We start from the raw sequence: 119,155 nt of genomic DNA, 5'->3' as shown, positions 1-119,155 counted from the left end.
TAAAGAAGGAAAAGCAGTAAAAAAAATCAGCTGATGGTGAAAACACATTAAGCTGACCCTGGAGCGGACAGCAGACACCGGTTTGATTCTCTCATCTGAAGCCGGTCCGGGGGTCCGGGGGGTCCGGTACTCCGCTCACCTCATCCGCTCTTTGTCAGCTGGTTCACACACGGAGACCCGGGCGGGTTTGTGGGTTTTTCTCTGAATGAAGCCGCTGAAACAGAAAGAGACTCGTTTGTGTTAGAGCGTTAATGAGCCGAGAGTGTTTTCATATAGGTTTTTCTGTGGATCATCGCTGTTGGGACCTATTTCCAGCTGGATTTAATCACCTTTTGTTTGGAGGAAGAGGAGGCTGATGCTGCGGTTCACAGTGAAGTCACACTGACGGAGAGTCACCGGATCAGGTCTCTAATTAACGTGTGTATCAGCCGGTTAACGCTGGATTATCTTCACTGAGCTGCGGGATTGTGGAAACGGCTCTAATGGGATTGTTTCACCTTAAATTATTACTAAGGTTTTATTCTTTTATTATAATTGACTCTGGGGATCGGTTGTAGGGTTCCGCCTGGTTTCTTCCTCGCTCTTTTGTGTGGATCTGATCCGTCAGTCCCGGACTCTGTTAGTCTGTTCCGGGTAGTCCCGGTTTGTCCCGTTCTCAGGTGAACCATGCCGGAGTGCGTTTCAGTGTCCGAGTTCTTGCAGGAGGTTCAGGAGGACTGGAGCTCCCCCACCACCTCCTCCTTCACCTCCAAGATGATCAGCTGCAGGAACACCGTCTACCTGCTGGAGGAGGTCAGTGCTTACACAGGGGAGGTGGAGGGTGGTGGTGGTAGTAGTTGTTGTTGTAGTGGACTAGTGATGTACAGTGATTCATCTGGGAGGTTTCATGAATGAGATGTACCTGCCTGTCTCTTATTCTTTACAAACAGGGCCGGAGTCAATGGCTCGGGGGCCCAGGGGCAAATATGAGCTGCTGGGCCCCCTCCAAGCCCCCCTGCTCTTTCCCCTATCTTTAGCTTTCCTTAATTAGAAACCAGATGCCAGATTTTATTTCCAAACTCATCCAAGAAATTATATTTATATGATTATAATATGGAACAACAAATAGGTGTTTAACTTTTTCTTTTTTTTACCACAACAAAACCAGATATTTTAATGAAGTATCTGCAAAGATGTGCAAATATAAAGTATCTGTAAAATGCTCACTGACAACAGTTGACAGTTTAGCTTTATTCACCCTCACCAAAACCCCTTTTGGTATGTTTCACCCCACATGTACTTTTCCTGCTGAAGTTTCCATGTTTTTTAAGAAGTACTCAAAGATAATCTTCCCTTTTGTCCATTTTCTAAAATACACCAGCTTGTAGAAATAAATGAATCTATGCGTTATCTAATTTTTATTAGGAATCGTTATTTGTAGCAGACAGTAACATTGTTTTTTGTACATTTTTCTTGTGGCTGTAAGGAGAGGAGGAGATGAGGATCCTGCCTTTTGTTTTTGCAAAGCACATGATGACTCTTTTCCATATTGCACAAAGTCTGTCAGGACATTATTTTCCTGTCCCTTAGGTATCTTTTAATGCCCTATATTTCATACATCAGCAGAGATAGAAGTCAGTTCCTAAGTTCAGAGAGTTAATGAAATCCTTTCCCCACAGGCTTTAAACTCGGATATATTCTGTGTGACTGACTTTTTTTTTTTCCCATTAAGAACTGACTTTCTTCTGAGACACTTGATGGCACATTTTTGCCTCAGGGGTCTTGTCTCGGGATAATTCTGCCTTACTTGAGTCCACGTTCTCATCTACCATTTACATTTTTGAATCCATTATGGAGAAAGTTGTTAAATAATTTCCTGTCCCTCTACAAATTAATGAATCTTCAATTGCTTTGATCAGTTTTTGTGGCTGTGTGTGCTTGGGTTGGGGGCCCCCTTACAACCAGCTGGCAGAGAAACCCCCCCAACACGCTCACACAATGTTGGTCAGTGGAGTCATTGACCCGAGAGCCTTCAGATCCTTGAGTGTCCTGAAAAATAGACTCACAATTCCCCCTGTCTCCTTCCCATGTTTTGCCCTCGAAGGAGTTGGCATACGTTACTAAGGCAACAGATTAATCCTCATTAGTATTCACTGTTATTGTTATTTTATGCTAATGAGGGAGGAGCCAGAGAGGAGACGATAATTAACGAGGATTTGTGTTAATCTGCAACCTGATGAGGATTCGTTCTGATCCCACTGCCGCCGCTTAGTGTGACGGGACCGTGTGTAAATACAAATCAATTATGTATCTCACAGGAGGTCTGAACTACAAAGAAAGTTCAACATACACAGGATATATACACTGGCTTCACTGACCAGAACAAAAGCCATCACTCTAAGCTGTCACACAACACTGGCTAGCAACTTGAGAAAACCCAGAGTTTCCTGATCTAATCATGAGCTTGATCACATAAAAGGGGCGGGGCTTTCAGTCTAGGACCAATCACAGAGTCAACTGGCAGTAGAGTGGCATGTTTTACAAATAGACAAGAAGTTAAACATGTTATGTCGACTAAAACAACACAATTACAAGCCAAATGCAGGAAGGACAACTGGCAAAATATAAGAACATATATTCGGTTAAATGAATGTGTCCCTTAGTTGTATTTTATGGTGTTTCTGACAGTTTGGAACTTAACTTACAGCTGCAGGCCAAAAGATGTCAAATAGACCAGGGAAAAGACTCAACATAATAACATAATTCAGAGTTATAAGAAGGCTCGCTTTCATATCTGGCCTTTAAAGATTAAATCAGTCCCTGTTGTAGGATGATATCTGTAAAAAGCACAATGGATATCTCTCATATAAAAAAAGACAAAGTGTATTGCTGCTCTCTGAAAACTCCTGACCTCCTCCCCTCCCACGATCAGCTCACAGAGCTCCAGGATCAATAGAATTGATTGGTCAGTGGGCGGTACTTTTATGCAGGTTCATCCCTGGCCTTGATTATAGCTGGTTAGGTATGCAGCATGAGTTAGCATTGTTATGCACCCCAGTGAGAAGTGAACCAACTTTGGAGTCCTGGAAACCCAAAATAGACCTGAAAGTCACCCCCTAAATCATAGATGGAAAGACAGATAGACAGATAGATAGATAGATAGACAGATAGATAGACAGATAGACAGATAGATAGATAGATAGATAGATAGACAGACAGACGGATAGATAGATAGATAGACAGATAGATAGACAGATAGATAGATAGATAGATAGATAGAAGGCACTTTATTGTCATTGCACAAAAGAATCCAACAAAACTTTGTTTGGCAGCAATGCTGTGCAGCAGCATTACAGAAACAGGTCAAGAATATATATTTATATCTATAGCTATATGCATATAAAAATAGAGTTCTGCTAGATTGAGATAAATATATAAATTACTTGTAGACAGTATCAACAGCATTAGCTTAAATGAAGCAGTCTTTGGCGCCTGCTAGCGCAGATGCTAGGTCTGCAATGTTTTCATGCAGCCAGGTCTCAGTTATGATCATCACACAGCTGTCCAAGCGGCGGTTAATCCGCAGTTCAATCTCGTCGATCTTGTTGGTGAGTGAGCGGGCGTTGGCGAGAAAGACACTCGGTGGTGCAGTTTCATGCAGGACCTCTTTCAGCCTAGCCTGGATTCCGGCTAGCTTGCCCGGCTTCTCCACATCGACGCCTGTATTTCCTCCCTCCCGTCCCGGTCGTCGTTCTTTCTGTGCACTGGACAGGGCAGGTTTTCTCCACTGGGAAGGAGCCTTTAGGAGCACAACCAGTGGGATGGTTTCTAAGATTCAATAGTTCAGTTCGGGTGTAAGTCTGTTACTTTTAGTCAGAAAGCTGCCTACAGTTAGAGAGCGCCAGGCTGCTGCGTCAGAGCACCGAGTCGCCACCATGAATCCTGCTTCGTCATACAGGCCTCCGATCAAGACTTCAGCAAAACAAGTTTCACATAAAAATGTTCAAATTCTTACAAAACATGAAAACAACACAGGAAATGGTAAAGGAATAGAGGCCTACAGGCCAAACCAGTTATATCTTTAAGTCGAGGATTATGTAAAACAGCAACGTGTTTTCTTTAGGCCTGTTTATAAAAGACCTTTACAGACGGAAGTGCATTTAAGGTAATGGTGCTCTGCAGCTCATTCAATGCTGAGGGTGCATAAAAGGAGAGAGCAGTTTTACAAACTCTGAGTGCACCCTGGGGACAGTTTAAAAACCGGGTATGTAGATCTAGAGCTGTACTGATACGATAAATAGAATAAAAGAATGAAGACACATGTAGCAAAGAGTTAATGAGCTGTCTTGGCAATGACATGTTTTCCTCCTCTGGTATTGAGCACCAACCTGAAGGGTTATATATAGTGCCATGGTGAATGTCTGATATACATATATGAATATGATAATTTTGTTATAATCTATTTGAGGAATTGGTTATTCTGTCATTGCACAAAGCTAATGTACTCCTCAAGTCTATTTATATGGCATCTTCTTGTATAAGAAATGCCTCTTAAAGTGCTTCACAATAAGAAATATACATTCACTGAGTGATTCACGTGATTATAGACTGAATGAAAATGAAAACAAAAGATAGAAGGCCTTTTCACCTGCCCCACATTCCCTACATTTCCTTCAGCCAGCAGTCATTAGGCTTAGTGCGGCCGCCTGTGCCTAGTTCGACACAGTGTGGAGCCCTCAATTAGTGGAGTGTTTCTGGTTTCAACAAAACAGAGTAAATAAAACAGGGTTTTTATAATCCTGTCCATGTAGCTGTTTTGTGTTTTACTGTTGTTTCAGTGGGAATTCTGCTGTCTGGTTTTCCTTACCCCCTGCAGTGGTTTGATTTAATTTTCACAAACAAGGCCACGCCATTATACGGTATAAAAGTAGTTTATTTGGAATATGCTAGGGGGTCGAAGTAAGGTGGTATGAAGAGGGGGTCCAATGGGGTCGAGTTGGCTGGAGCTGTCAGGAACCTTAGGGTCGAGACTCTGGGGGCACATCTCAACGTGCTGTCTGATTCGGCATCCCCCTGTGGCTCTTGTGTTGAGATAGCAGAGAGGAGAGGAATGGGGTTCGGGAGGGAGGGTTCTGAGAACTGAGACAAACAGGAGAGAATACTGTATGTGTTCGCACAGGTAATTGCATTCGGGAGGCACAGGTATGAGAGCTAACAAGACACAGGTGATGACATTAGTAAGCGAGACGTGGTTCTGTTCCTGAACCGACATTATATGAACTTCATTTGGACGGGGCCAGGAGAGGTAAAGGCGACTGAGACATTGACTGAGGGCAAAACTGTTGTTTGTAGCAGTTTGCTATGAGGCTTGTTTGAAAGTTTACCCTGGAAACTTCTTGTTTTTTCCTCTTTCTTACATATACCGCCGGGGTCAGCCCTTCACATGGGTCTGTATGTGACTGACTGACGGTACTTTCAGAGCCGTAGAGAGAGACAGTTGTGTCATCGCAATGGCGGATCATGGAGTATATTGGACCTCCACTGACGCGACTCTCTGTCTATACGGCTCTGGATACTTTGTTCGGGGAGTAGGCGAGGCTGCTCCTCCGCTGCTCCTCCGCTGTCCTCACTTACATCCGCAGCGCGCACCGGCTTTCAAACACGTTGTCATCGGCCTCATACCGACAGTCCTTGTTCGACATACTAGATTTAGACTTCGTCTTGTTGGTTAATAAAACCACCAGTTCTTTGTGCATATATTTCTGCCTCCTGAGCCTCTTCAGGAAGCATCTTTTTACTCACCACCAGTGACAGAAAGCCACTGAATTCCCTTTTTTTTAATGTAGGGTTACAATTAGTAATGCTACAACGCCATAATACAATTCAGATTGAAACCCATTTGATGATTATAATTAAAACCAAGATATAAAGATGAAAATTACAACCTGCTTGTTAAAAAGTAGAATAAAATTTAACTTAAACTTAATTATAATAAAGTTATATATTTTAGCATTGCAGCTGTGCAAAGCAAAGTTAAAAAATAATATATGATGCATATGAATATAAATGAGCACAAACGATTATTATCTGTCTTTGGTAAATCTCGTGAATTAAAGGCCTCACACTGATCAGAATAAATCTGCATCATTTATTTGTAACATTTCCAACAGTATAACTTTTCACAGAGGATGTTTAACTTGTAGCAGTGGTGAAAAAACTAATGAGGGTCTGGGGATTATAGATGCTGCCTCACTGTCACACAGTCATGACTAACTGGGACACGTGAATAAAACAGAGTCATGCTATTGTTGTTAACACCTGTGCTTTTCCTGCTGTGACAAGTCAAACTGTCTGCTGTTGAAAAGGGCTGTTAAACCCTAAAATAATAAAGACAAAGAACCTGGTATACGTGCATGAAAATCTGTGAGGACAGACAGATTTATATCTTATGATGAATTCGTATTAATCAACAAAGATCTGGACCGAGCCTCGATTTAAAACGGCAACAGAACCGACTTCAGCGGCTTCGTTTGGAGATCCAGGCTGATAGCACTCGCACAGGACTACAGCTGTCTGTTGTCTGAGAACAAAGCTCGTCCTCTGCCTGTGTGTTGAGTCAGCAGGTGAATTAGTGCACGCATACACACATAAGCACCCACACGAATACCCACACACATTCAGAATATTCACACTGGGTTCTGTTGTAATTGTGTGTGTGTGTGTTCAGGTTCTGGACAGTGACCGGTTGGTGCTGCAGAAGATGAAGAAAGCTGCGAAATCCAAATACGCAGCAGGACAAGGTAAACATACAAATCCTAGACTGTTTATAAGAAGTGGATGCAGCCATGATGACATCACCCATTGGTTTGTGGACGACTGATTTGAAGCCTCAAGCTTGGTATTTTGGCCGGCGCCATCTTGGGTTTTTTGGGGGTCCATAAGCATTGCTCCATCTCTATCCAGATTGACAGGTCAACTTTGTAGGGACTTGTCAATCACAGGTAGCCATGCCCTAAAGCATACCTGGTTTTATCGTCTATTTTACTCTAAATGGAACAATGAATGACAGAATTAACATCATGCTGTATTGAAGAAGACTTCAAACCAGAGATAGAGACCATAAACTCATAAGGAAAATGTTTAATGAGGTAATAAATCAAGTTAGAAGAGGGTATTTTTGGAGTCACCCCCTGCTGGTCATTACAAAGAATGCAGGTTTAAGGCAGGATTGGCTTCACTTCAGAAATCAAGAGGCTATGTCAACCTCTTATATACAGCCTATGATAAAACCCAATAACACACATTCACTTCCTGTTCTAACACGATTTCTCTCCGTCAGACCACGTGTCTCACCTGGAGCAGTACATCAATTCGATGGAGAAGCTGTCGGTCAACTGTCACTCAAACGGAGAGACGGAGGTCGGCTCGGCTTTCTGTCGACTGGCGGACTTTTCCAAAGAGCTCCTCTCTCCCATGAAGAACCTGGTGAGTCATCAGGGATAGAGAGGTCAGAGGTCAGAACACCTATGGTAACATGAATTGCCTGCACTTAGTCTGAAGTTGGTTTGCAGCAATTTAAAGCCTATGATGAGTGCTTCACTGGAATTGTCCCATTATGTAAGTAGATTAACTTAACCATTCAAAACTCCATTGAGAAAACGTAAAATTCCTGATTGGCTCCTCAAACTTCATTTGGGAAACCTTCGATTTTTTACGATTCAGTACAGTATCCGGGTATTTTTGGCATACTGCACATTTAGCTTTTGTTTGTATACTACATACTACATTTTGGCCAAATCAGTACGTACTGCTAGCACAGTACGGCATTTCGAACACAGCATTATTTAAATGGAAATCTTTTTATACCTTTACCCAGTCCATAACAAGACAGAAATGTTTGATTCCACGCTCCGTTGGAAACCTCCCCTAACACAGTGCAGTATTACCCATGATGCCTTTCAACAATGAGTTTGTGTGTTTGTGTGTGCAGTTAAAGAGCATGCTCCACAACATCAACTTCTTCCTGGACTCTCTGGTTAAAGGAGACCTGCGGGAGGTGAAGGGGGTGAGGACTTTTCCTTTTTCTTGTTTCATATCACCTGAATGTAAACAATCAAATACTTATCATCCTATTGGCTCCTTGTGGCCTGATGGGGGCGCTGTCTATCACCTGACTGTTGACATGATGCAGCGTCTGTCAATTTGTCTTTGTAGGATCTGAAGAAGCCGTTTGACCGAGCATGGAGGGACTACGAGAGCAGATTGTGAGTCATGATCAAACTGTCACAATGCAGCCTCGTTATTTTATATTATCATGCTTTTGGAACTGTTATATGTTTATGCATGTAAGTATCGTTGTACTGTGTGTGTATGTGTGTGTGCAGTAAGCAGGTGGAGAAGGAGAAGAGGGAGTTGGCTCGTCAGTACGGGATGGTGAGGAGCGAGGTGAGCGGGGGAGAGATCGCCGAGGAGCTGGAGAAAGAGAGACGCTCCTTCCAACTGAGCATGTGCGAGGTCAGTGACTCGCTGCCTTTTTAACCTGTGACCTCGGCTCCTCCCACTCCTTCACCTTTACCTCACCGTTTCGTTATCTCGTCCTCGTTTGTCTTTTTCGTCCTCTCGCTTTTCGTCTTCGTTCTTTTTTCATCTTCCTGGTGCTCCCACATCTTCCGCCTGTTTCCTCCCTCTGCTGCTCCTCGGCTCCTCTGATACAAATCCATCACCTACGACATGTGCAAACCTCTGTCTCTCTCTCTCTCTCTCTCTCTCTCTCTCTCTCTCGCTCGCTCTCTCAGTATCTGATTAAGGTAAATGAGATAAAAACAAAGAGAGGAGTCGACCTGCTGCAGAACCTCATCAAACACTATCACAGCCACAACAAGTAAGAACACACACACATGAACAATCCTACATGCAGTAACCAGACATTGTGTATTTACTGTATTACTGTGTGTGTGTGTGTGTGTGTGTGTGTGTGTGTGTGTAGTTTCCTGCAGGAGTGTGTGTCCACCACTCAGAGGCTGAAGCAGTACATGGAGGAGCTGAATGGAGTCCTGACGACGGTACGACAACAAGTCGCATCAAGACACTTTAACATCATGGGTTTAAAGAACTCTGCAGCCTCTAGGGGGCGCTAGCAGACTGCGGTAGCTCTCTCCCTGTGTGTGGATAGTTTTCGTAGCTTTATTTTTAGAAGAAGTGACCCAATTGACCAAATTATCTGCAGTATTTGTCAGAGCATCTGGCCTGAACTCAAAACCTGCATAAGCATGAATTTACATGGAGATACAAATGACTCATTTTTGTGGTTGTGATGATAAAAGATGATGTCGGAGAGAGAAGCTCAATCTGTTGGTGTAATTACCACAATAGGAGATTAAATGCATACAGCACGTACAGCATAAATATACAAATACAGTTATGAATTTAAATAAAATATCAGAAACTTTTCTGTGCATGCAAATGACTCATTTCTCTTAAATTCTGTTGAAAACTTCCACCTGGAACGTGAGGCATATTAAGATGCTAACTAAATAGCATGATTGTTACGCAGGTCTGTGCGGTGGCCGACAAAGGCAAACACGCCACAACAGGCCAGAAGGTTTTTTAGGAGACTTCAGGTTTGCGTTGGGCTGACCAAAATTAAAAGCCAATTTATAATATGCAGTTTTATCACACAATAAAATTGACCATTCTGAATAATTAGTTCTTTTACTTTGAGCCTTAAGTTAAAGTTTAATACCTTCAAAATGTAATGTTTAATGTATGACCTAACAACAACATCAGTCCTCAATCAATCGTGTGTCAGCTTATAACACATCCAACTATATCTAAATAAGAGTACACTGCTTTTCAAAATAACCGTATCTAAGATTTAAAAAATAAATCCCCTGACTGTGTTTAAATAATGATTGAGGATCACTAAAGCCTGATAACAGCATGTAAGTCTGGATTATTTGAGCCACATTTGAAGAGGAGGACTGAGGTGAGCTGTCGTGTGTCTGCAGGTGAAGCAGCGTCAGGAGGAGGAGAAGAGGCAGCTGGTGTCTCTCAGAGATCAGCTGAGGCCGGTCGTCCACACAGAGCAGGTCAGAGACACAGACAGACACACTAACATCATAATACTGTTTAACAGGTTATTAATGTGCGTGTGTGTGTGTGTGTAGGACACGTTACCTAAGCAGGTGTACAGTATGCATCAGCTGCTGGGAGACAAACAGTATGGGACAGAAAGAACCGGATTCCTCTACAAGAAGAGTGATGGGTAAAAAACAAAACATACACATACACACACACACACACACACACACTGAAACACAATACAGTAATAACAATCTGATTAAACTGTTTGTGTTTCAGGTTGAGGAAAATGTGGCAGAAGAGGAAATGTTCAGTGCACAACTGTTACCTGACCATCGCACACGCTACTGTGAGCTCATATGGACATGTATTACTCATGTTGTGGGAACATTGTGGGGATGTTTAGTTCTTAAAGATGGACGACACGTCGCCATGCACTCTCATAGTACAAGATTGAAGCCAAAATACCCCCATGACGGCCGCTGGTGACATCAATTGGAGTCAGAGTTGTGCAGTAGAGATCGGTGAAAGAAAGATCCGGCACGTCGGCGCGTTGGTCTGAAGCAGATACTCACACCTATGGAAAGTTCAATGACTGTAGTGTTAGTGTTAGTTACCTCTCCTCTCGCTGTTCCTCCTCTACTCTGCTACTTAGGAACAGAACGCTGCAGGAGTCCGATTTGTCCACAGAGCTGTCAATCATGAGGCCACACCCCCTTTTTATAGCATCAAATAACTCATTAAAACCAAACTCGTCAGAAAAATGGACATAAATCAGCATGATAAGAACTAACTATAATGACAGAAACCATGTTTGAGAAAAATTTATTTAATGTGTATTTCGATTTTATAGTTGACTCTGTTAACATGGAGGAGGCGGGCTTTATGACCTATACTGCAGCCAGTCAGCAGGGGGCGACAGAGAGGGTTTGGCTTCACTTTTAGGGAGCTGTCATGTCGTCCATCTTTTTACACAGTCTGTGGTTCACACACCGACATTGTGAGGACTTAAATATGTTTGCACACACAATGTGGGGAAAGGTAATAATTATGTGATTGATATTTGTTTGTTTAATACTAATCTTCTTCTCTCTCTCTCTGTCAGCCTAATAAACCTCCTACAAGACTTAACCTCCTCACCTGTCAGGTTAAACCCAGTGTGGAGGACAAAAAATGCTTTGACCTCATCTCTCGTAAGACACACACACACACACACACACACACACACACACACACAATACACAATACCTGAAACTGGGACCATATCTGTAATATTCAGTGACATACAGATACAGTTCAGTTATCTGAAATATTGATCTGAATGCAGTATATAAATTATGTTTTGTATAAAGAATATAATCCCGAATAACATGGACATTGTATAAATATAATATTATCTAATGATATTAGTTTTTGGTATAAATATATATAATGTTATATGTATGGAATTATATTGGACTTTTGTAGTGGTTTACATCGTTGCTGAAAAACATTTTTGAGTGTTTATAATGTACAAACTTGCAGTCTATAGTAAACCATTGCAGTTAATAAATCATTAACAATAACAATTGTTAATTTACTCATACATAATACCTACCCAAAGCTGCGTTAAAATATAAGCGTCAGAATACTTGCTCTTTGCTTTGCTGGCAATATCTAGCTAAATGAGAAGGGGGGAAGTGCAGTTATTAAAAGTTAACCCACACCTTACAGCCAATCAGAAGCCAGGATTTCAAATGGTCATGGTATAAATGCACACAACAGAAAGATATTAATTTCTCCTCCAGATAATCGGACCTACCACTTCCTGGCTGAGGATGAAGCTGAGTGTGTGGCGTGAGTAAAACAAAACTGACAAGCTGCTGATGAAGTCTGATGCTGGTTTCATCCTGTAATTATGTTGATAATTAGAAAAATGATAAAGTATTAAAATGTGTATTTGTGTGTGCAGCTGGATCTCGGTGCTCAGTAACAGTAAGCAGGAGGCCCTGAATGTGGCTCTGGACGGGGGGATGAGAGAGGGAGGAGGCGGGGAGAGCAGCGTGGAGGATCTGACCCGGGCCATCACTGATGACATCAGACGGATGCCAGGAAACAACAACTGCTGTGATTGTGGGGCCCCAGGTAATCTCTGTCGATCAAACAATCATTCCACCTCATCATTATATTCTTTATTAGCAGTCTGGCTTCTGTATTTCTTACTCTTCTACATATTCTGGTTTGTAAGACAAATATATCTGTAGACTTTATTTTTCTGTCGCTACTTTAGATGCTTCTGTCAGTGACCCATTATCTCGCTCTCTCTCTGTAGATCCTGGATGGCTCTCGACCAACCTGGGCATCCTGACCTGTATTGAATGTTCAGGCATCCACAGAGAGATGGGGGTCCACGTCTCCAGGATCCAGTCTCTTAGTCTGGACAGCTTGGGGACCTCAGACCTGTTGGTAGGTCTGGCCTACTAGCTAAAAAAGCTAATCCAGCTATGCTTTAGTTTTAGCACTCATGGTTAAACTAAAAGGGTTTTATATTCATCCAAGTGAAATTGAATGGGACCCTTGGTTCATGTGGATTAAAGCAGACTGACTGCACTGTTGATTGGTGTTAGTTTACCTTGTTGGATAACAAGATACAACATGTGAATCAGACAGCTTTGGAGGTGTTTTAAAGGTGGATTTATCTCTGATGGAGCTGTGTCAGTTCTGAGTCCTCTCTCAGAATTATGAGATGAATTTCAGACCTTTAATGTTCTTCTTCAAAAGGCTTAAATATTATTCTGATTTTATGTCTTCTCTGTCGCCCAGTTGGCCAGGAATGTCGGTAACTCTGGTTTTAATGAAATACTTGAGGCGAACCTGCTGAGTCCATCCCTAAAACCCTCCCAACACAGCCACATGTAAGATAACATATTCACTAACATGTAATTCTAGTTAGAATATGTTTGATTTTGATTAATTTGTGCCTATATATTTTTGGTGTTTGTGCGTGTTCAGGGGGGAACGTAAAGACTTCATCCTGTCAAAGTATCAGGACGTTCATTTTGTGAGGCGCAGCCACAACTCCTCTGCAGCGCTGCGTCTCGGCCTGCAGGAGGCGACGAAGAACTGCGACATCTACAGTCTGATCCAGCTGTTCGCTCAGAGGACGGAGCTGAGCCAGCCGCTGCACGCACACATACAGGTACACACTGTCAGGCACGCACACATACAAGTACATACAGGTGTACACACATACAAGTACACACAGGTGTACGCATATAGGTAAACAGAGACATGCATATGTATACACTTATACAGGTATTCAAATGAAGGTATACACATACAGGTATATACAAGTACACATATAGGTACACATACATAATGGTATACACACATACATAGTAATACACAGGAATACACACAGGTACATGTGGAAACTGTACCTACATGTACAGGTACACTCACATAGGCTACAGGTATACACATACAGAGGTATAGACATGCAGGTATATACACGGGTACACAGCTATATACTGTACAAATACATAGAGAAACACAGGTACACATAAAAACGGTACACACACACATACACAAATATACATTTAAGCATACTTACACAGGTATACACATGTATAGACCGAAGTACACACACTACAGGTATACACACAAGTATACACACACAATTATATAGCCTAAAGTTAAACATAGGTACACATACATACATATAGGTATACACACATAGGTACATATAGATATATGTATGTATAGACAGGTGCACACACATACAGGTAATATCACATTGATACACAAAGGTATACACACAGGTATACACATGTAGTTTTACACACAGATAAACCCTAATACATGTATGCAGGTATACACATACAGGTATATTCAGGTCAAAATATAGTTACACATACACATAGGTACACACATAGATATAGGTATACATGTGCAGTCATACCATGGTAAACACACACACATTAACTTACACAAACAGGTATACACACATGCTAACATAGGCACACAGGTACACACACACACACACACAGACAGGCATACACATACAGGAACACACATAGAAAGGTACACATGTCAGTAAAAAACACAGGTAAACTCAGCAGTATGTTTCCATGCCAACAGGAGAAAGGTGAGACTGCGCTCCATCTAGCCGTCCTATTGGCTGACAGGACTTCACTCCACATCCTGGACTTCCTGGCTCAGAACTGGTCAGTTTGCTCTGATGACAATTCAACTCAGTGTGTGTCAATGTGTTCACCTGTGCGTTTACCTGTGTTTTTGTTGTCTGTTTTTAGCTCTAACGTGGACGTGCAGACGTCATCAGGAAACACAGCGCTGCACTACAGCTGTCTGCACAACAAGAGTGACTGTGTGAGGCTGCTGCTGAGAGCCCGGGCCAACTCACACATCAGTAATAAAAATGCATTCTCACACACACACATACGTTTGTTTAATGTACCCCAACCCTCTAACCTTTAGAGCTTTAACCAGGAAGTCTCAACCCTCAAATCCACTAAATGTCTTGTTAAAAATAACTAATAGTGAAGCAACAAAGTGACATATTTTTTAAATTGGGGACATTTTTTGGAAGCGAAAACATTTTACAAACCGGGACATTTCCCAAAAGTGGGACACATTTTTTTAAGTGAGGACATTTTGGGAAATTTGGGGACATTTTGGGAGATTTTGGACATTACTGGAAGTTGGGGACAGTTTTCGACACCAAGGACATTTTGGGATAGCATGGACATTATTGAAAATTGGGAATATTTTTGGAAATTTGGGGACATTTTGCAAAAGTGGGATACACTTTTTTAAAGTGAGGACATGTTTGGAAAGTGGGGACATTTTTAGATAGCATTTTTAAAAGAGGACATGGGGGACAATGCATGTTTGAAATTAAATAAAATTTTTGACATTGACATGAAAAATGTTTTAATCATTTCTTACATTGGGAACATTTTTTACTTCAAGTTACTTTAAAGAAAAGGCTTCACTCTAAAAAATGTAGAAATACACTGACTTTTACTGTTGATGCACATCCTTTAATTATTAATATTTAATCTGTTTGTGTATGAACAGAGAATGAGTTAGGAGAGACGCCTCTGGACATGAGCCGCAGGTTGAAGCACGGACACTGTGAGGCACTGGTGAGGTCTTCACTCTGATCGTACATATTGATTATTAATGTCAGCGTTACATTTAATGTAACTGTGTGTGTGTGTTTGTGCAGCTGCAGCAGGCCCAGTCCGACCTGTTTGACCATCACGTCCATGTGGAGTACGAGTGGAGGCTTCGTCACGACGATCTCTACGACAGTGACGATGACTTTGAAGACAAGGTAACCATAGCAACAGACTTTAAAGTCAAATCTAAGACTGCTTGGAACATCTCTGCTATAAAATAAAGTATAATGGGTTTTTTTCTTACATTAAATTAACATATTAAAGCACAACTCTTTGACTGTTAAACATATTTACACATTTACTTTAGTCCCAAACCATTTATTACAAAGATGCCCTTCCTCTCAATATTACTTCTAGCTAACCGTTGTGACTCTCTCCCTCCTCCTCTTCTCTTACAGAACGGTCCAGTGAAGAAAGAGCGCTCCTCCTCTTCCTCGTCCACCTTCACCTCCTCTTTCTCCTTCACCTCCCGTCCCTTCACCTTCAGTCAGTCCAACTCTATAAACCCGTCTTCTTCCGCAGCAGCCGGCGGCGGTCTGCTCAGCGTGGGGAGGAGGCTCGCCATGGCGATGGATCTTCACGCTCGTCCCTCTGGCACCGTCTCCAGCCCGCCTCCTCCTCCCCCGTCCTCTCCTGCTCCTCCGCTGCCCCCGAGGGTCAAAGGTGAACTCACATTTTGTCACTGTGTGTTTTTATTATTATATTTGCTGCCTTCATCTGCTCTCTGACAGGAAAGTCAACAAACATTTCTCCCTCTCTTTGTTGTTCCACATTTTTTTGTTAGTGTTGAGCAAGGCAACAACCATTGGCTCGTCATGCCAGCTGTTACACCACGAATAGAAGCTCGTATTCAAATAAAGGCAGAGATAATTGAGAGCAAACAACAAATAAATATAAGTAGGTAAAGACCAGGTAAAAAATACACCAGAAGAAGGTGGATTTATTTAGTAAATTCAGTAAAAAGTATTAGTATATAGTATAATAAACGTATTTACTTAATTTAATTGACTTTCTTGTTCTTTTATTTCTGTATGTGAAGAAAAAATGTCAAAAGATTTTTGATTTTTAATGGACAAGATCTCAATGCGCAGTCAGGGGGGGAGGAGGGTTTCCAGTTAGGTGATGATGTGGTTCTGTTGGCTTCATTAAATTGGGACCTCCAGCAGGCATTGGGGCGGTTTGCAGCTGAGTGTGAAGCAGTTGTGATGAGAGTCAGCACCTCCAAGCCTGAGGCCATGGTTCTCTGTCAGGAAGCGGTGGATTGCTTCCTATGGGTGGGGAGTGAGTCTCAAGCCTCAAGTGAAGTAGTTTAAGTATCTCAGGGTCTTGTTCACGAGTGAGGCTAAAATGGATCGTGAGATTGACAGATGGATCAGTGCAGCTTCAGCAGTAATGCGAGTGTTGTACCAGACCGTCGTGGTGAAGAGGGAGCTGAGCCTGAAGGCAAAGCTTTCGATTTACTTTTTGATCTACGTTCAGACCTGGAAAGACCCGCTTATAGATGCCAATTGTCTCTTTTCCCATTGCCAGTGGAGTATCCTCCTGTTGGACTCTTTTCTGCTGCGTCACCGTCTGCGACACAAACGCGTCTGAAACAGGGTTAGTAAACAGTGAAGATGTTACGGTGGTTAGGTCTTTATTGTATCTATTACTCATTCAGTCTGTTTGTAAAACTCGGAGCCGACGAATTTGGAACGATGTTCGAGTGCTGCTCGGACAGGGACGGGTGGAATTTGTAGCTGAGATGACGAGGAGTCGCAGAAGTTACAGACGGAGCATAGCATCGTGCTGGAAAGGGGGCGGAGATTAGCGTGTTGACACAGGTTTGTGTTCCCATCAATGCCGATCGGAGCCGAGGCGATAATTACCCGGGTCTACTGCAGGGTCATTTGACCCAGGTCTGAAAGCCTTTCCCAGTAAGGCTACAACCCAGTAAAGTCATGAGCTCTGGATAGCGAAATAATGAGGTTGCGGATACAAACGGCTGAAATGAGTTTAATCCGCAGGGTGGCTGTGCTCTCAGCCTAAGAGATAGAGTAAAGACCTCAGACATCTGGAGGGAGCTCAGAGTAGAGCTGCTGCTCCTTCGCATCGAAAGGAGCCGGTTGAGGTGGTTCAGACACCCTGTGGAGGTTTTCTGACACGTCCAACTGGGAGGAGACCCCGGGGCAGACCCAGAGCCCACTGGAGGGATTATAAATCCCACCTGGCCTGGGAACGCATTGGGATCCCCCAGGAGGTGCTGGAAAACGTTGCTGGGGAGAGGGATGTCTGGGTCACCTTGCAACTCTGGATAAGCCAAAGAAAAAGGATGGAAGAAAAAATGTATTATGTCCTTTTATTCACCTGAACACATCAAGGTGAAACATCTGCAGGATTTTTAAGTCGTAGGAAAGCATCCCACTGACGTTAAAGAATGTCTACCCAGCTCAACAAAAAGGTTATGACCCCGCCTGATTTGAATTAAAACAGGGGCAGACGAGAAAACAGGGAGGGTTCTAACAGAACATGATCAAAATGAGAAATAAATACCAGGTTCTGACAACCAAAGTCAATTTTCCATCTGTGATTTCTGTCGTCCTCCAGCTCCCAATGTACCTCCTCCTCCTCCTCCTGCTGGCGGGGAGGGTGTTGGCGAAGAAGAGGAGGAAGAAGGGGAGGTTTTCTTCTGTATGACAGGAAACAGAAAGCCGACTCCGCCTCCCATCGCTGTACGACACAAGAGGACCTGCTCCGAGTCCAGCAAGCACGGTAACATCCGAGAGACACACTACAATTAATCTGTCAAAGAGATGCTGTGTAATTAACTCTGTGTGTGTGTGTGTGTGTGTGTAGATTACGGGTTGCCAACCAGTCCAAGGATCTACAGCGGTCCAGACTCCTCCTTTAGGAAGTGTGTGTGAGTAGAAACACAACCAAGGCTTTTACTCTCTTTCCACACGGTTCCTTTGCCTGTGTCAGAGCAGTGATCCAAATCAGGGTACTTGTGCCTCACGAGGTTCTTTTTTGGGATGCTGGACGAGCTCATTAAATATGAAATAGATCATATAATTAGATTAAAATGTATATCCTTACAGAGCACACTGTAACATCTGAATTGTTACCTTTGAATGTTTGTAGAAAGAAGTTAGTAAGAGGACAGAGGCCTAAACGGTTTCAGCTCTTCTTCAGCTGCACTGTGGGACTGTACTGACCTCTGCTGGACTGACACTGAACTACAGCTCAGAGTGTGCTGAGAAAACACCTCCTATAACAAACCTGTCTCCTTCTCTCTCTCTTCCTGTCTATCTATCTGCTCTTCTGTCTCTCTCTCTCTCCAGTCCAGCGTCTCCTCTCAGCTCGCTGACTGAACGCCCAGAGAGAGGTACTTCCTGTCCCGAATCATTAAACTTCTTCCTCTCAAAAGTTCGTCTGTTTTATCATTCAGGAGTCTGATGAATCTTTCATGTGGGATAAATCGTGGCTCTCTGTGTCAGCTCAGGAGCTGTAACCAGCAGAGGACGAATAAAGGATAATGTTTGTAATGTAATTCTTTTAAGGGTTTAGTTTACTTTTTCTTGATATAATTATATTATTATTATATATAATTATATCTTGTTTGCTGTCTTTTTAAAAAAGATTTATTACAGAGTTAGTAGATTAACTGATCAGTTGAGATAAACGTGTTGTTTCTTCTGGTCTCACATTATAGTAAACAAAAACAAGTAAAAACCGCCAGATATTTTAAACTAATTTAGCAAAAGTTTTATTTCATGTTGTTTATTATGCATACTTTTCATTTCTACAGTATTATTAATGTTTTAAGACAAAAAATAAAGAAATCATCTTCTGGTTTCTCCACCACATTCCTCAAAATAAAATGAACTATTTATGTTAATATTTTACGTTTCTTTGTCTCTGAGGTTTTCGGAGAGCAGACAGCGACAATTGCTCCTCCCACTTCCTGCACCCTGCCAGTAAAGCCCCGCCCAACCGGTCTCCTACCAATCACCGCTCTCAGAGCTTTGACAATGACATCAGAGGCCCCGCCCCCCAGCCGCTTCCTCGCAGATCATTGGTGAGATCTTTAATAACCTTTAACTGAGCACATTGATTCAGAAACTTAAACCTTTTCTATTAATCACATGATTTTAACATCAGTAGAAAAACTGTCAGTATTATTTGTTTCTGTTTGTCAGCCTCGGGGTTCAACGAGTCGTCGGGTTGAGGCGCTGTACGACTGTCAGGCGGATCACCACGATGAGCTGAGCTTCTGTGAGGGACAGGTGCTGGTGGTCCTGGGACAAGAGGACAGTGATTGGTGGGTAAGTATCATCCTGCACTCTGATTGGTGCTCCCAATGGTAGGCTTTGTGCTATCTCTGCACCTGTTTGTTTATTTTCACCTGACTTTGAATGTTAATTTAAAAAAGTATAAAAACTTATTTTGCTATCAAAACCTGTGATGAAAAAAATTCTGCCTTTTTTCATGACAATTCTATCTTTAAAAATAAAAAAAACTTGGATGAAATATGTTATGATTACGGCCAACGAAGAAAGACGGACAAATCCTTACCTGTTAAAATAATAACGTCAATATGTGTGTGTGTGTGTGTGTGTGTTTGTGTGTGTGTGTGTGTGTGTTCAGCATGGTTATATTGAGGATGAACCAGACCAGAGAGGTTTGTTCCCGTCCTCCTTCGTCCAGCTGCTATTAGACTGACATGAACCTGGACCAGACCAGGACTGGTACAGAACCTGGACATTTTCAGAACCAGAACCAAACCGGATCAGAACTGAGCAGCCACATCCGAATGCATTGATCTCTCATGGACAAGGTTGGATGTTTAGGTCCAACTCAGCCTCCCAGGACGGGACAGATCCGGTCCTTACCAGCTCCAGATTCCTGTGAGGTCACGTGATCGGTCCTGCCTCACTTCCTGTTGTCAGCCATGTTGTCGTAGAGATGACCTTCAGCGAAGAATCCTGACCAGACTCTCTCTTTGCCTCGGGTCATGTAGCGGTGGAGACGTCCGCGCACAAACTGATGAGCTGTGATTCAAGGCTGATGTCGACGATACTCTTAATTATTTATTTATTTATTTAAAATATTTTTATGAAAAGCACAGATAACTGCAGGACACTTCAAAATAAAACAATCCACTGGACTCTTATTTTGAAGTTCAACTGAACAACTTTTTCCAATGTTTTGATTGTAACTGACCCTGTGGAGACGCCACCACACACACTACTGTGCCATTTCAGGCTCCGCCTCCCTCTTGGGGCGGGGCTTACCGGGTCCAACGTGGGACCAGAGCACAAAGGATTGTCTGAGCCTGAAATGGGACCTTTCAAAGCCTCAATGAAGTACAGCAGCTTGTACTGCCACTATCACGAAATGAAATCAGATTTTCTTGTTAAAATGAGAATTTTCTTATTTTAAAAGGATCTTTTATAACATTTTAACAAGATTCTGTTGTAATGACGTTTTTTTTGTCCTCACTACACATCAAAAAATTCTGCTGTGACAAGAAACCTTTGTCTTCCTCATCTTGTTCTATTACAAAACCTGTTATTACAAAATGCTAGAGGCTACTAGTGTCTCGTTAAAGACAGAAATGTTTGCACTCATTACTTTGATGTCTTAACGAAGGACGTGTAATGATTAAACAAGACTGATACTGTGACAGCAATGGTGATAAATAGGTTTCTTATTTTAAGAGAATACGTTGACAAAGGTGTCGGAGAGGACTAATATTCTGAGTAAAAACTCAAAAAATCTGAGATGAAAGTCATAAATTTGGCAGAAAAAATGGCAAATTTGTGAGAATATAACTTGAAAATTTCTGAGATTATAAAGTCATACATTTGCAAGAAACAAAAACTAGTAAAATCATGTTCATAGGAACCTTTTTGCCGCGACCCCCGCCCAAACAGTAGATTGGGGTTCACAGCCCCCTCCCTCTCGATTCACCTCTTTCTCTGCAGCACTCTGCCTTGTTTGCACTGCTTACACAGGCGTGCATGGCACGGCGCTCGGCACATATTGAGCCTTTTTTCTCTACACACAAGAAGCAGACTTCACAGAGGAGAAAGAATGAACGACCCTCTGCTGCGAAAACACACGTTTCTATGCTGCCTGTTTGCCCCAAGGGTTACCATCACACGACAGTTACCCTACACACTCATGACAGCTAGTAAAAGGAAACAAAGCATTACAGACAAAAAATATACAAAACTACTTTAAATCCGTGGTTTTCCATCATTTTGTTCTGTGTATGGAAGCTTTCACAACAACCACCCAGAGGTTGTGACAGACTGCTATATTACGTGTGTCACGCGCTGAGGTGGGTGTCCAGAGAGAATTTGCTAGTTTTATTCTTGCAAATTTACCATTTTTTTCTGGCATATGCAACACTTTAATCTCAGAGATGTCAGTTTTTTTTTCTGGCGAATTTACAACTTTAAAGTTAAAATCTTGAAGATCTCAATTTCGTTCTATTTGGCGGCACCTTATGGCGCTAATCGGTAACTGTGGGAGTACACTTCCGAGATAACCAGACGTCCATGGTTAGCTCCGGTTGTAACTCTTGATTTTCCTGGCTGACGGTCGCTTTCCTTTTTAGACTGTTTGCTTCATCTGAGCGTTGAATTTGTTTCTTTTTCTTTGGCTTTTCACTTATTGTTGAAGTTGTATCTGTAGTCATCCATCTTTTCTTTGTTTGTTCAGCCATAGTAGATTACTGTTTACTCGCAACACTTGAAGAGACCGGAAAAGCAGCCGCTTAGCTCCGCCTACCCTCTCTGACAGACCAACCACTGCTTGGTGATAGAAAACGCGTCACTAAGTGGGCAACGCTGGGCAGTCTGTAACACTGCAAATGCACAGACATTTATTAACATGAACCAGTCTTGGACTATTACTCTTCTCCTTTGGCTTTTTAAAAAAAATGGCCGAATACACCGTCGTATAATTTGGTATCTAGTTTTAGAGAAAAAACGTCATTGTCACATGACTTTTTAACTAATTAATTTTTACCAAACTTCTCAGCAGAACTTTTCTTGAATGTGTCGACTCAATTTTTGAAACCAAAAAAAGAACAAACTTTTATTTTGTTTCATATTTGTTTTTATTTCATTCAAAGTGACAGCGGTGGATTTATGTAGTTGAGAAACATCACAGTGAATATCACTGTTTGTAACCATGAATGAATGAATGAACTGATGATCAGCAGGTTCAGTGTTACATGAAAGTGACATTTTCTATCTAACAGAGTCGCAGTTTTAAACATGATGAATTAAAGCTATGATAACTGAACATACATCAGACTTACAGCTCGTTTGGTCTGCTCTAACTCTACATTCTCTACGGAAGATCCAGCAGCTGATTGGTTGATTTGATTTAATCTGCATTCTTGATTGAAATAATCTCTAAATAATCAGAGTGCAGGAAATCTACTAAGCACAATTTTGGATTTATACTCACAACAAACATTTTTCTCCCGTGTGAGGAGGTTAATCTACAACTTGGTCTGTAAATTCCAAAACCATGCATCCAGATGTTAAGTCCAGCTCAGGAGGGCTGCTGCTCTGTCATTAAGTGGCCAAACGCTGCTCATAAAGTGGATAATTCCCCAGTTTACCAGCAGGAAGTTTCCCGGAGAAGCCAACAAAGAGTTAAAATCTCAGCACTAAATGAAAAACTATAAAAACGAGCAGCAGATGTTTCAGATTAAACCACAGTTTATGGTAGGAGGTTTAAAGAGACTGCAGCAGAGAAACAGGGTTAAACTCGTTACTACAGGCAGCCTCCACATGATGATTCAGCATTTCTGATTATTTATAGAGGCCTCAGTCTGCTTCAAACGGAGCGCGGGGGGATCATCTAACAGCGTCTGAAAGAGAGCTTTCAGACAGCTGACCTTTTTAATCTCTTTGAGGAAAGACTGTCTGAGAGTGTGCTCAGTTATTCCCATTTCTCATCGTTCAGGACGTAAAAGACAAACGCTTGTTGGAACCACTCGGGCTCTGTGCGTGCGTAGAGGGATATTTTATAAAACTGATATTTTCCTAAAAGAAATTTAACATAAAACACATGCAATTAAAAAAACGTTCCTCTTGCTGAAATCATAGACTGTATAAAAAACATGGCCGACATGACAGCGCCCCAAAACAGCTCTCTATCGCCCCCTGCTGACTGGCTGCAGTGTAGGTCATAAAGCCCGCCTCCTCCATGTTAACAGATGGGACAAGAGTCAAACTATAAAATCATTACAGTTCTTATCATGCTGATTTATGTCCAAGTGTTCATTTTTCCGACAAGTTAACTTTTAATTAGTCACTTGATGCTGTAAAAAGGGGTGTGGCTTTATGATTGACAGCTCTGTGGACAAATCAGGCTCCTGCAGCGTTCTGTTCCCGAGTAGCAGAGTAGAGGAGGAACAGTGAGAGGAGACATAACTAACATTAACACTACAGTCATTGAACTTTCCAAAAACGTGAATATCTGCTTCAGACCAACACAAGAAGCTGTTCTGCTGCAGACTGAGCCCACCTGAGGGCTCCAACACGTCAAGGCCACAAGGTACATGTGTGTTTTGGGTAGAGGAAGAATACAGAGACTCTGTGTCCAAATGCTGAAGATGGCAGCGCCCACGCTGGGGGCATTTTGGCTTCACTTTTGTACAACAAGAGGAGGTGAAGACGTGTCGGACATCTTTATATACAGGCAGTGGCTCAAACCAGCATGCTGAGCAATATATGACAAATATCAGAGAAGAACACGTGTAGAGAGCTTAATTTTTGGCGGTAGTATCTTTAAAACACAAACAATTGTGGCTTATTATTTGACAACTTGGCATAAGACCTAACAGTGCTAGCCAAACATAAACAAGACGGTAGTCCAGCATTATTGTTTTCGTGTCAGACGCATGCTCCGACACGAATGCCCGATTTAAGGTGATGACATCGTTATTTCACATACACTTATGTTTCCTAAAGTCTCTGATTTAGCGGGTCAGCACCATCAGCACACCAGGGTACGCCTGCTGTGGGCATTAATGCTAGATGCTCAATCCAGGTGTCAAAAGGGAAGTCATCTCAGATGGTCTTTAACAACAGTAAAAAGTCAGGGGAGATTACATATTAAGCGGTGCCCCAGTGTACAGAAAGGGAGCTGACCCAGTGACCTTAAGCTCTGTTTGCACGCGGACAAGAGGCCGATACACTGAGGGAAATATTTGTTTTAAAAAATATCTTTATGTGTTGTTTTCCTTCTCAGCCCTTAGACTTTGTACCAGCATGTATGTTTAGAGCAGACGGAGTGATTTCACACTGACAGGTTGGTCTGGTTCTGAAAAGCTAATTCTGACCTCACTGGAATCTTTAAGACTGAGGCATGTTTAGCAGGAAAAACAGATTGTACACTGAGTTCTGGCTTGAATAAATATAACTGACTTGATAAAAAAGCTGCTATAATCAATGTCACCAATTTCTCCACCTTGACAAGCAGATCTAACACAAACAACAGCGTGCAAGTCCTTTGCGTTCCCACTTTGGGGTCACATCAGGGCTTCATTATTGCTGTCATAAAACAGATTACCTTCCTTTTTTCACAAGATATGAAAATTGTATCTAATTTTATCTTAATGTGCAAAAAAACAACGGAAGGAAGACGGAAAATGGAAGGATTAGCAAATTCACCATCATGCAGACCAAAGCGCAGATCAATAAAGGTGATCAAACTCAGATTCAGACTCAAACCCACTTTGACGTTTCATAGTGTGAACGCAGCCACAAACATTCAGACGGCTGTGATTGACAATCAGCAACAGATTTTGTACATTCACAGTATGACAGCGCTCTGCGCGCTGTCCTCACCCTTTAACAGGACGTCTTGTGCTACCTGCTGGACCGGTCGGTCTTCATTCTTACAGTTATTTTTGGTTGCACTTTAGATTTTCTTTCATTCATTGCACTACATCCTCCACACATCCATGCGCCACTCACACTGGTGATGTTAGTGATTGTTTGACTTCGTCCTTAAGTTTTGATTATTAAATCTTCAGTTAAAAGACATGCACGCTCTCCTCATCTTTGTCACTCCCGTCGGTAGAGCTGTGACTCCGAGGAGTCACATTATGTCTGTCAACAGTCTGCAGCTTTACTCAGAGTCCGATCCAAAGGTTCGTTATGTTTGACATCATTGTTTTACCAGCGGAGTTAAAAAACAAGCCCATAAAATTAAATGTTCCTTTTTAAAAACCTGCAGACTGCTGAATGATTGTGGAACATGTGGAGAAGCTGAAACACAGGCTCCTCCCACTCACTGCCTCCAGCTCCACATATGGTCGAAACAGGAAGCATCATTGGCTTACAATCTGAAAAAGTAAAAGAAACTTTAGTCGTCCTGTTTCCAGTTCAAGTCTCTCAGGACATAAAACATCCTCCAGATCTGGACGGATTGCAATAAGAGTCGATTAAAATAAATGGATGGATTATAAATGATATAAAGTCTTTAAATCTATTTGGACAGAGGAGCAACAACAAGGCCTCTTTGTGCCGTTTTCTTCATCAGGGCAAAAGTGCTTTGATTAAAAAAGAGGTTATCCCTGTAAAATGTCTATAAAATGTAATAAAAAAAGATATAAAACGTTTGTGGTTTTTTCCTGCTCAGAGCAAAACTTGTGTGGTCGATCCTCGCAGTCGCAAAAGGCAGGAAAATCTGTCTGTTAGAACAGTGGAGGGTCCCGAAAAAAAGTCTGGAATTCATTCATTCCAGCAGAAGTCTGCAAAGGAAGAATACTTAAGCCCCACCCACCAGAAGGAGTTAGCTCCTCCCCCCTCAAAGGATTCATCCACAGGTAATAAAGGTATGTAAAAATGTATTTTCTCGACAGCGACTTCAATCTATTAGAGATGTCTGACCCAAGACAGACGATTGACGTGCAGTCCTGACCTCATGTCAAAGTTCCCTCAAAACAAGCAGAATCAGGCGGCCAGGTACGGCGCAGAATCGGCTCAAATGTAGTGTTTCAGTGCCAGAGGACAGCTTCACTCGCCTCAGCTCAATCGGACGGCATGTAGCTGGTTTTTGGTCTCAATGATTAAGTGGTGAATGCAGTCTGAGATCACCAGGCGTGTTGGTCGGCGGTAGTGTCACAGGTGCAGACTGATCTTGCCCTCCTTGACGAGCTGGTGGATGACCTGCGTTTCGAAGTCGGCGCTGTGGACGCCGGTCTTCCTGAAGGCTCCAGCGTAGCGATTGTTCTCCCAGTAGTGATGCCAGTTGCCCAGCTTGTCGGCGCCGTAACCGAACACAGAGACCTGAACACAGACAGGAAGTGATGCTGTGACATATTGCAACATAATATCCTGTTACAAACATTATTACAAGGCTCTGCTGAATACTCTATTCTGATTGGTCAATAACAGTATTCACCAGTCCGTTATTTCTGTATATCAGACACAGCTAAGAAGATGATGGATGATGTGCAGTATGTAAGAGTGTCAGAGAAGAAGCCACAGACTCCGCCCCTCTCCCTCCTACCTGGTCACAGATGTGCAAAGCGAAGATCATAGCCAGCATGCCGGTGGACGGGTATCGACCGTGACGCTCGGTCCAACGATCACTTACATACTTAAAGAAAACCGGGTTCACCACCAGAACCTGCTCACACAAACGCACACGCACACACGCACACACAAATACAGTGTTACCATTGTTAAAAGCTGAGTGTGTTTGTGTTGGCAGCTTTCACATACTTTGTAGTGAATTGTTTTCACTTGAAATTCTCCTGCAGCTTGTCTGAATAAGTCTAAATAAATACACAGGACACAGCTGAACAAACAGACGGACCTTTGTGAACTCCTGATTGTTCTTTGTTGGAGATTTGCACTTCAGGATTACTGCAGCTTAACATTTGAATAATACAAATATTTTTGGTTTAGCTTTGAAATCAGAGAAGTTAGAGGGGGAAAAGAGCAATTTCTGTAACGAGGAATAAAGATATTTGTGTACAAGTATTTGAAATGAAACCTGTAGAATTTCATAAGATGTGTTCAGTTAAAAATGGATTTAAAACACCCTCAAAAAACACTGCACAGACCTTAAAATCTAAACCTAGACAGAAGAAACACATCAGATTACAGACATAATGGAGTGTGTATTTTACCTTGTCTTTATCAGCCTCCACTCTCTCTTTAACCCTCATGTAGGTCCTGAACACACAAACAGGACATTACTTCAAGTAAGCGTTGTAGAATATAAAGTATTTTTCAGTTAAAGAGTTCTTTACATTTTTACACAACATATATAACATCTAAGTGTGAAGTAAGTCACACATTTTTCCTGGCTAATGTAAATATTCATTTGTTTATATGTTAATATACAGACATGTTGTAATTTGTATTGTACGTAGTGATTGCAGGTCAGTTTCTGTATTTCACATGTGTGTTATTTTCTCATTTTTATTTCATACATCGCCAACGTTTTGAGTACACGAGAAAAATTTTGTGTAAGCAAATCATTTAGAATCAGAACCAGAATCAGCTTTATTTGCCAGGTGTGTACGCATGCAAGGAATTTGACTGTGCTCTCTATGCAAAAGCATTTAAACATTAAATATTAAACTAATATCTACAAGCCTTCTAAGACTTTTATATTTATACATATATACGAGTATATATGTATAAAAATATATATATTTTCTCATACAAGTGAATGGGAAAGTGTGTCCAAAATTTTGACTGGTAGTGTATATATATACATAGATATACACGTATATATGTATAAATATATATATCTATATAAACTTAGAAGGCTTGAAGATATTATAATGTATATATGTAAATATATGTATATATACATTAGCATATATTTATACACATTGATGTTCATATGTGTGCATGTAGTATCTTGAGCTTCTGTAGAACAGACAGCTGTTTATGTGTCTGAGATTTGTAACACATATTTAATACTGTGTATTTCTGTGTTAATATGTTCCCCATGGATTTTAAGTTATATTCTCAAAATAATTGCTAAATCATAAACAAATTTTCTTAATATATATTTTAGACATTTTAATGTTACCACGGACAGCTTATCTGTACATTTTGCTCTCTCTGATGTGAAGGCTTAATGTGTTTGCAATGTAACAAATCCTCTCCTTGTATAGTTATAATGTTTAGTTTTTGTTTGAGAGAGGTGTTTATTTGACTTTATGTTAAATTGTGTTGCATTATACCGACAGGAATTTCTATACTTTTGTCCACCACAGTATAAACGCCTCTCTGTATCAGCTCTCTTAAAAGTTACAATAACAAGTGAACCTTAGGATTTATTGCAGGACTATTTCATTAGACTGCATTTTTTAAAGGAAGGTTTGCCTAATAAACTGGCAGCTGTTAGCTTTTAAGTGTATTTACATCTTTTTTTCTTACATTTTCACTTCCCCGGTGGAGAGAGCGCTGATCAGCCACTCCAGGTCTCTCAGTTTGAACGGCAGCAGGACGAGGCCGACACCACGATCGACGTCCACTGCGCTCTCGGGATACATGAAGTGATAAGTCGTTCGATTCCCAACGTCTTTCTCAAAACCCCGGGTCACCGCTTTGTTCATCCTGTGGAGGAGAAGAGTGAGGATGATGAGAAGGAGAAAGATTGGGAGGGTAAGACGTTTGTGTGCAGACAAACAAACCTGATTATAAAGTCATGAGAGTTGATGAGGTTGCCGTGTCCAGACTCCCGCAGGTTGCCAGAGTTGCCGACCACAGCGCATTTGCGGCAATGGGAGGTTTGGGGCCTGAAGTCCACGGTGGGCGGAGAAAATACTTTGAACATATTTGAGATCACTCCCTCTAGGTTCTGGCTGGTTCCGGACCGCTGAAGACCCTGTGGAAACATGGAGATGGTTTGTTTTTTTAATGCAGCTTTATTAAACTTAATATTCTTATACTCAATACTTATACTTATCTCTGTGTGTTTCTCTGCAATGTGAATGTAAGTAGAACTGTTTTATAAAGCAGAATTAATGGGTACATTAGGAAGGGGAGATTGTCCACTAATTGATCGCGGATGGCGTGCTTCTCTTGGACATGAGACACGATTAAAATTAACAAGATGTTATTAACTTTCCTCCAGGTGTTGCTGAGAGATCGCTTATCTCATGAGGCAGGACATAACATGAGAAGTGCACTGTGGAAGTATGAATAAGCGCAGGCATTTGGTCATACACGATTGAGTTCCTCGCTGTTCCCGGCAACTGGCGAACAATTTTGTCGTCGGGCCTCACAGCCAGAAGCTCCTGTCCTCTCTCCAGTCTGCAGACATCTTTGCTGTCGTCTTGTAACTGATCCCTCTTCTTCAACCTCGGTTGTTTTTAATCATCATGTTACGTGTCGCTCTTCTGGTTTCACACCAGTCACGTGATATAAACGCCATCAACCCGCCCACTCGCTCTTGGTGAATGTTCCTGACTGTTACCTGCCGCTTACATCAGCTCACCCAGACTTCTTGTGGACACTTTCACAGGGAGGCTGGTAGAGTCGGGGTGAAAAGTTTTGCGTTCACACATGCAGCCCACCGGGACGATGTCGGGAAATTTTAAGGAGTGCAGTGCATGTGTGAAAAAGGCTTAAATGGATGATTGTGCCAAATTTGGAGTTAGTTCTTCCAGGCATTCCTGAGAGGTTATACTCATAAGATTGGGATGGGAATACTGGCAAAAAGTGCCAAAAAAAAAAGTGTTTTTCCAGGAAATTATGATGCAACAGTGAGGTTGAACTTGGCTTTGGTTTGACTTCATCTTTTTATCCTATTAAAAATGTTTGTGTAACTGTGTCATAATAAGCGTATACATTTTTGAGTTATAGCCGAAAATTAGAGATCTTTGTTGAGATGTTTTTTGAGAGAACACAGTGACCTTGACCTTTGACCTTTTTACAGCATCAGTTTATCTATGAGTCAAAGTTGAAGCTTGTGCCAAATTTGAAGGTACTCCCTTGTGGCGTTCTTGAGATATTCCTGTCACAAGAACGGGATGGACAAACAGCCGAAAACGCAAAGGAGGCACAAAAATAAACTCTATATTTTTGTTATTGTTTCAAATTGTAGGTTAACGCATGTTTTTACAGCTCCAGTATAGACACAGCATTTAGCCCTGTTAGTTCTTTTTAGCACACACGCAGAATATACAGCACACTGTGTCTCAGACTGATGATGTTAGCAGCATTTCTACCCGCCCACCCGTTTAATCTGCTAATGGTTTCTGCAGCGGGACTTAATCTATAAATGCAGGAAAAACACTCAGACGTTCGTCTCGTCATCCAGACCGCTGACAGTTTCAACAAAAGACTTTATTTTTTACAATTATTTTTCTGATTGTCATTCATGGTCCTGACTATTTACTGAAACACATTGTTCTGCCTTGGTGCAGATTATCTTACAATCGTGTTTGGTTTGTCTGATAACTAATCTCTTATGGAATTCAGCTGATTTAACAACTCTGAGTGTTGACACATAAATTCAGAGCTGTCAGGTCATTTCCAGTCGGCAGCCTGGAATCAATTTCTGTACAAAGGTTCAGACTTTGTTGCTGCACCACAGTTCAGTTATTAAAGAAAGCAAAGGACACCTGGAAATGTTACATATTTACCATTTTTTTAAAACTTATTTTCATGATTGTCTGAACTGTTAATGTTTAGTATAAAGGTTAATTTCAAGGTTATCTGTAGTTAAATCACAGCTTCTGTTTTAAGGCATATATGATTTAATCGAACACTGATAAGAGTTGCTTTTATACTTGCAAAAAGCTGCTGTGTGTTGTAGAATTTCACGCTCGGACTTATTGATTTATGTAGATCAATTTGCATGAAGTACAAGAACTTTTGGACTAAGGCTTTTATTTTGAAGGCAGAACTTGAGCAGCTAGCAGATAGCCTTTCCACATAAACATAAAGCAGCCTGTACCCTTTTTTTCATTGAACAAACCTTAAAAGAAATCGGATTGCTTTTTGTCCTTACCAGCCACCATTTGACTGCTTCTGGGTCAAAGTTGTTGGTTTCTCGGATGACAGGCTGCTGTTTGGGGTCATAGCGTTGGATGAACCAGTCTGACTGCCCCAGGTCTGAGATACAGGAACTACAACCACATGACCTGCTGAACGACAACACAGAGGAGTCAGACGAGGACAGAACAAGGAATTATGGGATACGCAGAGTCTGCGAGCTCTGATGTGTTACCTCTCAGAGTCTAAAAGCTTCCTTTCTGCCTGAGGTTTTGGGGTGTTGCGAGGAGGAAGGGTCTGGGCAGGGTCAGGGGTCACACCAGCAGGAGGATCTGTGGGATTGACAACTGCAAAAGCAAACAGACAGCGTCAGAGAACAAGGCATCATGGGAGCTCTGCTAACAGTGTTAGCATCTCAAGTATTACTAAGTTAAGATAAGATAGACTTTATTGATCCTCCATTGGGGGAAATTCACTTGTTACAACAGCTCAAGGTAAAGGGCAGGGTAAAACAAGTGATGGATAAAAAAAGGCAAGAGAAAAAGACAATAAAATACAACAATATATTATTAATAATAAATATATACACTATGTACTAAGTAATACTACAATAAGAGAACTGCAGACTGCAGTGACAATATTTCCCCCTCACCTGTCTCATCGCCGGTGGGCGTGGCCCAGCTGATGGGCAGGGATAATGACAGCGGCAGGAAGCTTCTCTTCTGGATGCTCTGAGTGGCCAGCATGAGGAAGATGATGACAGCGAATACCCCAGCAACCCACAACTTTTTCCTCAACAACATGGCTGGACGGGCGATGAGTGGGCGGGGTCAGGAGAGAGGACGTGAGCTGTCAGTCAACCGATCAGCCTGCTATGTCGGCATGTTTGGACTGTGTCATCTGTTGGACGTTCTCTTCTGTTGTGTCATGTCTCCTCTCAGCTCCGCGTCCATGAAGCCCGAGTCTGTGACTTCCTGTCCGCTGAACTACGCTGCTTTATGATTGGTGGAGACAGGATCTGTATTCACACCTGGGGGAGAAAGAAAGAAACAGCAACATCAGCATCAAATAAAAATGTATTCATTGACATTTATGTTTCTCAGCTGAAATTTCTTTAAATTACAGAATTATATGTGTGTAAAAGTCTAAAATATAAAGCCAACACAGAAGTGCCAAAACTGCAGTTCCTCGAATTGCCACTAGAGGCTGGCTCTTAAAGTGAGTCACTCCCCATAGAGCCCCATGTTAAAACGCCCAACTTTATAACAGAATAAAGGATGTTTACTGCCTGTACAATATTCATTCATGAAATCTTTACAGTCTCATTCTGTTGGCAAATGGATGGTTAAGGCGGGGTACACACGAACAGATAATCCAGCTGATTTTGGGCCTGATTCCCTCCTTCCAACAAAAGTAAGCAAAGTCCCGATTTTTTGATGGTTCTAAAAATGATCTCTCCAGATGATCCGGTGGTGTGAGGGATGTTCAGAAGGATTTTACTTCCCTCAATCTACTCGAAAGAACGTCATGGCCATAGCGATTTCAAATATTAAACATGTTCAAAATCTAGCCTACGATCCAATATCCTGTTGTGCGGGAGGAACCCCGATGACAGTCGAGTCAATCATCGCCAATTCTTCCTGCCTGTCGTCCGCTATGTTTGTTTACTCGGGGGGGTCTCAAACTCAAGGCCCGCAGGCCATGACACAATTATATCCAGCCTGCGAAATAATCTCCCTCCACTAAACCTCGAGCTTCAGTGACGGGACCGTGTGACCACAGACATGTATGATGCAGTGAGAGCTTAACAAGCCAAGCTGCGCCTCTGGGAGATTCAAATGCAGCACAGAAACTTGGGTCACTTTTCATGTTGCCAAACAGTGACAAACCAGGTCTCCACCGCTGTGTTCCCAACTGTGCATTTTGCTGATAAACTGAGCGGACCTGGCAGAGTTCCCACAGTGATTTTCCGACTTTGGAGCTCAGAAATTTAAAGTGCTCAGTAATCAGTTTGTAATTGACGTGGAAAGAGCACCTGCAAACATCCAAATGGAGCTGGTAGAACTTTGTGCACACACTTGATTCGACAACAACTAGAGCCACGTTTTTGCTCCACAACACTGTATTCATAAAAGGGGTGGGTCAAAACATCGATACGGCAATAGGCCTATATCGTAGTCTTGACTTGTGTGATACAATAATTGATAGGCTGGTACCAAATAGTCAGTTAATCAGTTACGGGATGTCATTATATGATCGTTTTACAATAGATCAATTATCGCAAAATAGACTTGTGGGCTGCAACTGGGTTACTTGTCATCTCCCATTTCTAACAGTGTTCAAATGTATATCAAATCAGCGTGAGCAGCCCTGTGACGGTAACTTTTGGAAACAGATCTCACGCATCCTACTTCCTGTCGCCAAACGCGCAACCTCATGCCGTGTGCGCAGCAGGTGAAGCCACAAAAAGTGAACACTCCGCGGCAGGGATGAGGTTCTGCTAATAACGGGGGACACGTTCACTGAAAAGACGACTCACGTAGCTGCGCGTCTGACTCAATCATCCCGTCAACATTATATACGACAGCAGCAGCGTCGCGTGCATGTTTATAGGCGAATGACACACAGACTCCGCATGCAGAGCGTCAGGTCTCTGTGTGCTCTGCGGAAGAGGGGCACTATGTGATATCAGACGGACTTGTAGATAAGTTATGGAAAACTTGTACGAAAACCAAAACGCTTGTGTTGATCCCTGTACTGATGGGACTGCAAAATCCATGCTGTGGCAGAACGTGACATCGGTGGCGGTGAGAAACCGCTGTACCGCCCACCCCTAATTCCTTTAGAGTTCATGGGACAAGGACAAGAGCTGAATTATGAGGTTTAGGTTTCAGAATCAGTATCAAGCAGGATTTAGTGTGAAGTTGTAACACTTTTTAGAACAAACTATTTATCCATAACAATAATAATTTATCAGTCGCACTTCTCAAGCTAGTTACACTAAAAGTTCTTTCTATAGACTGCATAAAAACAAACAAATATACACCCTGAAACACAAAAAAACAAAACACAAGCACACATTATAAAAGTCCTTATAAACTAAATGTAAAAATAGATCAGAATGATATAGATGAGTTAAACTATTAACTTCTTCATAACAATCTATGTGTAAGGAACTGATCAGCCATAACAAATGTGCGCACGTCATGTTTTTCTTTTCTCTGTTTCACTTCCATCAGAACCAGGAAATGTCCACCAACAGCACTGAAGTTAAAAAGAACATCTGGTTTTTACAACGCGTGTTCCTTGCTGTCGATGATGGTGAAACACCTCGGAAGAAACATAAAAACGTATTGTGTCACCCACTTCCTCCCCCTCCTCTCCCTCCCACTGCACACCTCCCCTCTCCTGATGTAGGAATGTCTCCCTGCAGACTGACACGCTCTCTGAATACCAATCAGATCTGGATACAGTTCAACTTCTCGTGTTTCAGCTCTCTCTCTTCCTGTCTGCTTCCACGTCTTTCTCTCTCTCTCTCTCTCTCTCTCTCTCTTTCTCACCATGACTGTGTGTGTGTGTGTGTAAACAATCCAAATCAGCTGACGTGAATGTGTGTTTGTTTCCCATTACTCTGTTGTGCAACTGATTATTATTACAAACCCCAATTCCAAAAAAGTTGGTACGTTGTGTAAAATGTGAATAAAAACAGAATACAGTGATTTGAAAATCCGTTTAAACCTATATTCGGTTCAATGCAGCACAAAGACAAGAGACTTAATGTTCAAACTGATAAACTGTTTTGGAAATACACACACATTCTGAATTTGATGCCAGCAACGCGTTCCAGAAAAGTTGGAGTTTGTACTCAACACCTGTTGGAATTATGTCAACATAAACACAGACACAAACACACAAAGCTAGACAGTGCTAGCAGTATTATTTTCACTTCTAATAGCAGCATTAGCTCTGTTCAAACCTGTTTTATAAATCGTTTATCAAGTTTCTTTAACATTGAAGTTATAAATCTGAAAAGGTCGGACATTTCTGCAGAGGTGGAGAAAGTGTTTACATTCTTTATTGTATTAAAAGTACCGCCCTGCATTGCGACTACATCTACTACAAGCACAAGCCCTGTATTTAAAGCCCTACTTGAGTAAATGCATGCAAGCGTCATCAGCAAACCTTACTGCAAGTATCAAAAGTAAAATTAAAAAAGTCCTGTCAGTGTTTTTTGTTAAACATGTATTTTGTTTGAATTAATATAACTCCAAAGTGTGTGTGTTGCACTTAACTGCTGTTAAGGTTGAGCAACGTTTCTGGGTTTTTTTTTCATATCCTGTTTTGAAGTACAGTAATGCACTTTAGTCGATAAGACCATGATGCTGCAGTGTTAGAACCACAAACCTCTAAGTCCACTCTGAATGAACTCAGAAAAACAGCTTTTTTTTCAACTTGGTGACAAAGCATTTTCTATAATCATGTTGAACTTCATATTTGAGTGTTCATGCAGGACTCATGCAAATCACTTGAACGAGTCAGATAAGGACCAGTTGGTTCAGTTAAATGACAAACTCTTTTCATACATGATGCAATGAGGAGCAGAATATTTCAACTGTAGGGTGGAATGATAAACAAAATCTGCTGGTTTAAGAGTGGAGGCATGTCTACAGATAACGTCTCCATAACAGTCAAGAAGATGGCTTTGATTATCGGCTTCCAACTGAGCAGGAAATTTTTTTCCCTCACCTTTTTGATACCAAGATACCCTTTCAATACTGTGACCTTTGAGAGTGGTAATTTGACAACCATTGCCCGCAATTTAACCGTCTCTAGTCTACAAATTAAAGAGGACTTCTTGTAGCTTCAGAGGCTAAATGTGCAGTATCAGCAATGCAATAGATAACTGCATCATCTGCATAGAGATGCACATTACAGCTTGTTAAAAAGGATGTTGCATTGTTAAATTCTGAATGACACAGGACCCGGTATGGAACCTTGTAGAGCTCCGTAGAAATACACAAGGCCCTTCACTCAAAACACACTGCGAAAGGTATTCCTTAAATTATTTACAAGACTTATGATCATAACAAACATCACACAGCCTCTGTAGAAGCAGAGCATGAGCAACAGTGCCAATCAATTTTGCACAATATATCCCTTTCTCAACAGCGGATACAATAATATTTACAACAAAAATCATAGCAGTTACAGTGCTTTGTTTATCTCTAAAACCAGACTGTTGTGGACTTTACACAGGATTTATTTAGAGGAATGTTTTGAGCTAATCACTAAGTTTACTATTTATTTGATTATTGACTCCAGGACTTAAGCAATAACACAGTTCAGAAAGTGACAGATGAGTTTGTTCTTATCAGCCCCCTATGCAGGGGGACTACATTTTTTGCAGATTTGCAGACCTGAGGGATGACTTCAGTAGAAATGTAGAGATAAAACACATGTAATTTGTTCCTTTACCAAAAACAAGAAGTAAGTTTTGCTTTCTGCTGTGGATACCTGATAAAAAGTTCTTAACATACCATGTGATGGCCTGTAGGTATGGTACGGTTTTTCACTTGCAGGACATTGCTATTGTTTTATTTGTTTAAAGGTTTGTATCAGTGGTTTTTAATTGGTATAATTTCTGAATTTGCAGCACATTTCTCCTAATGGAGAGGTTTTACGCCTTTGTAGAACATTTGCCCTTTTCAGACACCTCACAGTTAGCATTCAAATTAAGATTCTCTCTCTCTCCCTCTGAATTCTTAAACATAAACAATTCTCTGTGGTTACTATTTGGGCCACTGAAGACAGCACTTTAAATGTCCAGCTGACAGACAAAACCAACATTTACTGACAAAAATACTTTACTGTACCAGAGACATGAAGACAAAAATGTTGTGTATTTCCTGTCTGAAAAAAGCCCACAGTAACCACAGGTCAGATCCCTAGAATCACTACCACACTTCTACAACCACAGTCAGGGATTTTGGGAAGACCAGAGAAGACGAGTCAGAACAAATACTCGTTAACATATCAACACGCTCGCGCATATTGGTCCAAGTTTTTTGCATTCTCCCCAAGCGAAATAAGGCCAACGCTCTCAGGAAAAAGTCTGGGAAATGCCTTTGACAGGAAGCTAAACTGCTGGATTAGCATGTGTATTAGCATGTTACCACAGAGGATGACTGTGTGCGATGTTGACTGTGCAAACTTGTCCTGGTACAAAGCGTTTTCACTCACACAAACTCTTCAGTGGATTTTCAATCTGAGTTTAAAAGTTCACTCAAGAAATGGGACACTTGGATCAATATCTGTCAAAAATGAGTCAATGGTATGAGTCCAAAATGTTACTGGTAAACAGATAAGTAAAATAAAACACACAAAAATTGTTTTTATTAAGCTTTTAGTCATTCAGATAGAGATGACTTTTATAGAAATGCTCTACAGCAATCAACTATAAAATTAATCCTTAACTGTTATGAAAAAAAGTGAAATAACATTAACAAAAAAACAAAAAGACATTGTTGGTTTGGGGGCAACACCAGCCAACGTTTTCAACATTTAGATTTAGATTAATCGAGAGATAACAGACAAATTTATCAACAATAGAAATAATTGTTAGTTGCAGCCCCTTAATAAGATTAGAATCATGAGTCATAAAGCCCGTGAGTTGGCGAGCGTCCAATGACTGCAGTTTTGTTATTTTAGCAGCACAGAATATCAGCATGACAGGCTGCAAACATTTACAGACAGAGTCTTAAAAAAATACTACGGAACTTACTGAGAAGGATCAGAGAAGGTCAGGTTTTTTTCTCTCATTTTCGCTGTACTGTTTGATTGTTCTGTTTTTTTCACATGTTCACTGTTTGTTTTACACATCAGTCTCAGGGTTTTATTCATTTAGTGTGTCGTGATCCAGATCCGGGTCTGCCGATCCATTTGGTGCATGTCAGCCCCCACTCTCTACTCCCCACATTCCCTGTTTCTCTTTAGTTGTCCTATCGAATAAAGGCAAAAAGCCCCCCAAAAAATCTAAATCTAAATCTAAAAAATAATAATAATAAAAAAATAAAAAATAAACCACTTTTGCAATAAAATATGGTAAAATAATAAAGTACAAAATATAAGTTGTATAATGTTTTTCTTATGCAAACTTTTTTCAATAAAAAATTGATAAAAAAATAAAATAAAATAAAATAAATATGGTAAAAGAGAGAATTTAATTTTGCAGAAGATATCATGTCTTTGGGCTGCGCGGTTAGTGCTGTCGCACCACAGCGAGAAGGTTCCTGGTCCGAGTCCCGGTTTGGACGTAGTGGGACTTTCTGTGTTGAGTTTGCTTGTTCTCCCCGCGCATGCGTGGGTTCCCTGCGGGTACTCTGCTGCAGATTAAACAGATTCAAAAATTCTTTTATCCCTGCGTCGAATAAGCTTTTAAATAGTGGCAGATAAAAGGCCAGAAGGATGGCGATTTGCGTGTTTGCACTATTCACCGTTGCACTTTATGTTGCATATTATGTACTTATCTTCAGAGTTGCTATGTGGCAGTGATATTTCTTATTTACATCAGGGTCATTGTGATGCCTGTTTTATTATATCATGGGTATGCTGTTGTTGTTTTATTTGTTTGTGGCTGCAGCATGGGCGATTAGCCCAAGACAAATTGCCCACCTGTGGGACAATAAAGTTTATCTTGATCTTGATCTTGATACTCCGGCTTCCTCCCAAAGTCCAAAGACATGAAGGAAATACTACAAATAGCTCCACTTGCTACAACAATGACCTTTTGTTGAGTCCCAAAATACTTGGTCTCATAATTCCTTCTATCCTGGTCAATTTGTATTCATAACAGTAAAATAAGTTGAAGTCTGCGTGAGAACTGATGCCATTCTTCTTCTGTGGTGTCGGTATTTTCAAGCTCCATCGGCAGAGCAGCTGGTTTCCATTCTGGTGTCAACACAGAGGTCAGAGGTCACAGAAGGAGAGAGAGAGAGGAAGGAGAGCGATCGCATAGTTTTTTTCTCTGAGCAGGAAACCATGTGACCTTTTAACCCTGTCGCCCCCAACCCACCCTCCAAACCCTAAAATAAACACACAGATAACACAACAAACACTGTGCCTCAGCTGATAGCCATTAACCCTGCGCTGTCCTGTAAACTGTCGCTCTCTGTCACTAAATGGTTAACCAGCTGTTTTACATTTGTTCCTACTGTAAAGTCTCGTTTAAAAGTTATATTTTAGAAACCAGAAGTCTCTTGGACAATTTCATTAAATTTAGTGTTCTGACCTTAACTTGAATTATTTTATCTTTTTTTCTCCAGAGAAATCAGGTTAATTTTCTGTCAATTTCATGGACGGCTCTAAGTACTACATTACCCATAACCCTCAGCTGCTATTTACAAAGAAGTAATTCAGAGGTGTCAGTCAGAGCCAATGATTGACCCCTGTACCTTAATTCTGCTGTGTATTTATCGTGCATGATTATAAAGATAAAACTGATTTAAAGTGCAGCTCTAGTTCGATAAAGTTGCATGTGTTGAATTAAACACAGATTAAAGTTAGCTATGATTTAATAACTGCCCGTTTTATTTTGCTGCCTTTGGGAAGCTCTTTGTAACTCAGATATTGAAACATTTTTTAGCTTTGTCTACAGAATTTGAAGCTCTGTGATTGGATGTTTGTTGCCGAACTGCCCTCTGGGAGTTGTAGTAACTTCTCCCCTTCTATATTTTTATGCCTGTACCTTTTGAACACATATTGTTATATCATATAACAACTACATGTTTACTCACACAGTTGTTTTAAATGATGTCCTAATGTTTCACCCAACAGAGATTCATGTCCATCAGTCACCTGCATTTGTAGTCCCTTTCTAACATGCTCCTCTCTACACAAATATTCTATTAAAAATGTCCATGTTAGTCCTGTGTCTGAATTAAGCTCTAAAAGTCACAAGTCTTCAATTCAGGGGATTATTTCAACTGTATTATCATTAAACTTTCGTACAGGGAAACATCTTTTCAATCCAAGCGCAAACTAAACTTAGTTAAACCAGAGAATTGATTTCAAAATCTCTCTGCTTGTGTATAAGGCTCTCTGTGGCTCAGCACCCACATACATCTCTAAGGCCCTTAGCACACCAGGTATTAACATGTGGTTTTCGTGATCGGATCACAAGTGCACAGCCTTAACTACAGGTGTGAACAGTCCCAGGACGGATTGAAGGTGCATTCAGGTCCGATCACTCAGACCACATACGGAGGTGGTCGCATTTATCCACATACGCCTGGCAGTGTGTACACACGTGTCCTGGTCCACATTAAGCACCGCCCACTCTCTCTGTATCACGTGGATCACGTGGATACAGGAGATCACTCGCCTCTCTTTCCTGTCTGATTTAACATTACTCCGCTGTGTCTCATAATAATCGTATTTTTATTTATATCTCATGTCACTCCAGCCCGTGTAAACGTAGAATCAAATTATCCTTCCCTTTTAATATCGCAAATCGTATCGAAATTGCAATACAAGTCCAAATAATTGCAATTAGATATTTTTTCAAAATCGTTCGGCCCTACTGACGAGTTATAATTCAGTAGAAGCATTTACTGTTGCATTGTTCAGACTGGACCCGTTTTATATTTGACTATGTTTTGTATTCTGTATTTTAGGCCTGTTATAATGCTCTGTTTTTAACTGTGTAAAGCACCTGAATAGCTCGATGTATGAATGTTGCTTTATAATTGAACTTGCCTTGCCTAAATTTAAAATGTACACGATGAATTACTGTAAAAGTTATTAAAGAGGGAAGATACACAAGAACTTCTTCAGAGTCACAGACTGTAAACACAGCACAGTGTAGGGAAACGATGAACAGGAAGTGGCTAGTGGCTTTTTGAGCTCAACAGCAAAACAACAAACAGCTGAAAGACTGAACTGAGTACTGAGAGACTATTAAATTAATTAAATGAAATTAAGCACAGAAAGAAATCAAACATGTCTTGTCCGCCTCGTTATCATCGCTCTCAAACATTTTTCCATCGTGTGGTTCATGATATTACTAAATGATGTCTTTCAATGTCAAAATACCTCTTTGACTTTGAAAATCCATGTACAGTTTACATCTGCCGGTATTCTTTTGCTATCATCATTGATATCACATGAATATATAAATGGTGCGTCATGATTCAGCTAAAAGTAAATACCTTTTAAATGATGAACACTGAAGGACTCCCAACGTTAACAAGCAAAGCTCCTGGGAACGAGCTGAGCTGATGTTAGCAGCAGCTCACCTGGCAGCCTTTCCTGACGACTGAGACTGTGCCACTTCTTCTATACATAAGAGGACTTACTCACCGCTTCCAGCCATAACCAACAGGCAGCTGCTTGTTGTTAAGCTTATTACATTATAAGGATATTAATTGATGTATAAACCCCACCCTGGGCGCTTTGTGAGGATGTGAAGCGACTGACTTGAACAAATATTATTTCAGATCTTTGTTTACTGAAGCTCCCGTCAAGCAATAAAAGCAGCAGTTAAATAAAGGTACCTGCAGTGACGTGGCAGCAGTGAAATACATGTTCAGGGAAAGCCACGGTGTTTTTATGTTGAATTGAAAGTATCTGTTGATCAATTGAAATAAAAACGTATCTTTTAATCTTATCAAGTGTTTGAGATTGTCCATCTTTTCCTTGTTTTTTCATTGTAAACTAAAAGTCATTCAGATTTGAGGCATTCGTTTTACTCTACGGAAGTCGTAAGTTTCAGCTCTTTTCAGATGGTCACGTTTCATTTGACTTCATTATTAAGAGATTCATTTAGAAAAAGAAGAGAAAATAATTGAACATGAAAAATAGTGTAAGCTGCAGTCCTATTGTCTTTTCAAAGGCGTCCTCATTCAGTGACAAACAGGTGTTAGCGTTAGGTGGAAACGCCCCCTGCAGATTTATAGAGGTCTCTGGAGGTAGTCGTGAAGTTTTAATCATACGAATTCAAGCAAATTCAACCAATCCCTTTAAATTTGTAAAGTAACGCTTTTGTCCAAAGCGACGTACATCTTAAAGTTGATACAACTCGATCAAAACAGGAGTGAAGTGCCAACAAACAGCTTCAAGTGCGATCGGACACTGGTGCAGACAGTCAGTGTAATATCATTAAGTGCAGAGGTGTTCATGAAAGAGCTGGGTCTTTAGCTTTTTCTAAAAGGTGAAAGGGACTCTGCGGACCAAATGGAGAAGAGTCTGGTGAAGTCTAGTTAGTGACTTTGGGCCCTGTTGTGATGGGAGCACCAGGCGCCTTTCATTGGCGGAGCGTAGTGGGCGGGACAAATGAATAACATTGTCATTCAAACGCACAGTGAGAAATGAGCATTTCATGGCAATCTACTTTAGTTTCGCTCAATTTTTACACGTTTTATTTTGTATCTTGATCTGGAAATTGGCTGGAAGTGATGTCAGAACACGAACAACACGCTCAGCCAATCGATGGCTCTATTGTCACAGTGGATGTGTGATGTGTTACACAGAAAAAAAGCCTCAAAACATCACAATTTACTTTGCAAAGAGCTGCAAATCCGGCATTTATGACTGCAATAATTGATAGATTGAAAATGTTTTTTTTTACCCCATATTTTAATTTCAAATAAAGAGCCTTACATCACACTAATGTAAAAACTATAAGACATGATAACAGTCAACTGTGATGCCAGTCCCTCCAGGATTTTTCAGGCATTTTCTATGATTGTTGTGGCCTAAAATTCCAAATATAACTGCAGCTTTAAAAAAAAAAAAAGTTGCATTGTACGTTGCGATGATTTTAAGGCAATTTTTTGTGCAACACATTTCACATCCACTGTGAGCAACTGGGACTAACGCTCCAATAAAGGCATGTACTGGCTGGGCTTGAGATAAGCACCGACTCGCGAGAGCCTCTGGTTGGTGGAAAGTTAGGAACACACCCTCTGATTGCTCAATAGACTCAACACAAGGCATCAGGAAGTGACTAAGCGTATGGCTAACAGTTGTTGTGGTTGTTGTTATTTGTCAAAATTGTTTGAATTCACACAGTCGCAACATTGCGACTTCCTGGAGGGACTGCATTATCAACAAGAAATATTGAGTGAGAGATACCATCTGTGATGGTTTTAATGAATTAATATCTTCATTTTGTGGTTTAATCCACAAAAAAATCTGGTTTTTATTCAGGTAGAATTCAGGTTAAGTGCATTCATGTCTTAGTTTCCATGAACACAGTAGAAACTTGACATTGTTATTTCTGTGAAGTGTCGCTGAGCAGAGACAGGATGGAAAAAGTGTTTCAAGAGAGCAGAGGAACAACTCTCTCTCTCTCTCTCTCTCTCTCTCTCTCTCTCTCTCTCTCTCTCTCTCTCTCTCTCTCTCTCTCTCTCTCTCTCTCTCTCTCTCTCTCTCTCTCTCTCTCTCTCTCTCTCTCTCTCTCTCTCTCTCTCTCTCTCTCTCTCTCTCTCTCTCTCTCTCTCTCTCTCTCTCTCTCTCTCTCTCTCTCACACACACACACACACGGTAGTTTTGCACAGTGACTTCAGCAACAGCTGCGAAAAAACAGCTCTGACAGAAACTCACTTCCTGTTACAATTCTGACTCACAGACAGACAGGCAGCCACTTAGACTATGTGATTCAATATTATGTTTGGACAGCTCTATTTCGACGCCCATATAAGCACAGCGCCTACTTCCTGTCTGTCTGTCCTGGAAGAGAAGGATCATCTCCTCTGTTGCTTTTCCAGAGGAGACAGACAGACAGAGACAGAGAGAGAGAGAGACAGTCGGGTCTATACAATCTGTTTCTATTTATTTTGATTTAGAATCAGGCCTCTATAATTACATCCACCCAAATACAGAGGAAGAGGTTTGTCTCACAGACCACACAACCTGTCTTTCTATAATTAAGTTAAGTCTTTCAGTATCTGGTTGCAGTTCTCACAAACACACATCAAACACTACAGGACTATCATTAACACACACACACACACACACACACACACACACACACACACACACACACACACACACACACTTAGTATAAAAATATTAAAGACACACAGAAAGAGAGAGAACCAAAAAACACACCTTACATTTCTACACCAATACTACAAGACATTAAAAAGCTTTGGAGTAAGGGCACCATGTCGGTCATAAACACTAAACTCAAACTGGAATAATACTGCAACAAAATTAAATTACAACAAAAACAAAAACCGACTTGCAATGTATTTAACATATATTATGATTCCAATAAGATTTATAAAGAGCGCAAAAAAAAAAGTTTTTACCAAACTATTTGTTTTTTAAGCGATGAGAAGATCTTACCGATACCGATGTTTTTTTCCAATAACTGTCATTTTTGTAATTATAAATGCCCTCATCTGGATAAGGGGCCAAAATTAACTTTAATTATATATAAAAAAAATTATTTATTCAGGCCTTCATCACACTCTTTGAGAAAGCATGAATTCAATCTTTCAAATTCCTAATACACCTTTTTATTTAAACTTCTTTCACATAAAAATATTATTTTTTTCAAAAAATCACCTGAAAAGCCTCTTTAGCCTGTTTATGAACCACCTGGTCATAGTACAAACATTTTTCAGTGCTTACAAAAGTCTTTTTGAAAACATAAATACTGCGCATGCCACCTTATTTACCGATGGGCCAATGCCTGTCAACACGGCCGATATCGGCCGATTCCGATGTCCAGCCGATGCGTCATGCGTGCCTAATTTTAATACAGTGTATTTGTTCCTAATTACATATTAAAGGAAATTTAGCAAACTAATACTGTAGAAGTACAAAAATCACAATGTGTCAAGTACGAGTGGGTGAGTAAAGTGCTGCTAAGCTAAGAACAAGGAAACCATAGGAGACGTTATAACGCAGCAAACCTACAATAAGATAACTACAGACTTCCAGCTAACTAGGGCTAATTACAGGACAACTATAAGAGATAATAATACAGTAAAGTACTATAAAGTCAAAACACACAAACAGAGTCCAACAGACGGACTGAGAAATATTCAGAATACCAAAGAAGTATTATAGAAACACTGTCAATACTTAAATCTTCTCTGCTTTGTTCTTGCACCGTCCTGGGGATCAATAAAGTAGGACAAATGTGGGAGATTATTCAAAGTGGCTTTGGAGTGCAGACGAAATGCAAATATACAGGAGAGTACAAAAAGTTGACCGTGCTCCATAGCTAAGAATACTATGCTGTTAAACAGATAAGTAAGGATGAATAGTAGGCTAACAGGAGTACCAACAGCCAGCGGAGTACCACAGTCTCATGAATGTTATAAAATACTAAAGAAATATTAGATATGTGTGTAAATATTTGCGGTGCAGCTGTTGTACTAAAACACCTCCTGAGGCTCAATAGTCCGATCTTATATCGTGAGTGTTCCTAGGAGATGTGTCAAAGATAAAGAACCATGTGAGCAATAAAATCCCTACCAGTCAACAAACTTTAGTCTCTAAAGAAACTGTCAATGTTATCATTGATACAGGAAGATAACTGGAGGCAGTTTAATGTCATAGGGATGTATAATTATAGATCAGAGTGTAAATAGAACATTATGTTAACACCAGAGAAACATAAAAGTCTATGAGGTTATATACAATAAACACTGTAAGAATATTCAAGTACAGGTCAAACAAACAAACCGTGTACCTTCAACACAATTAAAGACGACGATAAAACAAAGTACAGACCATAAAAGGTCCAAACAGCCCATTTGTGCTCATTCATATTATATTATTTTCATATTAAAGAAGTACTACAGAGTTAACAGACTATCTACTGAATTGTTAAAATCAGGTAAGAGTGGATGAGTACACCAAAATACACACAAATTAAGTATATAACTACAGGCTAGAAGCTAATGAATATTAAGGAAGATATTCAAAAAATTATAATAGTCATGAGAGTATAAGTAGCTCTATGAAAACAATAACATACTACTACAGAAATACTATTGGAGATTATACTGTATTATACTAAAATGTGTTTAATTGTATTGGACTAGCTTAAAATCAAGGGACGGACCATTCACAACAAATGACATACAATTTAGTACAATAAAATAGACATACTGCTAAAGCTACACAGGAATATTAGCTAGAGATGCACTGAAGGTTTTTCTATGGTCAGGTACTGGGGTTGTTAGGTTAAGTACAAAATTAATACTCATAAGACTGTGGCCATAACACTGAATAACTCCTCCCTATTCTGCAGGAGGAAATTGGGGCTAAGGGACTCTTTATCACGATGTGCAACTTCTGATAACATGTGCAATAACGCCTTCAATAATACGTCATAATATGTTCACCATGTGCAATAATACTTTCTATATCTGGCTATATTATGTTCATTGTGTGCAATAATACTTTTCTGGCCACATTTATATTTGCATTCATGTTGAAATTTCTAGAATGCATAATCAATGCATGTGCAATACTTCGCCTATTTATTAGTACCATGTGCAGTATCAAGAGCAATACAATCGTTTTCGTAATAATTTATAATATCGTGCTCTAGAAGTGTTTACCACATTATAACTGTCAATACTACTGTCAATTTAACCTCCACCATTACTTCCTGCCTACTTCTGTAAATAACTATTGTAATATTGTCACTTAATATTTGTACAGTATTTTTGGAGCTATCTGGCACTTTCATTTCCTTTGGGATTGATAAAGTCTTCTTTTATAAGGCTATAAGGCACTTTTTTAAATTAGATACTATAAAAGGTAGGTGTAGACCCAATTGTAAAGTAAAGGCAAACCAACGTTATATAGTTTAAGTAGATCTAAACACTGTAAGAATATTGTATAGGCTACTAAATAGGATTACAGTAAGGTTTATTATGCTCACAAACAGAAATATTGCAGTACTAAGGGCGATAACAGCAAAATAAACAAACGCATACTATAAGCCGATTGATACGGTATATTATAAACATTGTAAAAACCGATAAATCAACTAATATTTTAGGAGTCAAGAAACGTGAAGGAGAAGTTAAAATAGACTACCTGGGCTACAGATATAACGGTAATATACAGTATATGAGACGCTACAATCAGGTTAAGCCTAAAATAAATATAACAGATCCAGAGACACACAACATAAGCAGGAGCATGTAATACTGTGTGTGGTGGTCGTGGAAAGGTCTCAGTTTAAATACTACAGGAGATGACATTAAGATCGCCAAAGACCCAGAAAGCATGAATTCAATCTTTCAAATTCCTAATACACCTTTTTATTTAAACTTCTTTCACATAAAAATATTATTTTTTTCAAAAAATCACCTGAAAAGCCTCTTTAGCCTGTTTATGAACCACCTGGTCATAGTACAAACATTTTTCAGTGCTTACAAAAGTCTTTTTGAAAACATAAATACTGCGCATGTCACCTTATTTACCGATGGGCCAATGTCTGTCAACACGGCCGATATCGGCCGATTCCGAAGTCCAGCCGATGCGTCATGCGTGCCTAATTTTAATACAGTGTATTTGTTCCTAATTACATATTAAAGAAAATTTAGCAAACTAATACTGTAGAAGTACAAAAATCACAATGTGTCAAGTACGAGTGGGTGAGTAAAGTGCTGCTAAGCTAAGAACAAGGAAACCATAGGAGACGTTATAACGCAGCAAACCTACAATAAGATAACTACAGACTTCCAGCTAACTAGGGCTAATTACAGGACAACTATAAGAGATAATAATACAGTAAAGTACTATAAAGTCAAAACACACAAACAGAGTCCAACAGACGGACTGAGAAATATTCAGAATACCAAAGAAGTATTATATAAACACTGTCAATACTTAGATCTTCTCTGCTTTGTTCTTGCACCGTCCTGGGGATCAATAAAGTAGGACAAATGTGGGAGATTATTCAAAGTGGCTTTGGAGTGCAGACGAAATGCAAATATACAGGAGAGTACAAAAAGTTGACCGTGCTCCATAGCTAAGAATACTATATTGTTAAACAGATAAGTAAGGATGAATAGTAGGCTAACAGGAGTACCAACAGCCAGCGGAGTACCACAGTCTCATGAATGTTATAAAATACTAAAGAAATATTAGATATGTGTGTAAATATTTGCGGTGCAGCTGTTGTACTAAAACACCTCCTGAGGCTCAATAGTCCGATCTTATATCGTGAGTGTTCCTAGGAGATGTGTCAAAGATAAAGAACCATGTGAGCAATAAAATCCCTACCAGTCAACAAACTTTAGTCTCTAAAGAAACTGTCAATGATATCATTGATACAGGAAGATAACTGGAGGCAGTTTAATGTCATAGGGATGTATAATTATAGATCAGAGTGTAAATAGAACATTATGTTAACACCAGAGAAACATAAAAGTCTATGAGGTTATATACAATAAACACTGTAAGAATATTCAAGTACAGGTCAAACAAACAAACCGTGTACCTTCAACACAATTAAAGACGACGATAAAACAAAGTACAGACCATAAAAGGTCCAAACAGCCCATTTGTGCTCATTCATATTATATTATTTTCATATTAAAGAAGTACTACAGAGTTAACAGACTATCTACTGAATTGTTAAAATCAGGTAAGAGTGGATGAGTACACCAAAATACACACAAATTAAGTATATAACTACAGGCTAGAAGCTAATGAATATTAAGGAAGATATTCAAAAAATTATAATAGTCATGAGAGTATAAGTAGCTCTATGAAAACAATAACATACTACTACAGAAATACTATTGGAGATTATACTGTATTATACTAAAATGTGTTTAATTGTATTGGACTAGCTTAAAATCAAGGGACGGACCATTCACAACAAATGACATACAATTTAGTACAATAAAATAGACATACTGCTAAAGCTACACAGGAATATTAGCTAGAGATGCACTGAAGGTTTTTCTATGGTCAGGTACTGGGGTTGTTAGGTTAAGTACAAAATTAATACTCATAAGACTGTGGCCATAACACTGAATAACTCCTCCCTATTCTGCAGGAGGAAACTGGGGCTAAGGGACTCTTTATCACGATGTGCAACTTCTGATAACATGTGCAATAACGCCTTCAATAATACGTCATAATATGTTCACCATGTGCAATAATACTTTCTATATCTGGCTATATTATGTTCATTGTGTGCAATAATACTTTTCTGGCCACATTTATATTTGCATTCATGTTGAAATTTCTAGAATGCATAATCAATGCATGTGCAATACTTCCGCCTATTTATTAGTACCATGTGCAGTATCAAGAGCAATACAATCGTTTTCGTAATAATTTATAATATCGTGCTCTAGAAGTGTTTACTACATTATAACTGTCAATACTACTGTCAATTTAGCCTCCACCATTACTTCCTGCCTACTTCTGTAAATAACTATTGTAATATTTTCACTTAATATTTGTACAGTATTTTTGGAGCTATCTGGCACTTTCATTTCCTTTGGGATTGATAAAGTCTTCTTTTATAAGGCTATAAGGCACTTTTTTAAATTAGATACTATAAAAGGTAGGTGTAGACCCAATTGTAAAGTAAAGGCAAACCAACGTTATATAGTTTAAGTAGATCTAAACACTGTAAGAATATTGTATAGGCTACTAAATAGGATTACAGTAAGGTTTATTATGCTCACAAACAGAAATATTGCAGTACTAAGGGCGATAACAGCAAAATAAACAAACGCATACTATAAGCCGATTGATACGGTATATTATAAACATTGTAAAAACCGATAAATCAACTAATATTTTAGGAGTCAAGAAACGTGAAAGAGAAGTTAAAATAGACTACCTGGGCTACAGATATAACGGTAATATACAGTATATGAGACGCTACAATCAGGTTAAGCCTAAAATAAATATAACAGATCCAGAGACACACAACATAAGCAGGAGCATGTAATACTGTGTGTGGTGGTCGTGGAAAGGTCTCAGTTTAAATACTACAGGAGATGACATTAAGATCGCCAAAGACCCAGAAAGAAACCTATAGAAGTACTATAGGAGTATTGCGCGAATACCATAGGGATTTGATGAAGTAAAGACTAAAAGTCTTAAGACAGTTTGTACCTCATCGCCCCCCTTCTTCGTCCTTTCTCTCCTTTCCCTTTTTTATCGGTCTCGAGCTCCTGTTCCTTCCCCGAACAGACACAAAAACCGATAACAAATCGTGAAGTAGAGTGAAAAAAGCGTGTGAAGACCCCGCAGTAAAATCAGCCGAAAACTGCATGAAGTTTGGTTGAAACTTTCGGAAGTTTCTTCCAGAAGTTTTAATCGGTCTCCCACTTTAACACTAACACACACACGGAGGTGACACCCGGTCCAAACACACACTGACCCGGTAAGTAGCCGGTAGAACAGCACAAAGCTCCGTTAAGAGCAAACTGAAAGAGGACTTACATGAAGGAGCAGCGCCCGGATGAGTTTTCTTCTTCTCTTTGTGAAACTGCACAGTTGAGGGCATGATGATGCAGGGTTGGGATTCCCCGCCCACCACAGGGAAGGGAGGGTGGTAGGAGGAAGGAGCGAAGGGGCGCTAGGAGGGTGGAGGAAGAGGTTTTTTGTTTTTTTTACTCGATTGCGGGTTTTCGGGTTTGTCATTACCCAGGGTGGGTGTGTCTGCGGCAGATGTGTGTGTGTGCGTGTGTGTGTGTATGTCTTAAAAGACGAAGAAGAAACGACACGAACCGTTAAAAATGGCGCCTAAATTCTACAGCTTGTGATAAAGCACATATAACTGTCAATCAACTGGAAAGTCATAAAATTACCAAACCAAAAGCTGAGTTTTTACGCCAACACACAATAAATAAAAACTGGCAGATCTTGGGCTAGGGTTACTGAAAGTTAATTTCCCAAAATTTAAACAATAGCAGAACTTCTAAAGTCTGACAAAGTGAAGACAGACAGCATTTCTGTCTGTCCCCACGATTAACTGTATAAGTTTCTTTGCAGGTCATTGAAACTTGAATTTTCTTTTTCTTTGAAATGATAAATACAAACGATTATATATATCATATCTGAAGATTAATCAGACATATGCTGTGACCATTTTAATCACTAGAGAGACGCGTCTTCTTATGTGACAGGAAGTGATAGAGGCTCATGTTCTCACCCTTAGAAGCGAGGTGAGATTTTACACAGGAAATGCAACATAGTAAAAAAAAAACTACCATCAATTGAACTGGACAACAAACAAGAAGCAAGTTATCTGATGCCACAATACAGCATGTATAGCCTTAGCTAATTTACACGCCTATCTCTTGGTGGGCCTTTAAAATACACACACAGTACATAGTGTACTTTTAACTTCAACAAGCTCTTCCTGTTGTTTTGTTTCTGTGCTGCAGTGCATTCTGGGATGGGCTCCAAGCACAAAACATTTCAGAGTTGATCTGATAGTGACTTCACCACAATGTCAGGCCACAGATGACTGGTGTAAATGAATTAAAATGACTGACAGTAACAGACGAGAAAACAGATGCACAGTAAGACAAGAATCAGCTTCCCACCGTTCTCTATATTTTCTGTATTATTCCTTTATGTTCACCCAAACAAACCTCCAGAAAGTTTAACATTACAGAGTACATTTATCCATTCTTCATGTCAAATGCTTACATACGTGCATACTGTTTTTACTTACACATGTGCAGATTTAGCTTGTTGATCCTAAATGCTTCATTTCAGGTAGAATGCTGTTCACATTTCATGTAAAGATTTTGCACAGTTCACAGGCCCCCAAACACAGACGCCAACAGATAACAAATCACGATAACATGATACACAACGTAGGAGCTCATAAGAATTCATTTAAGGTAACATCACACATAACTAAAGACTGCTTAACCACATTCCTAAATGACAGCTCATTCATTTCCTTCAACAGCTGCCAAACAAAATTTAACTGTACTGAGATTTTATGCTACAAGAGGCAGAGACTTCCTGGTGACCCCTGGACGAAGCAGTACATCTTATCACTTTGCTGAAAAATGTAAACAAAGGTGGTTTTGTTTGTCACTGACGAGGTGGCAGCAGCAACAAGCCTTCAAAATACCGAAATAATCACTCTTATTACTGATGGTCTTTTTTTGCTTTTGTAGCTCATATAGATGCATTAATATTAATTTCAGTCTGTTTTATAACCAGCTAAAAATGCCTCACATTTAATGTTTTTTTGTATAGGATAGTATGAAGCAGATAAACTGATGCCACACACTAGCATTTATAGCATTGGCTAATTTGCAATGCCCGTCCCTACATAAAATCTACGACAAATGCACAAGAGACAGTACAAAACAGACTCAACCATAAAACAGATATAACAATACAGGATACAAAATATCCTACAATAAAACTGAGCCCTCTTCAAAAACGGTTTCAGTTTGAGTTTAAAATGCTCCCAGTCAGGGTCCAGTTTGAGCTCTGCAGGTGAGGCATTCCACGTATTGATCCCCTGAACAGAAAAAGAGCTTCGTCCAAGTGACAAATTACGAAAGGGCACCTTACAATCTCCATTAGATGCTCCACGAGTCACAGAGCCTGATACTCTCAGTGGACATAGTACATACACCTGTTTATAACCTAACTAGGTACTTTCAGCCTACATTTTACAATGTTTATAACACGCAGTTTGGTTAGGTCTAGGCACCAAAATCACCTGGAAAGGTAAGTAAAAGATACATTTTTAGGCTAAAATAATACAGAAACATTAGCTGTCTCAATTCAGGTGCTGCATCCTTCGAAGGATGTATTTAAAGGCTGATTCACAGCGGCGCGTCAAGGGTTGTCCCATTTTGAAGGCTCCTTCAGGAACGTTTTTGGTTTGAACTCAATTGAATAGATAGAGATACAAATTTTAAAAAATGAAAGGCGCCTTAAAAGTAAATATCTTTAAAATAAGATAAGTAACATGACGTCAGTTATGACAGCTAGACAGTGCGCTAGCTACCTGTTGCTAGGCGTCAGGAGCCGCCTTTGGTGATACAAGGGTAAGGGCGAGAACAGCTGCTGACGCAAATAGGGAATCCTGCTTAGACCAGACCGCCAGTTCAGCCTTCGCATCTACACGTGCAACGACTCATCCTCCATAGACCGCATCGGTTAGAAGATGCAGCCCCTGAATTGAAACACAGCTATTAATTTTGATTTCAGTAAAGTGTGCATGAGCAAAAGTTTTACAAATCAACGAAAGTGGCTGTATCGCTATCACGTCAATTTTAAAGTATTGAATGAAGTGTTGGCAGTTAAATCATGTCGCGCCAAACATCCTTGTATTTTACTTTTTAAAATGAAGCCGTATTAATTGAATGTTGGAACAAGCCACCTAGTCTAACTTACATCTGTTGATAATGAAATAAGAAATGAGCTGAGAACTGTCTGACAAATTTGGTGATGTTGGACTGAAAGAAAAGAATAAATAAAAGATTAAAAAGATTATTTGAGTAACAACATTATTTATTTGGGGCTCACTTCTTTGAATAGTTTGCTTGTGGTCGTAAAGAGATGCAGCAGAAGCAGAGTGAGGTGGGCTCAGAGTTTATTTTCGGTTGTAACAGTAACATATTGATAATGTAACAGAGTTATAACATCATAAAGTTCATCAGGTTAGTAGCAGAGATGCTGGTTAGTCAGCGTACTGTTTAAAGGATTTTACATTTCATAAAGGGGCATTCCACTCAATAAAAGGTGTATCACATTCTAGCAGCATTAATTTAGTTTAGCTACCTTAAAAGTCAGTTATTCATGTCTTGTTTATGTTTAATTAGTGTGTTCAAGGACGCTCTGACAACACAGAATTAAAAGTCGATTTTGAAAAGCATAACTTTGACAATAACTAAAACAAATTAAATAAACAAATCAGAACTTAAACTGTGAACAACATGGATATAAAATGCAGAATGTGCATTTGTTTTGTATAAAAAGGTCAAAGTTCAGCAGCTGACTCTCAACTAATTCAATATGAAATGCAGGTGTGGAAGGAATACATCATATTTATTAAACTAACCAAAATATATATAAAAAACACATGTATGGCTGCTTACGCATAAGCAGTAAAACCTATAAACCTATGTGGCTTCGTCCTGTCACACATAAACTGTTTGTACTGAAGGCAGGTAGAGTCTGTTTAACACCTGACTCAAACACAGAGCGCCCTCTACAGGAGCTCAGCTGTACTAAAGCAGGGCATTTAAAGCTTTAGTGAGGTAATTTAAACATCAGGTAGAATATATAAGAAGGCGTGCTGGCTTATGAAATAACTAACTGTTGGATAAATGGTATTTATACATTGAAAATTAAGGCTATCACGGTAACAATTTCATTCTATCTAGATGAAAAGCGAGCTGTTTACGTACTATAAAACAAACAAAGAAAATGTATGGCCATTATCTCAGCAGAATTTAAACAGACCAAAACAATAATTTCAATGGTCACAGGTTTTTAACTGTTGTATAAAAGCTGTGATTATCTGATATTCAGTACAACATCACTCCCTCTAATGTGATATTGCTTAATTATTAGCTTGTCATGAGTTGCACTCAAATACCAATTATTCCCTTGAATAAGCCATGTAAAGTCATTGTCAGGCTGTTCACTGAGATAAGTAGACAGATAACTAGACTGCTAACTAACATTAAGCATGCTTCAATGGCTTCAAGTACAGACATGTCCAGGGAGTTATTCTAACAGACTAGTGCGAGCTTGTAAGCGATAGGCCTGGTAGTGACAGGAGTTAATGAACAAGCTTGGTGAACAGTCAACAAGCACAGATATAAAGTGAAGAGAAGCAGATTATTGTAGTTCGTATACTTTATAGTAGGGATGGGGACGAATACTTGAGTATTTGTGTACAAGTTGTTGACGTCATTATTCGAGTAACGTAACACTACTCACGCACCTGCGCATGTGTTGTTTACGGCTAAAGTAGTTTAACTCAGTTACATGCACCAGGACAAGTGATGTCTGGAAGTACTCTGACAAAAAAGATGACGATAACGTGCTGTGTGTGTGGCGTTAAACGTGTATATCATAGAAATAATAGTTCGATGCGATGACAACAGGCAGTCTCGCATCACATAATTTGCTAGCCCTGTTAGCACACGTCATTGTGATGATACCAGAGAGGGGAAGACTAGCCTGCTAATAACGAACATGGTGACTGGAGATATGCTCCCATAAAGTGTTGTGGAAGGAGAAGGCTTCCGTGAGCTGATGGCGTTTGTTGAGCCGGAGTACAAGCCACCATCACGCCGGACAACAGCTACGAGAGTGGAAGACGTGTTACGTGTGAAGCAACACAGAACAGAAGTCAATACAGTCCACTACCGATGTGACGTTTGACAGAATGTTACGTTACTTGAAGGGCCTGTTAAGGTAGTTCAATGCATTTGAAATTGCACTTGCTTTGCATTGTTGGCAATTTATTTACATTATTGTGAAAGTGTTAGATAGTAATGTTCTCTTACGGGCATATAGCCTACTATTTCCACGATTACTCATTCACAAGGTAATTAGATTACTCAGAATACTGATATTATCGGAAATGCCCATCCCTACTTTATAGCTTGATGAAGCCTTTTGTTCCTCAGTCATAAAAATCCTGTCTGTCTACATTAAAGTGGTTTCTGCTTTCATGTAACCTTAAACCACAGGTAGAGGAACACAGGTAGGAACCAGGTGAACCAGGTGAACCAGGCTTTCTTGTTATTCTATAAACCTCACAGAGGAACAGTTCATTTCCTCCATCATCTAATTACACACATAAAACAATATCTGACACAGATTATGTCCTGGCTGCTTTCCACAATTTTATCTTTTCTGAGCCTCCACAGGTTTTATGACATTTTGGACGTATGAGGTTGTTTTTGTTATCCTGAGGATATTAGTGGCACGTACTGGCACAGGTTGTTCTGTAAACTGTTTAAGTATCTTTGGTAAGTGGTCAGAGTGTCAGGCAGGTGTCCACACAGAGACAGTAATGGACATTGACGACGATACAGCAGGCCAGTTCCCCTTTTTATACAGGATAAAGCACTGAATTTGGATATCCACAATTTGTTTATTGATGTCAAAGGTTAAAATGTTCTTTAAAAAAAGGTAATTCTGCACGTGAAGGATGGATGGTATTAGTTTCTTTCATCAGGACACCTGGTGGACGCAGAGTTTTAGCATGGAGCACTTCTTATGTTGATTTGTAGGAACAACTTAATTACCAAGAGCAACTACCAGAGGCAGAGCACATCTAATATTTAATGATGTAAATGTTAATGGAAAGCTTTTAGTCTTGTATGATTTAATATAATTAATCTGTACTTTGTCTGATTTATAGCATTTGATGCTTTAATTTTATCTGCCCAGGGCCTGCTGATAAACTGAGCTTTCTTGAACAACATCAACATAATGTGTGTGGAAAAATATTAAAATGTTTTAGCCATGATTGGCTCCACCAGAGATGGTATAAAGTAAACAATAATGAGAGCGTCTTGGTGTGTCTGTGTGTGTGTGTGTGTGTGTGTGTGTGCGTGTGCGTGTGTATCTACTGTATGACACAGCAGCAGGTTGCTGGGTAATTTTCTGCGCTGACTTGGTTCTCCTTGCCGTAAACGAAGTAGACGTGAGAGTCGCCTTTCCATTTATAGTTGACCTTAGTGATGGGGATCAACTCGATTGTCTGCCTCTAACAGAGAGAAAAAGGGCGTTTTGTTAAAGGAGTAGCTTCAACATTTTGGAAAATACACTTATTCGCTCGAGATTGAGGTGTTTGTGTCTCTGTCGAAGTTTTAAAAATACACATAAAACACTTGTAATGCTCAGTTGCATCCAGGGAAAAAACCCCACAAATGAAACTGATTTCTATCTTGCCATGTGACTCTAGAGAAGACCATCATATGTTGCCTTCCACAAAATTGGTTAAATACTTTAAAGACTTAAAAGGAAATCTTATCATCTTTGATTTTCACCCTCACAGAGCTGTCTGTGAACCTACCTGCTGCAGGATCCTGGAGGCCTGGGCGTACTTGCTTTGGTGTTCCTTGATCAGACGATCAGAGGCCTCATCCATGGCCGGGTTCGGGAAGCCGACCAGCGGGTAGAGCTGAGAAGAGATAAGCGAGAGACTGACGAACAGTACTGACAGACAGCTGACATTAGAAACATCAGGTCATTATGACCTTGTTCTCTAGCACCACCTGGAGGACACACTTTACTTTTTATTTCTAGAACCACAACACCGCTCTGAGGTAGTTGGAGGAGTGGAACCACATCAAACATCATGTATAGATTGATCTAATATTAATACATTTAATTTTAAGAACATGAGGAGCAGCACTGACCACTAAAGATATCTAATATTCTGGAGAAAACTGCAGTTCTGTAATATTTGTGTGTGTTTATTTGTGTGTACCAGGTACTGGTTGTTCTTGAACAGCTCCTTCCCGGTGACTGAGCGAAGATCTTCCACATTCACACCAGAGTTCAGTTGCACCACGTGGTCCTCCAGGTTATTAGTCCTAAACACACAGATAAACAAACACATATAAACAGATGCATCCACACACATATATATCTATGAATACACACACACACACACACACACACACACACACACAGAATGACTAACACAAACATAATATAATTGTTTCTATTGGAAAATGTGCACATCATTCACACCATGCAGGTTTATCTTTGAGCCACTAGAGGGCACCATAACAACACTGCCTGACTAAGCCATTTACTGTAACACTAAACTACAATGAAGTCAGTTGTATCAGTTTCAGAACACCCTCAATGACCTTGAAAACAGCTTAAGGGTCTTTATGGGACATGTTCAAGGACCACTGGAATATCAAAGGACTTAGGGAACACTCTCAAGGACCTACTTAACACATTTAGGTCTCCTGGAAGATCTCAAAGTCCCTCTTTAAACCCCTTGGAACATCTTTAAGGACGTGGAACCATCAGAGACCAATTTTAATGTGTGATAGAACATCTTTAAGGTCCAAGCGAATCTTCTCAAGGACCTCTGGAACCCCTTCTGAAACTTTTCAGTGCCGTCTAAAACGTAATGACGGACCAACTGAACCTCCCCTACGACTGCTGACAACCTTTCAAGACCAAATGGAACAATATCTTAAACTGAACTGGATATCCGTAAACAACAACCTCGAGGTCAACTGAAATCTCTTCACCTTCACCCACTACCTTTACATCTTCAAGGTTTCAGGGGATCTCTTTCATGAATCCTGAAAACACTTTAAAGCCTCCTTCAACTTTGTCGAGAACCATCTAGATGTACTTGCAGAAAAAAAACTCTTCAAGGATCCAGCAGAACACAATCAAACCTCCTCCTGGACCACTGAAATATCAAGGGAATTTGGAAACACTCTCACGGACCCATAGAACATACTAATAGACTCCTGGAAGGTCTCCAAGTCCCCCTTTAAACCTTCAAAACAACCTAATGGAACATCCTCCAGGACACGTGGAGATTTAGAATCTCCTAAAAGCCCTGAGCAACCTAAAAGCTGAAATCTCTTGCATGACTAATGTAACCTCTTCAAAGTCTGAGGAAATCTCTTAAATGAATCCTGCACTTTAAAGATACAATCTCGAAGATTTCAGTTGTGTGCTCTTTGGCACACCTACAGGCAAAAAATAAAGGAATTGTGGGCACATACGTCCCAATTTAACCAGATGTCTACGGTTGACTCCCTTTGTCACAGTTGTAAGTCTTGAGTGTCCTCGCTGAAGGTCGCTTTCCTTTTTAGACTGTTTGCTTCATCTGAGCATCGAATTTGTTTCTATTTCTTTGGATTTTCACTTATTCTTGAAGTTGTATCTGTAGTCATCCATCTTTTCTTTGTTTGTTCAGCCATAGTAGATTACTGTTCACTCACATCACTTGCAGAGACCGGAAGTGCAGCCGCTTAGCTCCGCCTACCCTCTCTGGCAGACCAACCACTGCTGGGTGATGGAAAATGTGTCACTAACTGGGCGCCGCTTGTGATTGTTTCTGCGAATGTCGCCACAGACACCTAGTCCATAATAATATTATATACTGCAAATGCAAAGGCTTTCATCAGTGGGCCATAGGCTCAATCACCATTGTGTTACATCATTCGGTGATAAATAGTGACTTAACAGACATTCATTTACATGAAAGTCTTCCAAATTATTACTTTAAAGCCTCATTCAACTTTGCCAAGACTCATCATCAAGAATCCAGTGGAACAGAATAAAGGAACCACCAGTATTTTTAAGGCTCCATAGAAGCTCCTTAAGGAACACTTAAATCTCTTCCAGAACTCCAGGACTGTTCAAGGACCCCTGGAAAAGTTGTAGTGCCACTACTCACCACTCCACTTTCAGCTTGATGTAGGTCAGCAGTTGTCGTTTTCCTTCACAGGTTTCACAGTCCTTCGTTCCCCGTGAATTGCAGTCTGTACACCTAAACACACACACACACACACACACACACACACACACACTCAGTCAGTCAGTAGGTCAGACGTGTGACACACATGACTCACATTCTTCAGTGATATGATCCAAGAGGTCTGACATGGCCGTGTAAATTAAAGGACCATAATGTTCCAGTTCTTTATTTTTCTGTTAATTAAAGCTTACGGAGCTTCATGTTGCCATCCAAATGTATTAATTGATTAAGTGTTTCCCAACCATTTTTGCGAGTGATCCCTAACAGCTTTCATGGGATATATCAGAGGTAGACAGGATAGGATGTAAGAGAAAGCCTCAATGTGTTTTTCTATTCAGGCCTCGACAAGTCCATTAATATCAGAAACATCTAAAAAGGGAATGTCACTCGACGATGTGAGAAGACGAGCCAAGAAAGGTCGGGAGCACCAGGACTCCCCGTCCTCCCTGCAGTACCTGTCTTTGCCTGTAGCATCACAGCGAGTACAGTTCTCATCACTCTTTGAACCAGAGCCGTTACACACCCAGCACGGTTTCTGAAGAGAAACACACACACACACACTTAAAAAAGAAACACTTGTAAATCCAAATGAAGTTCGTTCTGTTCTGTTCTTTAAGTTAGATGCAGACGAACTTCTTCTACCTCTATGGTGGATTATTACATTTCCTTATTAGCAGGATGTCCTAACAAGTCACTTCGGACCGTCCAGCTGGTCCAAGATGCTGCTGAATGTGCACTGACAAGAACTACCAATCAAACATTACCAGTGTTTTATGTTATGCAGCTTTTATGTTTTTAAACTACTATTACAATGTAGTCTATTGTTACTGTTTAACTGACAGATGTACAGTCTTCTTACATATCCATTTCCATTGCACTCTTCACACGGCATCGTCCCCAAGGCATGGCAGCTGTGGCAATCCTGCAAACACACACACACACACACACACACACACACACACAGATAAAAATAACTTTACAGTCTTTTTGAGTCTTACTGACACAAGCTGTTGGAATGCTCTACACCAGAATGCTGCTCTCTGATTGGCTGTCAGCGGTCCCTTAAAATGTAAACATTGTTGGGGTTAACAGTTGTAATTAACCCGCAGCTGACCAGAGAAACCACAAGCTATGCAAGCAGGCAAAAGGACAGATAGAACACCTCATGAACCATCTCAAAAGAACCCAGCTAATTCTTAAAGGCCATTGTGAAAGGCATTTGTAACTCCAGGTCTTTTCAACTTCTTCAACATTTTAAGGACTTTTAGAAAAAGGACTTCCTCCAGCATCATTTACCTTCTCAAGGACCCTTGTATATCCTATGAAACATTCTCAGGCAAAGAGTTCAAATGACCTCCCAGAAGCTCCGTAAGAACCCATCAAACAGCGCTAAGATTTTCAAGAAGGTCTGGCACAGATTTAGGAACTTCTAAATTCCTTACCAAACATCTTAAACTCATCAAGCACCATTTGAACCTTCTCAGTGATACCCTTAAAACCCTCATGGACACAACTTCAAGAACTTATGAAACTCGAAGAACCAGTTAAACCTGGTAACCTTTTAAGGACCCCTGAATCCTCAACAGCCTAAAAACCTCCTCAAGAACCTCCAAAACCCATCAAATGCTAATGGAAGTCTTCGATGAGCACTGGAACCACCTCCTGTTTCAGAACCTCCACAAGGACCAATTGATCTTCTAAACGACAACTCGAAAACCTCAAAGTAATTCTCTCTGATGGCCTATAAACATCTTCAGGAGCTTCTGGAACCCCTCAAGGGCCCATGGAGGTTTTCAAGGACCTGTGGACACCCCTTGTGGACCATTTGAACCTGTTTCAGAACCTATGGATTGTCCTCAAGACCTCTTGGACCTCTTTAAATGCCAACTGAACCTTCTTATGGATCACTTGAAACCATTACAAGACCCCTGAAAACCTCTTCAATGGCCTGTACAACATCTTGAAACATTTCTGGAACCCATTAAGGACCAGTGAACGCTTTCAAGGGCCTGTTGATTCCCCTCATGGGCCATTTGAACCCGTTCTGAAACTGGAATGTCCTCAAAGACCTCTTGACCTCCTCAAGGACCACCAGAATTCCTTAGAAACACCTGGAACATTTTAAAAGCCTCTCCAAACGCCTCAAGGACTCTTTAACTAAATTAACCCTCGGGACAGTGCATCCTGCTCCGTGATTGGCTGGCAGCTCTGAGTGAACAATCACCTTGATGGAGGAGGTAAAGGGTACGCGGATCTCCTCCGTTTTATTGGTGAAGAGGCTGGGAGGCGTGGCCTGGACCTCCCAGGGTCGGGGGGCAGTCTGGGTATAGAAGTCAGCTTGTTCACCTGTCAGTCACACAAGAGAGACTTCATATTAACCTGTCAATCAAACACTGGTCAAAATCCACGGTAAACATGTTCCCATGTTGATGTCTTCAGGGTTTTCTCAGTTTGGGATTGAAGATTAAATATAGTTGACAGAAAGCCTGCGTTAGACACTGTAGGTGTTCAAAATGTGGGGAAGAATAAAATAATCTATCCAATTGCATTATGGGAAATGTAGGACCAGATGTTTTGGGATCTTGATCAGGGACCAAATCTCAGAATATCCCAGACTCTGCTGCACAGATTTGACCTCTCCTTTTAAATTCTGTCTCTAAGTAGTCCAACAACTGACTGAGAGCTGTGGCCACTGTTGGTGTGTTCAAGGACACTCCGACATCTGTGGTGTGAGATTTAGCGATAAAAAAGCTTATCAATACAAAAAAAGGAACACATTTTCAGGTTAAGAACTCAATGAAAGAGACTTTTACATTTCTTGGAAAACAGTTCTTCTTCAGTGGTGATTCGTGATGTGCTGGTTTTTAACTAATAATAAACTCACAACAAACAATCACACCTTTCTGCATATACTATTATATCAACAAATCAAATCAGTGATCCTTTGATGCTCATAATTAGGTGCAGGATAAACTTAAATGTGTATTTGTGTTGTGTGTGTGTTGTTTACCTTCATATGGTTTGTGGGCCCACTCAGTTAACCTGGACTCAGTGAACGTCTCCAGCCGGTACTTAAAAAGCAGAAAAGACACTTCAATGTGCTATATGTTAATAAAATCTGTTGACAAAGACAGTGTTCAAAATAGAAACAATAACAGAAATATAATACTTGAAGTAAGAAAAGAAGCTGAAGAAGATTCTAAATCAGGAGAAGAAAGATGCTCCAATCGTCTGCAGCTGTTCAGCTAGAGAGAGCTGAAGGGGAAGCGTTGATGGAGAGAAGTGAAGAAACAAGACTAGGTCAAAACCTAGTGTGTGGCTGACTGCATTACGTCAATGTGCACTTTTGTGGGCAATGTGTTGCCTGAGAATAAATACGTTTTTAAATGTTCTTTGAATATATAAGTTATTCAGTGACAGTTGTCTGCACAATAATGGGTACATAGCGTACAGGAACTGTTTTGTTTACAAGAAACTGAATCCATGGAGAAGCAGTATGAGAACTGCTCAGCTTACTTTTGTAATAACTTATTGCACTGTTATTAGCCTATTCTATTACGTACTGCCTCTTTGCACTTCCCTCAGAATTAATAAAGTCTTATTTTATCTTATCTTATCTTAACTTAACTAGTTGGTTTGGGGTATGTATATAGAAATGCTGGTGCAGTTTGGTTGGTTTCAGACTTGTGTCAGACTTAGAAAACTATTTAACAAAACGTTTCAGGCTGCATTGTGAAAGCATCTTCTGTCAGTGTCTGCACAGGATGCGCTCAGTCACAGTAATGAGAGTGAGAGTTTGACTCACATTCCCTTTAAGGCCTGAAAATCAACAGAAAATAAACTTCAAGTGTCAAAATATGTAGAAGTGAAACGTGAGCTGTCGGGAGCCCGCTGTGGACAGCTGGACGGATTAAAATAGAAACGTCTCTGTGCCGTCACACACGAGACAGGCGACCGACATATGTCTAACAGAACAAGCAGGACGAGACAGGGTAAAGAGGAATCACTGTTTCAGGCTGGAAATGGTTCTAGATAGTTAGACTGTTTTTGTCACGTTTAAATCATCATAGTCATAAAAGGGTCCCTGACTCTCACATGACGGTCACATGAGAGTCACACTATTAGAGTGTTTATAAACTGCAGTGGGTTCACTGATGTCATACAGTCAGACTCTGACCACAGCTGTCCTCAGACACACGAGACTCAACAAGGGGGTCCTTAATAAAAGGCTTACACTTGCACCCCGTGTCCTGCTGGTATGGACATATGATCTGTGTCTGGATGTGTGATCTGGTTCAGGAAAAACACACATTACTGCAGCAGAACTCATTCAGAGCGTGATCAACCAACCGACCAGCCAACATCCCTAAAGCTGCTCACATGGTTAAAATCCAAAATGGCGTCAATTCATTCCAAAGTAAAAGACTGCATCATATCTAGATTTGTATCACATGTTAATAACAGGGAAGATAACATGATGGAGTCTTCAATCCACTAACTGTAACAGGCCTACAGAAAATAACTGAAGCACCTTTAAGTGACACCTGCAGTTAACAGCATCATAAACAGAGAGAATATCAAGTTACCCTGTAGGTGTTGAACGGCTCCATGCCGGTGATGACTCCATCATTCGCAGGACCTTTGCTGTAGCAGCAGTGAGACGACGCAAAGCTCTTGAACGCCTCACGGGCCACATCTTCCGACAGAGTGGGGATGCTGCAACACAAACACACAAACACACAAATACAAATTCACAGGTGAGTTGTGGACAAAAACATTCTCTGAATGCAGCCTTTTCTAATCTGACAGACCGTGAGCAACAGGCCCCACCCGTCTCAGGTGTACATAGTTTTAATAGCAGCTAACACAGGTGATGTCAGGTGTAACGTAGCATTCATGTAGTGTTGGAAAATTCTCTAGAAGTCGGAACAATAACGAGTAAAAGCTGTGAGTATTTTGGTACAAGCCTTGCAGAGTTGTAGTCATATACGCAAAAAACATGGTGGACAAAAGTAATGTTAAGGTAATGTTAAGAAACTTCTCATTAATTCTTGAATTAGATACAATTTTCTGCTTGCTTGTATTTTAAAATCTAGCATTAGGTTGTAATCGTTAGTTGTCGATGTATGAGCATTAACCCTGATAAGTCAGATGAAGTAATATTTTAGTGGTTTTAGGTAGAGCCAGACTGATATATTGTTTGGCCGATATCATTGGCTGATATAGCTTTATCACAGATATATCAATATCGGCATGTATTACCTGATATGAAAACTGTTTTTACAGAAAATATAAAGCAGTAAAGAGTGCTTTGGGTGTTTTAGAAGTGGTCAGGGTTGAGTGGGTTACTTTAAAAATGTATTCCGATACAGTTACTAATTAGTTACTAAGAGAAAATAAATTACATACTTTTGTAACGCGTGAACACCCATTTAAATGAATAGCGGTAATTCTGCACATTTAAATGTTCTTTGTTAAGTATGCTGTTAGCTAAGACGACAGGTTAGCTAACATTTCTAACTGGAATTCTGTGCAGCTAGCATTAGCGATTGGTCTCACCTGTAAATGCTGAGAGGGGTAAATGCTTATTTAAATAAAACGTCGAGTCCTTGGATAATGACAGCCGGAAGGCATAACTTGCACTGTACTGCGATGTTGCTCCCATCTCCGACCAGTGAAACTATTTTGGCAGCTTTGAGGAGTGGTGTTGTGAGACTTGTGTGTTGTGAAGTGTCGTAACGTGTGCATGCAGGTGCATGGTATTATCAGAGATAAAGGTATTTTAAAATTGTAATCCTGCAAGTAATCCCCATTTTAAATGAATGTATCTGTAATCTAACTACCTCTTTTTTTTCTGTAACTGTAACCAAATACAGTTGCCTTTTTTTGTATCCTAATTACATAGCACCGTTTCTTGTATTCCGTTACTCCCCAAGCCTGGAAGTGGTGTTAGCATGTAGCTTGTCTTGTCCAGCGTGCTTCTTTGCAACACTCTACAGCAGTGTCTGTACATGTAGCAGGGGATCACAGCTGAGCAGACGGAGGTCAGCACTAGAATTAGTAGAAAAAAATGTATGATATTGATAAATTATATTTTGTAAATGTATTTGTTTAAGAAAGAAACCTTTTTAACAATTTAACAATTGCATGATCAAATCAGTGCAAAATCCACACCTAAAATTTCATTATATCAGCCCCACATCGGTAATCGGTGAATTTATCCTCTCTGAAATCTGTATTGGTCTCAGAATCCTAGATCAGTTGAACTCTAGATTTGGAGAATTTCCCGGTACAGCAACAAATCTGGGACAAATTAACAAAAACTGGAAACAGATGTTGACGTCTTGTTTAAATGTTTTGTGCAATAAAACACTCTTTGTAGCGTCCATGTTGTTCCCACATTACGACTTAAAACTCAGGAACACACCAAAGTCGGAGTAACAACTTCCTTACTCCGGAAATGGGACCATCTGAGGTGAACATGAATTCAGCATTACCTCCAGTCATCAGGTGCAGGGCCGGGCTGGGGCGGGGCTACAGGCTCCAAGGGCATAGGAGGTGGCAGGTAACCTCCTGCCATGACAAGGACAAACTGTAAGTAGCTGCAACAACCTGAATATTACCTGAAGAGTTGAGTGTTTTACTCCTTTTACCTCCTCCTGCGACAGTGCCTTCATAGCCAGGAACGTTGCCAAACATGTTGGCTGTAGGTGCGGAGGGAGGCGGATACACAGCTGGAGTAAACAGCAACAGGAAACAGTTAATATATCACCAAGTTTGTAAGCTTTAAAAACAAAATTATAATTATAATTATAGTTCAATATTTTGGGGTAATTCACTTGTTACAATTAGTAAAAGCTGTTGGCAAACAGGAGTACAAGATTAAAAAAATAGTGGACAGGAAAGGAAAGGAGGAGATAACGAAGGAAATGATTGGTAAGGAAAGGAAAAGAAGAGGTACAGATGGACAGCAGGATATAGGAAAGGAATGCAGGAGATAAGGAAGGATGTGAGGAGATATAGAAGGTGAGGGTTAGGTATAAAGCATGGAGTTGTGTAGTAGGTCTAAAAATTCTATATTGTAGGCCACACATTGCACATTTGCTTCATCATTTGGCTCCACCCACAAAATGTCAAACGTTAAAAGAAAATACAATGAATTGTCTATCGGACAATAAACTGATAATTGATAACGATATATCTATAATAGGCCAGCCTCACATGTATTTTTGAGGAATGGCCTACTTGCACTTTGCACCGTCACTATTGAGACTATGACACGGAGTCAGGGGAAGGCAATGCCAAACAGATCGATCATAATGTCACATCATTAATCCATCAGGAAAGCTAGAAAATAAATCAACAAATCATTTAAAGGTCCCAAAAACGAGTCTTCGAAGTTTTAGCAATTAGAGCAGGGTCTCACCGCGTATTTTATATTTTTCTGTTAAAAAGTAATTTAATCATTTAAACAGTCATCTGACATTTTAAAGGCAGCTCATTTAAACCGTATTTTCTATGGCAACAGAGGTTAAATTAACCGTTCTTTCTGTCCAAACCACATCCTCTAGATCAGAACCGGCTGTACTCCAGTAAACCTGAATTAAAAAAACACACTTAGAAACTAAAGACAGTTCTGAACCGTATCAGAGGTAAGTTGAGTGAACATAACTTAGTGTCCTGTCGTCTGTTTTAGTTCCTACCTGCACTGTTCATCCTGCTGCTGTTAACTACTCGGTCTGTCCGTTAGCTCTTCTCCACCGTTACACGCTGCCTGCAGCAAGTGTCCAAACAACGGCAAAGTAACACACAACTTCCGGTCAAACATTCAAAATAAAAGTCCAATTCAGAAACTACTTTTCACGTTTCCTTCCTACTATTTACTAGTAAGACCATACCAGGTTTATAATCTAACAACATATGCAATATACATTCATTGAATACATTTTTTCAATGTCAAACATTTTGCCCATCCCATATATGATTACAAGACACCTGTGTATGACAGGGTTTTTAGTGGTATTAGTATTATGGCTGGACTGTACTTTTGTTTTGAAGGACACGTCTATAACTTCCGGTGCCAATGGAATTTTCGCTCAATGTTGACGCCTCTGGTTGCAGGAATGCCGACCACGCCCCATCTGGAAGGGATTAAATAGCTGAGGAGATAATAAGCGACTGGTACACAAAAGGGGGGCAAAATAAAACTTACAAACTAAACATCCGGGGATTTACTGAACAATTCAATTTTCCATTACCCTCACCAACAATGGTCGGGTTGCAAGGTTTGAAGCTGATCTGACACTGATATGACGCTAAACGTGAGAACATGAGTGTTTGATAAAATGTCAGTCTGTTCCTTTAACATCTGTAACAGGCCTGGAGCTTCCTTTTTGAATGTCAGACGTGTTCAGGCAGTCTTCATCTCCTGAGGGTGCATTTTTCTCAGGTCAACAGGTATTATGAGGATAGGCCCATACACTGTTCACTAGCAGGCCACCGTGCTGGTGCTCCCTTATTTTGCCTGAGATTTTTCTCCCAGATTCATTTTTAATTCATAAAAGGTCTTTAAAACATAAACTCTGGAATCAATTTGTCTGGTCTGGATGGATCAATAAGCAGAGAAGAGCAGGGATGACGGAGTTTAAGTGTGTTTGGATTAACCTGCAGAGACCCCAGGGGAAAATAAGCTGTGAGCTCCTGTTAATCCCCCTCCTCCTTCCTCTTTCTCTTTACCTGCAGATCTACCAGGCCCCAAGTTTGTTTTGTAGTCATTTTATTTATTGCATTTATTAGAAGGGAAGCAACTTGTAAGCATACAACTGAAATAAATAAGGGCTTAAATTTAGATTTTATCACTTAAAATATGTGTTTAAATCATCCACTCTAGTAAAAGTACCAATATCACATTGTTAAAATACTACATTAGAAGTTTACCTCCTGCATTTAACATATTACTTAAGTAAAAGTAAGTATACATGGCTTATAACTGAAGTATAATAGTTTTTGCAATGTCTAAACTCCACCTTTACATTGTTCCTTTTTTAGGTTGCCATCATTAGCTTTTAACTTGACTTCAACGTATTTAAGAAGCAAGTTCAACAAAGACACCTGTCAAATAAAATAATGATGCATATTTTCATAAAAACCCAGTCAAAGGAGAGATTCACAAGAGATTACCTACCTGTTTTATGTAGTAGTTATGGGGGAAAAAACAGCTAGTGTAATCAAACTCAGACATGAAGGAACCTGAAAGTTCATGTACAGCACATTACACAACTGTACACTGTAAAAAATAATACGTGAGTCGACTGGAATCTTTTATCATTGCTGTTTTTCTTTTAGACCAGGATTTTGACAGGCCAGGATTAAAATGCACAACTCGACACAATGCAGGTTAGGTAAACACAGTGTTTAATGTTCAGTCCAAAGTTCCGTGACACAGTAAATCAGATCCACAAGCAAACTAATCCAGATAAGTAGACTGAGGCAGAGTCAAAAAAAGGCAAAGGTCAACTCACAGAAACGGGGAAAAGCCCGTGATGAGGTGACACGAAGGAATGCACAATGAGCTGGCAACAAGAGGGAAGACAGACAGACGGGGTGTATATACAAAGACAATCAGGGGAAGGCAAGACACAGGTGAGGTAAGGGCCTGTGTCCAATAAAGGTGTTTTTTGCGCTTTGAATAAACGCAAATATTAAGCACACAGAGCGGTTTAAAACAGGCTTAACGATCACTACCAAGGGAAGTGAGAGTACCGCCAGACAACTTTCGTAACCTAGCAACAGTAAGCGCCGGTCAGAAGCGCTCTGAAATAGAGGTTTTGGCCGCAGCCAGCACAAAAAAACGCTGTTAGTGGACACAGACCAATAAAGGCAGAGCTGACACAAGTGGCTGGAAACATGGGGAGCAGGAAGTCTGAAACACAGAGACACAGGTAAGTTTCAAAATACAGGAAGTGACAAAATAAAAAGAGACAAAAACATAGCCTTATGGAACTTGACGGGGTGTGTTAACTTCAGAGCAGAAAGGCATGAGTTCCTCTGTCATCTGACTAAAAACAATGAGTTAATTGAAGTAGTAACTTAATTCATTAAACTCTAACTTTAAAGAAACATATATTATATATATATATATAACAGTATATTAATAAGCTTCCCAGCATGCATTGTTTCAGCGTTAAACTCTCCAGAGACCCATTTAGAAAACACGTAACACATTATGGAAACTTGTTATTACATAAAAGCTGTTTCTATTTACCTGTAAGTATTATTATAATAATGTCCTAAAATGTGCTGTGACAGTTGTAACGTTGTATTTCAAACAAGAAAAGGAATAAAGACATTTAGCTGACAGCATCTGTCCACCAGGGGGAGCCAAAGTCTCACACGCGCAAACAAACCTGCTGGCAAAGTGTTCAGCTTACATTCCTGCAGTTTTTGGCAGTGTGTCTGCGTGAGTGTGTGTGTGTATGTGTGTGTGTGTGTGTGTGTGTGAGGCAGAGTTACAGTCCTCAGGCTTTAACACAGACCGACAGACAGACAGAGAGGAAGCTGCACAGTTTAAATAAACACAGGGGGGTGTTTGATTTTCTCTGTTCTCTGCTCCGTGTCTGTAAATCAAACGCACCTCAAAGAGCTGAAATGTTTGAAATGTCCTTTAAAATGATGTTCAGCTCAGTGACAGTGGGTTCAGACACAGACACATGAAGCTTTCAGGTGTCTTCATAGTTCAGTAATGTCACAATGAGGAGGAGTAAGTACGTAATGTTTCGTAGAGAAAAGTTGCCTTGAAGTGTTTTTACATGAGCTGTAACTTACCTTTGCACGGAGTAGAGACATGAGACTACTGTTGGTATGAACAGTAATAAAGACAAATTTATTATAACACATTGTAATGAGGCTGTCGGCAGATAATAGCATTATTAAGGGCCTGTGTCCACTAACAGTAAGTGTTATTGCAGCACTTCTGCTTCCCTCGGTAGTGATTGTTAAGTCTGTTTTAAATTGCTCTGTGTGCCTTATATTAGTTTAAAAACAATGTAAAGGAATCGTGTCCTGGCATCAGCAGCAGCTCTACACCCGGAAAATTATACCCTCGGAAAAAAAAGAAAGCATTAGCTTCTCTTCTGCCATTGTTGTTGACAAAGTTGATATCTGAAGTCCCACCCCATCGAGGTTTTGATTGGTTGGTGAGTGAGAAGTGACATAGACGAACGCGGCGGTGTTCCAAAAGTTGGACTATTTTCACCTGAGAGCGCTGAGCGCATAAAAACAGCTGACGCAGAGGGAGTTTTTTGCGCTGAGGACGCTGAGCTGAGCTGACACAGTCCTTAATGCTTTAGATAATTTGTTTCATTGTTTTTATTCAGTGTGCTTTTGTCACTGTGCTCTTTAAAGTATTTTTATTTATATATAAAAATGTTTTGCTTTTGTCCTTTGTTTTCACCCTGAACTAAGGTCACTTTCACACCTATAATTATGTTTATTTGTTCCGGAGTAAGGGAGAAAACAAAGATAAATTGTCCGTATGATGGCGCATTAGAGCCACAAAAGAATACAAAAAGTTTTGGCTTAGAGAATCAGAGAAAAAACTTAGACATTTTGTGATTTCCCTTAGTTATATTAAAATTTAATTTTATCTGACAATTTTGCAGCTAATTTCCATCTTATCATCGACATATGAATTCCCTAAAAAAGCCCAGTCAGACTCTAATTATACAAACTTCCTCAGTCTTCTGTAGTGGAAAGGTCATTATGCTTAGTCTCTGTTAAGCCCCTTTCACACATGCTCTGCACTCCTGAAAATATCCTGACATAGTGCGGGTGGGCTGTATGTCTGAACGCAAACGGATTTTCACCCCGACTTTATGCACAACTTTTTTCCTGCCAGCCTCGAGTAAAATGTCTGCAAAAAGTCGGGGTGAGCCGATGTGTGAATGCAGCAGGTAACAGTCTGGAGTACTTACCGCGAGTGAGTGGGTGGGTAATGCCGTTTATATCATGTGACCGGTGTGAAACCAGAAGAACGACACATAACAGGATGATTAAAATCATCCGAGGTTAAAAAAGAATGGATCGTTTACAAGACAAAAGCAAAGATGTCTGCAGACTGGAGAGATGAAGAGATTCAGGAGCTTCTGGCTGTGAGGGCCGACGCTGACATTGGTCAGTTGCAGGGACCGCAGCATACTTTTTACGTCATGTCCCGCCTCATGAAATCCCCCGCTTTGTGAGGGACGTGTGAAAGAACAACTCTGGAAAATTTCAGGGGCAGACTGTCTTGAAATTTTCTGGACATTGTCAGGAGTGCATGTGTGAAAGGGGCTTAAGTTATTAGGTCATAGGCAACAACAGCCAAGAGCTGCTAACTGAAGCTGATTTTCATCCAAATAAGCCCATCAGGCGAAGGCTGGTGCTTAATCTTCATGGAAATAAAAAAGCAGAAGTAAACCAAGAAGCAGCACCAGAGGGACCAACAGTTCACAAGTTATTTGTAAAATCTGTGGCATGAGCTCTTATCAAATCTTGTCCACGACTTTTACACCTCCGAGAGGGACGGAGGGGGATTTTCCGATGTTTCTATTCAGGAGGGAGCTGAACTCACAGCTCTGAGCCTCTGGTCCTCCTCCACTGAGAGGATGTTTACACATCACTCTGTGTGTGTGTGTGTGTGTGTGTGTGTGTGTGTGTGTGATCCGGGTTGAGCAGAGTCATGCATATTTTCCATTACCCTCATCAAATCAACAAATCAGTGTTACACTCCTTCTCAGCCCCTGTACAACCTCAGTGTGTGTGTTGTGTGTGTGTGTGTGTGTGTGTGTGTGTGTGTGTGTGTGTGTGTGTGTGTGTTTGTGTCACCCTTAAGGCCGGATCAATAAGCACATTCGATATTTGATCAGTAAAACTGGGACAGATGTGGTTTCCGGTTAAGCGGCTGTGATTTAAATCAGTTTGTTGTCGTTTACAGAAACTCAGCTTCGTGTCTGGCTCATGACTTTGGTGATCTTTGGGGATCTAACCCTTGTTTGGCAGAGAAATATCTCAACAACTATTGGCTGGACTATGCATAAAACTTTATACACACATTCATGCTCCCTAGTGCCACCATCAGGCCAAAATCTTAATTTGTCCGACACATAGTTTTATGACTACTAATTAGCAAAACTTCTAATAAGCAAATATTAGCATACAAACATTTTAAACAAGAATTGAGAACAGGTTAAACATTATACCTGCTTAAAGGAGCAATTCGCCCCTGGAAAAAGCCGCTGCCAGTCAAAGCTGGTGTTCTCTGTAATCGATAGAAGCAATAATATTTGAAATTCGGTCCACAGCTGTGGAGAAAGTTGTGCAAAGAGCTCATGGTTTCACCCATTCTACATTCCTACAACACCCAGCATGCACTGCGCCCCTCCCTCGTACAGGAGCGGCCTAGTGAGAGACGCTGGAGTGAAAAACTACCGTTTTCGCTGCAGGCAATGAGTGGTACAGAATCTAAAATACGACGAGAATATACCGGTGGATCGTCTAAAAAATCTTCAAGTCTGCAGTCGACATTTCAAACCTGACGATTTTGAACGAGACATGACATCAGAGGCGGGCGATCTAGATTGAGGAAGAGTAGTTTACCAAGCTCCCTGGTCTCCGCCAGACTACGTAAAACGTGTCATCTGGTTTTCCAGGGCCCGTTGGACAAGCGGATAGCGTCCTCCGAAGGCACAGAGTGTGGACTGAGGTTGAAAATCAGTGAACTGGCCCTTTAATTATTGTCATTGCAAATATGTTAGCATGCTGATGTTAGCATTTAGCTTAGCGCATCATTGTTCCTAATTACAGTCTCCCACTCTGTGCACTCTTAAGCCCCATTCCAGAAAAAGTTTTCCAGGTGCCCTTTCACACACGTCCCTCACAGCAGCAGATTTTCCCAGTCAGACGTGACGTATTGGCCCTCGCAATAGGCGAGCAATTTTGGCGTCGGCCCTCACAGCCAGAAGCTCCTGAATCTCTTCCTCTCTCCACTTTGCAGACATCTTTGCTGCTGTCGTCTTGTAAATGATCCCTCTTCTTCAACCTCAGATTTTTTTAATAATCCTGTTATGTGGTGGCTCTTCTGGTTTCAAACCGGTCACATGATATAAACATCATCACTCCGCCCACTCCCTCGCGATGAATGCGATGAACGTTCACACATCGGCTCACCCCGACTTCTTGCAGACCTTTTAATTGGAGGCTGGCAGGAAAAAGTCTGCATAAAGTCGGGGTGAAAAGTTCGAATGTTAGTGTTCTCACATGCAGCCCACCCGGACAATGTCGGGAAATGTTCAGGAGTGCAGTGCTCGTGTGAAAGGGGCTATAATTTAATTCAAATGAAACTGCAGAGTTAAACTCAGGGCAGAAACGTTCCTGTAAATAACATTGTCTCATCCATCAGCCAAACACTCGGCCTGTTTCTTGTCAACCAAACAGAAGAGTCAGTCTGCAAGCTTGTCCTCGTGACGACTGTTCATTAAACAGCCTCTTCCTTAGCTTTGGTTAACAATCACTGTGTTCTCCATGGCAACAGTAAACATCCAGGAGGCCGTGGCTGATGTTGGGACCTGAGAGAGTGTTTATGTTAAGTGAAACAAAAGAGGTTTCATTCCTGCAGCTCCCGCACAAAGGACATTAAAACTGAAAAACAAACATAACACAGCAAAAGATCTGATAGTGATTCAACATTAAATCACAAGAGTAGAAAGGTAACAGCTGATAAAAACACAGGAGACTGTAAGGTAACACTACTGATTAAAAAAGGACAGTTTACTGTTAACTAAGCCCTTCCCTTCTTCGTAACTGTTTCAGTGAGTTTTCCACTCTCAAACTGCACATGTGCAGTTTACAATAAAAAGATCTACAGCAGAAACTCTTAGTAATGTGATATACAAAGGGTCCTTGACTAAGGACAGAAGTTTGGAAAAGCTGCTTTTCTTAGCTAGCTGACAAATAAATGATCGACCAGCCCTCACCCTGACTCACAGGATGTAGACTGTGATGAGCACTCTCCTTTTTTAGAGGAAATTGACCTTCGCTTTGTCTTTATGTGAGTTGCTGTTTTAAAAATTCCCGTCACTAAATGAAAGAAAAAGAAAAACAATCTCCGAGTTAGCAACTCACACACTGAAAATCTGGTGAGAAATACAAACGTCCCAGATCAATTTTTTCCTCGCTGTCCATGCTAGCACAGCGCTAGAGTTCTGGCTATGTGAGACTGCTCCTATATAAATCATTAACAGGGCTTCTTGTGGCGTATTCTGTAGCCTTACAAAATAATGTAGTTAGCAAAAGATGTGGTAACTTTTGGCAGTAGAAGTAATGCTAGGTAGCTACTGTATGCAGAAAGCTAGTTAGCCAGACATGCTAACGTTAGCAGCTTACATTACAGCAGATATCGTTGAATCTCTTTTTGATACTTTGTCGTTACACAAACTATTTAGCTGTGTCTCAATTCAGGGGCTGCATCCTCTGAAGGACGCAGTCTAAGATGGATGAGTCATTCGTAGCCTGCGTAGACGCTAAGGCCGAACCGACATGAGACGGTCTGGTCTACAGAGGATTTCCTGTTTGCGTCAGCAGTTGATCCGCCCTTAACGCAGCTCCTGTTGCCTCTCGTTTGTTAACATTTGTATTGCTATCTATACAATTGAATTGAAACCAAAAACGTTCACATTTAAAAGTGTATTCCTTGACCGCTTGAGAGTCCGCCATCTCGTTTGATTTCTGACGCATCTGATGGATCCTTCACGGCCCGGGAAAAGGATGACACATTTGTCGGCTGCATCTGAAGGAGTCTCTGAAATGGGACAGCCCTTCACGTGCTGCGCAATCGGCCTTGAAATACCTCCTTCAAAGGATGCAGCCCCTGAATTGGGACACAGCTTTTGTATCTCTCTTAATACAGCCCAATCACCACCTCTCTAACGTGTTGAAATCAAGGTATGACGGACCTGCTGTGCCTAATGAAGGGTACTTAGCCATGATTCGACAATCGCTTTTACTGAGCGTTCAGTTATTAAAAAACAACGACAAAATAAACAACAAAAAAAGACAAAAAGTAGTTAGATAACTCTAAAGGAAATCAATATTTCATCTGTATTAAACACCTATAAAAACATAATTTTTGGTAGATTGTTAATTTAAGACTTTATTTCGCACATTGTGGAAAACAGTAGAAACCTCAGGAGAGACTACACGACGTCCATATTCGTCACATATTCTCACACGCACGCACGCACGCACGCACGCACGCACACACACACACTAAACAATCATCCAACCTTTAACTGTACAGTGATGATCCTTTCAGTCAGTGTTTTTTTGTATTTTTGCATCTGGAGAAAAAGCAACAAAAGTTCGTAGACCAAAAGTTCAAACAGGAAAAAGAGTTGGTCACAGCGATCACGGTGACATTCATACTAATCGTAACGTCTGCAGACTGCTCGCTGCTAAATATTTTAGTTGTCGCCTGTTGCTGAGTGTCAATTAACCTCATCGTCCACAATTTCCCAACCAGAAACACGTCAATGAATTCAAGAGAGTCCGACCTGAGACTCTAACGTGTCCTCAGAGGACGGCCAGATCATGGCAGCTCTTTGACCGCGCTTTGGCCGCCATGCGCTGGTTGTTACGAGCTACAAGTCGATCCAGGAAGCGCCGAGCCTTCTGGGTAAGGCTCTCTTTGCGTTTGTAGATGGAGCGTCTGCGCTGGATGGCCTCGCTGCCGTCCCGACGGAGGCGGATCTGTCGGACCACGCCTTCGAACAGCTCTGAGACGTTGTGCTGCAGAGACGCTGACGTCTCAATGAACTTACAGTCGAACACCACCGCACACGCTCGGCCCTCTGGGAAAAAAAGACACGTACTTATTTAATTACCATATTAGCAAAAGTGTAATTAGTTTTTTTATCAATCTGAGTATGTATGTACCAACCTACCTTCAATAGCAACTTCTCTTGATCTGACCAGGTCGCTTTTGTTGCCCACGAGGATGATGGGAAGATTTTCAGCCTGGCGAGCTCGTCGCAGCGTGATACGGAGCTCCGCGGCCAAATCGAAGCTGGAGCGGTCGGTGACGGAGTAAACGATGACGTACGCACTCCCAACCTTCAGACAATCGTCCTGAGAGGAGCCGTCCTCCTCATGCTGAACGGTAGAGAGTCATGGATTTAATGAAGAGAGAAAGAAACTTGTTATTTGTATTTAATTCCAGATTTTCAGAGCTAATTTTGAAATACTAATTATCCTCTAATTAAAAAATAAATAAAAAATATCTAGTATGAACAAGTTGTGGTGGTTTTAGTGTGAGCAACAGAACCTTAACATCTTTTAATCTGGAAATGTCCTCAAAGGTCTTCATCATAGCTGTCCATACAGGTTTGAAATCAGCCACATCAGGTACCCATGATCCTCTGCTTCAATACGAACATCTAACACTCCACAACTGGACAACATTAACACTCACGCTCTACCTGTTTGTCGTTCTCCCAGGTGTCCATCACGATGAGAGTGGTTTCCTCTCCGTCTACTGTCAGTGTCCGCTCGTAAGTTTCCACTGAAACAAACAATAAAAAACAAGACTGAGAAGCTACAACTTTGCTTGTTGCTCTGTGAGGCTGAACAGTGGTGCACCGAGCTAACTGCTAATGCGAGTATAAAATAGAGTTATCCAGTTTAGCATGTTAGAATGCTAACACTTGCTAATTAGCACTAAACAGACACATAAAAATGTCTGCAATTTTTGCACAAGTATTGGATGAGTTTCATCTGATGGCGGCTGGCGGAGTTGTAATAATATATCTGTATGTACTGATATTGAAATTTAATGATCATCGGTTCAGAGTGAAATCAATTATCTATATCTTCATCTTTATGATCGGCCAATGAAATATTGGCCAACAAATATTTGTATTTATCTTTCTTTAAAATAAAAATAATTGGTTGTTTTTCATTTACCGTAAAATTCGATGTATAAGACACACTTTAAAAAATCTAAAAAGTGGGCTGTGTCCTACATACTGGTGTGACCAATATACCAGTATAAAATGCAGAGAGAGGTATTTCATTTTATTGTGCTACGGTATTTTACGGTACGGTATTTCTAGCTAAAGCTTCGTCACGGACATGCGCCTTTATGATCGCCAGTGCAGCCGCCACCCTCACAACAACTACTGCAGCGGTAGCTAGCGGGATCGCAAACTCCACATGGTGAGAACAGATGGTCGGTTGTAATTTGTGTGAGTTTTGAATGAAAATAAATTGAAATAATTCATTCTAACATTCATGGAATCTATCGGACAGTTTTGAGACATCTGGACCAAAATGGTGACATCTTCATCACTAGAGGCTAGAGGAACAACGTGGAGAAACAACTCAACTACTCTTTTATCAATCATTATAAAGAGATTCAAAGAAATGACAAATGCCTCTGAATACAGAAACGAGGACAAAACATTGAAAGCAGGGATTGTAACCAAACATGGAGCTCAGTCGACCTTAAAGCGAACAGCAGAGAAGCTCTGACCCCACACACCATGTCAGACTATCATCGATCAATACATGCTGTCAATCATGGCCCCAGGCCAATCAACACGTGACACTGAGCTGATCAATGATGTTGGGACAGTCAAGGTTATAATGTCACAACAGACAGAAACTGAGCTCCGATTGGAAAATAACAATAAAACACTTAACGGTTTCTGCTATGATTCTCGTTGTAAAGAGTCGGATCGATTCGTCAAAACTGTACAAAAATGTGTCATATTTTTTCCTGTATCGGCACAGTTTCCAAAATACTGAACAAAAAAGAGAATATAACTTGGTATATGCTTAAAGTTATAACATTAAGGGTTAACAGTTAACAGATCAGACCTCCAGGTGGTTCATCTTTCTCTGTGACCCCAGCAAAGATTCCTGCCAGGCTGGTCTTTCCGACTCCGTGGTCCCCTAGCAACACCACTCTGTAAACACAGTCGGAGTCGCTCTGCGAGTCGTCGTCCGAGTCCGAACTCCACTCGGCGAGGTAGTGGAGGGACTTGTCTCCGGGGTGGTAGGACGCAGACTGTCCCAGAGGAGGGTGGCTACGCTGGGGACGGGGCTGATCAGGGTCGGGCCTGGTGCTGCCGGGGAGCTGAGGGTCCCGGGTCCAGGACGGGTGCTGGTAGAAGTGGGTCGGAGCGATCGGCGTGCTGCCTCGCCGCCTCAGGGGCTGCTTCTCTCTCTGGGTGTTGAGGGTCATGTTGCTACGATAACGGCATCAGGACGGGATGAGCCTGAAAGGAGAAAGAGGAGGATTCAGGTTGAGTATAAAGTCTGGTTTACTGAGGACTTTAAGATTCTTGGAGGGTGTTTTATTGACATTCAGAACCATAACAGAGCATTACTTTGGCAGTAATCCACATTACATTCATGCTCCCTTCTGCGTTCATCGTTTTATTAGTCTCTATAAACAGACATCTGCATGCAAGTGCTGCTGACAATCTGTTCTTAGATGTCGTATCTCAAGTCTAACTCCATTCTTGCTTCTCAAGTTGCTAGTCGGACTGTAAACAATGACAAAGGAAAAGGAAGTCTTGGCCAGAAGAAGTCCTTTATCTCTAACCACCGGCTTCACACGAAGCCCCAAAAAGTCATCAGACGAGAGCCGATGGGCTCCAAAATTGCTTTTGCAGAAAGAGTCCTGCCCCCTTGTTCAGTCTTTTTGTTAGGCTGAAACATCACAATGTTTAGGGTGTTTTCTGTCCACATATCCTAAGACAGAGTTCACCAATGTTTTACAGGCAAAGCCTCCATCATTTATACCAGAGAATCTCTATAACACAGATGACACACAAAGCTACGCCATGATAAGAAAAAGCTATACACTTTTGTCTTGTGGTTAGGTGTGGTTTCCTTTTCCCCTTAAAATACATCCATCCATCCATTATCTATACCGTTTATCCTGTTCAGGGTCACAGGGGGGCTGGAGCCTATCCCAGCTGTCATTGGGCGAGAGGCCCTGTCAATCACAGGGCTGACACACAGAGACGGACAACCTTTCACGCTCAAATTCACACCTACGGGCAATTTAGAGTCACCAATGAACCTAACGAGCATGTCTTTGGACTGTGGGAGGAAGCCGGAGTAACCGGAGGGAACCACGCATGCACGGGGGAGAACATGCAAACTCAACATCTAAGTTGGGATTCATACCAGGATCTGTCTAACCACCACACCACCATGTCACCCACTCAAAAACAGTTAAAATCCCACCAGCAAACTTTAAATAAAGCAGAATAAATGGAATACCTTTCCAATTTTAGAGTGGCTGTGACCCCCAAGTTTCTGGGTCAAATTTGACCATAAATAGCGCTGACCTTCATGAAGTGCTTTCAATGGGATTTCTACGCTAACAGAAAACGTTTGTTGGTGACAATTTAACTACAGGGAAGACTTCATTTTCCTATCTGACTCTCTACTCTCCGGTCCTACAGATACTTCAGTTAAAAAAATCTTAATCCTGGAAGAAAATATCGGAGAGGTCTGAAATACCAGTATAAGAAATGTATGTCATGATTGTTTACATTCTGATGTAGTCTGTATAGCTGCTCTGTATGTGCTGTTCTTTATCTTATACACTACATTGCAGGAGCTATTCATTCTCGTGGCTTGTGTCAAACTGGTATTCATCTTTTAAAAGTAACCAAATATCTAATTTTATTTTACTTTAAGTGGTTATTGACCCAGAGTGAAATACATTACTTGTGTGTTTAACAATTTTCCAGATTTTTGGTCAAGAGCAGGTTGGGTCCAAGGAGCCCAAGGGGTCCGTAAGGGGTTCCAGGTGGTCCCTTCACCAGTGTACCAACCATAAGTGACAGAGTGAGAGAAAGTGTGACTATTTTGGTCATGGGTTTCATAAACGTTCTGTTATAAAATATCTAAAAGCAAAGATCCCAACAGTTGGAAACCCTGAGACATATCGTATTAAATTGTCAGTGTGTGGGGCCTTGACATTAAACAGTTTGACAACCACTAGTCTAAAGGACAGAAATCCATTTCAGCTCACTTACCATTCTAGTGCTGGCTAACTGATGACGGACTAACTGACAGAGATACCAGCAGGCTGTTGCACCAGCTGTATTCAACTTCATACACGGAATACTTTCAGGGGAGTTACTGTAAACTAATAAAAAACATACAAATACAATTTAAACACTTCAAAGCAGGTGAAAGTTATTCAAGATTTGTAATGGAAAAAGTGGAAAGATGGGAGAGACTGCTGATAAATGAGCCAGAGGAATTTTTCGTTCCATTATTTACATTTGGGGCACATTTCCTGTGAAGGATTACATCCCTTTACGTTTATTTTGACACAGCACAGCACACTTATCTGTTATAAACTTTTTGTTTCTTGGTTTAAACAAAGTTCCCACATTCATTCCTTTTGTGACTGTTCATTTAATTGTTAATAATACCAGATTCAGTTTAAATGATTTTACATATAATTTAATAAAAAAAGGTCTGATTACATTCATTATGATTGTGAGCCCGCACAACAAAAGTCCCAGGTTGAATGGACCCATGCAGACCTCTGGCATGCACAAGAGAGCACAGACACACAAATAAACCTCCTGCAATTAATTATTTAAGTATGTAAAGGTGCCAAGAACGACAGTGATGTGAGGGCAAGACATACCAGCTACCTTCGGGGGCCAGTTCGTAAAAAGAAAAAAAAATCACTTATTTAAGGAAAAGAGAATTTACTTAAAAACTAAATTACCGTTCATTACTAGTATATATATTTTACATTTCTGTTAAATCGTTTACAACAGAAACACAAAGGTCAGAGGTCAAAATTCTTACATTAAATTTCTTACAATAGGACTGCAAGTAAGCTAGTTAATAAGAGTTCATGAACTACATCTTGGGCTTTAAATTAAGAGTGATTAAACACAAAATCCATTAAAAAATCATGAAATGTGAAAACAAGACATTTCCATTGCACTTGAAATATCTGAAAACCAATTTTTACATACATCACTTGAATATATATCATGCTATCTCGTTTTAAATATGCAAGAATGCATGTGCCTTTATATAAATGAATACGTCTTAAATTGATGTTTTTCTGTTTCAAATATCTGAAAATGAAAGTGAATTTGTTTTTGCCAAGTTAAAGATAAAAATGTGTGAGAACAAACTTTACACACACCTTTTTTATGGACAGATTAAAAACATAGAGCATAAAATAACATTACAAGAGATAAAAAGATAGAGAGTAACTTACCGAGCACTCCATGAACAGTCTGGTCCTGTTTCTGTCCAGCCTCTGTAAACAACAGAACTGAACTGAACCCTGTCTCTCTGTCTGCCTCCGTCGCTGTAACAGTACCCCGGTGCCACAGTAACCCGCCTGGAAAAAAAAAGTTCCACAACAGCGTTAAAAATTCAGCAGTGGAATCACAGAGTTATCTACCTCCCCCTGCGTGTGTGTGTGTTAGTGTGTGTGTGTGTGTCAGAGCGACAGCAGAGGAGAAACAGATAACTGAGAGGGGAGTGTGTCTGTGTGTTTGTGTGCGTGTGTGTGTGTGTGTGTGTGTGTATTTGTGTGCGTGTGTGTGTGTGTGTGTGTGTTGTTTTATCAGTGTGGAGGGTGACTTGGTTTAGGGAACATTTTGGTCACTTCCTGTTTGACACAAAAGACACAGTTTGGCTGACTCCATCTGGGGTTTAAGTCAGATTAAAGATGAGTTTTGTCTTCATCCCTGAAATAAAGAAAACATACTGGACAAGATGAAAACTTCAATAATATACAGGACATGTTAAATTGATGTTGAATGAGAGTGTATAGTTAGCCAATGAACCTTTGATCATCAGTTGTTTAACTGGCAGAGGCTAACAAACAAAGTTAACTTACTAGCAGTTAACTACACGGCTAACTGATAAAACAGCTAGCTGATGAAGGAGTAGCTGATATACTAGTTGAGCTAATGAAGAATTAACTGACTGGATGGCAAATTTACTAACACAAGTGTTACCTACTAGTAAACTGGTAAAGATAAATAATAAAAAATACCAGTTAACCAGCTAGCTGATGACTCACCAGTTTACAAGCTAGCCAGTTGACAAAGGTCAAGTCTACTTATTAGATGACGATGCCTGTTTACTTACTATCTAGCTGATAGGACAAACAGGCAAAGATACAAACTCACAATCTAGCTATCTAACAAATGGTACATTTACTTACTGGCTGACAGGACCAGTTAACTCGCTAGCTAATAAAGTTAATTGATAAAGACACTGGTTCTCTAGCTAGCTAGCTAGCTCATAAAGGGTTAAATGATAAAGTTGGTTCTCTAGCTAGCTAGCCGATAAAGGGTTAAATGATAAAGCTGGTTCTCTAGCTAGCTAGCTGATAAAGGGTTAGCCTAAATGATAAGACACTGGTATTCTAACCAGCAAGCTGATGAAGGTCCATCTTAAAAAAAACATCAGTGTTTTAGCTAGCACATGAATCCCTATAGTTGCCTCTTTTAGCTAATGAAAGACTACTGACAAAGATTCGAGTTTACTAACTAGCTAGCTAATCAAGGTTTGTTTGGTAAAAGTAGGCCTACTACTTGTTAGCTGGTAAAGGACTAACTAATTAAATTAACCGGTCTACTAGCTATCAAATCAATCGCCAAAATTACTTGTTTATTGACGAAGAAGTAATTGTCAGAGGTTCGGCTAGTGAAGGGCCAGCTAAAGCTATTCCTTTATTTGTTAAGTATATTTAAACAACTCGATAAGGACATGAACATTTTTATGGCAGGGTTGATAATAAGCAACCCAAGAACAAGCAATAGCCTACTAAAGACTATATAATTAGGACACACTTTTAGCTAGCTGATGAAGAACCAACTGATACGATTACCTGACGGCAACTATGTAGGCTATCACCTTTAGCTTTATATTAAGTCATAGAAAATTTAAAAATAAACCTGACTGGAAGTTGCAGAGTTTGATAGTTTGTGTTTTTTCCAATATGGCAGAAATGGGTTTTCACAGATTACACATGAGCTGACAAATAAAATTACATTGTAGGCCGTCAGAGGAACACTCACCACTTCCCCTGCGTCAGAGTGAGATCTCTTACTGTAACTTCGCCCATCACAGACATTTAGATTATATCTTTCCTGTCACTTTCGAGGTTGTGTCTCCATCACCATCACATAATTTAATCCACAATATAGTAAAATGCAGTTTCTTTTAGTCACCAGCAGCAGGAGTCAATCACTCATCACTAAGCCTTTTTTTCAGTCAAGCTGCCTCCAGCTACACCAGCAGCTCCATCCCTCCCTCTGCAGGCAGACTGATAATACTGAAATCAGTGTTATTTATCTATGGTGGTGATCTTTCTGGTTAAAATATCATTTGAATAATTCCACAGTAACTTATGGCTTTGTCCGTCCATTCTTGCACAGAAAATGTTCAGAACAATGATAACAGTGACAGATTGAAGCTAACAGCTACATTCTTTGCAGTTTTAGTACTATGGCTCTTTGACCTCAGACAGAAGTAGGCAAAAGCAGCTCCTTCTTTCAAGCTGAATGACAACAGGGGATTTTGTGAACTGAAAGCATAACTGGTGGTTTTTATCTGTAGTTGTAGTGAGATAGGTTAATAGCATGAATTTAAATAATTAGCTTGAAAGCTTTGTTTCTCACTGACTTAAATTAAATTGGAGTTAGGAATAAGAGTATTACAATATGTATACTTTGGTCTCATATATTCTATGTAACTAGTAAAGATTTTTTTTAACATACTGAATGACTCAGCACTGCTTACAGAAACTCTTGAATCCCTTGTGTGTAAAGGGGAAATATTTTAGCTCGTTTTCGAATCACGTTTGTAAAGTTTGATTTGTTTTAAAAATTGTATACATATTTTAATGTCTCTCCTTCCTCCTGAAACGAACAAGCCGTTTTACCATTCAAAGGCCCTTAGCCAAGATTGGCTGAAAGTATTTGAAGTGACTGTGTAGCCCCTCCCCCACAGGAGTGGCTGCGCTGCACTGTCACTCCAAAGTTGTGGAAAACATGTCTGCTCTAGGATCGGTTATTCGGCCTTAAATGCACGAGCCAGAATCGCCAGGAGGTATCTGGGTGATAAGCTGAAATCTTTACAACGACTTGACTACAGTCTGGTACAAGAAGGCAGCCTGAGGTGAACGACGGTGAATGATGATTGGTCGATTTCAGCGAAGGCAAGGTTCTACGGCCCATTTCAGAGGCAACCTTTTTAAATGTGATTCTGTAAAAACACAGAATCATGCAGTTTTCATCTTTTCACTGTGAACAATAAACACCCCAAAATGAGAAACCCATGAAAATATGAGAATATCCATTCAGAAGATATGGCCCCTTTAGAGAATTAGGCCTGCGCATCCATAAATCTACAACAATTAACAATGTTATAAGTTTTAAATTTTCTTAACAGATATCACATTTTTAGAAAAAATGTATTTGATATTTTTTATTCATACTGTTCCTGTTATAAAATGTAACTTCATTGAATTTATTTAAATGTATTAACTTAACTTAACTTAACTTCTTGGTTCAAATTAAAAATAGACCAGAACAAATGAAGTCAGAAAATGTGTTTATGTAAATGTCCAGCTTTGTCAACAATGATTTTCTTTTTCTCTTAAGCAGACAGTGCAGGTGTTGCAAATAATAATTTATGGTAGAACTATACAGTTAAGACCTTGAGTACAAGCATTAGTAGTTACAGTAGTTGTATGTGGTATATTGACGCCTGCTGCCCCCACATGGTCACTGGAGGAAATGCAACACTGCACAGCTGCTTACATTGATAGAGTTTTAGTTCTCTAAATCGTGCAATGAACAATAAATGAAAAATGTAAAAACAATAATAATAATCAATTAAATTAGCATAGTTTTTTTCAGTGTAGTTCATGTCAGTCTATATGTTTATAGATAAGCTTATACTGTTTGATATTTTACTCTCCTATATCCTTTATTCAGCTTCATTTGAAAATACTTCTATATTTTGTATGCAACCACATTTAGATGTTTACATGCTTTTAACATATTTCAGACTATTATTAGTTATTATTACTATATATTTCAGGTTTCTAACTATATACTGAATATTTTATATTCTTTAAGAGTCATTTGACAGTTTCATCATATAGATTTGATCTATTTCAAAATAAAAGCCTTGTGTGTTTATTCTCACAACATCTGCAGTGAAAGCTTTTATTTCTCTTTAAAGGTGGGGCTCGTCATGCTGCTGCTCGTTGGGTGAACTGTAGCAGGAACTCTGAGAGGGGAGAAATGCATGCTGGGATGCATTGGACTGCTGAGGGTCGAGGTTGTCGCTTTGATCCTGACTGACAGGAGAAGAAGGAGGAGGAGGGGGAGGGGGAGGAGGGGATGGAGGAGCACTACAAGGAGCAGGAGTGTCTGGAGTGGAGAACGGCAATGTAGAATTAATCATCTTCTTTTGTTAGAAATTATTAAGCTTAAAAAATACAGAAAATGTTTAATTTGAATAATAGCAATGCAAATGATAAAGTATATGCTGTATTCAAGAGAGTTAAAAGTTAATAAATCACTTTAAAAAGTTCTATATATATTTGCTTTTTTGTTTTTGGTAGAAAGTACGTAACTTTTGATCCATGAAGACTTTTCTCACCTTGAGGGGGGATTGCAAAAGTGACCCATTTGCTCAGTTTGTCATGAAGAGAGCTCAGAGCTGCAGAGAGAAAACAATCATTAACAAACTTCAGTTAAACCTGAATAATTCAGAATGTCACAGTTGGTCAGAGCTCTGAACTGAAAAGGTTCAGTCTCTGTAACATCTGCAGTTAACCAGCAAAAACGTATTACAACCAGATATGTCTCAGAGGTCTTTACAATCTGTCCAATAATCCTCAATGATTCAAGGATTTCTAACTTCATTTTAGAGCATGGTCGTACATTAAAGGGATCGTAATTAGGCACTCAGGTCCCGGTTTAAAAGCAATAATATATGATAATAATAATAAATGCTTTGAGGTGTTTCAACTGTTTCAACTTCAACTCTTACATCCACTATCTTCTATAAATGTACCCCCTAAAATCTTATAAATCAACGTAAAAAGTTTCGATTATATTCCCATGGCATTTTCTTAGTGGATGTGAGCAAAGCAGAAGAGCATTTTCTTCTACACTTGTTCCATCTCTCTCTGTTTGTGCATGTTTTACAGCTAATTTATGTCAAATTAGTGCAGTTTTTAACATCTTTGTTGATCTGTGTTTAGGGCCTGCGTCCGCTCATGGTGTTTCTGTGCTGGTGGTGCCCACAACCTCAAGTTCACAGCGCTTCTCACCTAGCGCTTCTCACCTCTGTTGCTAGGTTGCGAAAGTTGTCATGGCTGCACTTCCGCTGCCCCTAGAGCGCGTTAAACAGAGGCTGTAAAACACGAGGCGCACTGCACTGCCTTTTCTGTTGAAGCCTACTGCTAATAAAAGAGCAGATCGCTGCGCCTTTTTTTTTTACTGTTGTTAAGGCAACCACCGAAGTGTTATCTTGTAAACTGACAGATCTGTTCCCATTTATTTTGACTAGCTAAAATACTTAACGTTGTGTTCAATAGATTAGTTATATCTGCATTAAAAAATGGACACTAGGGACACAGGGAAACAGAGATCTGTGCGGGTACATGAGACCCTCACAAAGAGGAAAGATCACGGTGACGGTAAACTCGATGTCGTCGCCCCCACGGAAGGCCCGCCTCTTCATTCATCCGATTGGACAATGAGAAAAATGCCAATGACGTCGGGAAGTTTTCTGCTTTGAAGTTGAAGTTTTTTCAACTCGAAGCGCTCAGAGCATTTCCTTAAAAACGCGAGGCGCACACAGCCATTCCATTGTTGTCTCTTCATTTTGATTGGAGAGGTGGCATTGAAAAGTTTGACTATTTTCAACTGCCAGCGCCAAAAAACTGCTGACACTGAGGTCGTTTTTACACTCAGGATGCTGATTATTGAAAACAGTGAAGTGCATTGATTTTGGATATAAAATAGGCACTGCAAGCACAAAAAACACCGTTAGTGGACACAGGTCCTTATAGTTACAATCTTCTTACCATCGTCATAAAAAGGATGACCATGGATGACCATGAAAAAGGTTTAACTTAACGACACCCACCTCTTCTGGTAAAAACAGCAGATGTTGAAACCCCTGGGATCGACTCTGAATCTGATCTCAGCTCCTCTCCATTTTCCTCTCCTGATTGTGGTCTGTCTTCGACCTGGAGAAAGACTCGGTCCAGTAAGTGGTCCAGCATCTCCTGGGCATGATCCTGCTCGGTCCTGATGGTCAGGACGCGAGTGGGTTGGCCTGCTGAGATCTTCAGGACTGTGAGGTTTCTGGAGAATCAGAACCAACAGAGAGGCAGAGGACCAACATTAAGACTTCTGTTTTTAGGGTTAGGGTTGTCTTTGCACCTGAGTAGGCTACATAAGGTTCTGTCCACCAAATCAAGTTGAACCAAGCTGGAAAACAAAAGAGATTAAACCAAATGAACGAAGTTTGAAATTAAAATCCACTATGTGCTAAATGTGAATAACTGTAGATCAATAATAATGCAGTTTTTGTGGAGCCAAATTGAGCGACGGATGTCTGTCTGAGGTGCAGTTTGTTCTTACTTGTTTCTGTTGTGTCTGAGGATCCAGAAGAGAATCAGCAGGACCAGCAGAACCAGCAGCAGGACCACCAGGGACACGAGGAAGAGTTCAGAGGTCCCCATTTGGATCCTCGTCACACAACGGGCTCTGCTCCTCAACAATACTGTACTGTGATGGGGGAAAGAGGCAGGTTAACAAAGAGGCTTGATCACTAGACAGATCTCTTTCCTGCTCTCTAAAGGATGAAGCCTTAGAAATTTGAAATCATCAAGATGTTGTTCCCTTAGAGTGGATGAAATAAACACTCAACCTCTAACAGACACAAGCAACTATTCTTACTGGTAGTCACAATATTATTCACAGCATAATTTATAGACCCTGTAAATCATGCTTCTATAAGCACCTATGTTTTTTGTTGTTGTTTTACATACCTGCCTCTTCTTTTTCTTTTCTTTTTCCTTAGTTTGAAGACAGTTTGTTCAGAAATTACCAGAAAGGTTAAGTCCTCTGTCAAGCTCAGAAATTTGGAAGAAAACATTCTGTCTGTTCGAATCCTAAACCAATCAGAATAGTCCAAATGATGCATTAAGCTGATTATCATTTGAAACCGAGGAATATTTTCAGGCAGCATCTCCAAATTGGAAACAACAGTAAATAAATCCATGTACATTCACTTTATTCTGTTATTATTTGAGTCTGGTCCCAGTAGCTTAGAGATAATGGTTACATTTGTATAGAGTATTAATGTAAGAGCTAGACAACATCATGTTTAGTCAATCTGGGCCTAAGACAACCACCCAGCAGAACTGCTTTTGCTGTCTAAGGCCCCGATCAGACAGAACGCATTTTGCAGGCTGTAAAACGCGAGGCGCACCACACTGCTTTTTCTAAAAAGAGCAGCTCGCTGCGCCTTTTTTTCTCTTTTATTCCAAATCATTAGCTGTCATTAACCTAACCGTTACTTTGTAAACTGACAGAAGGCCCGCCTCTTCTTTCATCCGACTGGACAATGAGAAAAAGCGTCAATGACGTCGGGCGATTTGCTGCTTTGAGTTGAAGTTTTTTCAACTCGAGGCACTCAGAGCGGAAGAATGCGAGGTGCTACAGAAAAGCCGCCCCCAGCTGCTAAAATGCATTCTGTCTGATCGGGCCCTGAGGAGTTCATCCACAAGCAACATAAACTAATTTACAAATTTACTCCAAGTCTGTCCACATTCTATGCTAATAAAGTGTATTTTTTGCCATGCTGGTATTGTGCCTTTACGAATGGCTGTGCTGGTCTGAAATATTTTCAACAGCTACCAGATGTATTGAAATGTCATCTAGAAACATCATCTGTGCTCAAGTAGAACTTCATGTTGGTTAATGTCCAAATGTGTGAAAAACCAATGACATTACCATCAGTCTAAACAGTTCCTTAGGGCTAATTAGCATGCTAACACACTAAGCTAAGATGGAGAACATTAGCATTTTCAGTGTAAGCTTGCATATAGCTTAGGGTGTCCTCATTTTAAAACATACGCCCTTAAGCACGCACCATAGGCATTTTTATTAGAAGGGGGGCATTTACTTCGTGGCTTAGCACACCTACCGAGCGCACCTTTCAAGGCCATGGATATCAAAAATGCAGGATTTTCTCGCTAGGTACTTTATGGAGGAAGAAGTTAGCTTTCGAGAGCTCTTTGGAAAATACTTACTTTTCAGCATGACAGCTTATGTTAGCGTACTTACTGGTTTCTATCATAAAAGCTGTGTCCCAATTCAGGGGCTGCATCTTTCAGGGACATATTTCAAGGCAGGTTACGTCACAGCCGTGTCCCATTTTGAAGGCTCCTTCAGATGTGGCCAACAAATGCGTCCTCCTTTTCGAAGGATCCATCAGGTGCAGCCCAACGTATCTAGCTACCTGTTGCTAGACGACAGGAGTGGCGTTTGACGGAGGGGTAAGTGCGGGAACAGCTGGTGTTGCAAACAAGAAATCCTCCGTAGACCAGACCATCTCATTTCAGTTAGGCTACGAATAACCGAGTTATTCGAAGGATGAAGGCCCTAAATTGAGACACAGCTTAAGAATCCGTAACGCTTGCCTATTGCCCGTAGGCTAGCAACAACGCATTGATTGATTGACACGGAAACAGACACCCTGTATTGGTGTGATGGCCTTTACATTTGAGGTTTTCCAGCATTATTTATTCGACCCAGTTTGCTTGTTGCCTCTGTTTATTTCTCGGTCTTAATTATGGCCTTAGATGAGCAAAACTATTTTTATTTTGAATTTGTAGAAAGAAGTGGAGGCTTTTCCCATTCGTTTAAATTCTGTCAGTGTTTTATCACAGCGGCATCTAGTGGACAGAAGATGAACTGCAGCCGAACACTCACACTCACCTGCTGATAAAATGATCAACACAAACAGGAAGTAGGAGGTTTGTCAGCATGTTTTAATCAGATTAACGCAGATCTTGAAGATAATTCTTTACAAAATAAAATGGCATTTTTACACAGCAACAATTTACAATAATAGTCTCATATCTTAATATATTAATGCACCATCAAACACAGTGGTCAACATTATATTAATCTGGATTAACTTAAACATCACAATGAATACTTAACATTCAAACTTACCCTGATAGAGAATTATTAAGCACCTTGTCGATATAAATACACTTTTTATTACAGCAATGGTAAAAAATAACAGAAAATATGAATGAAAATGTTTTAAAAACCTTAAAAATGTTGTAAAAACAACAGTTATATACATACTGTGTGTGTGTGTGTGTGTGTGTGTGTGCGTGTTCAGACAGCATTAGTTGTGTTGTTATTGATCTCCATCCTGCTGATCAGTTCGGTCACCAGCTGCTGAACAGTCTGAGAGCGCAGACGGCCGACCTCCAGGACGCCCTCGTGGTTCACACTGTCCGAGTCCTCGTAACTCTTCACCACCTGTCACAGATCAATCAAACAATCAATCAATCAATCAATCACTCATTCAAAATCAAAGTTTTATTAGTTGGAAAAGTCACAATCCATCAATACATTGCTCGTGTGTTTACCTTGTTAGTGATCAGAGAGAGACCGAAGACTCTCAGACCACAGTGGGTTGCCACGACGACCTCCGGAGCCGTACTCATGCCTGTAAACACACAACACCTGAAGTCAGTAAGACAGGTCACAACAGTGCTGCTGATGTAAAACAAAGATCAGGAGTTATTTGGTGGTTGGTACCAAGCAGCGACCTCCAATGGGGAAGTGCCAAAAAGTGCAGTTCTTCTAGTGGCCACTTGAGGCTGACTCCAAAAGTGAGTCAATCCCCATTAGGCCCCATGTTAAAATAACCAGCAGCAATTAAACATGTCTACAGCCTCGTATACAAGAGGTTCTGGTGTTTTTTAAACTTCCCCATTGATGACAACAGTAAAGAGTTTTTATATAACTCACCTGTTTAAATTAAACTTTGGCTTCAAGTTAAGCATACATAAGGGCGTGGCAGCTTTGAGTGACAGGTTACTAGGTGTCCCCTCCTACAATTCAGTCACTGAACTTTCAGCTGTGTTTGTTTTGTTGATGCCTTTTGGAGATTATTTTAGGAAAATATCAGACTTCTGGCATGCTGTGCGGTGATGAGAAGTTTGGTTCTTTTAAGTAACCTGGTTCGTTTGTTCAACCGACGCTCGCTCTCTTACCCAAGATGTTTGCTAGTATGCAGCAAGGATTCTTAATTCTATAAGCTGCCTTCGCTTTTTAGGTTTCATTAATTAAAACACTCAGATCGTTAACGACCACAAATAAAATCTAGTTTTGTGGTTAAACTCTATGGTTAACTATCTAATGAGCCAGCTATTAGAATAAGCAATGGACATGGACTGTATAGCTTGCTGATTAGTTTGCTCCTTTGCTCCTCCCCAGCTCAACCTTCTTGTCCATTAACGGCCCCTTCTGGCGCCACAAAACCAAGATGGCCGTAATACTGAAACCAGGGCTTTAAAATAAATCAATTGGTGACATCAAGCTTGCTTTATCCACAGTCTAAACTTGCTACAAACATTGTCCACAGCGGACAGATTGTGAAATACAGACCCATAAAGGAAACTCTAGAATTTAAAATGAGTTTAATTCTCTGAGTTTAAAAGTCGTCCTGCTCCTCGGAAGAGGAAATAATAAAATATTATTGAGTGTGTCTTACCGACAGCGTCCACACCCAGTCGATGCAGCATCCTGGCCTCTGCGATGGATTCAAAGTTTGGTCCACCCACCATGGCGTACACGCCCTCCTGCATGAGGCTGGACACGCCCAGCTGCTTGGCGATCTCCATCGCTTGACACCGAAGGCCTTTGTCGTAGCAGCCTGACATGGCTGGGAAACGAGGCCCGAACCTGAAAATGACAAATATTAAACATGTTGGACAACTGAAACCAAACTACAACAAAGGAATCTTAATTTTCAAAATACTGACATTACAAGTAGAAGTAAAGACGTAAAAGATCAGTGTTACTTGTCGTCGTTGGGTCCACTCAGCGGGTTCAGACCGACCAATCCCGGGAAGTTGATGTGGTCTTTGATGATCATGATGTCACCAGGCTTAAGGCCGTCAGCCAATGAGCCGGCAGCATTCGTCACGATCAGAGTCTCCACCCCCAACAGCTTGAAAACTCGAACTGGAAACGTCGTCTAATGAGCAGACAGACAGACAGAAAGTCTACCGTTAAAGCTTTGTTAATTCTTTGTATCTCAAACATAGCAAGCTTTCTGTTAACTGTTGTCGATATGGAGGCGGTGGTTCTTCATGTGACACAGGAAGTCCAACATATTTGTCCTCTAATTTGAAACTCCCAGGCAGAGTCTCCTGACTGTTACATAATCCAGTACTGGGTTGTTTCCGCCCTGAGCGCTGCCTTAAAGGTGGAACCTTCTGTAGGCCTGTGTACAAAATCTTATCATGTGCCTGATGCAGTACTTTGTGTCTGTAAGGGTTAGTTTTAATGTGAAGGAGCTTCTTTAGAGCGCAAATATGGGAAAAGTCAGGTATTCTTAGCCTGTCACACACGAGAGAGTTTTGTGTGTGTGTGTGTATGTGTGTGTGTGTGTGTGATACATGGAGGGAAACAATAGCAGCATTGAACAGTCTGCTAAAAGCCTGCATGTGACAAATGCATGACCTGAGACCGGTTCGGTGCTGACACACGCATCCATGCACACATGAAGATACACACACACGCACACACACATACATGCATGCATGTAGCACACAGGTCATGTTACAGGTTCGGTCTCGTGCTGCTGATTATATACAGTCATATGTGTTTTATTCAAAGGTTGTGTGACTCCTGTTTCTTGTCTTTGGCTACCTGCTAGTGTTAGCTTCTCTTTTAGCACACACACCTGACAGTGATATCACTCGTTTCATCTAACTCTTGGCACTAAACAAGTATACATGTATTTTCCAAACTTTTACTTTAAGGTTAGTGATGGAAACATGTGTTCGTGTGTGTACCTTGCAGAGTGAGTGTCCTTCATACATGTGGAAGCGACCCTGCATGCACACACACGTCTTCCCCTTCAGCTCCCCGAACACCAGCCGGCCTGCATGACCCTGAACTGCAACACAAACACACAATCAGGATCACAGTGACAGAGAGAGAGAGGCAGACTGATGGTAGTTAACCCATAAAATATTACAACTGAGTATTTGCTTTGTGTCCATTTTTTCAGTCGTTGTAAAGGTTTACTTTTCATATTTCTATTGTTATAATGATTATTTTTTTGTCTATTTTATTTTATTAAAATGTTTTAAATTAAGATATCAGTCAATAAGTCTTTTTGTAAAACCGGACCTGCAACAAGGAGGTTCTGGATCGGTTAAAGGTGGATTTTTTGGGGTTGCTGGTTTAGCTCTTTCAGGAGAGCAGGTGCACCATATACAGAGGCCACATCCTCGACGCAGTGGCCGCAGGTTCGACACCCGCACTCAGCCCTTTGCTGCATGTAATCCGCCACTCTCTTCTCCCAATACTTCCTGTCTCTCTTCAGCTGTCCTATCAATAATTGGATTTTTGTCTCTTTTGGTAGACCTATGCTAGCAGTTTCCCTTTGCTTACAGTCTTTGTGCTAAGCTAGGCTAAACATGTTATGGTCTTTCTTCCCTTTCTTTGCCAGTTAATGTTAAATCCAATTATTAATATTCCCTGTAACACTGGGTTACATTGTTGTATGTATGAACTTTTTTTTGGGAGAAGGTGCCAGTTTTATATCCTCCAGATATGACTTATATTTGAGGGTGTTAATGAATTATTGCCTAATTGATCAACAATCTGGTTGTTTGATAGATTTCTGTCGGATATAACATTTTGTTTGGGTTTTTTTCCAGTTTGTTTTCATCTTAAGTTTTGTCTGTTATGCAGCTTTTATTGTAAATTTGGACTCTGTAGATTAATTACTTTAAATGTTGCAGAGAAAGTACTGAACTTGTGTAGGAAACTGTTAATCAATAAATTTAACTTCAAAATCAAAATATCTTCAAATATGAGACTTCATTTACAGACAGATTTAACAATTTGTGTTTTGCAGTTAATCCAAGTGTAAGATTGTAAATAAAAACAGTAAAAAATTAAATATTGTAGGTGTTATCATTCCAGAGTACCTGTGCTCTGTGGGAAGCTCGGTATGTCAGAGTAAGCGAAGGACTCCTGACACTTGAGCGTGTCAGCGAGCATGCCCAGTCCCGACCCGCAGATGATCGCCACCTGGGGGCGGTGCTTCGTCTGAGACATCAACCAATCAGCTGTCTTCTGGTATTCGTCATGACTGCAGACAGAAAGAGGGAAATTATTTGAAATGTTTTGATTGATACTTATGTCAGCCTTGTAAATGTGTTTAATCAGTTCAACCTTGTGCGAGTTCTGTTGTTTTCTCTCTGTTTGAGAATTTAGTATTTTTTCCTCAACCATCCATCTACCCATTATCTGTATCGCTTATTCTACTCATGGTCAGGTCACGGGGGGTGCTGGAGCCTATCCCAGCTGTCATCGGTCGAGAGGCGGGGTTACACCCTGGACTGGTCGCCACATATCGACGGGCAATTTAAGAGTCACCGATGAACCTAACGACGTCTTTGGACTGTGGGAGGAGGCCGGAGGGAACCCACTCATGAACGGAGAGAACATACAAACTCCACACAAAAAGGTCCCCTATATCCAACTAGGAACCTTCTATCTGTTACCCCTTACCCAACGCGAACCTGGTTCTAATTCAGGGCTGGTGCTGGTTCGGAGCTGGTTCAACAGGGAACCACTGCACCGTGCAGCCCGCCAAATCTTATTGTAAGATTATTAGCCAAAGAGCTGATAGCCAAATTAGTCGTGCTTCTACTTCTAGGATAAAATTAACAGAAAGCACATTTATTTCAAAGTGAGATTTTAGCTGGTGTGTTTTACCACCACATTTCAAACTATGTAGCTTAGATCTAACCCTGCTTTTCTCCCTTCTTCACCGGTACCTACGCTTTTCTTTACGTTCTCTCTCTGGCTAATTTAGCTTAGCATAAAGACTGGCGTGTTTCTGTGTTACGTAACAATGAGGATATTGTTTTACAAAGAAATATAAAATGGGAAATGGGCTGTTGGGAACAGCCGAGTAATAGAACAAAATTTATTAGATAAAGTGTTATATGTAAATGATATATGCCCCTTTTCTTCATGATTCCTGCACCAAAACTACATCACTGTATCTCAGCATTGGTTAGTCATTGTTAATATTTGAGAACATAACCTTGATACCTTAACAATAACTCCTTTATAGTATATCTTTACATTTCCAGCATATTGTAGCTGTTTTTATCATAATGACTTTATCGGTTCTGCAGATTATCAGTGTAATTAACACTGATTTCCTCAAAACTTCAGGTCTGTTTGCAGGACTGAAACCATGTTTACAAAAATACTTTGGGCATAACTTATTACCGTACCGTAACCGTATGGGCGGTTAAACATCTACTGATAACTTGTTTATACAAATGAAAAGTCACAGTGAATCTCAGGCTGTTTTATAATATGTTACTAAATCTGGTTGATCGTTGGGTGTCCATAAACTCTTTTTAACAATCTTTGATTTTCTTTTTGCTCGTAAAATCAGAATAAACTGACCTCTTCTTGCGGAAAAACAACTTTTGGGTTGAGCTGGTCAGACTTAAAATGCAGTGACGAGGGTCACGAGGCAAAATTGTAAGACAAATACGATATATTATAAAATACACCCTTGGCTTTGAGAGGGAAATGTAATCATTACAGATATTAACCCACAGCACGGCCAACAACATTTGTCCCAAAAAAACACAAATACAGATGAACTAAAGGTGTGTCTTACCTGATCTGTTCCTTGCTGTGCATGATGGATGGATGGTTGACGACCGATGATGATGAATATAAAGCCGACAGATGTGTGTGTGTGTTTCTGTGAGCAGCCTCTGTTATGTGTGTCTGTGTGTCCGTGTGTGTGGGTGTGACAGAGGGACAGTCAGAGTGTGGACAGCTGATGCTGGTCGTCCTACATATTTACTGGTCACATGCTCCTGATTGGTCAACAACTCATCCATTCATCAGCAGCAGCCAATGGGGCTACAATGTTTTAGATGTGTGTGTGTGTGTGTGTGTGTGTGTGTGTATGTGTGTGTGTGTTACAAAACATTGTAATTGGCGTCTCGTTTTGCATCACGCTCCGGCTGATAGTAACGTGACTTTACTTCAGTGTTGACTCTGATCCTGAGGCCACCTCGCTCCCTCTCTCTACACACACACACACACACACACACACACACACTGAGTCAGCTGTGAATCGGTCTTGACCCCCAGACACTCACACGGTCATATCCCAGCTTGGTGAAAATGAATGGAAAAAAGAAAGATGAATATTTTAGATGATTAGCAGCTGCCCACTGGCCCCCACACACCTGAACCCACTCATGTAATTAAGCAGAGACAGACACACAGAAACAGGGAGGGAGAGAAACCTGCTAGGAGGCAGCGGCGGGCGTGACAGTATCACTCACTTTAAATTTGCATTAGAAAATGTAAACAAAGGCAACGTGCAGTGAAGCACATCGTCTGATACTTCCCCCCGCAAGCAGTTTCAGGCACTAAAAACAACTATATAGAAATAATCAATCTTGTTTCTGATGGTCTGGTTTGCTTTTTTTGATCACATAGAGTCATCACAATTAATTTCAGTCTGTTTAATAACCAGTGAAAAACTCCTCACAGCTTAACTTTGTCCGTATTGTATTTTTTCTCAAACTAGTTTATTTCTAACTATTGTTGCACTGAATTGTTTTTGCCGTTTTAGGAGGCCAGGGGTCCGTTTCACAAAGCAGGTTCAACAAACTCTGAGTCTAACCCTGAACTCTGAGTCGATCTACTCTGAAATAGGAAACCCTGAGTTTTCGGTTCCAGAACAGCTGATCAGAATTAGTTCAATCAACTCTGAGTAGGTTCAGCCAGAGTTAAGTGTGTGCACGCTGACTATAAAAAGCCAGCATTAATGGAGCCCCGATACCACGATTCACTATGGCAACGGTACACAAAAAGAGGTCCTCCTACGTCACACCAGTGGAGCTCGAAATCCTCATGCGGACGTTCAGCGAATACGAGCATGTTTTTAGAAAAATAAAGTAACACGGCTGCAGCTGCAAAAGAGAGAGAAGCGGCGTGGGAAGAAACTGCTGCTCGAGTAAATTTGCAAGTTTGAACAGGTCTATTTATTTAATACTTAATCACGACCGGAAGCTAAAATGTATATTAATTTAGGAGCAATGCAGCGGGAGAAAAACAAACATGGAAGCAGTTAAAAATAAAATACCAGAACATCATTGAAAGGTGCGGCTCAGGCAGAACAGGCTCATGGCTGAACCTCACTTCAATCATATTTTCAATATCAAACTAATGAAATATCATTCAGTGGCTGTTTTAATGTGTGTTAGCTTTATCCCATGATGCTGACTTCACATACATTATAATTCATGTTGATTAAACTGAATTGTGTTAGTTTAAAAAAAAATCCAATAACTTCTTAAACGTCTTATTTGAGTGCTCTCGGCAGGGGTGGTGGAAAATCTAAAAGTTATGACTTTGACACAGATTTGTCTTTTGATTTTTTCATCATAATTATAAAAGACTTTTGCAAAGGGGTCAGAGCAGCACAGAGACGCAACGTTTTTTTTCAAATTTGTAACCGCTCAAACACGCGTGAGACGAGCTGAATGAATGAATAAGTCGAATGAGGGTTTTTTGTATTCTAGAGGGAGGAGACGGAGCGAAACTCGGAGTTTCCTGACGAAAACCTGCTGACCGAGAAGTTACCTCTCACTGTGAAACAGGTTAGAGTTACCCCTGTTTCTCTGGTTTGAGTTACCTCCCTTTGTGAAACGGAAAACTCAATAAACCTGCTTTGTGAAACGGACCCCAGTAACATCTGGCAAAAGGGACTTCTGATGAAAACTAGCCATCCGGCTAACTCTGATGCATTTACAGTTTCATGAAATGATTAACGTATTTTCCCTTTTCTTCAAATAAACTATTAAATGAAAAAATTAGAAAGTGCAGCGGCTAGCACAGAATGAAATCAAACTTTTCTGAAGATATAATTGGTGCAAAGAGCGTCCTGGTTACCTTAATAGATTACACAGAGTTCTGTTGAGTGATAACGGCCTTGGATAACGGTGGCTAGCGCCGCTGAATGTAAACACCAACACTCCACACAGAGACAGCTCCACGTCTACACCGATCATTTTTCTGAAGAGGATTACGGGAAACCAACGCAGAACAATCCAGCTGATAAAACCTTAAGTCAGAACACTAAAGGGTGAAATTGTTGTTAGCGGCTGTTCTGCAAACAGGTGGAACCAACTTCCCAATTATCTGAAATCCATCCCAACTCTCGCCACCTTCAGCTCTGTAGCAAACACCAACTCTCTTCTCAGCATGACAGCTAACCGTTAGCATACAGACAGGTTCTGTCAGACACTGCCGCAAATACTCATGAGCTAGCAACAGAGTGATGAGACACATTGATTGATTAAGACACAAGCAGAATTGAGTGTTGCATTCAGAACCTTGGTCCATTGCTTATGTGTTTATATTGGGCTAGGTCAGTTTGAGAGGGGTAGAATATATGAAACGATGAAGTTAGAGCTAGACACAAATACAAACGGGACATTTTGGTGATTAACAGATATTTATCGGGACTTAAGACAACCTGCATGAAACCAGGAAAATATGGGACAAACCAGGACATCTGGTCATGTTTCTATCGCGGTTTATTCAGTTAGCAAGTTCAAAGTTTAGTTCTAACGAGTCAAGTTAAAAATGTCCGTCTGAACCTTGTGTAACCGTTATGTCAGTATTTGGACTCAATCCACCAATCAGAGTTGAGATGTCGCCGTTTAACGAGCAGCAGATCGTCGGTCACTTCTGTTTGAATTGAAACGGCACGTCCAGTCTCATGACCGCCCGCACACCTCACATGTTCCTCTCTAACTTCTGCTCTGATCGGCTGCTGCTAATGAGGCTCATGAGGGTCTGGTGGACGAGGGCCAGAGCCGGACTGGACCCAGAGCTGTACTTGGACGAGAGAGACCAGGTGGGCCAACAGGAAGTGGGAACTTGTCAGACCTTGTGTGTCAAACAAGAACCTGAAACTGAACAACACTTCCACCAACTAAGGGCTGATTTTCAGGTTTTTGAAAGTTCAGGTGAAACTTTTCTTTTTTCAAGGATGAACACATAAGAGAAAGGAACCCAAAATCCACTCGTCGAAACTTCTAAATCCGAATAAAATCTGAACAAAAAAACTCATGAGGTCAAATTAGGGAGAAGTTTCACGAGATACTGATGATGTCCTTTTGTTATGTAATGTGGTCTAATCTCCTAGTTTGACGTGTGCCACTGTGGGCATTAGTGTGTGTGTTGTTTAACAAGAGCCATGTGGAAGCTGGTTAACAGGTTAATGAGCAGAGCACAGCTGGTGGTTACAAACACAGACAGACCGACTGATGTCACGTTACTTTGGGGGAGGAAATTTTAGATATTTCATTTTATACAAATACACTTTATACAATAATATTTACAACTTTATACAATTAAATTACAATTTAAATACACAAAATTTAGAATAGAAAGTGAAGTCATGCCTTGGTGGCAACGTGGTTCTGTAGATAGCAACGTCGGCTGATCAGTCCACTTTCCAAACTGAAGTATCTCAACAATTTATTGATTTATTGGAATGAAATTTGGTACAAAGATCCGCGATACCCACGGGATGAATCCTAATGACTTTAAAAATCACATGATTTCTTTTTGGCGCGACCATGAGGCTTTGATTTGTGGTTTGAAGGGAATTGCCAAGAAATCTATTTAATTTCCCATCAAGATGAACTTTGGTGATCTTTGAACCAGAGCGTTCAGAAAGGAGACAGGGAGGAAATATCTGTATCTCTGTCAAACAGGTTTCGTCAGTGCCTGGCCTCTTCAGGTCACCAGTGGCAAATTTGTTTCTATTAATTCAAATTCTTTGCTTGAACAAGTAAACTGTTTTGGAGGGGGAAAATAACACCAAACCCACTTTGGAGAGAGGAAGTGTATGCCACTTCTTATCCTTGGCCTAACTTGTAATGAAGCAGCAAACTCTGGAAGCCAACGCAGAAGTGCCATAAAACTGCAGTTCCCCAAGTGGCCACTTGAGGCTGTCTTCAAAAGTGAGTCAATCCCCATTAAGGCCCATGTTAAAATGGCATACTTTACAGTAGAAATAAACATGTTTACACCCTGGTACACACAGTTTTAAAGCTCATTTCTGTGTATTCATAACAACTGTACAAAAGCTGAATATTTATATTACTCAACCGTTTAAATAATATTATTGCTTAAACTTCTGCATAATTATAGGCTTAGCTGCTTTAAGTGGCAGGCGGTCTTATAGGTGTCTTGTGAGCTAATTCAGTTAAATTTGTTCTTGTTCTTGGTCCCCTTTGTGGTGTTTTTCATGCCAATATCAGACAAATAATATGGCTTGTGTTTGGCTAATTAACTGGCCATAGGAGAAGCCCATGTCCAGTTTTTCAGTAAGTGAAAATCTAGTGTTATATATCGTGTTACGATTGATTAGTAGATATCACCGTCACTGGCTTGTAAACGTTCCAGTGTTTTTCTTAACTATAAACGATAAATAAACAACTCCAGTTAGCTACCAACAAAAATAGAATCTCAGTCTTTGGAAACATGACAGTTAATTTTTTCATTTTACCACTAATATATTTCAACACTGACTCGAAGGCCTGAATTGTAATGTTTAAGGTGCAACAATGACAAATAATTTCTGATGAAATCCTGGCACCAGAATGAATCACGTATTTAGGTCTTTTTAGGGACATTTTGGGGTGATTCTCTACCACATGCATTTTGAGTTGAAGATTTATCTTTCAACAAAAATCTTAAAAGCTTTTTAATGAAATAAACCAGACCAGTCTTTTGACTTGAAGATTTACTGTCTCATGTTGAATCGGCTGATATGTTTAAGTTACCTTTGCTGCCTTCTGCTCTGTATTCTGCTGCCTGAGTGTGTTTAATGTCCAGCTGAACGCTCAACATTACTGCGTTCCTCCAGCGCATTCAAAATGTGAAAAATGTGACTGCAACCATTTAAACCGCATTCAGATATCTGGCATTCTTCAACCTATGTGACTTACAGGCCGTCTGCCGTGTCCGGTATTTCACTCCTGCTGTGTTAGCTCGATGAGGCCAGAATATATCAAAAACGGTAATACGCATTACATAATAAAACTATCAGTAGTAGTTAATAGTCAATATTACACTTAATCAGTCTAAGTCTATAGTTTTACACTGTTTAAACTATCACTTAAAATATTCAAATTTTTAGATCCCACTACATGATATCAGTCCAAAAGGGAACTGTCAGATACAGGTTGTTGGGAAGGAAGTAAACAAGACTAGGTCAAAACCTAATATGTGGCTGACCGCATCAGGTCAATGTGTGTTGTAGGCAACGTGTTACAAGGACTGTCCTTATGAGGCCGATGACAACGTGTTTGAAAGAAGGGGCGCGCTGCGGACGTAGGTGAGAGGAGCAGAGGAGCAGCCTACTCCCCGAACAAAGTATCCAGAGCCGTATAGACAGAGAGTCGCGTCAGTGGAGGTCCAATATGCTCCATGATCCGCCATTCCAATGTTGTAACTCTCTCTCTCTACAGCTGTGGAAGTACCATCACTCAGTCAGTCAGTCAGTCAATCAGTCACAGACAGACCAGTGTGTAGGGCTGACCCCGGCGGTCAGCCAAAAAGTAACTTTATCACATTTGGTGGTCGCGGTAGACAATCAGCACATTATCTGGGACACCTCACAACATTAAGACAGAACCGTTAGCCTTGCTGAATTTCTGGCTCTAGGGACGTTAATGTCTGTTGTTACACCACTCTGCTCCAAAACGAAATGTCTTAACAACTATCAGATTAGTACTAGTACAAAATGCTGTTCGTGTTCTGCAGAGGATGAGCACGTGCATTTCTTATCACATCATGTAACACTTTGAAATCGTAATGTTAGCAAGGAAGGGGTTGAATGCTAACAGTAGCTGTTGTTGAATAGTTGTAGGCTGTTGTTATTTTTACCTTGAAACATGGTCCAGTTTCCCTCCGGATATACACTCTCCGTTGTTTTTACGGTTGCTGATAATCAAAAGGTAATAAAATGATCATTTGTTACCCTACATTTATACAGTTTGCAACATGGAACCTAGAATAACAACAATATCCTCTTGCTAACACCATTTGAGCTTACCAACCTGAGCAAGACAGGAAAATGGCTGCTATAAGAATGTGGTAAAAACCCTTTAGCAAACATTAAACAACAGCTAATGTTAGTATTCAACCACTTTCTAGTTAACAGTAACATTGGGCCATATTTTAAGGTAATGTAACGTATTTCATAGCATTACGACAATATCCTCTTGATAACATTTGGGCTTCCCATCCTGACCTAGACGTCAGTAAAATGGCTGCCATTTAAAAAGGAGAAAGTAGCCATGTTTCAATTTAAAACATAACCCATATGCTAACATAAGACAACAGATAATGCTAACATGAGACAACAGATAATGCTAGCATTCAACCACATCAACGCTAACATTTGGCAATATTTCAAGGTAAAGCAAAACATTTCATTACCTCTTAGCTACCATAGTGCAACAGCTAACGTTAGCATTCAACCTCTTCCTGGCTAACATGACAGTTAGCTAGGAATCTAAACCGTCTCATCATGTAAAACAGTAATGTCAGCTAAAGAATGGTTGAATGCTAATGTTAGCTGCTGTCTAACAGTAGTAAACAGGTTATTCAAATATATTGCCATTCAACACACAAATCCCTCTGATGAAAATAAACTGCTATAAGTAAAAAGCTGCTACTTATTACATGTGGAGCCCTGTTAGTTATATATTCCAGATACAACCTGTATCTTTTATTCCCCTCAACTTTTTCTGTCTCTGTTTAAGTCGGACAAACTAACGTGTCTCTCTAAAACAAAGTGAGTGTGTAAAATCCTGAACACGTCAGCGAATACTTCAGATTCTCGGCGAGTCGACTCAGATTGTCTGCTCGTTGTTTCTGCTCCACAAACTGATGAAGGAAGGTTTTATTCTGTTTCTGACTCTGAGCGAAAATAGCGTTTTGTTTTGTTGTATTTGTGTCAGCGTGACGTCAGAATGACACAGCATGAAAATAGAGGAAGAGATGATATATGGCAGCAAAAAAAGGGTCTAAAGATATTAGCATCAATTTTTTAAGATAAGATAAGATAATCCTTTATTGATGCCCAGGGGGGAAATTCAGGTGTTACAGTATAAAAATAAGAATAGACAAAATAAATAAAAATAAAAATATGAGGTATATACAGTTGTTTATACTGTTTACTGTTTATAAAGTAAAAATAGTTGTTAATTGTAATTTACAGGTACGATTGTATTAAATTAGATAAATTAGATCTTAAAATCTCTTCAACAGTAGAGACACTATGTGTGTTGTGTAATCTCTTGTCTGCACGAGTGTTTTCTGTTAACACAGAGCAGGTCGTCACCAATTTGAATGAAATACTCCCAGAAATAGATTAAATAATTTCCATTTGCGACAGGAAAAATTGTAAAAACAAAGAATAATCATCTTTTCTGTGTTTTCTTTTATCGCTGCTGATCAGGGTTTTAGTGTTTCTGTGTGTATATTTGTTAGCTTGTGTCATGTGGACATTAATCCTAATCAGAGAGACGTTACTGTAAACCATGTGAGAGAGAAGTCACTGAGAGAGACAGACAGAGACAGACTTGGCAACCCGGAGGACAGTGGAGGTTTTACTGCTGCAGATGATCAGTTTAAATACTGTTGTGTAGTTTTATATTAATATTTAATAGTCTGTTGAACACCTCTTACCCTTCCTAAAAACACATTAATCACTAAGACGCCTCCAGCTGCTTTCCCTCACACTCAAAATGATTGTTTTAGATTACTTGCGACCCTCCGCTCGGTCACAAGTTTGGATTCAAGCTGACCTTTGTGAGGAAGTAAGGATCTTTTTGGGAAGTTAGGATATTTTTTAGAAAGAGAGGACATACAAAGTTTGGAAAGTGGAGACCATTTAGGAAAGTGAGGATTTGAGTGAGGACACTTGTTAAAGATTTTTAGAAAGTGAGTCCTGTGAGGAGTCTGAAAATTATTCTGATGACTCTACGTGAGCTACAAAAGCAAACCAGACCATCGGAAACAAGATTGATTATTTCTATATCTTAATTTTTAATGCCTGAAACCGCTGGCGGGGGGGAGGTGTCAGACGACGCAATTAACTGCACGCTGCCTTTGTTTACATTTTCCAGGGAAGAATTTAAAGTGAGTGATACATATGACTGTTAAAGAAAGCACGATGAGATTTTTTGTTAAAAAACACCACTTAAGCATGTACAGGACAAAATCAGCAAAGAGATAAGAGGTACGGCTTTGTCCACAGAGGGCGCCATCAACACAAACCTAAAGTTCCTCACAGGAGCTTTAAAGTGATAACAACATGAAAGACCTTTTGATCTATTCAAGTGAGGACATTATTTTTAATAAGAATACTTTTAGAAAGTTTTTTTTTGTGAGGACATTTTTGGAAAGTTTCAGCATTTTTTAAGTAAGGAGACTTCAGAAGGGGAGGACATTTTTAAGAAGTGAGGACATTTTTGGAAAGTGACAGCATTGTTTCAAAGTGTGGCCTTTATTAGAAATGTGAGGACACTATACCTGTGTGTATTTTATTTAGTGTGGACATTTTTTAAGTATTAAAGTAAGAGGTTTCAAGTGAAGACACTTTTTGTTACTACAACTTTTAGAAAGTGATGACACTTGGAAAGGGCATTTTTCAGATTGGGAACTTTTTTTTAAAAGTGAAGACATTTTTTAGTACATTTTAAGAGAATGAGGACACTTGTGCATTTTTTTTTTTAGAGTGAAGTCTTTATGAGAAAAGTGAGGACGCTTTTTTTTAAAGTAAGGACACTTATTCAGGTGTCCTAACATTCATTTTTTTGTTAAGATATTTTTTAGAAAGTTAGACAAAAAAAATGTAGTGAGGACATTTTTGGAAAGTGAGAGCAGTTTTTTTTTAAGGAGGGAGGACGCTTTTTAACATTTGGGAGGTCAGGGCTTTTGCGTGTGTGAAATCTTTGAAAAGTGAGGACATTTTTTAAGTGAAGACACTTTTGAAAGTGCATACATTTTATTTTACTTCGTCAGGACAGTTTTAAAGTGGCAACATACTGGGGGGCGGTTAATGTGAGGACATTTTTGGAAACTCTAACAGTTCAGATGTTGAGCGGCAGAGATACTTTGTATGAACGAGACAGAGCAGACCTGATGGAGTTTGTCTCCCTCTGGTGGCTGAAAGTTGCTCTGCTTCAAATGTTCCTCGTTCCTGTTGAATGATTTTAGAGACGGAAGCAAACAGTGAGTGAACATGAATCACTGAGCTGCAGATCAGAGTTCATGTGAGTATGAATCACCTGTTTAGTGACTTCACAGAACAGTTTGAAAAAAAGCTTTGAGTCAGGTTGCAGTTTGTGTGATCTGAGTGAAACCCTTCACATCTGCAGCATTTGACTGCCATTCATCAACAAAACGTGTCTGTGTTGTCGGGTTATTGGCTATTGTATGTGTGTTGCATCATGCCGACACTGTGCGGATCAAACTGACACACACACAGGCGCACACGCACACACACACACACACACACACACACACACACACACACACACACACACAAACACACACAAACACACACACACACAGGATGCAGCAGATGGGAGATAACTGGACTGGTTTCATCACGTAAAAACACTGTAAGAAAAGTTAATTAAAAGCTGTTCATCAATAATTCAGAGCACAAACATCCTCTGACACTCAACCTTCAACTCATGCAGCTCAAACACTTTATGCTGCTGAAGCTTCTCTGTGTGTTGATGTGAATAATCGGCTCCTGCATGCAAATGAAACTGAGAAACTTTTTTTTTTATATGTCTATATTTGCAACCAGGTTCCAGCATCAACAAATCGATCTGCTGCTATTTCATGACCTCCATTTGCTCTGTTGTGCAGCCAAACATATAAGGAGGACAGAAACATTAGTTACTGATCAGCTGAGAGCGACAATAAATTCTAAAGAAGCCTGTCAAATATAAAGACTTTGGATGTTCGCTTATGGCAGATGTTTATTTTTCTGCAGGTTAGTAAAAAAAAACGTAATCTCCATCCACCTGCAGGGTAGTAGAGTGTAGATGGTTGGGTGTCATTTCCTGGGCACTTTTTGAGGTGTCCTTGAGCAAGGCACCGAACCCCTCAACTCATTATCATGACTACAGGCCCTGGGCCCTATACAAGCGCAAATAGGCCTAGTACACATGCACTGTGTGTACCCTCACCAAGCACAACCAGCGCTGCATTAGCATCCAGGTCCCCTGCAGTATCACAATCACCTTCCACTTGCTTTTTGTTGAAAGATGCCGAAATCGAGGGTCTTTGATGAACCAAAGCAGCATCTTCTTTCTTTCCTTAGTTTGAGTTTATTTTTCTCCATTTTCAAAATGTTACTGACCGAGAAATAGAAAGTTAACGTACCTCGCACCCTACGTCATTACGTCTATGAATCTAATTGCTAAATTAAACATACCAACAGTTTTATTAAAACAACACTGTCAGAATAACATTTATATTCAAAACAAAAAAAGATATTCATTCTTAAGGCCAGGGCCCTCCACTGGCTCAGGGCCCGGAGCCCACTTTGCCCATGCGACAATTCGTCAATGCCCCAACTGCTCGGAGCGCATGTCCATGTGCAGCTTCCTCACTCTGCATGTGCTTAGAGTCCTGTTTGTGCATGTGTGTATTTTCCTCTAATCCCTCTTTTTCCCCAGCATGTTTTACAGGGCTGAGTTTTGTTGTTTTTGAGATCTCCGGTAGTCCAGTTATTCGTCTTTTGTTTTGTGTTAGTTTTTCCTGTTTATTTTTAGTTTACTGGGAAGTGCCGGGAACGACGGTCCATCACGTGGCTGGCCGAGCATCTTCCCATTGTTTGTTCATTGTGGCCGGGGTCTCAGCCCCTTTTGTTTTCTGTTAGATTATTCAGGATGTTTTTGAACACTTTGGGTTACATAACGCTTGTGGGTTAAATGTTTATCATTTGTGTGGCGTCTTTCTTTTAATATGTCGCAGCCCCCACTTACAGCCGTAGGTTTATTTCTCTCTTTTGTTAGGGAGGCCGTCACATAATCGGGGGCTCGTCCGGGATTCATTAGGACAACTTTGACAACTTTCCTGCATTTTTCACACTTTACTTTAGTTAAATTACAATTTTCTTCCTCTAAACTTTATTTAAATGTTCATAGTTCAGCTTTAATGTCACGGTGCATGATTGCAAGATAAAATACAAGTTGTAGCTGCCCTCCACGCTTACAGAGGTTTAAAATATTTCAATGAGCCAAAAATTAAGGTCCTCACCTCTTAAAAACAGTATTAAAATTTAAGTTAACAGAAGAAAGAATAACAACAACAAATAGTTCAATATATGCAACATGAGTGTCATTTACAAGTATTGATGCAGAAAGGTGGGAGCGAGGATACAAAGATGCAAAGATAACTGTCGGTTATTCATAAAGTGAAAATCTACAACGTACAATTCTAGTTTATCGTTTTTAAATGAGGTTTTTTGTGGCCTAAAATTACACTAATTTAAATCTGTTCATGTTTAATGTCTAATTTTAAAAAAGAAATGCAACAACAGGACAAAAACTGCTTTAAATAAAAATAACACACAGAAAAAATGTGTTTATTAAAAATCAAAAACGTGTCTTTAGTTTGAGTTTAACTTGTAGGAAACTTTAATGTGTGAGGACGTGAAGTCTGCCGCTGCTGTTAATGCAACTATTACAGTACAGATGTGGCATCATGGCAGTATGAGGTCAACACACACACACACACACACACACACACACGCACACACACACACACAGGAACCATTCAACACTCTGTAACTCTTCTGCAATCAGAGGCTGACTTCATCCTTCAACCAGCCTCAGTGTGTGTGTGTGTGTGTGTGTGTGTGCGTGTGTGTGCGTGTGTGTGTTGGTCAGCATTGCGTGTTGATTGCACCTCGTTACGGCAGAAAGCAGCCGGATGGTGTTGGAGGGAGTGTGTGTGTTTGTTTGTTTTGTTTGTTTCAGTTGGGGATGGGCGAGTGTGTGTGTGTGTGTGTGTGTGTGTGTGTGTGTGTGTGTGTGTGTGCGTGTGCGCAGGGTATTGCCTCAAGTTGCATTTGATGGTTGCACAGGAGAGCAATGAAACCACGGCCACATGCACGTGCGCGCACACACACACACACACACACACACACACAAACACACACGTGGGAGTTTAAATAAGAATTAATATTTGATGTTTCTTTGATGTTTACATTGTTTAGGTTTTTATAAACTGTTTTATTATTATTAATGGTTTAAAACTTATCTGGAAAATTCTGACAGTTCAAACATTTTATTAACGGATACTCAACAGACTGTTTTATTAATTCACTCACAAACACAACGAGTCAAAGACAGAAAGTCAGACGTCCAATCGTCTCCTTTAAATCATCAATGTTACAATAGTACAAACACGGGACGTCATGCCGAGAGTTTCCTTTTGTTTTAGTTTTTTCTATTCAGGTTTTTTTCCCGCAAAGTTTAAGTTTCCTTTTCTGGAAGTTTGACTCTTTAAAAACACCCTCAAACACTATTTATAGCAGGTCTGTGTGCAGTTGTGGATATTCCAGGAGGAATCGTTCTGTGTTTATTTTTGGTCGGACTCAGATAAACATTTCATTATTTATTTATTTTTAAAGCTGTGGGAGGCGAAGGCCGTTTAACCCGATACGACACGGGAACACAGAAACTGGAAGAAAAAGTCAACGAGCAGGTTCAGATCTAAAAATAGTAAATGGAAAGTAAACAAGATTGTTTCCTGCATGTGACGGTCATAGAACACATATTTGCTTCTGTGATGATGAACAGGACTTATGACAGACACTGCACCTGTGTCAGGACTTTGTTCATGAACAAGAGAACCTGTGAGGACTCTGCCTGCTCTTGTTGTAAAGGTGTCTCTGTCCTCGGGGTGTCAAAGATACACGTCTCACTGTTCTACCAACTCAACTCCAGTGTCACAAGGTTACAATTTCATTTGGCAGACGCTTTTGTCCAAAGCGACGTACAGCTGAGAGTTAATACAACACAAGCAACGATCAAGACAGGAGGGAACAAAGCTTCAAGTGCGATCGGACACTGGTGCAGACAGGAAGTGCACAGCAGCACAACAACGTCCTTAATAGCATCAATATCACGTGTTCATGAAAGAGCTGAGTCTTTAGCTGCTTCTTAAAGGTGAAAGGGACGCCACGGACCGAATGGAGTTTAGAAAGAAGAAGACATTCTTCATTAATCCCTAAGGGGAAATTCAATTTATATTAGTACAAACATGCTACACGCACATGCACAAACACGACTCTGTGGACATCAGAATCAGAAAGACTTTATTAGTCCCAGGGGGAAATCAGGCGTTACAGTTGCACTGACACAGAGAAGCATAGAGAAATATATGGCTTAAAGAGAAGTAAGAAAAAGATATATGAATATATAATAAGAGATGAAGATAAAGATTAAATGCTGAGAAGTGGATCTATGGTGATTTAAATATAATTGCCAGAATTAAGTTAAATGCAAAATAAAAGTACGATGAAAAAAGTTATCTTCATAAGAGTTATTTACAAATGAACAGTGTGTGCAGTATTATGTCAACATATTGCACAGTTGAATTATTGAACAATCATCCAGCTCATGTACAGAGGTGTCTGTGTGTCAGACACTCAGAGGGAGGAGTTGTCGAGTCTCATGGACACAGGCAGGAATGACTTCCTGCGGCGTTCTGTAGTGGAGAGATGTCAGAGTGAGGGGGGCTGCACATGGACACGCACCCTGAGCGGTAAGGGGAATTTGGTGCTCAAAGGCATTTCGACCGTGCCCGGGAAATGACACATCACCTCCCTTTCAGCTACCAGCCCCATTTCCACACTAAGTCCGTACCGAGACTTAAACCAGCCACCCTCCGGTTCCCAAGCCAAGTCCCTACAGACTGAGCTACTGTCGTCCCCAACTTACGAATCATTCCACCACCTGGGGACTACTAAGGAGAAGAGTCTAGTAAGGGCCCTGTCTGGTGGGAGTACCAGGCGGCTTTCATTAGCAGAGCGTAGTAGGTGGGAGGGAGTGTAGACCTGGATGAGGGCATTCAGGTAGGCAGGTGCCATTTTTGTTGCTGTTTTGTAAGCGAGCTTTGATGTGAGCGGCGTTTGCTTGGGCTCCGACAAATCAGCGCTTTCACTTTATGAGACTGGTGTTCATTTTGTGCACTTTTGCCATTACTGGATCGGACAGTGAAGAAGCACAGAAAATAGAGAGAGTGGGCGACTACATGCACCAAAGGGCCGCGAGTCAGAGTTGAACTCAGGCCTGATGCATCAACGACTTTGCCTCTGTACTTGGGACGCCTCCTCTACCAGCTGAGCTAAACTCCTGAACTCTGAATCTTACACCTCCAGAAGGTTTAAGTCTGGTGTTATTAATCCTCAGACTTACACTAACCTGGACAGAACATGAGACGAGGACTTTGATCTGTTACATGATGAATCCAAATGATGAGAATAAACATCGTGTTCCACTGCCTGCTGTTAGGATGAGACTTTTATTTTGGTAAATAAGGGAAAGATTTGATGGTCACATGGGAGGAGAATATGGAGCCTAATTAGCTGCTGATGCAACACCTGAGAGACGCAGCTGAAGACGGATTAGTCTGATTCATAAATCCTCAACATTAGAAACAGCAGAGTTATTGTGTGCACTGTAAACAGTGTGTGGGATGGTGCTTAATTAGACTGAAGTGGCTGAGGGGCATCAGTAGGACTGCACATGGACCTGAATTTAAATCCACAGATGAGTTTTAAGTTACATTTACGGGTGAGATGTGCTCGTGAACGTGTCTCTAAAACAGACATGACACAAGAGAAAAGAAACACATGAACGTAGCCGAGTCCAGTCCTCAAGGTAGAAGTGATTCACACCTGCTTATTTGAGACACAGACGCAGATCTGCTCACAAACACAAGATGGAAACATCCTCAGGTTCACCTGCAGCAGGCAGAGCTCTCAGGTGGGCCTTAGTTCCTGTAAAGTCTCACGTACTGCTTTGTAATTCGATGCCTGGACTCTTATAATTTAATTTTAAAGTGATAGTTCGGCACTAAGTTGTATGAAATACTTGCTGGTAGTGTAGCGGATGCAAAGCTATTAGCTTACTTGCTGAGTCCTGTGGGAGTTCTGGCCGGTTCTGAAGTTCCGGTGAGATGTCAGGGTCATGACACCAAAAGGTTTTACCCTACAAAAACAACACGCAGGCGATGGTGATCCATTTTAAACACAAAATCATCGTCCTAAGATTTCATATACTTTTCTCTCTTGAACAATCCAGTATCACTACGCCTGCGGCGGGCCGTGATCAGGTGACATGATCCATCAGCTGTTTCTAAGACAACACGCTGGAATTGGTAACTTGTGAGATGACGTTTGTTGTCACAGAGGAAAATACATTTGTGATTTTCCTGGCTGTAGTGATAAAAAATCCACCGCATGCATTTCATCGTTTTCCTGACACAGATCGCGCCCTTAGACGCCCCGTTGGATCTGCTGTTAAAGGTAAATCTTCCTCATCACTTTCATAGTCCGACATGTTTTCTACAACGATGAAGCGAATCAGTCAGAATCAACTTGAAACAGTTACTAGGTCGGCTTACCTGAGCCTGGTGCAGGTGAAGTGATACTGATACTGAACTGCTCGAATGCGCTGAACCCAAACCACAGAGTCAGAACATTAAAACATTAAAAACACTCTATTTTACTCTTAATGTTCATATTAATATAAAAGATTTATGACTTTAAAAACAGATCCAGTCCTCTTTAACAGACACAGTAAGGAGGTCAAAGGTCAGACCCCCCAAAATTACACACATAAACACACTCTTTCAAACACACACACACACACACACACACACACACACAGTCATGTCACAGTGGATGGAGTCGTCATGCCAACAGCAGACATTACTGCTGGTTTCATCACAGAGACAATCCCAGGCTGGCCTCACTGTATGTGTGTGTGTTTATAGAGATGTACACACACAGACACACACCACACACACACACACACAGACACACACACACACACAGTATTTAAGTGTCTTCTTATCTCAGTTTTGCATCATCCCTGGTGACCTCCCTGAGTGAGTGTGTGTGTGTGTGTGTGTGTGTGTGTGTGTGTGTGTGGTGAGGATTACAGTGGAGACTGAAATAAAGAGGCTGAGACAGGAGCAGGTTTCATGAGATGACAGCGACATGAAAGTGACAAAGTGTATTAAAAAAAATCATTATATAACTGAGAGGCTCAGAAGTGCAACGCTGAATAATCCTTTAAATTTAGAATTAAATATCTGAACGACGGAGAGATTATGTCCAAATGTTTATTCTTTATATAAATCAAGCAACACTAAAAGTCTGCAGCTGCACCAGCAGAGTCTTTAAGGCTCTACTTGTGCTGCGTTCAAGTCCACTTCTGAGGTCAGAATTTCCAACTTCCAACCTTCAAGCATTTCAGGTGCACGACACCAAACATAAACTGAAAACATCGTTGTCCATGACAAACTCTTGTTTCCTGTGTGAGTGTTCACACGATGCAACACTCAAAGTGCCTCTGTGTTAATTAAAAAGATGGTGTGATATAAGTGACATAAACGTACGCTACTGTGTTTCTGTATCGGTGGGTCATCTGTAAAAGTTAGTAAATGTTGTATATTTAAACTTCTAAGTAGGATTTTCCTAGAAAAATAAAATATAGACTTTTACAAATATAATATAATATAATATAAATCATCACTTATGGGCCTCTATACATGTGTGTTGGTGAGTGTGTGTGCAGACCCTTCCCTCTGCATCTATTCTGTTGTTTTCAGGAGGGGCGCTGTCGTGGTTCCCTGAGCCAATCACAGCGTATAGGTTAGTGTGGGAGTGGTTCAAATTAGCAACTGGGCCCCATTCAGACCAGCGAACATGGTGAAAGAGCGATGCAGAGTTGCCCTTCTTTCTGGTGGACAGTGAGGTGCCTGAAACCAGGTAGGACAAGCTAGCATGCTAGTGCAAAGCTAACTGGTGGTTAGCATGCTAGCGCAAAGTTAACCACCGGTTAGCATGCTAGCACAACGGTAACCGGTGGTTAGCATGCTAGGTACTTGCAAGTTTACTTTTAATTAGTTATTTGAAGCTGTAAAACTGATGATTGACAGCTCTGTTGACAGACCTTATCCCTAAGCCAAGGAGGGTTTAACTCGTTTTTTTATCTCAAGAAGTTGAAATAAACTTACAAAAGGAACAAATAATGCTTCAATACATGATAAAAAAACTAAAATAAAACTCACCATATGTGGAGAAACATGGTTTCACAGGACAGGAAAGGTGTGATACCTGTCACCTGAAAGGAAATTAAGACGTCAGACAAATGTTACACAGCAAAGAGTTCAATAATATTTAACTACAGTACAAGAGTCCCTCATATATCTACTTAAAGGGACAGTTCAGGTTTTTGTGGGGTTGTATTATGAACATCCTTTGTACAGATACACACTGATCAGCCATAACATTGATTGATTATCTCGTTACAATGGACACGTGAGCATCAGAGCTGGACCACGGAGCGATGGAAGAAGGCGGCCTGGTCCGATGAAACATGTTTTCTTTCACATGTGGATGGTCGGGTGCGTGTGCGTCGCTTACCTGGGGAAGACATGACCCCAGGATGCACTATGAGAGTGTGAGGCAGTGTGATGGGTAATGTTCTCCTTGGGTCCTGCTGTTCATGTGGATGTTCTATTTCTATCTCCGTCCACCAGTCAGGTTACAGCTGAAGAAGCCTTTCGGATGAGAGGTGAAACGGCTTCAAGAACTTCAACCAAGTCCAGTTGCCTTTTGGATTAAGCTTAGAATGTGGATACACACCCCTTCATAGAAACCGTATTCCCTGATGTCAGTGGCCTCTTTCAGCAGGATAATGCGCCCTGCCACACTGCAACAATGATTTGAGGAACATGACAGCGAGGTCAAGGTGTTGACTTGACCTCCAAATTCCCCAGATCTCAATCCAGTCGAGCATCTGTGGGATGTGCTGGACAAACAAGTCCGATCCATGAAGGCCCCACCTCGCAACTTACAGGACTTAAATGATCTGCTGCTCACGTCTTGGTGCCAGATACCTCAGCACACTCAGAGTCCATGCCTCACCGGGTCAGGGCTGTTTTGGTGGCAAAAGGGGGACCTACACAACATTAGGCAGTTGTTATGGCTGATCAGTGTAACGTTAGGGTGAAGCGGTGAAAATACAGCGTACACTTCAGCTCAAATGATTTAGGACTTTTTAAAGTGGCTGAAGTAGACAGGCAGGTGCTACAGGAGTGTGAAATCCAGGACAACAAGACTTCTATTCAGGCCATCAGACAGCTGAAGAGCAGCACCCCCTCCCAGTCACTCTCACTTTACCAGCATAATTGAACTGTACCATACAGACACATGTTGGACTGTGACATTTACACTACTGTGCATATTTTCATTACTTGTATTCACTTGTATTTGCACGATGCATAGTGCACTTTACTTTTAACCTATATTTTAACTTAAATTCTTGTTTTTTACTGTTGCGTGAAGGGAGACTTTAACCGCTGTGTGTTAACCGTGCATATGACAATAAACTTCTTGAATCTTGAAGTAGGCGTTTTTCACAGCCACGTGTACACCGTTACACAGCTTAGCTTCTGTGTAGGTACTCCAGCCGACTTCCTCAAACAAGTACATCAAACAACCCCTTTAAAAAAAAACCCTGATCTATCCCTTTAATTACAGTATTTCAGGAAATGTGCCTAGTTGCATTCCTCTTCTGCAAACAGACGAGAATCTAGCTGTTAAATATCACCAAGACCACCGAGTGAACGTTCAACCTCCCTGAAGCTCTAACCGTCTCTTAACGCTCGTCCTGTAAGCCAAATATTAAACTCAGCGTGAGCCCCCCTGAGGCTCAAAGACCAGCATGCCCTGCAGCGCAGAGAGAGACCACCAGAAGAGAGCAGGAGGTTGCTTTAGAACTGTAACACACAAATACACACACGCACACACACACGCAGATCTGCAGACTCAGGTGCAGATCATAACACCAGAGTCACAGCTGCTTAGAGGTCGTACAGGTGATCATCCTGAGAATGAGGACAGTGTGAATCAGAACTAATGTGTGTGTGTGTGTGCGTTCTGGGGGAGCATGTGTGTGTGTGTGTGAATGCTGAATGTGTGTGTTCTCGTGGCGGGCCGTAGTTGAGTCAGACACTTGGCCTCTGATTTCATCACGTCGGTTATGAAAGAGACAGTAAAGTTTAACTCACACACACACACACACACACGCACAGTACAAACACACACACACACACACACACACACACACAGACACACACAGTACAAACACACACGTAGTACAAACACACACACACACACTCTCTGACAGTGTTCCTCCTCCTCTGTTTCTTCAATATTTCATCATGTGGCGTAAAAACACACTAACCATGTGAAGATAACCTGCTGTATGTGTGTGTGTGTGTGTGTGTGTGTGTGTGTGTGTGCACGTGTGTGTAAGCAGGTCAGTCGAACTCTCTACCTGTCACTTTGAATCTGTCCAATCAGAGCAGAGCTGACTGACTACACACACACACACACACATACAGAGGTGACATGTTGACCACAAACAGGAAATCCTCATAATGAAGCTGTGACCTCATTTCCTGCGCAGCAGCAGGTGTCTGTCTGGGCTTCCTGCAGGGATTAAGCGTCGCTCACGTGTCTGCAGGTCCATGTGAAGAGTGTGTGTGATGGTTCCTCCTGTTCACACCGGCGGTGAAGAGTTTCCTCTGTAACGTGACTTCACTGTGAGAAATCAAACGTCCTCTTCCTGTGAGAAAACTTCTGCTGAAGTTCAGCAGAAAACATTTTCTGTTAAAGGGGAGCAGAGTCTCTATATTTGTTTTCTTACTTTGCTGCATTTTTTTTTTTACCTGTGAACTTTTAAGTTGTTTTTTAAAATGTGCTTGTGTGTCTTTTTTTGCATGTAATCTCTTGTTTTGCAGAGAAATGATCACTCAAAGAATTACTTTATGTGAGATAACAGATATATATCATTGTGCTCAACAAATGTACGTTTCCCGTTCTCCATATTAGCACACAAAATGACCACTTCCACACAATTATTTTCTCGCTAACTAACGCTGGCCTTTCACTCAATGATTTTTCAAGTGATTTCAATGTTCAATTTCTGAATGTCGGACTAAAATCAAATAAAAAGCTTCAAACTTCAAACTAACTTCAAAATAAAATCAAAAGCTTTACAGCAAATACAAGCTGTGACCTCCAGCAGTCACTGGGGCGGCTTGCAGCCGAGTGTGAAGCAGTTGGGGTGAGACCTCTCCAAGTGTGAGGTCATGGTTCTCTGCCAGTGGATTGCTACCTTCGGGTGGGGAGGGAGATGCCGCCCCAAGTGAAGGAGTTCAAGTATCTTGTTTTTTTTTTCATGAGTATGGGTAAAAAGGAGGGTGGGATCGACAGATGGATCGGTGGAGTGTCAGCAGTATTGCGGGCAATGTACCGGACCGTCGTGGTGCAGAAGGAGTCAGTCGATCTACGTTCCAGCCCTCATCTATGGTCATGAGCTTTGGGTAGTGACCGAAAGAAGAGAACTCTGCTTCATTCTCTATTTCAAGTTAATAGTGGGAATACACAGGACGCAGAAGAAGAAGTCATGACCCCAATCGCTTCTCTGAGTAACAGCTGGCTTCTCTGGAAGCCCTGCTGAATTAGTCGTCGTTCCCAGAGGCCAGCCGAGCTGAGGGATTTGGATGTGATTTCTTAACCTTCAGTGTGTTCAGCTCTCACACAGGTGCTGTCAGTTATACTTGTGCTCAGATTGGAGTTGGATGAAGCTCTGCTGGGAGTTACATGGGTTTACTATGTTGATAAGATATTGATAAGAGGTATAAAATGCAAATTAACAGGATGGACCCTGAAAAACTCATTATTCTAATCTTGAAGATTTTCATTTAAATAAAAATCTCTTAAGTCACAATCTTTTCTGAATGAGAAAACTCGGGCTGCCCCCGAATCATAAGACACGTAGGAACGACAGCAAGGCAGGCTGCCAAGTCTCAAAATGACTGTTCAATGCTCACTGTTCTTGAGAATTTTATGGGACCACAGGGGACTCCTCTTCTCCCCAACAAACAGATTCAGTGTTAAAACTGTTAAAACCACTGAGTAAAGCCATTCCATGAACAAATGAGTGTTTTTCCAATGTTCTTTGGCAGATTCAGGACTTACAGAGGAGCTGCAAGCTAAGATGCTAGCTTAATTGTAGGAGCTTAGCCTGTTTTAAAAGTACAGCTCCTTCAGTGCTCATCATTCACAAGGTTTTTTAACAGGAGCTTGGTGGAAATTAGTGGAATCCCTGAATGAAGAGGTTTCACATAAAAAAAGGGGTTTTCTAACACTCAGAGGGCTCATAGGGGCTGTGCACGTAGTGACACAGTTTTCATCTCTGGTGCAATTACTGCTTGTGGCCATTTATCCTCTGAGGATCATGGAAGTCTGCACAAAGTGTAAGGACAGTCCATCAAAAGGTTGTTAAGATACTTCATTGAAAACTGAGACACTGACACAATGATCCACAAGCTCTCCCTATCTCACCTGGTAACTAGATCAGAGAGGGGGAGGGGAAGAGGCAGGTCAGGTGAGGTGAAGTGAGGTCATGAGAAACAAGACGAAAACAAACCTAAGTTGAATATAGAAAGTTACAGTAAATTATGATAATACAACCCTAAAAGTCTGGTCATAGCTGTGAATTTACCCGGAGTTTATCTAATATATATATAACAGTCAGATGATTGATTAACTGATCGGACGGATTGAGTTCAGATTCAAGTCACACGTGTAGTAAATGTGGAGCAAACTCAGGTGAGCAGCTGAGCGAGTTC

The 119,155-nt window shown here is 40.6% G+C and overlaps 5 protein-coding genes across 7 annotated transcripts; 1 reads left to right on the top strand and 4 right to left on the bottom strand.

Moving 5' to 3' along the window:
• The first annotated feature begins 666 nt into the window (after window positions 1-666).
• unm_sa1614 (un-named sa1614) lies at window positions 667-20,462 on the top strand. Its single transcript, XM_069677723.1, has 28 exons — window positions 667-792; window positions 6,707-6,779; window positions 7,319-7,464; window positions 7,970-8,044; window positions 8,194-8,243; window positions 8,364-8,493; window positions 8,775-8,860; window positions 8,966-9,041; window positions 9,987-10,067; window positions 10,146-10,243; window positions 10,339-10,408; window positions 11,165-11,252; window positions 11,847-11,895; window positions 12,011-12,183; window positions 12,371-12,504; window positions 12,862-12,953; window positions 13,051-13,237; window positions 14,179-14,264; window positions 14,352-14,467; window positions 15,139-15,206; window positions 15,290-15,397; window positions 15,641-15,905; window positions 17,829-17,993; window positions 18,078-18,141; window positions 18,563-18,606; window positions 19,145-19,299; window positions 19,421-19,546; window positions 19,869-20,462. The coding sequence occupies exons 1-28, from the start codon at window positions 667-669 to the stop codon at window positions 19,941-19,943; spliced, it is 3,006 nt and encodes a 1,001-aa protein (XP_069533824.1). The 3' UTR covers window positions 19,944-20,462.
• Window positions 20,463-22,341: 1,879 nt separating this feature from the next.
• st3gal8 (ST3 beta-galactoside alpha-2,3-sialyltransferase 8) lies at window positions 22,342-50,738 on the bottom strand. Of its 3 annotated transcripts, none has more exons than XM_069678110.1 (9): window positions 50,672-50,738; window positions 31,878-32,255; window positions 31,461-31,572; window positions 31,242-31,377; window positions 28,918-29,111; window positions 28,661-28,840; window positions 27,394-27,439; window positions 26,769-26,888; window positions 22,342-26,545 (listed from the first exon to the last, which is right to left on the bottom strand). In XM_069678110.1, exons 2-9 carry the CDS (start codon window positions 32,026-32,028, stop codon window positions 26,378-26,380), a joined length of 1,107 nt encoding a protein of 368 aa, XP_069534211.1. In that variant the 5' UTR covers window positions 32,029-32,255; window positions 50,672-50,738; the 3' UTR covers window positions 22,342-26,377. The 3 variants fall into 3 exon arrangements, with proteins under 3 accessions (XP_069534211.1, XP_069534214.1, XP_069534212.1); XM_069678113.1 differs by having other exon boundaries at window positions 31,242-31,374; XM_069678111.1 differs by lacking the exon at window positions 50,672-50,738 and adding an exon at window positions 50,342-50,446.
• Window positions 50,739-53,797: 3,059 nt separating this feature from the next.
• On the bottom strand, window positions 53,798-67,428 carry LOC138605795 (protein SSUH2 homolog). Its single transcript, XM_069678235.1, has 12 exons — window positions 67,403-67,428; window positions 66,353-66,433; window positions 66,197-66,272; window positions 64,286-64,415; window positions 62,710-62,770; window positions 61,924-62,045; window positions 60,559-60,621; window positions 60,155-60,234; window positions 59,619-59,711; window positions 57,669-57,774; window positions 57,252-57,359; window positions 53,798-56,942 (listed from the first exon to the last, which is right to left on the bottom strand). The coding sequence occupies exons 1-12, from the start codon at window positions 67,413-67,415 to the stop codon at window positions 56,802-56,804; spliced, it is 1,074 nt and encodes a 357-aa protein (XP_069534336.1). The 5' UTR covers window positions 67,416-67,428; the 3' UTR covers window positions 53,798-56,801.
• Window positions 67,429-76,304: 8,876 nt separating this feature from the next.
• rem1 (RAS (RAD and GEM)-like GTP-binding 1) lies at window positions 76,305-78,975 on the bottom strand. Its single transcript, XM_069678812.1, has 4 exons — window positions 78,609-78,975; window positions 77,210-77,292; window positions 76,676-76,877; window positions 76,305-76,582 (listed from the first exon to the last, which is right to left on the bottom strand). The coding sequence occupies exons 1-4, from the start codon at window positions 78,973-78,975 to the stop codon at window positions 76,305-76,307; spliced, it is 930 nt and encodes a 309-aa protein (XP_069534913.1).
• Window positions 78,976-91,192: 12,217 nt separating this feature from the next.
• On the bottom strand, window positions 91,193-96,778 carry pnp4a (purine nucleoside phosphorylase 4a). Its single transcript, XM_069678505.1, has 7 exons — window positions 96,756-96,778; window positions 95,035-95,198; window positions 93,889-93,992; window positions 92,890-93,065; window positions 92,580-92,770; window positions 91,450-91,529; window positions 91,193-91,339 (listed from the first exon to the last, which is right to left on the bottom strand). The coding sequence occupies exons 1-7, from the start codon at window positions 96,776-96,778 to the stop codon at window positions 91,193-91,195; spliced, it is 885 nt and encodes a 294-aa protein (XP_069534606.1).
• Between the last annotated feature and the right edge of the window lie 22,377 nt (window positions 96,779-119,155).

Source organism: Semicossyphus pulcher, unplaced genomic scaffold (assembly GCF_022749685.1).
Source record: "Semicossyphus pulcher isolate SPU_LCO1_2020_fin unplaced genomic scaffold, fSemPul1.0.p SCAF_3, whole genome shotgun sequence".
NCBI classification, from domain to species: domain Eukaryota; kingdom Metazoa; phylum Chordata; class Actinopteri; order Labriformes; family Labridae; genus Semicossyphus; species Semicossyphus pulcher.
The sequence above is the reverse complement of the archived record's forward strand: the minus strand, read 5'-3'. Positions and strand labels throughout refer to the sequence as shown.

Bases quoted from the DNA above. Each gene is read 5' to 3' on its own strand.
- unm_sa1614 (XM_069677723.1), top strand. From the start codon at position 667: ATGCCGGAGTGCGTTTCAGTGTCCGAGTTCTTGCAGGAGGTTCAGGAG. The intron at 7,465-7,969 runs GTGAGTCATCAG...TTGTGTGTGCAG, and splicing joins TCTCTCCCATGAAGAACCTG to TTAAAGAGCATGCTCCACAA. The intron at 12,954-13,050 runs GTAAGATAACAT...GTGCGTGTTCAG, and splicing joins CCCTCCCAACACAGCCACAT to GGGGGAACGTAAAGACTTCA.
- st3gal8 (XM_069678110.1), bottom strand. From the start codon at position 32,028: ATGTTGTTGAGGAAAAAGTTGTGGGTTGCTGGGGTATTCGCTGTCATC. The intron at 31,378-31,460 runs GTAACACATCAG...GTTGTCGTTCAG, and splicing joins AAGCTTTTAGACTCTGAGAG to CAGGTCATGTGGTTGTAGTT. The intron at 26,546-26,768 runs GTAGGAGGGAGA...GTCTGTGTTCAG, and splicing joins CTTTGCACATCTGTGACCAG to GTCTCTGTGTTCGGTTACGG.
- pnp4a (XM_069678505.1), bottom strand. From the start codon at position 96,778: ATGCACAGCAAGGAACAGATCAG. The intron at 93,993-95,034 runs GTACTCTGGAAT...TTTGTGTTGCAG, and splicing joins GAGCTTCCCACAGAGCACAG to TTCAGGGTCATGCAGGCCGG. The intron at 91,530-92,579 runs GTAAGACACACT...GTGTGTTTACAG, and splicing joins ACTGGGTGTGGACGCTGTCG to GCATGAGTACGGCTCCGGAG.
- LOC138605795 (XM_069678235.1), bottom strand. The intron at 60,235-60,558 runs GTAAGAAGACTG...GTTTCTCTTCAG, and splicing joins AGTGCAATGGAAATGGATAT to AAACCGTGCTGGGTGTGTAA. The intron at 56,943-57,251 runs GTAGGTTCACAG...TCTCTCTGTTAG, and splicing joins CCTCCAGGATCCTGCAGCAG to AGGCAGACAATCGAGTTGAT.
- rem1 (XM_069678812.1), bottom strand. From the start codon at position 78,975: ATGACCCTCAACACCCAGAGAGAGAAGCAGCCCCTGAGGCGGCGAGGC. The intron at 77,293-78,608 runs GTCTGATCTGTT...TGTTTGTTTCAG, and splicing joins GAAAGATGAACCACCTGGAG to TGGAAACTTACGAGCGGACA. The intron at 76,583-76,675 runs GTAGGTTGGTAC...TTTTTTTCCCAG, and splicing joins AAGAGAAGTTGCTATTGAAG to AGGGCCGAGCGTGTGCGGTG.